The 133,879-nt window shown below is 42.3% G+C and overlaps 1 protein-coding gene across 1 annotated transcript; it reads right to left on the bottom strand.

The window, feature by feature from the left end:
• Positions 1 to 25,838: 25,838 nt before the first annotated feature.
• VAT1L (vesicle amine transport 1 like) lies at positions 25,839 to 116,064 on the bottom strand. Its single transcript, XM_005300569.5, has 9 exons — positions 115,514 to 116,064; positions 105,589 to 105,718; positions 99,854 to 100,069; positions 83,725 to 83,867; positions 76,247 to 76,350; positions 74,600 to 74,655; positions 71,435 to 71,629; positions 32,290 to 32,373; positions 25,839 to 28,961 (listed from the first exon to the last, which is right to left on the bottom strand). Exons 1-9 carry the CDS (start codon positions 115,744 to 115,746, stop codon positions 28,863 to 28,865), a joined length of 1,260 nt encoding a protein of 419 aa, XP_005300626.1. The 5' UTR covers positions 115,747 to 116,064; the 3' UTR covers positions 25,839 to 28,862.
• Positions 116,065 to 133,879: the final 17,815 nt, after the last annotated feature.

The raw sequence follows: 133,879 nt of genomic DNA, 5'->3' as shown, positions 1-133,879 counted from the left end.
ATTAATTAACCCTTTAAAAACTATTTATAAATGTACCCTTAATATAAAGTATGAGTAGGTCTCTTTAGCCCTCTCGCCAGAGGATCTAGGCACTTTGCAGTTATGTTAGAGCAACATAATGAAGTCTTTGTCACAGTAATGTTAACTCCTTCGTGTTGTTCTTAAATATCACAGCACAACAGGGTCCTATAGTAGTGGGCATTCTGACATACTGCTGACCAAGTACAAGATATGTATGTAAACGTATAGTCTGCCTTGAAAACATAGTAGGTAAGTGTGATGGCTGCCATTTAAGCTGTCACACCAAAGCCTGAACTGTCAACTACTACAGCTGAACGCGTGAGTCTCTACAGCATGAGCTAAAAAAGCCAAGCAACCAGGCTGAGAACTGTAACAGACTCATATCCTCTGTGGATCAGGTACAAAGGGAATCGTACATTTCAATAATTTCATCAGTGACTTGGATAATGAAGTGGAGTGTGCACACAAAATTTGCCACGCTGGGAAGGGTGCAGGCACTTTGAGGATAGGAACAGAATTCAAAATTATCTTGATAAATTGGAAAATTGGTCTGAAATCAACAAGATGAAATTCAATAGAGACAATTGCAAAGTACCATACTTGGGAAAGAAAAAAAAAATCAAATGCACAACTACAAAATGAGGAATAACTAGCTAGGCAGTAGTATTGCAGAAAAGGCTTCGGGAGATATACTGGAACACAAATTGAATGTGAGTCAACAATCTCATGCAGATGCAGATAAGGCTAATATTCTAGGGTGTATTAACAGGAGTGTCCCATGTAAGATACTGAGATAAAGGTTCTACTCTATTTGGCACTGGTGAGGCCTCAGCTGGAATATTGTGTCCAATTTTGGGCACCCTACTTTAAGAAAGTTGTGGACAAAATTGGAGAAAATATACTCGTAGTCTGGATGCAGTGTAAAGGTGCCTTATGCCATTATAGTTTATTTTCCTTCCCCTAGAGGACTACACTAGACTGGTACAAGCACCTTTATGTTGGTGTAACTGCATCCATGGTGTGTATGTGTGTATGTATTGCTTTAACTATACTGGTATAAAGCAACAGAGAGTACTGTAAAAAGCAATAGAGGGTCCTGTGGCACCTTTGAGACTAACAGAAGTACTGGGAGCATAAGCTTTCGTGGGTAAGAACCTCACTTCTTCAGATGCAAGGCTCTTAGCCTCCACTGTGTATATAACAGGTTTGTGGAAACAACATGCAGTTACACATCGAATACTAAGAGATCTATGTAGTGCTAGACTTGGATGCTGGGCTGAGCTCCTGAAATAGGTGTGGATGCACAAATAATTTCCTGTTGCATGGAATAAGAAGTTACTGTAAAGGATGGTCATGTCATTCACTTATCCAGGGCCGGCTCCAGGCACCAGCTTGGCAAGCAGGTGCTTGGGGCGGCCACTCCGGAGAGGGGCGGCAGGTCCAGCGATTCGGCGGCAATTTGGCAGACGGTCCCTCACTCCTGCTCGGAGCGAAGGACCTTCCGCCGAATTGCCGCCGCAGATCGCGATTGCGGCTTTTTTTTTTTTTTTTGGCTGCTTGGGGTGGCCAAAATCCTGGAGCCGGCCCCTGCACTTATCTCCTGAGTTGGTAGAGCTGCAAATAAAACACAGCTGGTGAATAGACCTTTTAAGATGGTGAATGCATTGATCTGTTCAAAGGAAAGCTGTTCAAATATTGCTTTTTGGCCAACTATGTTTTACTGTTAGTCTTTAAGGTGCCACCGGACTTCTTGTTGTTTTTGTGGATACAGACTAACACGGCTACCCCCTGATACCTGAGGTTTACCACCTCCTCCAGGTTTTGGAGCTATTAGATTACTATGTGTGTCATGTCATTTTTGGACAAAATGTGAAACTGACATGTTGTTGCAATAGCTATTTCGGGAGTTACAGTAAGTTGTTTTCCAGAGTTTCATACTCTGACAAACAGGACCAATATAGGCTTAGATAGAAAAGCCCTTGAGTTTGTGGCTAATTGTCTGTTGTAGAGAGAATCTGAAAGCTGTCAAGAATTACTCTGAGCCACTGCCAACCTCTGGAATTTCAAGTGGCACAACCTGAGGAACTAACATGGTAGATAAAAGTAGATAATATAAAGCTGAGAGTGAAGTCTCTTTCCCTATCATAGTTCTCTCTCCAAATGTCATTTCATGACTATCCATGGTAGAAAGCATGGAGTACACTGGATAACATATACAGTACTTGTTTCAGTTAAATGTAACAGGTTTGCAAACTCTTCAAGTCACTGAAGTCATGCTTGGAAAACTACTGTATGTTTCAATTTCCTCAGTCCCCAAAAGCCTTGTAAGTGCCTCTTTAAAAGATCTGAGCTCAGACCAAGCAAGCATAAGGAGGGATTATGGCTGAAATCCCAGAACTAGGAAGCAGCACATGGATACTGACTAAATGAAGCTGTACATTTGGAAAAGGGATGGATCAACCTCCTAGTGTGTGAGGTTTTGTAAATGTGATCAGCTATATTCTGGGTTTGTGCAGGGAGGGTGAGATGTCTAATCTTCTTTCCTGTCATGTTAACCCATTCTTTCCAAGGGAAATTTTCTAGTTAAAAAGAAGACTGTGCTATGTACTAGAGATAGAGGGGGAGCAGGATTTTTACTAGACAAGGTAGGATGCATAACAGGAATTTGTCTGCTCATACACTGAAGACTAGAAAGACCCTGAACACAGACACTGGCTAGATGAAGAGTTATGGGCACTAATTTAAAATACTCTTAGATTCTTTCATTTTAAGTTTCTTGCATGAATATTTTGTGTCACACATAAGGTTCCATATTTGGGCCTTTTCTAAGGCAACTATCACTGTCCTATCTAAGTGGCCTAGAGTATTGTATCCTTATTCCTCCAATTCTCTTGAATAGTCAGAATATAGCAGGGGTTCTCAAACTTCATTGCACTGAAAATTACTACATGATCCCAGTGTCCTGTATTACTCTAGATTCTAGAGTCTAGACCAGGGGTCGGCAACGTTTGGCACGCGGCTCGCCAGGGTAAGCACCCTAGCGGGCCGGGCCAGTTTATTTACCTGCTGACGCGGCAGGTTCGGCCGATCGCGGCCCCCACTGGCGGGAAGCGGCGCGGGCGAGGGATGTGCTGGAGGTGCCTGATGGGTCTTGTTTGGCACTCATATTTTCTCTGACTCACTGTATTTTAAATTTTCCCCATATCTCAAATTTATTATGGTATCCTTCAGACAAATGTAGGGCCTAAATCTTCAGAGTGCTGATGCCTTTCAATGCCCCTTGAAGTTTGCAGTCAGGGTTGAGAATACTCAGCATATCGAAGGATTTGTCCCATCATACCATAGGTTCTGCTTAGATATTTTACTGGATTTTGCTAAATAAACCTATTTTTAAAAGCCAAATGTGAATATTAATCGCAATGCAGTACCGCCGTCACATTCTACAGGAAAAATATTAAATTAAAGAATTAAGGTTAATTTAAGTTTGGTTAAGAAAATGGGTTGTAAAGAAAGGCCCTGTATAGTAAGTAGATGGAAGGCCTTGAAAATAATTAGATATAAGGCCGGAAGGAGTGAAGTAGAGAGGACATCTGGTTCAAAGAATAACTAATGGAATAAGGGGAAGTTTGTGAAAAGAAGGCATGTGACCAATAGGGGTGGCTGCAAATGGTTTTAAATAAGACAAAGAGAATCTGTCTTCAAATAAACCAGTATGGTCCGTGCAACTCATACACCACTGTTGCAGCCTATGTGAACCTAGGTGCAATGGAAAAACTATTGGTCAATAAGAAGGAGGGGACGAAAGGCCTTGAGAAGAAAGGAGGTTGTAAATTTTATCTGGATTAAGACTGGTAATAAGGGTGAACTGTCTCCAATTGGTTTTAAGTTGAAATCAGTATTTGGGGATGACATCACTTGTTTGTTGCAGAGTATAAAAAAGTTAACTCTTAAAGGGTTCATTGCTAATATCTGCCTGGCCACTCTGGAGTGCACCAACATGGGTCTAAGCACCCCTCGGTTTAGCCCACTTGTATCTTGATCAAATGCTTGTAAATGTTGTGTCACTGTTTAGATGTAGTAAATTGCTTAATATTTAGGGTTTTTAAAGGCATGTTTAGAGCAATTGTATAAAATACCATTTGGCCTTTGGACTTCAAGGAATTTTTATGGTTAAATTAGTATTGTGGTAATATCCTGCATAAATAATAATTCCAACACTGTTTTTGTTAGGCTAAACCCTATAGTGTAATGTCAAAAAGGACATATTTTAGTACATCGTGTTCCAGAAGAGAATTCACTCACAAATAAAATGAGTATTTTTACCATATAAAATGCATTGTTATTTCCATAGAACTTGCTGAAATCTTCAATCAATGGCTTCCATTTTCTACTTCAGCCAGTTTTAATGCACTAAATATTTTTTTTCTTGGTTGCAGCAAACATTTTAGTGGTTAAATCACACAACTCATTTCTCATTGGGGCCCTGACTGCACAATTAAGTGACCATTCTGCAGACTGTCCCTGAACTCGTGTGCTATGTAGTTGGAGAGGAAAAACACCAGAAGTAATTTTCCATCAAAACATTTCTCCGCTGATTAATATGTGAAGTATTTAAATGGAGCTGAATACCCAAACAAACTCCTGCAGACTGGAGACCTCATGCACAGGATGTGGTTTGGGTTTTCTGTCCCAAACCCCCAATTTTTACATTTTTTAAATCCGGCATTTTTGGGGAAGGCTGAATTATACCCTCTTTGTTTGTTAAAGATAAAATGGAACTTTGTTTTGTCTTCTTTAAGGAGAAGGAGAGTTAGGATTAAAAGTAAAACCTCTGTTTCTTTGCATTCCAGGTACAGTGAAGAAGCTGAAGGGAGTCTTTTAAAATGCTACAAAAACAACAAGGAGTCTGGTGGCACCTTAAAGACTAACAGATTTATTAGGGCATAAGCTTTCGTGAGTAAAAACCTCACTTCTTCGGATGAGGTTTTTACTCAAGAAAGCTTATGCCCTAATAAATCTGTTAGTCTTTAAGGTGCCACCAGACTCCTTGTTGTTTTTGTAGATACAGACTAACACGGCTACCCCCTGATACTTTTAAAATGCTGCCCATTCTGACTTGGCAAAGATTCCAGGCTTGCTTGGGAATTATTGGCGGCATCTCATTTTTTTAGACCTAGTTGTTTTTTTATTTTTTATTTTAAATAAGCAAGGATGAACCATTGTGTTAATTTCTCCCCTGTAATGTGTGGTGCTTTCTTTCCCTTCCAGGAAATGATCTGAGAATTTCAGACTCATGAACTTTTGTTTTTTCTGTCTCAAAATTGTCCCGGCCTGGCATTGCTGCTATTCTTCCACAGATAGGCAAGTTCCAGGCAAAGAGGCAGGAATGAACGTTTAGCTTCAGTAAGTGAGACAGAGGACAGCTAGTCACATATGCACATGTTCATGAAATCTGGTGGGATATTATCCTTGTGAACTCCCCTTCATGAGCAGCTTACTTAACAGTGCAGCTTGCCTCAGGTCCAGCCGGAGTGAGATACATGTGCTGGTTTGTTTGGACTGCTTTCCCACATGGGATTTGGTCACTATGGACTTTTATTTAAGATTTAAGAGCAAGTCTTCTCAAGTATGTGGTCATTTCTCCCTTTAGCAGCTACATCCTACAGAGAATACATCATCCATACCTCTTAGCACCACAGACTTCTTCAGGCCTCTGTTACACCCGTAAGGCTCATGTGACCATAGGGATATGTAGGGAATAGATGAGGTCTGAGATTTCTCCGCAGCTGTGAGTTTGTTAGAGTTCCATTCAGGGTCCCAGCAACCCTACTGTTCTTACCTGGCCAGCAAGAGTTATTGTTAGTGAGAACAAACAAACACCCCTCCTCCCCCGCATTCCTCTGGCTCATTGGGAACTGAATGCCCTGCCTGTGGCAGCCAAGACAGACCACAAACTTTCAGCTCAGGGCTATCACTGGATGGATAGATGACATCAGCTTTCAGTGTTCCTATAACCCAGGGATCAGCAACCTTTGGCATGTGGCCCGACAGGGCAAGCCCCCTGGCAGGCTGGGCCGGTTTGTTTACCTGCCGCGTCTGCAGCTTCGGCCAATCGCAGCTCCCACTGGCCACGGTTTGCCGCTCTAGGCTAATGGGGGCTGTGGGAAACGGTGCATGTTGTATGCCAAAAGTTGCCGAGTCGTGCTATAACCAGCACCGGTTTGACGCATAGCCACTATACGTTGGTGTACAGGTCCCAAGTTTTGGAGTCATGTGATGAGGTCAGAATCTCAGCTTTCATTTCACATAGTCTGGCATCATGACCTGAATGAAACCTCTGCAGTGACATCTGCCCAAGTGTGCAGACAGCACAAGAGTTCTGAGAGGTGTGAGTTGCCTCCTGCATCTCAATGGGGTGTTAACTCCAAGACAAAAAATAAAAAGAAACCACCAAAACAAAACCTTCCGTTGTAATTCTGGGGAGAGGATGAGGGAAGAACCCACATGTCACTTCATGCACTACTGGAAGGCAGACCCCCTGGTGCTGCATCTCCAGGGGCAAGTGGGGATTCCTGCTGCTGCCCCTGTTGGTTCTGACCAGAAGAGGAGCCTTGATGCTGAAGCTATAGGGGTCCTATGCTACTACCCCTTCCTCTCTGAGAGGGAATGCCCCCACCCAATCCCACTATAGGGCTGGACAAAGGTGTGGGGGGAGGGCCTCAGGGGTGGAGACCCAATGGGCCTAAGTGTGGTATACCTAGGCCCTGGACTGCCTTAATCCAGCCCTATTCATAACATGGATGACATCTAGCTGTACTGAGTTTGGCATCTAGCATCTCTAAGGCCCAGATCTACAAAGGTATTTAGGTTCCCCATTTCCCTTGAGGTCAATGGAAGTTAGAGCCTAGAGGCCTGATCCAACACCCATTGATGACTGTAGGGAGATGCCATTCCAGGGCACTCTAGTATGGGTTGGGATGGCCCTGTAGGCACTCTGCCACAGTTTCCCTCAGAGGTTCTCAGAAATAAGCCACTCACAGAAATGAGGTATTCCCTCCTCTCTTGGGATCTAATTTATTCAATATAGTCCAGCCTTCTTTCCCCCTTTGCTAGGTGCAGAGTTTCCATAGAGCTCTTTTTGGAATATGCAGTTTTAGTCCTGGCTGCCCCACTCTTCAAACTCACCCCTTTAGATCAGGGTTTTATAGTCTTCCTCCCAGGGCCGGGGGCTAGCTGCACTCTTGCTCTTTCTAGGCTCCCAGCCACAGCTTCCTCCAGCAACTCCTTGACTGAGCTTGGAGTCTTCTTTTAAATTACCTGCCCAGTCCCCTACCCAATCCTTAATCCTTCCCAGGTGGGTCTAATAATCCCAAACACCTGTTTGTGTTGCCTTGGCGATAGGTGAGTCTTGTTCCACCCACTGTATAAGGATTATGGTCCTGGGGCTCTTAAAGGAACAGTGGTCTGGGTTTTTCTCTAGCTTTCCCCTCCTCACAGTTGTTACCCAGATCCAACTTCCTCTCTCCCAGAGACTGCTTCATTCACTTTCCTGGACACATGGAATGGGGTAGCTGCCATCTCAAGCGATCTCCTCTGGCCTCCTTAAAAGGCCAGTCCCCCATTATAATGTCAATGGGGGGGGGACATCATTGGGCATTGAGTCAGACCCTTAGCAATACATTCAGTATTCTAGAACTCTGGCAATTTTGTCTAGAATGCTGACAAATACATCAGTGAACCATCAGGAATCACATTCCCATTTACCCTAAGGCCCCTGTCAGGGGGAACAGGGACTTAGAATGGATGTAAATGTAATCTACTCCCATTTCAAGGTCCCTTCACATGGCCAGAATAGTGTAAAGGGGATCAGTATAAAGGAGAATCTAGCCTTTGATTTGTTCCAATTTTTTTTATAGCTGTTGTTTGGATTTACATAGTGGCAAATGAGGGGGTGTGCTGTGGTGGTGGAGTCTGTGTGTTTGGGATTGTATATGTTGATTGTGCTGTAGGGTGGGTGGTTGTGTTGATTTAAGTCTCGGGGCATTGCTGGGATGATTTGTTGTGTTGATTTATGTGGGTGGCAGTTGGAAATAGTAACCCTGCATCGGTGCAGTCTCCCTCATATGACCAATGTAATTGTTGCAAGAAAATCAGGTGTAGGGGAAGAATGGTGATGTGTTGAGTTATCTTTGATAACACAATGGTCTAGGACTCTTAGCAAGACTCAATGGAGATTCTAGGCTAGGCTTCAGCGGGACCCAGTGACATTCCTGGAATCTTATTATATAGATTACTATAGCTCTCACTAACAGCCCGATTTGTCTATTTATAAATTACATTCCTTTTTGGAAATGCTGCCATCTCATGGAAGCTCAGGTGTATAATATTCTCTCCAATTTTAAGAACATAAGAAAGGCTGTACCAGGTCAGACCAAAGGTCCATCTAGCCCAGTATCCTGTCTACCGACAGTGGCCAATGTCAGGTGTCCCAGAGGGAGTGAACCTAACAGGCAATGATCAAGTGATCTCTCTCCTGCCATCCATCTCCCCTCTGACAGACAGAGGCTAGGGACACCATTCCTTACCCGTCCTGGCTAATAGCCATTAATGGACTTAACCACCATGAATTTATCCAGTTCTCTTTAAAACTCTGTTATAGTCCTAGCCTTCACAACCTCCTCAGGTAAGGAGTTCCACAAGTTGACTGTGCGCTGCATGAAGAAGAACTTCCTTTTATTTGTTAAACCTGCTGCCTATTAATTTTCACATGGTGGCAATCCTAACAAGTTTATTTTAAATGCACTGGTCTATGGAAGGTTCCCAGAACATTTATACAGTATAAATATATACATACCACATCAAAAGCACACCCTCAATTTTCCTGATTATCCTTATGATACAAAAATCTTTGAGGGCCTTTTCAAAATCTTGGTGCCTGCCCTTTGCTTAATCTAACTTGGGCATTTAGTTATCATACTGGATAGCTGGGACAGCACTGCCTGGTGGCTGACAACTCTTGTGTGGCTGGATTTCCAGGCAGCTAGCATCTGTGGTGGTAGGAAACCAGAGAGAGCTGTGGCTACTAATTGATGAATAGGATTAAGCTGTTTCAGAAATTCCATTGCTTTACAGACTTCAGCATTTATGACAACTCCAGAATTACTTAAACAAATGGGGGCTGAAGAAGTCTTTGTGACAGCCAATTCAATTGTACATGATAGGAAAGATTCATCTGAAGTTTTAGGAAAACTAGATTAGACTCATAGACTCATAGACTTTAAGGTCAGAAGGGACCATTATGATCATCTGGTCTGACCCCCTGCATGCTGCAGGCCATAAAACCGTCCCTACCCCTTCCCTGGACTCTGCTGTTGAAGTCCCCAATCCTGTTTTTAGTGACTTCAATCGGCAGAGACCCTCCTGCTAGAGATCCCTGCCCCATGCTGCGGAGGAAGGCGAAAAACCTCCAGAGGCTCAGCCAATCTGCCCTGGAGGAAAATTCCTTCCCGACCCCAAATGTGGCGATCAGTAAGACCCCGAGCATATAGGCAAGAGTCTCCAGCCCGACCCCGTTAGCCATTATACTATTTACCCACCATTGCTTGGCTTTCCTTGACTACTATGTTTTACCATTAAACCATTCCCTCCATAAACTTATCTAACTTTATCTTAAAACCAGACAGGTCCGTCGCCCCCACCGTTTCCCTCGGTAGGCCGTTCCAATATTTCACCCCTCTGACGGTCAGAAACCTTCGTCTAATTTCAAGTCTGAACTTCCCCATGGCCAGTTTGTATCCATTCGTTCTGGTATCCACGTTAGTACTAAGCTGGAATAATTCTTCTCCCTCCCTTGTATTAATCCCTCTAATATATTTAAAGATAGCAATCATATCCCCTCTCAGCCTTCGCTTTGTCAGACTAAACAACCCAAGCTCCTCTAGTCTCCTTTCGTACGACAGCTTTTCCATTCCTCTGATCATCCTAGTGGCCCTTCTCTGCACCCGTTCCAGTTTGAGTTCATCTTTTTTAAACATGGGAGACCAGAACTGCACACAGTACTCCAAATGAGGTCTCACCAGCGCCTTGTACAACGGAAGCAGGACCTCCTTATCCCTACTAGATATACCTCGCCTAATGCATCCCAAGACAGCATTGGCTTTTTTCACCGCCACGTCACATTGTCGACTCATAGTCATCCTGCGGTCTACAAGAACCCCTAGGTCCTTCTCCTCTTCCGTTACTTCTAACCAATGCGTCCCCATCTTGTAACTAAAATTGTTATTAGTCATCCCCAAATGCATCACCTTACACTTTTCACTATTAAATTTCATCTTATTTCTGATACTCCAATTCACAAGCTCATTCAAGTCTCCCTGCAGGATATCCCTGTCCTCCTCCAAATTTACAACGCCTCCCACCTTCGTATCATCCGCAAATTTTATCAGCCCACTCCTGCAATCGGTTCCGAGGTCAGTTATAAATAGATTAAATAAAATGGGTCCCAAAACCAAACCTTGAGGCACTCCACTAGTAACCTCCCTCCAACCCGACAGTTCACCCTTTAATACAACCCGCTGCATTCTCCCCAGTAACCAATTCCTTATCCACTTCTGGATTTTCATATCGATCCCCATGTTTTTCAGTTTAACCAATAATTCCTCATGGGGTACAGTATCAAACGCTTTACTGAAATCCAGGTATATTAGGTCCACCGCATTTCCCTTATCTAATAAATCCGTTACTTTCTCAAAGAAGGAGATCAGATTCGTTTGGCACGATCTGCCCTTCGTAAAACCATGTTGTAATTTATCGCAATTGCCACTACCCTCCAGGTCCTCAACTAGTTTCTCTTTCAGAAATGTGCTGTCAGACAAAAGCGTGATGACTGACAGACAAATAATCCCCTCAGGATGCGGGCTAAAAGGTGCCCAGGCAAGCACCAGGCAAAAATAGCTGCTAGCCAGGGAAAGGAGGACATGAAAACTGCCTTATCCCTAGCTCCTTTGCCCCTGAAATGTCTATACGTTTGGTCTCTGTGGTAGAGCTGGAGGAATCCTGTAACAGCCCATTATCTCCATTTGCACACAAGAGTGACTGCTCAGTGGGCTCAGGGCTGTTAAGGAGACAGGTTCAGTCTGTAGGGATTTCACCATGCAAGGGAAGAATGCAACTTCTCAACATTTTGTTGGCTGACATGGCATACTTCAAGCAGTAGCTATGTGGTCCACTTTTCTCATTTATTCCTGGACGCCTTGCACTTGAGATATAATGCAACCAAAACCATATTATATGTTGCTATCATGCTCTTTTGCACTGCAGTTTATGATCATTTCCAGTAGATGGCTTAAGAGACCTAGGAATAACTGAGTACTCAGTCCATGATTTTGTGCTGCTAAACCCACCAGACTGAACAGAAAAGGCCTGATTCTTTTCTCATTGGTTTGCACCAGGGTAATTCCACTGAGGTTTATGGAACCATTCCAGATTTACACCAGTGTCAGTAAGTGGAGCATTGGGCTTATGCTGTATTGTATATTCTCCAGACAGTTCTTCAGTGCATGATCTCTGGTTGCAGAGATAGCCAGAAGGATGAACACCTTCATTTAGCATGGTTTCAGAGTAACAGCCGTGTTAGTCTGTATCCGCAAAAAGAAGAACAGGAGTACTTGTGGCACCTTAGAGACTAACAAATGTATTAGAGCATAAGCTTTCATGGGCTACAGCCCACTTCTTCGGATGCATATAGAATGGAACATATATTGAGGAGATATATATACACACATACAGAGAGCATAAACAGGTGGGAGTTGTCTTACCAACTCTGAGAGGCCAATTAATTAAGAGAAAAAAAACTTTTGAAGTGATAATCAAGCTAGCCGAGTACAGACAGTTTGATAATAAGTGTGAGAGTACTTACAAGGGGAGATAGAGTCAATGTTTGTAATGGCTCAGCCATTCCCAGTCCTTATTCAAACCGGAGTTGATTGTGTCTAGTTTGCATATCAATTCTAGCTCACCAGTCTCTCTTTGGAGTCTGTTTTTGAAGTTTAGCATGGGATCCAGGGAAATTTCACACATGGGAATAAAAAATAGGCAGGCGATGCTTTCTGTTGTTGTTAATATTGTTCCCCAAACGAATGCCTTGATTTCAGTGCTCGTTAATCAACTTAATCCAGTGCTGTGACATGATTTCAAGAGTGTTCACGTGTGCCATAAGTATATGGCAATATGACTGGCTGGTTATGTTGCCTAACCTTTAATGAGCCCTGTGGTTGCTGGATCAAAGTTACTTGTCTGCCGAGTCTCTTGCTATACTGCTATGGGAGGGTGCACACATGCCAAGACTTGACGCTTAAGTTGTTACCTACATTTACAGAAGACATCTTACATCATGAGGCAGGCCTCCCCCTAAGACTCAGGCCAAGCTGTTGGGCTGGATGCTGGGGTCTATCTTGGAGGAAGTAGGAATCCTTAAGCAAAATCATGGGGTGGCTGGAGCAGCCTCCCTGGCCCGGGAGTGTGGAAGGAGCTGGAGGAGGCATGCAGTGAGACCCCTTGGTGCAGCCACTCTCCTGGCCCAGCCCCTCTCCTGGCCCAGCCCCAAATGCCTTGTGTGCATGGCCAAGCTCCATACCAAAAAAGGGCACACTACTACTGCATGACTTTCCCCTCCCTGCTATCAGCCTTATGTGGTGGTACCATCCCAGCTGTGCTGCAAGAAGGCCTCCCTCAGGGGGAGGACGTATGGGGGAAGGGTTTGCTCTGATGAGCCAAATCTTCGCTGAAGTCAACAGGGGTTTTGTCTGAGTGACGCCAGCAGGATTTAACCATCTAGTCTTACTTTTTTACTCATTGGAAAGATCTGTGTGAATATAGGAATGGTCTTTATCAAGACAGTCCCTTTGCAAAACATAATTCTAAGAAACAAACCCATCATTCTAAGGAAGGACTAATGAATTCATACTCTCAGCACTGAGCCTATAAGATAAGTATTTGCTCCTTAGCTTTATATATCTAATGTCTTTTACATCTGGGAGCTTAATGCAGCTGGCTTGGCTGGCATTTTTGCAGTCTTTGATAGAGCAGAGTTTTGTGAGTCTCTTTAGCACATAGGAACCAGTGCAGCAATGATTGCAAAGTAACATCTGTATTCTCCGTACAGGGATTTTCCGTTTCATACATCACTTACTTCACAATTTGCCCCAGTGGCTCCTCAGAAACCAATACCTACTAGTCCAGGAGCCTCAAGGAAAATAACCAGCTTTTGCCAACATCAGGATTTGACCTTAACACATATTTTACTGAAAAACAGAGAATTACCAGTAAATAAAATCAAGTCAACGCAATGTTGAATATTTTTCACGGAAAATGATCACGTGGAATTAATTATTAATCAGTTGTTCCCTGAATTATAAATACTATAGCTACAACAACTGGGTGGCAATTGTAAGATCTTTGGGGCAGAAATTATCTTTATTTTCTATGTTTATACAGTGCCTAACACAATGGGGTTCTGGTCCATGACTGGTGCTCCCAGGCACAACAATAATACAAATGAATTATAATAAAACATAATAATGATCCTCTCTCCAGCAAAGCCAGTAGCAAAACTCCCATTTATTTCAGTAGGAACGAGACTGGGCCTAATTTACCATCTTATTGGGGATAAAGCAGGAAGCTTAATAATTATAATAATAATAATTACTCTTTTTATTAGGTCTGTGTTTGCTCTGTTAGCCCAATGATTAAGAAACAGAGCCCTGTGAAACAACATTATTCAGTGATGGAATGTTGAGTTAGAAGGAAGCTCAACCATCTCCACAGGAGTCATATTAAATATTATGTGTTGTTATTAAATTAAAGCCACAATGCCAGCACAAACGCTGCTGCCTAGATAGTGCTGAAATAACACCCGTGTCCTGCAAGTGAACTGTGTGAATATGTAAAGCCAATATCATGCAGCACAGTCTGGAAGGACCTTGAGAGGTCCTCTAGTCCAGCCCTCTGCGCTGAGGCAGGACCATGTATTCTTAGGCCATCCCTGACAGGTGTTTGTCTAACCTGTTCTTTAAAATACTCCAGTGATGGGGATTCCACAACCTCCCATGGAAGACTGTTCCAGAACTTAACTCCCCTTATAGACAGAACATTTTTCCTCAGATCAAACCTAAATCTCTCTTGCTACACATTAAGCCCATTACTTCTTGTCCTACCTTCAGTGCACATGGAGAACAATTGACGACCATCCTCTTTATAACGGCCCTTAACATATTTGAAGACTATTATCAGTCCCTGAATATTGTTTTCTCAAGACTAAACATGCCCAGTTTTTTAAAATCTTTTCTCATAAGTCTGGTTTTCTAAACCTTTTAACATTTTTTTGTTGTTTCCTCCCTGTGGACTCTCTGTAATTTGTCCACATCTTTCCTGAAGTGTGATACACTACTCCAGCGCTACTCACTACTATTCTACTTACCAGAGCTGAGTAGAACAGGACAATTACCTCCAGTGTCTTACACTCCTGTTAATATACACCAGAATGATATTAGCCTTTTTTATAACTTCATCACATTGTTGACTGATTTTCAATTTGTGATCCACTATAACCCCCAGGCCCTTTTCAGCAGCACTACTACCTAGCCAGTTATTCCCCATTTTGTAATTGTGCATTTGATGTTTTTCTTCCCAAGTGTAGTACTTTTCACTTGTCTTTACTGAATGGGTATCTATTGTCATTGGTATCTAATGCCAAACAGGTGACTGTGTGCAGATCAAAGTTCCCTGGGCACTTTTGTAGGACAAAAATTTAGTCTGACACCTTTGGGCAATATGTACCCTTCCCATGACTGCCATGCTCTGCACCATTTCATATACACATGGAATCATTTCAATAGTGCTATATGTAATTCTTTGGGATTAAAGACATTATAGGGTTAATATTTTACATTTCAATATATAATGCTATTTTCCATCTGAGGAGCTACAAACACTTTGCAACAGTTCAGTAAACCTCACACTATAGGGACAAGCCAGGAAGCTTGGAGCTGAGGTCTGATTTGAATCCAAACTTTGCCAAAGTCTGGCCATGTTGGAACTGGGGTTCCAGCTTTGGCCCCTCTTTACCCAGTACACCTAGGGAGGTAGTGTGCTCAAGCCCACCCTGTTGTGACTGTCAGAAAGGACAGCAAAAATGGGGGTAGTTAGGTAATAAATGCCAAATTCAGCACCAAGCCATCCCATTCAATGTGTGTAAGTAAAGTATTTAGCCTATTGTTTCTAAACTAAGTCTAGGGTAAGTTATTTCATTCTTTGCTCTCCAGATGCAACTTACAGACTTTGAGTGCAACTTTCAACTCAGAGCATAGTTTCCAGCAATACCTTCCAGTTAGCAAAAGGGCTAAATTCAAAGGGCAGCTATGACCTTCTCAAGAATGGCCTGGGGGAATCAGGGAGCTCTTGAATCTATTCCCATCTGTACTACTGACTCATTGTGTGGCCCCGGGCAAGTCCCTTAGCCTCATTGACCCCTTCTAGAATGGAACATAACAGTGGAACCAAAATGCACTGTTGAAGGAAATGCAGCCTTTTACATGGAAAATAATAAGGTTACTGGTGAGTCATGAGCAATTCAATTCCAAACCCACATGTGAAATGAAGGCCCTGGAGGGAAAAAATAGCAACGAGAGTGAAATAACAGAGAACTAATCTGCCAAAGCAAACTGACATTGATGGGGAATGAGAAGGAAAAACACTTCAGTCACCATCCATTCTCCTTCGTGTTAGTATTAAAAGAAATGTCCTCTCCTGCTGGAATCTCTGTAAAATCCTGTGCATCTGACATCGTTCCTTTTCATAGTACGATGCCTATATTGTGGCAGGTACGTAAGGCCTGTCTTCTACTTGATCCCCCCGGGGTTTCAAAAAGCATTGCCTGTGTTTCATGTGGAGGACCTCAGTTGTCCAGTCACCTGCTGCCAGGGCAGCCTCACAGCTATTCAGTGGACTCCAGGCTATATATGCACAACCACTGTACAGGCATTCACTGTAAATAACGTGGTTTTGTTAGTGGGTGTAGCTTTGCAGGTAGCTGAACAGTTTGCTCTGACATGGAGATGCTGCACCAGATAAAGCTGCACTTTATTCCTTGAGGGTATGTCTACATTGCAGCTGGAGATGTGCTTCCCAGAGCAGATAGACAGATGCGTGCAATACAGCTGGGGGCAGCTTGGGTAAAATCCTGTCCAGACCCCTGGGTACGTGCTTGGCTAGCTAGCCCGCGTCATTGCCTGTGCTACCCCTGGCTACACTGGTATTTTGAGTGTGCTAGCTCAAGCACGTCTGTCTACCCATTCTGGGAAGCATGCTCCCTTCTGCAGGGTAGACACACCCTAAGTAATGTGATGTATGTTTGGGGGTGGGGGTTGTCACGTAGGGGAATATGCAGTTATCTGTATTGCAAACTGCAGCTCATCAAGACAAGGATACTTGGTGGGGAAGTGGCTCTGGTCTGACAGAAAAGCAATGCATTTCCTTCGTAGAGGCAGAGCAGTTTCTGAAAGGGTTGTAGGTTGCCAGGGGCTGATTGATTGCTGCACAGCACAAGCACTGGGAATGGAAGAGCACGCCTGAGGTTAGAATGGGGAGTGGTGATGAGCAGGAGGTGAGGTCATGAGCACTATGAATGCTTGCACAGCTCTCAGAGCAGATTTGTCACCTGATAGGACTGAGCCCTCTCTGCCCAACTATGTGCTACAACTGCCTCCCTCACTTCTTGTCTCACTACTTTTTTCCAGCCCAGTTGTTTTTTCAGACTCACTGTACTGTGTTGAAGCTCCAGCTTCCCCACTCAGCACCAGAGGCTCCTAGAGCAAAGGTTAATTGTATCCAGGTCAAAGCCTTCCCATTTCCAGGCTGCAAGCAGGCGAGACAAAGCTCCCTCCCTTTTCCAGGATGCAGTAGAACACCCTCTTTCCCTCTCAGCTGTGGACCATAATTCCCCCCAGGCTCCTCCCTTTCCTCTTCCCCTTTTTTATGCATGGCAGCTGGATTCTGCGGCCTCTGTTCTCCAACCATTAATCCCTGGCAGGCTGGCTTGCCACACTGCAGCCCTGCTAGATGGTGGCAGCATTGCTAACCTCAGATGCTCAAAAATAAGGAGTCAATCCTTCTGTGCCCCTCCCCTCCCAATAATCTTGAGGCTGGGTCAAAAACAATGAGATTTTAACTGGGTTCATTTCCTTTGCCTTCTATTTTGGAGCTCTTTGGTTTTACTTGGGTCACATTTTTCTGCTTTTCGCTGCAACCATGAGGGCTAAAATCTTACTTTTCTCTCTTTAAAGGGCAGCTAAGAGACTCACAATCACATGACTCCAGGAGCAGGGGTTTTAAGAGAAACACCAAATATTGTGGGATTTGTTAACCCTTCGGTTCTGGCCTTTTGTCCCCCTTGTCCAAAGTACCTAGGGGGCCTTCTGCTATGTGGAGGGTTAATCTACCTCACCCCACTTATAAGCCACCACTCTGTGGGGGGGGGGAGAGCCTGCCCCCCACAAGGAACTGCCATGGAGTGACTATGCAGAGGGATTCCCAGCTCCTGTGTGGCACAGACCAGTGCTCTGGTGTGACTCTGCCCATAGCCAAGCAGAGGAAAGATGTGGCTACATCTCCACCTGTCAAACCTTCAATGTCTAGGGTGGAGTGGCAGCCATAGCTGCTCTAAAAGTCATGGCTGCAGCAGCACCATGAGTGTTCTGCACCATTTTGTGGCGGGGGAAGGATGTTTCCCATTGTCCCTTCGGAGATCTCCTGAGGCCCGTTTACTCAGGCTTTGAACGGATTTGGCCTCTGGAACACTACTGCAGTGTTACATACATCTCGTTTTGCCTCATTGCCATGCCGATGGAACGTTCTGCAGCCTCTTGGAAATGCTGCTCCTTTTGGAAAAAAACTAGAGAGAGAGAGAGAGAGAGAGAGAGAGAGAGAAAGTCAGTTAAGCTGCATTGCAAGAGCTGAACGCTCTCCCCGGAGATGAGGTGAGTCAGATCTCTAGCGCTGCTGTGAAGGAGGTGAGGACAGAACGACTCTGAGCCTGCACTGGAGCAGAACAGCCTGGCAGAGCTTAAAGGAGACAAAGCCAAACCTCCTCAGCGAATTGCCCTGCAGCCTCCATTCCCCTATTGGCTTTGGTTTGCAGGAATAAGCACTGGCTGGTTTAGTTCGCACAGATTCACATCCCCTTTAAACATCACATAACTTGCCATTTTCAAACAGTGAGGCTAGTCATCCTCCTTTGAAAGCCATGGGACCTCCCCCACAGACACACATACAGGATCCAGATGTTTTATCAGAATCTCCATTACTTCATGGTGCAGTCTGGGGGCCTCTCAGGCCCCCAATTAGGGTCACTCTAGCTGTGGATGAAGAATCCTTTCTGGTAGCCATGCTGCAGAAAGGTTGGGGGAGGATGGGTAGGAATCCTGCACTTCAGCACACACCTGCCAACAGAAATCGTGGGAGGGACAGCCTAGGGAGAATCTAGCATGGAGACATGAAATGGCCAATAGGCCACCCACTGAAATTCCAGGCGTGGGGAAGGAAGTCAGCCAAAGAGGAGTGAGTGGACAAAGCTGGTTAGCAGGCTACTGGATTCCCTGCAAATAACTACAGAAAGGGGCGTGGGTGTGTGTTCACGCGTGGGTGCGTGTTATGGCCATTGGGGAAGGAGATGGTGTAAGGAATCGGTTCTGTTTTTAATGGTTTTACTGTTTGGTTGACAGCCAAAACCAGTGGAGAAAGAGATTGATGGCTTTAACTCTAAGCATCCAAAGGAATTCTTCTCCATCCTTGGGGTTTACTTTCTCCAAATACCCATGCAGGATTACATCCCTCCTTAGCAGAGGTGGGTGAATGTTGCAAACACTTATTCATCAAATAATTCATCCAACGAACAATGGCAAGGTTTATGAAATAATTCAACAAATGACAGGCAACCAGCTCACTCCTCAGGTGTTGCTCTGCCTTGATGCACATAGTTAACGTAATCTTTTCTCCTACATCATACCTTCTCGCCTCTTCATCATCTGTGTTTTTCTCTTAAGACCTTCCAGGTTCTGAACAACTTCTGGCAGTGAGGCACTGAGCACAGCATTGTTCCAGTTGGCAGGGATCCAGCCAGCATGCAGATAACCACACGATTTGTAATAGAACTAATTGATAGAGATACCACAGGTATGGCTTAGTTAAGATCAATCAGATGGGATCAATCAACATGACAGCTCAGACTAAGAAGATAAAGTCGAATTCACACAAACTCTAACCTGTTCCCTCAAAGGAAAACATTTGCTGAGGAATGTCAGCTTGGATATTAAAATGACTTGAAACAAAGATGTCTTGTTTGAATAATGGGGATGCAGATGTCAATTATAGCTGGATGATTGTTTCAGCTCTTGTCTTTGTGAAAAGGGTGTTAACACCAGGGATAAGGCTGGCTCATGCTGTGGGATTTACAGGCTGCCAGTGTAAGAAATATCCCCATTGATTGCCTAGGAGCTGGAAGTATTTTGTACACTGTATGTGTTGGCAGTTATGTCAATAACCAGGAGAATCTATTCTTGGGATGACCACCAGAAATAATCACTAAACTCAAAGAGAACGAGGACTTTAGGGGGAAATATTAAACCCCCATCCCATCCGTTTTATGTACTGTGAGCTGAATTTGTATTCCTTTGGCTTGGTGTGATAGATATACTCCTGCAATTCTGTTGTAGTGTAGCAATTCCTGTGTGTTAGCGAATAAGATAATTGAGTACAGATGGCCCAACAGGAAAGCCTCAAAGAGGCAGAGCGTTGCTGGTAATCACAAAGAGTTTACAAAGGGCTAAGGCTGCTTGCTTTTGGCCTACTCTTGGCCCCACGATCAGCAATGGACTGATCATTATTTGCTTATAAGCCTGGAAATCAGAGAGCAGAAATTTGATGTGCTTGCCTTCAAGTTGGCATGTGTGCTTTTGGATTATGGGACTTATCCAAAGCCTACTGAAGTCAACAGAAATTCTTTCAATGACTTTAATGTGTTTTGGATCAAGCCCTGTGTGACTGAAATTAATCAAAGATAGCCCTACTGCTTTGATTATACATCAAAGTGAACAGTATTGAACGATTTTCTCCCTCCATGCACTAAAGAGGAGAACTTTAAGGCCTATTTCAAAATGACAAGGCATCCCAGTATGAATTTGACAAGACCACTAGACTTATTTTCTGACAAGAATTTTGGTGGGTTCTTCACAGAACAAGACCACTTATTCAAGACCACTTTTGATCCCCATGGACTTTCCTTAGAGAGAGCTAAAGAAAATCCCTCCAAGGTACAGCTGACTGAACCAGTGCACTAAAAGACAGTGAAAATAGAGTCTGTTACTCACCTTTGAATAAACTCCATATTCATGAATAGACATGGGAGGCTTTCATTGATCTATACTGTCTGAGAACTGAAAATTGACAGTGTGGAATGCTGAGGCTACTCTTCAGAATTATTTTTCATGCTCTTTGGAATAAGATGTGTGATATTTCCTCTTGTAGATTACGCCACGTTCCTCATAGAATATTTCCTGGTGATTATTTGGTATGGGCAGTTTCATTTTGTCTTTTGTTGTTGTGTACAAATTCACTACCAAAAAAACAAGCTACATGTGTTAGTTGCTACACTTACAGTTCAATATACGAATGTGTAAGGTCTACATTCTCGTACATAAACTTACCCTATAGAATCTGCACAGTTCAGAACACCAAACAGATTGTTCATTCCTTAAAATATTCGTCTACCCCATCCACACACCATACTATGATAAAACTTATAGAATTCTGACATTATGAGCCTGAGATTATTTTCCTTTCCAAATCTTTATTATACATATTAAACTATATATAAAATCAACAGTATATACTCCTAGCAGGTTATTTCCATTACAGAACAAAAAAGGGGAACAGAATTGAGGTTGAACATAGTCAGAGTTGAGTTATATTGTAAAAAAAAAAAAAAATCTGCAAATATCCATTCAATTTTTTTAATGAATTCACATAGAATGTCTTCATGTTCCTTTGATGTTTAATTTCTAGGAAAAGTCCAGAAAATGAGTTTACTGGCAGGACTATTCATGAAAATAGAGAATTTTAAACCAAGGTGGGAGAAGCATTATGAAAAATAAATTTTGAATTAATAAGCATGAGTATTCACATGCTTTTAAGAGATACACTCTTTCCACTCAGGGAGTGGAAACATATCACGTGACCTACATGTCCAGTCAAAACTAAGCAAGGCAGCTCAAAGTTTGACTATCATATATTCACAGCGAACTGCTGACACCCAATCTACAAACCAAGGCTATTCAGCCAAAATTGTTTGGCAAATAATTTAGACTAATGAATGATTATTTTAAATGCAGAAAGTCAAAACCAAGGAGAAGTGAAATTCACTAAATAAATAATTTACCACGATGGATTAATTCAGCGCTGAGTCTCATAATTGCTGCCCTCATGCCTTTACAGTATGCATAGTTCGCTCCCTTTGAAGTAGATATGAGTTTTGCCTATGGCAGGTCCGAAGGATTGGCTCTTCTATATGTGCAGATATCTGTAATCTCCTCAGAGATGCCTCCAAACTGCAGTAATTAAAGCTTCAGAGAAAGAAGGTGGGGTTGTGCGTAACGGGTGTGGGGATGGAGTCTGATGATCTACTCTGCCTGAGGAAGAGAGGAAACCTAGTTCCTTCTGTTTCCCCAATGCCTTCAAACGTTAGCTGTCTCTGAAATAAGGCACTATGCATCTTAGCCTTTTCATATTCTGCTTAAGTGATCTTTAAATGAGTGTCTTTCATCTCCACATATATTTGCTGCATCGCTCTTATTTTCTTTTCTAAGGCTGCCTTCAGCCCCTGCTCACATTTAATTATTCCAAGTCACTGTCTTATACCAGGTCCTTTGTTCCCCATCCGATTCCATTATGGGTTATTCACAAGTCCCATCAGTAGAACTCTTTTCTCAGAAGAGTTAGCAAAACTTTTCCACTTTGATACTCTGTAGGCTTAAGTCCATTGTTTGATCAGAGAATGTGCATTTTGGATCTTCTGAATATCTTCACACCTAAGTAGTGAGTTGATATTTTATAAACTGTAACTTGCAATGTGAAGACTAGCAGCTCTGCTTACCTTCAGTAGTCACTGCACAAGACACCAAAGCACGTGATATGGGAAACAAGCCTATATTGGCATGGAAATGGACTGGATGGTCTAACAGGTCTTTTTCATCTTGAACTTCAATGAATCATAGAAATGACTGCTGGCTGTGTTGATAGCTGAGCAAACAACCAATGGAGCTCTTAGATCTGGAACCCCTGTCCTCTTTTTTTCAGGCAAAAAAGCCCGCTGAAAAACCCAAGTAAGGAATGTAGAAATCCCGTGCTACTATTGGCAGCCCAATATCAGAGGTGGTATTCATGTGCCAGAGGTATTATGTCACAGTACAGACAGGTTTCAGTATTATCTGAAATCTAAGCAACCAGGTGAAAATGCCAGGCATTCATTAGTTCAAAGAAGCTCATTTATAGGAACTCACTAGATAGAAGGATGCCTCACTTCATACAATCCTTCAGCAAGATATTTATTCTGAAATGTCAAGTCATTTGGACTAGCCATTGAAACTTGCTATTGAAAAAAAGGTGGGAGTAAGAAGTAATGGCCCGGAAAAAGTCAGCTAGTTAAAATGGGTTCCTTAGCAATGAAGTCAATGGAGAACTGGAAATTCACACAAGAGACTTCTAATGGAGCTACTAAATCAAAACATCACTTTGATAGGTGTGCTGAGAGGATATACGTGTATAAAGTTATCATCACTGGTTTATATATAATATTGTGAAAGCCATCAGATCAATAGCACTGGGGTCTGTGTGTATATATACACACACACACCCCAGTGCTAATGATCTGATGGCTTTCACAATAATTAAAAGCACACCCAATCTTCAGTATGTGAATCAAAGACATATCCATAGAGCTCGTAAGAATGCATTCAGAAGATTATATAGTCTGATCAACACACCTGGAGTGGATGAAACTTGGCTGTGAGATGTTTCATGTCCTTAGGGACACCCTGCATAATAATAGTACGTAGCACTTACATAGCCCTTTTTGTCAAAGCACTCTACAGATATTGACCAGTTAATACTTACAACACTCCTGTGAAATGAAGGAGGCATCAACTACAAACATACCCTTGACTTAAACTTGCAAAGGCCAGGAAACTGATAGTTAAAGTTACAACACACTTTTAGCTCATTGTGTCAAATTCATTCACTGGCCTCACAGTGATGAGAGTAGTATGCAGTAAGGGCCTCGATTCTGCTAGGTGCTGAATGCTTTGGAGAGGTGCTCAGCTCCCTCAACTCCCATGGGATTTAACATAAGCTAAGGGACGCTCAGCACCTTTCAGAGTCAGGACTTAATGGCCAGCTTCTTAAAGGTATCAAGGCATGTAAAGATGCAGTTCAGAGCCTGCTTCGATTTTCAAAAGCACCTTGGTGCCTAACTCCCATTGGGAGTATCTTGAGTAAATACCTTTGAAAATCTAAGCCTAACTGCCTAGATAGCTGGTTTAGATGCATCTGAGGGCAGAATATGGCCCAGTGTCAGTATCAGTATATGGGAAGGCTCCCTTGTACTATATTGGCTATTTGTCTAAATCAGAGTCCGATGAGGAAACTGAGGAAGGGACCTGTTCAGTGACTTGGCCAATGTCATATAGCAAGTTAGTTGCAGCTCTGCAACTAGAAGTCAGGTCTTCTTACCAGGGCCGGCTCCAGGGTTTTGGCCACCCCAAGCAGCCAAAAAAAAAAAAAAAAAAAAAAAGCCGCGATCACAATCTGTGGCGGCGATTCGGCGGAAGGTCCTTCGCTCTGAGCGGGAGTGAGGGACCGTCCGCCGAATTGTCGCCGAATAGCTGGACCTGCCGCCCCTCTCCAGAGTGGCCCCCCAAGCACCTGCTTGCCAAGCTGGTGCCTGGAGCCAACCCTGCTTCTTACTCCCAATACTGTGCACAAAGCCACATAACCTCCCTTCCAACCAGTCCCTCCTGATTGTTTCAGATCATAACCATGTATGTGGTTCTTTCACTTAGGCCTGGTCTACACTCGGGGGGGGGGGGGGGAAGGAGGGGGAGAGGGGAAATTGATCTAAGTTACACAACTTCAACTATGTCAATAACGTACCTGAAGTTAACGTACTTAGATCTACTTACCACGGTGTCTTCACTGCGGTAAGTCAATGGCTGACGCTCTCCCATTGACTCCACCTGTGCCTCTTGCCCTGGTGGAGTACTGGAGTTCACAGGAGAGTGCTCGGCGGTCGATTTATCGCGTCTAGACTAGAAGCGATAAATCGACACCTGCCTGCCAATCTGGCGGGTAGTGTAGACAAGCCCTTACACAAGTTGACTCAACTGACTTAAATAGAACTCCAGTGAGTAAATCAGAAAGGAGGGGAAAAAAACCTGATTCCATTAACTAAAAATATCTTATTACTTTCTGAAGGGAAAAAATTGCCTCTGTTGTTAATGTGCATGTGACAGATTTATGTTACCAATCTGCCTAGGGCTTCAGGTGATCAGGCTGAGGCCGCAGGATCTTTAGGGGAGGAGCTGAAGGAGCACACCAAGCGACTAAGTTTAAAGCTTTATTAATCAAATAACAGCGGTGAGTGCTGGGTACGCCCCACATCACTCGGAGGAAGGAAGAAAGCGTTAGTGCCCAAGCCCTAACCCACTTTCATACTCACACACGCACAACCCAAGGCTGGCCAAGCCTGGGTATAACATAAGAAGAATTGGGGGAAGGGTAGACAAGAGTTCTATCCTGTGCATAGGCCATCTAGGGTCCGCTTTTGATCTCTGACTTGCTTCAGCTCTCGGGAGGGTTTTAAGTCCTGGGTTCTTCTGGGAGCAATTTTCGTCTAGGGACCTTCGCGCCCCCCCCCCGCCCCCCCGTGCTCTCAGTACCAGTCTGAACTGGCCTTCCGCGGCTCTCTTAGTTTCCCCAAAACACAGTGTCTTCAGGGTCGTGAGGCTGTTGTTTTCAGCTCACTGGCTTTCGCAACCTGTCTAGTTTTGCAACCTCGTCAGGTCTGTCTGGCTCAGTTCTCCTTTCTCACAAGCTTCTGGCTGCTTGACAGCAGGGAGCTTGTTTGTGTGTGTTGGCCTTGGGCTGCAGTTTCGTTCCTTATCTTTGAGCCTAGCTGGATCGTTGAGTTAATCCGTTCCTTTCTCCCTTCCTCCCCCTCGGCCTCTTGCAACCTGCAAAGGAACCTTTCACTCCACACTCACACCTTCAACCCTTCCCAAGATCCCTTCCCATGCATATATAAGCGTTAGCAATATACAATGCTGGTGCTTACCTGGGGGACCCCATTGGGGGGGGCAATTTTTACTGTGACTGTGACATGCATGCCCAGATTTATCTCAATGCAATCAGAGAGAACATTGTGAAAGTTGGTGTTTACATGCTGTGAAAGTCACTGATTCCTCCCCCTAACACTTCACGAAAATGCTGCTGTGATAGTCTGACCTTTCTCACAGACTGTTAAAAACACCAATTCTTTGTAATATCATAGAACATTTTATGTCTGAGTTGTTACTGTTCCGTAAGGCAGTGTTTTCAGTTGGTTTTAATGACCCTGGTCCAGTGTATTTTGCAATAAAAGTGTTCTTTTTCTTAACCTATCTTAATCTCCTCCCAAACAGGAGCAGTATACTAGAGTGAGTGACTCCACTCCAGGGTAATGCTATACGTAATATTTTATTTATATTTTTATGTAAACATAATTTGCTTTGTAGGCACAATATAACAAAAGCTCTAAAGCAACAAGACAATTAAACAACGTTTCAGTTCACTTCAATCAGACTTAAGTTAAAGAGAAGGTTTCACAGTTCCTTAAGGCAAAATTGAGAAATAATTTATTTCAAACCAATCAATTATCTAGAGAGAAGTTGTTTAACTGACAGAGTTAGCAAGTGGTAAATGCAAATATTTGCTTAGACTGTGAGAGGGTTTTGTTCAGTAATAACAGCCTAACTACTATCATTTTCTTCTGAATGGTCTGTAACATACCAGACAAAAGAGATGCCACCTTTTGTGAAGTTTCAGTAAACTCTTAGGGCTAGTGGGTCAAATTCTGCTCTCACAGCCCAATCCTGATTCCACTGAAGCTAATTGCAAAGCTCCCATTAATTTCAATGGAAGTAGGACAGGATCTTCACTTAGTCCAGATTTACACCAGTGTAATGGAGAGTAGAAGTTAGCCCATGTTCGGGGAGGGTAGATCTGGAGGAAATTGATTGTATCCAGTGGAATTTCTCCAGCCCTTTAAGGTGGTGTTTTGGAGCTCAGAAACTGGCCCTAAATTGGCATGAGTTGCATCAGAAGTATTTTTGCCTCACTAAAATAACCAGAAAGAATGAGAAAAATGGTTTCTTTTGATCATTGTCTTCTACCATTTCTACAGATACTCTAGGAATGTTAATCTTTATTTGACTTGAAAGGAAATTTAAGTGCAGTCCCACCAAGACTGTGGTATTAACAGAAGAACTGGTTTGTTACTCTGCTTGCCCTAGTTATCTAAGGCCTTGGGAATGCCACTTTACTGCCAGCTCAGGGTTACTAGCAATATTGCTCAGTTTGGTGTCAAATGAAAAGTCATGAATTATGTTTTAAGTGTGTTGCAGGACAAAATTGCTTCAGTAACTTTTAAACAAAGATACCCAACCATTCTTCTTACTGTTGTCATCGTATGTGACAAAAATTAAATGGTGATTCCTTTAAAGGCTCAATTTAGCAGTCCCAATGCATGTAAAACTCTCACTGAATTCATTTGGTCTGCATTGTGATGGCAAACCTGGGCCTAATGTGGCACTAATACCTTAGATAAATACCGGCATGACAAGATGATACAATGATGCTGAAGTTCTGCATTAAATTCTATAAAAAAACTGAAATTCTGTTTTGTATTTCAACAGCAGCTTTTTCTGTGGCATTTTTCTCTATAAACTGTCTAGTTGGCTTTTTTCATTATTTGTAATTTTTTTTCAACCCACAGTAAACCCATTTAAAATGAACATTCTGCACAATTAACTAGTATTAGAGCAGCAACTGCATGAGCACAGAGTAAAGAGATGGACTTTGCTACTCAGGGAGCATGGATTAAACAGGAAAAGAGAAAGGGGGGAGGGGAAAAGAAGAGAGAATCTTCTAAAAATCACACACACAAGTCATCCAGACCTATCTTTCCCATCACATTGAGAAAAGCCTGAGAAACCCATTTTTCACTTTGATCACTACATAATACTGCTAGGTTTAGGAGATCAGCTAACTTGGCATCTGAGAGAAGTGTTTTCTTTTGTGAAAAAGATATTAAATCCAAAAGGGAATTGTCAGAATATGAAGTCTTGGACATGCCTTTACTACTTCTATTGTGAGTGGCTGCAGTCATTAAAAAAAAAAAAAAGGACCATGGAAGAACTGTGTCGCTGCAACTTGGGTAAATGGAAGATAGGGACAAGCATATTTATTTCAGTGTCATATTTTGTTTTTGTTTCGATTAGTGAGAGGTAGATACACTACATGTTCTTAAGGGCTCGAGCCTGCAAACATTTCTACACGTGACTAACTTTACAGATCAGAACAGATCAGCAGCAGGATTACTCACCTGTGTAAAGTTATTCATGTGCATAAGTGCTGATGGAATTGAGGCCTAAGAGTTGTGATCAAATTGATTAATCTTTGTAGGAGTTCGGCACCATTACTCAGCTTATTAGTCCACTAGTGATTTCAGAAGTGTAAACTCAGCCAACAAAATAACATCTATTCCATGTGCTGAACAATGATCCCAACTGTTAGCCAGCTTTTAAATATCACTAAGAATACGCTTGCTTCGGCTTTTGGACAACGCCAGCTCAAATTAAACCTTGGGAAGAGGTGCTGTTGAATCAACAGTAAATTTGGTAAGTTTCATATGGTTAAGAAGCACTGGGCAGAAAAAGTGGGCCATTGACTTTTCCTTGCAAGTAACACAAGGGAATGGTATTAGGGGGGTCAACAGTAAGCATGACATTTGGCACCATGCATTAATTTCCATTTAATTTGTAGTGCTGATGACTAATGTGGTTATACAACACTAATCAAAGCTGCTTAGTAATGACTTCCGGCATATTTTCTTTCAGACTCTACCATATATTATCTAGGGTTACAAATGAGGTATTTTTTAAAACTTAAGACAGAACTGTTTATGAGATGAAGTAGCACGATTCAGGGAAACAGAATTTGTCTTCTTTGCAGCCTCTTATTTGTGTCTCATAAAGAAATACTATGTTTTGACCTTCTTTACTGAAAGTCCACAAACTGAAAGCCCTCCCTCTGATTACTGGAGAATACCAGACGATGGGCAGGGAATTAAAAAAAAACAAATCTCCGAACTGAAAAAACATTACACAAATTCACATGAAGAAAGATGCCCATCTAAAATTACGCAGTACGTTAATAAGGCTTTTAGATAGGAAAAGAAAATCAATGGGACTCCTACAGACTGGCCATCACACTATGGAATGTCATAATACTGCACTGGATGGGAATGGCACTTGAGTTCAAAACAACAATGATCAACAATTTATAGCTCAGCTGGCTGCAGACAAATACAACACACACTGTACTACAGCATTTGTTCACTGATGCACAGAATAGATTTCCCAGTCTTGTTCCCTTCTACACAATCAATCTTTCTGTTTTCCCCCATCCCCCATTCTTAAGGGTTACTGGATAAATGGCATGCGTTCTTTATTCTCATTGTCCCCTTCATGGTCCTCTTCCTCTTCTCCTGCTTCACTTGTCTCTGTGCTGTCATTGGCCATCTGTGAACAAAATGAAGGAAATCACAATGTTTATGGTGTTTTTTCAGCTATTTTTATTTTAGCTTGACTCACCTGATAAAGTGACATTAAAAAAAAAGAAAACTTTGTTAAAAACTGAAAATGCACATTCTATCTGTGCAAAAAGATTTGTCTGTTGTACATCAATTTCAGTGTAAGATCATAAACCATTCTCCAAAGGATTACACAGTTGAATTATTTATCAGGAGCTGCTATGTACGACATTTGTGCAATTGGGTTTGATGTGTGTATTGGTAGCAAAATAACATCAAGGCTCCCATATATGAAAGACAAATGTGTGGGAGGGTCACAAAGTGCATCCATCATGTGTTTTATGAATCCTTCAGAATCTGTTGCCTCACAAAAGCGAATAGCAAGATACTTTGGTGAGTGTTAATAGATGGCATCCGGTCCTACAAATATTCAAGCAGGCACAGTGTCTTAGGAACCCACAGAATGGTTATTTGTTTTGTATAAAAACAAATATAGGACCAATTTTTTATAGGCCCACTGGGCATGTGAATGTACATATACTTGCTGCCATAGGATAAATAGGTACTGAATCAACATCATTACAGTGAAAATACAATGTAATTTAATGGTGGGACAGATGCTAGATTTCTATTGTGTAGTGCAGGAACTACTTCAGGTTGTAGATAACCACACAAAATATTAATCCATAGTAGTATTTAAAGAGCACAGCATCTTTTTTCCAGCTGAGAATGGTTATTATATGCTGTGTAAATTGCAAAGATGCAACAAATGCTTATATTGCATCTTTCCAATTTGACTGAGGTCAAACAGGCATAAACAGAATTGTAGTCATTTTACATGTTCCATGAGACATCCTTGTTGCATTCATCTGCATAGACCATGGATACTGAATTTTCTTGCTAACTAAGACTATCCTACTTAGTACATGGTGAAATCCTCATTTGACTTTATAGGTCAGGGGTTGGCAACGTTCGGCACGTGGCTCGCCAGGGTAAGCACCCTGGCGGGCCGGGCCAGTTTTATTTACCTGCTGACGTGGCAGGTTCGGCCGATTGCGGCCCCCACTGGCCACGGTTCGCTGTCCTGGGCCAATCGGGGCAGCAGGAAGCTGCGGCCAGCACATCCCTCGCCCGCGCCGCTTCCCGACGCCCCCATTGGCCCGGGACGGCGAACCGCGGCCAGTGGGGGCTGCGATCGGCAGAACCTGCCGAGTCAGCAGGTAAATAAAACTGGCCCGGCCCGCCAGGGTGCTTACCCTGGCGAGCCGCGTGCCAAACGTTGCCGACCCCTGTTATAGGTATTTTCTAAACCTGTATGAAATAAGGAATTAAAAACCAAACATTAATAGCATCAAGCTTTGATTTAGTTTTCTGCCTATAGATCACAATAGTCCACAATGGAGAGTTAATTGGTGGGCTCAGCCTCAGAGGGGTGTATTGCATGAGGGTACCAATAAGTTAATTATGCATGCCCTGGAATGGCTTATTGCAGTAAGAACCTGACTCCTTAATTTCACAATAAACAACTTACTTGGAAACATATTTGGGGAAAGAAGGCAGTTTTATTATGTATTCTTCCATTCTTTGAAAACCAGAAGAATAAGAGGTAACCCTGGGGAAAATGGCTACAATCACTTTTCCCCTACTGCTCTGAATATATTTGTGGATTATTGTTTCTAACTTATTTCTCTCTTTTTGGAGTTCCTTGGCCCATTTGGATCCCTTCATCCCACTCCTGATGCCAAAGTCCAGTACAGCTAAATACTTACCTTCAGAGTAGCAGATGAGTTTGCAATAGTATTGCTCTATTGTTATGAATTAGAACAGAATCATGAAATACTCTAGTGTTCATACTGCAGTTTGGGTTCCCTAACTAAGGACAATGAATAACTATAAACTCTGGAGGGGAAAAAAAAGGAATCCAGCCAAAATTATAGCTGCTCTATTAGATTGTTGCTAGCTCTTGAAACCCCATGGAAATGAAATGAAATAAAATAAATAAACGCAACCTTATTTTAATGGACACACAAGTGACATTATGAAATTCCTCATATTTCTGAATGAATTCCCTTCAGCGTTTGTGAAAATAGATCACATATCCTCTCACTTTCTAAGTCTGTAGCTTCCACAGACACTAATGGCAATTAGGCATGTGCATTATCAAGAGACTAGATGGCTTAATATGTATTAATGCAGTGTTGGAGACTCCTCCTCTTTTCTCACTCTTTATTGCTCTGCTGTGTTTTACAGTTTTAGGGCTCAATTGAGTGTCTGGTGTCAAATAGTGTCTGGTTTCCATGTGTGAGACTCCAATAGCCTTTAAGTCAGGTTTCCTGCTGCCTTGTGAGGGCTATATACAGTATTAAGTAACTTGTGGTCAATTTTAGAGCACATCCAAACCACCTCTCTCCAAATGGGGAGTACTTCAGATCTGAATCCAAACTGTGCATTTTAGACCCATCTCTAGTTAATTTGTTCCTGCTTTTCTTCTATTACTCTTTCCAATGTAAACAGCCAACGTTTGGGCTTGATCCTTCTGACTTCCCCCTACCAAATATTTCTCTGTAACCTTTCACTCTCCGCATCTTGATGTGCTGGGCTCAGTCTGAACACAACATTTAGTTTCAGTAGATCCATCATGTTCCTTCTCTCTCAGGCGCTGCTCAGGAACAAGTACAATTATCATTACATTAAAGCTTACAAAGCATGACTTTACCCAAAATAGCAGCATACCTGGCGTTTTCAACAGAGTTTAAAGAAATCACTAGCTGGTTCCTACCCAAGACACATCCTGTCCTTTATATGGCACTGGGAAGGCAATTCTGCAGATATGCAGGTTTTAAGGGGAGTACTCTCTTGTGTTGATAGGTAAAGATAAGTTGATTTGGTCTGTTTGGCTTCAATCCACTGCATTATCTCCACTCATGTAGCATTCTAGTATTACATGGAACAGCAATTTGTTTTCCATCAGAGACAGAAATAGATGCTGTGTTGTTCCCCCCCCCCCCCAATCAAAGTAATGCAATAAGATTTTCCAGAAGCAATACTGGCTTGTATTTTGAGAGACAGAGATGACCATTTTACCTATGAAATGAACTGCTGTGGCTATTTACTGCAAATCTCTTTCAGAACAAGAACTACAATTTGTACTGTACCTTACGATGCAAATTAAAGATTGTGATTGTTGGTTTTGACTTTGTCTCTTTAGGTGATATATATCTGGTAGAAAACCACAGGCAAAATAATTAATTCAGAGTTGATGACACACTGTAATTTGTATGATAACAGTTGTTATATACTCAGTGCTTTTCACTCACCAGCGGAGTGGGTGCCTTCTCCACATCCAGAATAAGTTTTCCTATATTGCCCCTGTCATGGATTCGCTGCATGGCCTCCTTCACCTGTAAGACAAAAAATGTTAAATTCCAAGGATGTAGGAATTCAGAAACCAGAATTTTATATTCATACTAAAGTGACAGCTATTCTCCATGATGCTCATATTGTCCCTTATAAAGAAAAATGAGGAGAATTAGCCAGGAAATAGTTTTCCCATCCTGTGACTTCGTAAACTGTTCTTGTTCTTCATTGGGACACAACAGAGACCTGTCAAATTTTTCATTCAAAAACCAAAGAGAGACCTCTGCCAGAATAGCCAATAGTCCAGTGTTCAAGGCACTCACTGGGGATGTAGGAGGGTTCAAGTTCCTTCTCCAAATCAGGCAGAACATGGATTTGAAACCAGGTCTTCTACAGCCCAGGCAAGTGTCCTAACCAGTGGGCCATTAGATATTCTGAGGTGACCTTTTCTCTCACTGGCTGTTCCCTCTGGTTTTGACCAGAAATTCCATCATGGACCTGAAAGGCCCTTCTGATTAAAGTTTCATCAAACCCAGTACATTCCCATATAAAGTTTTAATGAATTGACATAACAAACACCACCAACAAAAACCAAACAAAAATGTTTTGTCAAAAAGTTCCCAGCCAGCTCTAAAAAATTATATGTTTGGCACTGTCTATTTAGATTATAAATACTTGGGCCCAGGGATTCTCTTTTGTATTGCACCTAACACAGTAGGATCTCTGTCTTGATCAGGGTCTCTAGGTGCTAGTTTAATACAAATAACAAATTATAGTATGGTCACCTGAACTGCAAACTAATGCAAGTAGTGATCAGCCAGTAATTCTCAACAAAAAGTTCATTCTGCCTCTTTTTCTCTTCGCAGAATATCTGTGAGCAGACTGTTTTCACTGAATGTATTCATTATAGGAATATATTCAACTACTATATTTTCAATTAGTCTGTCATGGTTTTCAATGAATACCTTTTTTGCATGCGGGAGCAATGCTATATACACTACACCAAATGCATGGCTGTGGCTAATGCCATAATTTAACCCCTCAGTGCATGAGCAATGTGCATTTCCAATTTTTTGTGTGTGTCCTTCAGATACCACTGAAAAAAAGACATTTACCAGCTGAATGTAATTAGTACGTGTGAGAAAGGAACAAAAAAAACCTCAGCTCACCAGTGCGTTGGAGAGGAGCTTGTATGAAGTTTCAGAACTCATGGGAGCTATGTGTTGATGAAATGGAATACTCTGTGTGTGTGTGTTTGTTTTACTGGCTATTTGATGCATAAAATGTAGACATGATTTAATAGTCGAGGATTGGAAGGGGGTAGACACTTCCCTCACTTTAATGCTGGGAAACTTCAGTAACTGTGAACATTGCCTATAAAGGGTGTTTCATATCATTGTCACTTCATTTTTTTTTGCCAGAACAATGGGATGTGTTGAGGCAAGAACGTAAAACACAGAATTATATGTTAATAAGACCTAGCACCTGTGACACAGCTTTATTACATTATTAAACTGGTTAGCATGGACGTTTGAAACTAAACATTGCTCCATGAACAAATAAACCCTGCACTACATTTAAGGGCATAAATCAGGACCTGGATACTTAGCATGGTCAGTTAAGGCCCAAATATGGATGTAGATACTTAACTTTAGACATCTTGAGTTGGCTCTTTAAAAGTGCCTAAGACAGTAAGGCTACCAACTTCTACTGAAATCCAATGAGAGCCGGACCCCTAAATCCCTTATTAAATGCCACCCCAATGTTTGAAAATTGGAACCAATGAACCCTCAGTTCTGCAACCCAAGTGTTGCCCAATGGTGCCCTACATTAGAAAATGCTGGACTTTAAAAATCTGAGAGAACATGAATGAATGCGTACATTTATAATGTAAACAAATGTACTACTAATATGAGAGGCTTTCCAATTAAGGACCCTGCTGTAACTTAATTTTGGAAATCTTCCCTCTTTTCAGGAATCACAGATGCATATGCATCCGAAGAAGTGGGCTGTAGTCCACGAAAGCTTATGCTCTAATAAATTTGTTAGTCTCTAAGGTGCCACAAGTCCTCCTGTTCTTCTTTTTGAGGATACATTCTGTGAGCCTAGGAATGCTTTTCAGAAAATATTCTTTTAAGAACAACCAACAGAGTCCCTAAAGAAGAAGCAGTTTCTTTAAAAAAAAAAAACTTTTCAGCTAAATCTAGTCTTTAAAAGATTACAGAAAATATAAATAATCCAAATGAATAGGACAGAACTGAAGGAACCAGCAAACACATTTGCCCACCAGTTGAAACTTACACCAGAAATGTCATGCTGAAAGCAAGGCACACAACATTTATTATCATCTGCACCATCTCACATTAAGTGAGGCAAATTTGAGAAAATGTGCTTTTCCTGCATTTTTTTTTCATGCACAGTATCAGGTTTAAGACTCTGGAGAAAGGTTCAGGTGTGTTTCTAGGAGACCCTTAAGTAGCTTGCAAATGCAAACAGCAGGCGAGAGGAGAAGGGAACATTACAATTTCTAAAAACAATATTGGATATGGGATCCAGGTGGAGCAATTAAGAATAATATTTAAAAAAAAACCCACTTGACCGAAAGTTTGAAAGAGCTGCTACGATTTCACTCTCCAAAATCTGTACATGAGAATGTTATTTGTAACTCGCTTGCCTAGCCAATGGGCCTGGTTCTGCCCTTCGCTGTATCAATGCAATTCCATTTGCTACACGGTATCTGAATCAAGCTTCTGTAAAATGCATGCAAGTAGAAGACTTTGCAGTGTATTGGTGCCAAAAGTTCATATTTGTGAAATAAGTCTGCGGCAGCTTGTTTCCTCAAGGTGCTAGGAAAAGAAAAACCAAACCATTCTTTTCCACTAGATCTCACTGCTGTTGATAATTATTATAACAGTTATTCAAATGAGAGCAATCTGTACTGATGTCTCTCTATTGCACGTCAGTGCGTCCTGGTGACATTCACTCCAAATCAGAGGTCCCATGCCTTATTTATCACGTCACCCCATTTGAGTTGCATTCTCTGGGCTTGAGTTTAAGTGGGACTTAAGTGATAAAGAGGGTCTAATACAGATTCTCTAAACTCTGGTTGAATTTCATCCACAGGGCCTGTATCATTAGCTCCAGCAAGGAACTGCTGGAGTTGTGCAGCATTCAGAGGCCAAGCAGACTTTCTTGTCCTTAAATTACTGGTCACTGATCATGCTGTGTGTTTGCTGTTTGTATTTGTCAACTCAGAAAGTCAAAATAGGCAAATAAGATTCACTTTTAGTTTTTGTGGTTTAGTCAATTTCATTTTCTGTTTCTTGTGCATTAGCACAGTGATAGAGTGTTTGGGTTGCAGACACTGCAAGGGAATGTTTACTTACTTAAAAATGGTTTCCATTGAAATAAGGAAGCCATAGAAACATTCCGATAGGCTTGCTTTCATACAACCTACACTTTGGGCCCCATTTGACCTGAGCATGTTTGGTGCTTAAACTACCACTGTGGTATTGATTTTAGCCCCAAGAGGCTCAACAGAGACACAATGACCACCACAGAGGCATTACACAGTTCAGAACTGGCACCAAATAAACATTTCCACACATTCGAGGAGAATAAGAAAAGGCTGGCATGGCCAATGCTACTGTAAAGAAGCACGGTGCCTTGTGAATATGAAGCATGTCCTCCTGTGTAGCAGGAAGAGATACTGATGAGTAGGAAACTGCAATAAAATGAATCCCTGGAGTTCTTTCATATCAGTCCAGCCTGATGGAGACCTATTTCCCTCTTGCTCCCCATTCCAAGAACTATAGGGGGAGAGCAGAGGGAGGATGAATGTGCATAGTGGGATGGTAGATGTAGGTGAGGGAGAGTATTGAAGGCTAAATCATGATTGTAGCTGGGAAGGGCTGTGTTGGTGGTAATATGCATGTGAGCAGCCATAACTGTTTTTAACAAAGTTTTTGTTTATTTAATTTACACACACACACACACACACACACACACTCATCTCGTATCATCCTTTTAAAAGCAGAACTCCTTAATGAGGCCTAGATAGGAACAATTTAAAATAAATTCACAAAACTGCCTAGGAGATGGCCTGCGGTGAAAGAGCCTATCCCAGTATATTTTCCTGTGGGGGATGTTATGGTTGGGAGCTTAGAGCTGCTGCTGTTGGATCAAAGCCATTTCTGTCCATCTGTATCGTGTAGCATGCTGAGAAGAGCAACACTTACTGCCAATGGACCTTGGTAGAAGAGGAAGGGCAGAAATGCATTTGCATTAAAGGTCAGAGGATGTTCTGAAATAGGTTTCATGACAGCTGTGTTCTTTGGAGCTTTAGGGTTTGACAGCTGCATCAAATCTTCTCCAAGACCACCATGTTGTCTCGGTTAAGACACTCCATAAAAACACAGAGCTGTTTGATTTGGTGTCCTCTTCACTATTTGTTATTATCCTTTTCTTTTTAATAACTTCACATCCCCTGAAATCTTTTCACTATGAATTATACCCACCATAGCTGAACAATCAATCCGGAATTTGGGACCTCTTTACTCATCCAAGTCAAGGCAATTATCTTAATCAACAACTGCAGCTTGTGGAAAACTGCCTGATTTAATACTTTCATCTCCTGCCAAATTAGATTTCCTCTTTCTTCTTGTGAAGAAGTTGAGCAACACGTTATGTCACTGAGTCCTCAGATGTTATTTATACAAAGAAGCACTCCAAAAAAATTAGATGAGACACCATCCAAACTGAAAGCAGAAAAGTGAATGGGAAATCCATACTGGCCAGATGTCTTAGGTCCTGGAGTTTTAGGATTGACCAGTAGACATTGTTTGTGATTTTGAATAGCTAAGCTCTACATTTCTTCAAAGAGAAGAATGGATGATGCTACATTTTAAAAACAGGATTCCTAATTTAGGAAATCCATTTGGTGGATAGGTTTGCTCTCTGAGGCATTTAAAAAACTAGACTTCACCAAGTGCTGGAAAAATGTCCTCTAGTGAAGAATCCAGCATGACAGGAGGTTAGATTAGATCAGCAACTTGCTCTTTTTCCGTCTCTAATTCCTAAGATTATATACAAAACCATGGACTTTTAAAAACAGTTAATATTATTTTCTATATATACACAATGCTCTCAGAATACTGGTTCACAGCTGTCTGGCTTTCCTACTGGATTGCTGATCGCTGTGGGTCATTAATGCTTCATTTTGCTTCCAGTCACCCCAGGCAAGGATGTTAGTGCTAATGAGAATTCTGACCATTATTGATTGTGTCAACAGCTGTACGCAAACACAGAAGCTATGCTGCACCACATGGCAACTGTGAGCAGGGTGCTGCTCAGCTTCCCTGTGCCAAAAAACAAAACCCTTTAATTAATAAAACCCTTATATTGCACATGGTGACCATCTCTGAACCTTTACATGAGCAATAAAAAGAATAATCACACACAGATCCACTATGTCCCAGGCCAAATCCCATGTGTAGGCCTTTATGTGGTTGATTTTTTGGATGAACATTGGCCAGTCAATTCACCTGTTTTAGTATGCTCTGAAGATGTAGGGAAAAGATTAGCATGATCCAAAGAATTACTCTAACATTTGACTACATTATGAAAACTGAAAGTCCAGCATGTGCTGATGCCTTAAGATATGAGGAACTTGAGATCGTTTTGGAGTAATTAATCATGTATCTTGTCGACATTAATAGGATTAACATATCCATGGTAGCTAATGCCAGAATACACCACAGTGGAAGGCACAGTAATTAAACAGTAATTGAACAGCTCTTACTTCAAAACCTCCACAGGAGGTTTTAAAAGTATATATATATATTTTAAAACAGTTATAATTACAATAACAGCAAATTTTTTACTGTGCCAAAATTGACAGAGATCCAAGCATGTTGTCTAATGAAAATAAATACACATTTTACATACAGCTCTTTAAAGATCTAGTAGAAATGCAAAGTATTGTTGGTTACTGTACATTTCCTTCTAACAATGATACTTTGAATTTGTTGGATTACCTGTTAGAGCAAAGGGAAAATGATTACTGTATCCCATTAGCTGTGCTAAAGCCCAGTGGCAAAGCAGACTCTTACTTTTGAACTGCAATAGTTCTTTTTCATTAAAAATGCACACTACCACATAATAACCACACATTATTTTTCTCCAGTGACTTGGATAGTGATGTATATTATGGGAATCTGGGATAGTTTTATTGTAATCACTCTTTAATTAGTGCCTTGAAAGCAATTATACATGAAAACAAATTAAGAACTAAGCAAAAAAAGTTACAATTAAAAGTAAAAAGTCAGAATTTAGGAGGTGATGGACAACTATGTAACTGGTTATTTAAAGGCACTCCCATGAATAAACAACTTGAGTATGACCATTTATGGTTCCTATATCTAACTGATTCTTTATCTATCTGAACATGAATAAAGATATGGAATCCATTTCTGCTGAGAAATAAATGAATTTTTAAAAGGCTGCTGAAGTAATAATCTTGTTCTACTTTATTGCTATCAGTTCTAAAATGAGACTGTAATGCAACTAAGGAACCAAATCCCTTGTATTCATTCCACCTCTTTTAGGAATCGCGCTATATCAGTGTTGCTGCCTGAGTATGATTATATTAATAATGTCCATCTGCAATTAGCGAGGCCTGCAGAACTGCAGCATCTGATTCATATGGAATGCCTCTCTTCATGAGAAGAAGTTCAAGGTTAAATATGATGATTGGTTAGCTGCAGTCACCCAAATTAGACAATTAGTAGTTTCATTTTCTGATTTTTAAGTAGTTGCAACAAAATAATATACATATATAAATCATTTCAGCAACTCTGCAATCATGGAAAACAAGGCATGTCACCATTAGAGGAAGTAACTTTTTTATCTACTATCAAATTATGAGAATTATACATACGGTGATCAGTTTGTAACTTAATTTAGTTTCAACCTTGCATTCTCAGGGTCCTTGGCAGGGCTGGTTGAAAATGTTCCATTGAAATTCAGTGAAAACCCATTTGTCTGTGTAACAAAATATTTTGCAGAAATTGTCTGCTTTCCCTGAAAATTTTGGATTTTTGTTGGAAAACTATTACGTTTTTTTGGGGGCATTTTTCAGCTGCAAAATTTCAGTTTTTGGTTTCCTCAGTGTAGTTTTTTGATGAAAACCTGAAATTTTCCACTGACAAATTTGACAAAAAACAAGGACTTTTTTTTCATTAACATGAGGTTGGTTTTTTTGTACAACCAGCCCCATGCCCCAATCCCACATTTTCCATCCAGCTCTAGACTTTGGTTCTGTCCTTGTACTACTTATGGATCAATCCTTCAGTGTGCTGAGCTCCTTCAACTGCTACTAATTCAGTGGGAATTCAGGGCGCTGCGTATCTTGCAGATGATACTTCATTAATGCACTTTGGTGAGATCCCAATTCAGGAAAATGCTTAAGCGCTTGCTTAAATCTCAACTTCAAGCACATGCTTAAGCAGCCTTCCTGAATAGGGACACCTTCCTGAATCTGGTTCTAATAGTTTAAGGCAGTGGTTCCCAAACTTGTTCCGCCACTCGTTCAGGGAAAGACCCGGTGGGCCGGGCCAGTTTGTTTACCTGCTGTGTCCGCAGGTTCGGCCGATCGCAGCTCCCAGTGGCCGCGGTTCGCTGCTCCAGGCCAATGGGAGCTGTCGGAAGTGGTGTGGGCTGAGGGACGTACTGGCCGCTGCTTCCAGCAGCTCCCATTGGCCTGGAGCAGCAAACTGCAGCCACTGGGAGCTGCGATCGGCCGAACCTGAGGATGCAGCAGGTAAACAAACCGGCCCGGCCCGCCAGGGCTTTCCCTGCACAAGCGGTGGAACAAGTTTGGGAATCACTGGTTTAAGGACATCTTATGCCTGGAGCAAATAATCCAAAATCATGCTTCAACTGTCTGTTGTTTTACTCCATCTCTGCCTCTTTATTTTCTATCCCCTCAAATCTGTCAGCTATTCTCCATTTTGAAAACAAGACTCAGCAGTAATCTCTGTTGAGGTGCTCATTGATGTTTGCTAATATTCAGTTTCCTCTGGAATTTCATTAAGTGCGCACAGTCATTACAGTATAACTAAAGCAATTTACTTGCTACATATATAGTAAATGTTTAATAATTTGTTATCCAAATGGAAAAAATACGTTTCTAATTATCTCCTGTATCATTTTGCAGTGTGGAAATTAAGTGCAGCTTTCCTATGAAACGATGAGTAATGCAACATAATTATCAAGTGTGTCTTGCAAAATCCTCTTTTGAATATTATTTGAATCAATAGGCTCCATTTATGCTACACAGCTCAAATTAAGAAACAAGCCGTTGGGAAGTTAAAGAAATCTCAGTGTAGCTGAATGCAGAAACATATTCAAGTCAAAGTAGTACCAGACACCATTTGAACATTAAACTGCTCCCTGTGACAACATAACACCCGCGGGGGCTTTATATCCATGTTAGTAATGTGGATGCTCAGTACAGAGACAACAAATGCAACATATCATGGGAAAAAACTTATTCTGTGGGAACATTAAAATAAAATGGTTTCAACATCCTAAAAAACTGATCAGCTCAACAGTACCATATATGTTATAAAACTTATTTTTGGGGATGTCTACACTGCATCTGGGAACTCAGGCTCTGAAACTTGGGGCGTGAGTTTGAGAGCCCAAGCTCCCACCCAAGCTGCAATGTCGAAGCACTGTCTAGACAGCTATTTTCAGAGGGCTAGTGCAAGCTCTGCTAGCACAAGTCTGTGGACCGGGGCTGGGACGCTTTCTCCCAGATGCAGTGTAGACATGCCCAGTAAGACCGTGTATATCCTTTATGAAAACAGAATCTGGGATAGGAGGCTATTGGTACATAGGAATGATTCAATATGCTTTTCCCTCCATCTGGGCAAACCCCAGCCAACGGCTCAAAATGACATCTATAGGTTATAAGTTTCCATCTTTAAACTTTTCATGTGCTTCTCCCTCCATACACACCTCTTCCTACAAGAAGGCATGTTTACTTTGGGTTGGGGAGGACTTTTGTGCTGGTCGTCTATATTGGTGATTTCATTCCCTGGGTCCCCCTGGTGTAGGTTATTCTTTGGGAGGTGGCTGGAGAGAAACCCAAATAGAGGATAGGAATCCCTCTTTTCCCTTGTAAGAGGCAACAGCTGCAGTGTGACACCCTGAGTAACACAGTAACCCCTTCCCTAATTCTTGTAAGCAGCACCCTGTGTCTTTCCCCAGTACTTGTGCTCCACTGTGAACTACAAGTTTCAATTGAGAAGCTGCTCGATACCACCACCTAACTGCTGCTGCCTCCTGCAATCCCTTAAAGTGATTCCGCCAAAACGAGGAACAGACTACACGTTCACACACAAATGATAAGCTTCCATCAAGAGAGAGTCCAAGCTTCCCAAAGACAGACTTGTGCCAAAGGGTGGTGAATGGGCCAGCCTCCTAACCCCCTCTCAGAAATCTAAGATGCACAGAAATAGGGTGACCAGATGTCCCGATTTTATAGGGACAGTCCCGATATTTGGGGCTTTTTCCTATATAGGCTCCAATTACCCTCCACTCCCTGTCCCGATTTTTCACACTTGCTATCTGGTCACCATACACAGAAAGTAGGTACGTATTAGGAAATGAGGGAGCAGGGAGGATTGTGGTGAGACTCTGAGCTTTTCCTAAATCTCATCCAAAATTACCTTGGGGCATGTGGGTGAAGGTTGGGCCAGTTTTGAACGGTGCTGAACAGGTTTGTCCATTCCTAGTTTGAATGTGGCCCAGTCTACAAGTGGAATTAGTTCAGAACATAGGACTAGAAGGAACCATTTGGGTCACCAAGTCCAGTCTCCTGCTATTGCTGGTGCCTCCATCACATAATCCCTTCCATAAACCAATAAAGCCCTATCTTAAAACCAGCTAGATTTCTTGCCCCCACTATTATTGGGAGACTGTTCCAGAACCAAACTCCTCTGATTGTTAGAAACCACCTACTTTCCAGCCTAAATGCACTCCTGGCCAGTTCATACCCATCTGTTCAGTAGTTTCAAGATAGCCTGGGACATTGGACAACAGTTCTGCCAGTGTAACCACTGATCTCACATTTCAGGGAGATGGCAGTCACCACCTCCAACAGGACATGAAAAAATGCAAATTTCAAAACTCTTCTCCATCCCCTCCAGGGGGGCACTGTGGAACACACCACTATTTATTAGTGGCCCTCTCTTTAGACCCACACCTCTAGGCTGCATGTAAATCTTGCTGCTTCTCTACGATCCAGCCTTTCCCCTCTGTTTCCACAGCTAAAATTCTCATCCAAACCCTCATCTTGTCATGTCTTGACTACTACAACATGTGCCTGTCTGGCCTTGACAAACGCCATCTTGATCCCTTCCTTCTTTTATCCTTCTAAACTTTCCTGCAAAGAACATCTGCAAGGCTCACCATCCCAGCCACTTCACTTTGCTTCCCTCTTTGCAACCTTCCACCAACTCCCCCCGCTCCTTGCATCAAACACAAACAACTTGTCCTCACCTTTAAGGACTGTTACAGCTCAGCCCCACACTACCAATAACCTCTTATATAGTACTGAGCCATCAACCACCACCTCTGCTCTAACAAGGCCAGCCTATCGCCTAGCCATCCAATCTTCCCTTAAATACTTTCATGCTTTCTCCCATGCTGCCACTTGGGCATAAGTGGAGCTCCCCATAAAAATATGCAAAGCCACTAATTTAGTGACCATTAATACTGGCTGTCATAGTGGTCTTCAAATTTCTCCTTCAGTCACTTCTGTTGTCATGCTTACGGGATGTTTGACAATGGGTAGGCAGCCATGAGTCAGAACTGTTGCTTGGTGCAACAATCATAATCATCTCACCATTACACAATGCTCTCCCATCTGCTTCTTCTTGTCTCCTTTCATATACTAAGCTTGTAAACTCTTTGAGGCCGGGACTGTCTTTTTGTTTTCTCTCTGTATGGTGTAATGGGACCATTACACATCCAGTTCTAAAATGTGTCTGTTAGACACTATTGCATTACAAATAAATAACAGTAATACCGCCATTTTATATCCCACACCAATACAGCCTCTTCCATAAAAACAGAAAAGAATAATAAGACAAGGCACTAAGCTTTGTGCAAATGCTAATGTCTGTTTTGAGACTCCCCTTGTGCCAGTCATAGACCCTTGAAAAACATGGCAGGAAATCAGCTAGAATAAACACAACCTTTGGAAGTATTTTACAACAATATAAAGCTAAACCATTTAACCATTTAATCTGAGGCAGGACAACATTTTTGCTCAAAAGCTAAATAGTTCTCTTTGATTAGTACCAGCAGATGCTTGGCTGCTTCAGGATCCCAGGAGAGAGAGCGAGGAAGGGGATATTTTAAAATATTATACATAATCCATAGTCTGGCCAAGAGACAAATGAACTTTGCTAAAAGTAACAGATTTAATGCAGACTTTAATAGATGTGTACATTTTCAATTATGGTCATTATTATAAAACAAACCAACAAAACCCAAATCCAAACCGCAGTCCAGAATCATAGGAAAAGGATAGTCTTGTGGCTAAAATACCAAAGGACTCCAGAGATCTGGTTTCATTTCCTGGCTCTGTCACAGACTTCTCGGGTGATCCTGGACAAGTCATTTAACCTCTCTGTGCCTCAGTTCCTCATCGGCAAATGAGGAATAGTGGTTCTCTACCTCAGTGACTCTTAACTTTTCCAGACTACTGTACTCCTTTCAGGAGTCTGATTTGTCTTGCATACTCCCAAGTTTCACCTCACTTAAAAACTACTTGCTTATAAACTCAGACATAAAAATAAAAAAGTGTCACAGCACACTAGTACTGAAAAATTGCTTACTTTCTCATTCTTACCATATAAATTATAAAATACATCAATTCGAATATAAATATTGTACTTACTATTCAATGTATAGTATATAGAGCAGTATAAACAAGTCATTGTCTGTATGCAATTTTAGTTTGTACTGACTTCACTAGTTTTTATGTAGCCTGTTGTAAAATTAGGCAAATATCTAGATGAGTTGATGTAACCCCTGGAAGACCTTGGCACACCTCCAGGGCTCCAAGTATCCCTGGGTGAGAACCACTTCTCTACCTCGCCCAGGTGTTGTGAGAACAAATTGTGTGAGTCACTCTGATACCATGATGATGGGAGCCATCTAAATATCTAGCCAACAAGTATGTTCTATTGAACAAAAAAGTATGTTACAAGGAAATAAGAAGTCACAGGTCACAGACGGTATAAAGAGCGACAAAGAGTCCTGTGGCACCTTATAGACTAACAGACATATTGGAAGCTTATGCTCCAATACGTCTGTTGGTCTATAAAGTGCCACAGGACTCTTTGTTGCTTTTTACAGATCCAGACTAACATGGCTACCCCTCTGATACAGGCTGTGTAGTGATAGAAACTACCAGGAAAGGAGAAAAAAAATAGAAGAATATATCATTATCTCACTCTAAGGTGTGCAGTTTGGCTTAGTGGATAAAGCACTAGAGTGGGACTCAAGAGCTGCTCCATTTCTAGCACTGCCACTGGATTGCTAGGCAAATAATTTCACCGCCCTCTGCCTTAGTTTACCCATCCGTAAAACAGGAATAACGATACTGACCTCTTTTTTAAAGTATGTGGAGATCCACAGATGAAAAGTGCTTTGTGGGAATTATTGCTCTGTGGAAAGGGAGTTCTGCTATGTGGTTAGAGAAGGCGCCTTGGACTGTTTCCAGGTCTGTCACTGATTCACTAGGTGACTGTGGGGTAGTCATTTAACCACTCCGAAACTCATTCTGAAGAATGGATACAGTATTTACCTACTTCAGAATGGCATTGTGAGGCTTTACTAAGGTTTGTAAGGCTCTCCAGGACAGTGGTATGGATGTGTTATATGCAGAGGGGGAAATGCCAGCTGCTTGACTAGGGGAGGGCCATATATTTAACATACAGGGAGAAATTCTGCTTCCACTTACACCCATCCGATTTCACTGATGTTAGTCAGGCCGCATGGGTGTGACAGAAGGAAAGGAAGTAGGAGGGGGTAATAAGTCAATGAGTCTCTGGACTGATGCAAAGTTTGCCATCTGGTATGTAGAGATTATACTTGCGCGGCTATTGGGCTAATAAATATTATGCCTCAAAGGTACCTCTTAGACGACATATACTGAGATGAGCTTGCTTGCCACTCCTGATATCTCAATAAGGCAGATGCTATTCATTGGAAGGATTTTAAAAATCTCCTTCTCTTTATTAATCTCTTCCTCATCCTCTGTCTGCAGCAAAACAGTAAGGCAGCGCAAGTTTATGCTTCTGTCATAGGAGTCAACGCAGGCTCTTTCTATCACAGAAAAAAAGAGCGGGAAGAGCATTCCTTACCCGTAATTAATTCCTCTCCCTACCCTGGTGTGGTGTGTCTGAGGAGCCAGCAGCTTAATCGTGTCTGCAAATCACATGGATAGATCTCCATGGTGACAGGATCATGTGGTATATAAATATGAGCTGGATGGCCGAGGTTACTTTGGCAACCCGAGTGGCACAGGTAATGATCCGGATTTGTTCAGATTTATGAAGGGATAATCTGAATAAAATTTGTCCATTTTATATTCTAGGGCTGGTCCTATTTTGCTGCTGTTAATATCAGTCACTATTTGAGCCAGACCAGAGCTATCGCTGTTAGAATTACGCCAATATCAATAATATTTAGTTAAGCATCATTTATATGCAGCAGTGAAGAAAAAACCTGCTGCACCATTTATTTTAGTGGAGATACCCCTTAAGCAAAGCTATAGTACTATAGCTTTCAGTAGCATCATAAAGCAGCCCCTGATTTTTAGGATCAGAGAAGCTGCCCTGGTCTATTACAGACTTATGTTGCCCTTAATAAGAGTTGCAGGTTGCATTATAACTGCAGATGCTCCGCTCAGGCCAGAAAGGGAGTTTTATCTTCACTTCATTACCTTGGAAAGAGTCTAAGGTTTTTAATATAAAGGTTAGCGTTTCAGTGTTTTGATAGACATTGGGGATCATGGACCATGTTTTAACAAGCAGCTACTGTGAGCATGAGAAAGGAGCCACCACTTGTGGTTCCTGTCTTACATCTGGCCTCTGTCTCCAGAACTGAAGCTTTAGGAGTTTAGCTCTGTAACTGAAAGATCAACAGAAGGCTCGCAAAAAGCCAAAGGACCATGCTGCCTTCTTTTCTTTATGGCCACTGGCTTCAGTAAGGGACAGTGCGGAGCTACCTGGTCCAGGGGCGCTTGTGGGAAGGCTGGGGCCATGGGTGTGGTGTGCCCTGAGTGAACCACCCCTAAGGAATGTGTAGTCTGCTCTCCTGCTTAGTAGGGTGGGGCAGGACACTGGTCCTTTTGAGAGAATGATGTCCTCAGTAGGATGCTCAGAATGCACTACATTCCTTGGGGTACAAGGACTATTTTCTTGTGCCCTTCCCCTCCCAGACATTTTCCATAGTCCTCCTGCCCTTCGTTTTTGTGTATTCCCTGCCCCATGGATTTTGATGGGCACCTTCCACATTTGTGCAACAAGATGCATCAGATTAATATTCTCTTGGGAAGCTTGTTGGCTTAGTTTAAAAATAGAGCTTTTACATTATTTTGGGAGATCACAGGAATGCTTAACTTTCTTAGGCCAGGTCTTCACTACAGACTCTTACTGACCTAGTTCTGTTGAGCAGGGATGTGATCTCTGAGCAAAATAGCTATGGCAGCAAAAGCCCCAGTGCAGATGCAGTTCTGCTGGCAGAACTGTGTTTTTACTTATTTTGCTCATGGAATGGAATAAGCTCTACTGGCAAAAGCACAGGTTTGTTGGTATAAGCTGCATTCACGCTAGGCGCTTTGCTGGTGTAGCATTGTGGAACAGCTCTATTGGCAAAGTAGACCAGGCCATAATCTAACTCACTGAAATACTGTGTGTGGGCGGGGGGTTGGGATGGGGATGGTTAGCATCCCATAAGCGTGATTGCTTTGGCCTATCCCCTTCCTTTCTAGAAAGATACTCTCAACCAGTGCACTGGTTCTAATGAGCACTCTCCTATCCCCATAGCGCCACTGGGAGATGAACGCACTCAGCACCTCATAAGATTGATGGGGGGATGGGGGATGGTTAAAAAAAAAAAGCAGGAAAAGAAATTCAGGCCAACTGGGGCATACACAATCTGTGGCTTCGACACACAAATCAAAGATTGTGCACCATCACTGGTGCTTTCACTTGTGCAAAAATTCTTGGGGGCTATAGAAACTTTTGCCCTGAGTTTACATAAACATTAATTTTTAAAAAGTTCTGGAACATGAATCCAATCAAAAAATATTTGACAAAAATATCAGAAAATGGTTGCAGTTAATTTTGTTTCCTATGTGATGCTAGTAGGTATCTTTTATATTAAAAATGATCCTGCAAGTGAATGTATGAGATCCAAGATCATTTTATCTGCTATATAATAACTTTCCCTGATCCCCTTGTTTTAATTAGTGTTAGAATTACACAGATCTGTTACTCTGAACTTTCACTCTGATGGTTTGGCCCTTATGTGTGAGAATATAAAGTCATTTTAAAATCACCTATACTCATGTATCGCCATTCATGGCTGTGATGAACAGATCTAGCCTCTTCTCCCTGTTCCTTGTGTCTATCAGGTAGGAGAGCGCTTTTCTCTCAGGATTGAGAAACAGCTTTCAACCTTGGTCTTGTATTGCCATAACAGCAAGACTAAAAACAGGCCCAAGATGAGAAAAATGTCAAAGACTAGACACTGATGCTACTGTCAATTTCTGATGCTCCAACTCTTCCCTCAGTTACTAAAGCCATCTATTATCTACTAAAGCCATCTATTATAAAGTCTTCTAGCTACTGGGTTAAAACCTGAGAGCTTTACTCTGCTTTTACTCTCTCCTTACTCCTCTAAGTAAGTGGGTGTTTGCGTGAGAAAATCCAGAGGAAACACAGAGAAATGGGTTTTAATGATACAATAATAGAGCTGTCACAAAGCCCAAACCTGCAAATTTTTACTAAGGCAACTTGAAGTCAATGGTACAACCTGTGTGAACAAGACAGGATTTGGCACCTAGTTATCCATTTGGTTCATTAATTCAAAGGGAATTTGCCTGAATAGTACCAAGGAAAAATGGTACTATCTCAAGATTTAACTCATTGACTTCAGCGAGAGAGTAGCATCCCTCAGAAGGCATTCAATACTTTGGAGAGTTAAGTCCTAGCAATTTGGTAGACGTAGGATATATCTACACTGGAACTTGAGGTGCAATTACCAGTGTATACAGACACACCCACGCTAGCTCTGTTTGAGCTGGCACACTAAAAATAGCAGTGTAGCCGTAGTGACACGAGTGTCAGGAGGGAGAGGCTAGTTGCCCTGACTACATACCTAGGATCTTGGATGGGGTCATATTTGGCGTGGCTAGACTATCCTGCCAGCCATGTCGCTACAGCTATTCCGTTATTTTTAGTGTGCTAGCTTGATCAGAGCTAATGTTAGCATGTCTACCCATGCTGTAACTTATACTTCTAGCTCCAATATAGACCTACCATGACAGCTATTTAGAGAGCACTCGTAGATGAGACTGTGTGCGTTATCTCAGCTTCCCAGCATGGAAAATCCTGACACAAAACAAGAAGGGCAACTGATTTGATTTTTATTCTGGGTTAAAGATAGTATAATTTCCTTGGGAATTCAGTGAAGAAAAAAAAAAGATTAAAAGCAGTGCTAGGAAAGTTGAGTATCATGCATACCATTATCCCAAGTTATTAACGTACATTTAGAGAAAACTAAGAGTCTATTTTTTTAAGAAGAAAAACGGGTGCATTGCTAATTAATACAACACATGTATTTAGTGCCCTCCTTAGTGTAAAGGCGGTTCTGAAGGTGAGGCTGGGTGGGGGGAACCCCCAAAACACCTGAGAGATGTGTGGCCATGAAAACTATCATCTCATGGACCAGGATGAAGTTTTGAAGGACTCTAAGATGCAAGCTCCTGCAGAGCAGCCACGCAGGCTCCTTGTTAAGATTAGCGAGCTCTTAGAATCCAGAACCCATAGAGTATGGCTGCCTGGTGCCACATCATTAGTACCGAACACTCCTTGCAGTCTAACACAGTAAGTAAATTCAGGATTTCACCACAGCACCTGCCTCCTTGTCTGCGTGATCATAGATCTTGGACCAGGCTCAACAGGTTACTCACCAGCTTGACCAGAATTGCTCAACCGTACGCTGGCTTGACCAGGTTTCCTCCCCATGCTATGACTGTAGGGCTGCATCGCAGACAATAGCTCATGTGGTAGAAGAGCGCCCAACCCAAAATCTGGAGGGTGGCCTACAAGGCCTAGCTTTGATACAGAGGCAATCCTGTGGTTACAGACCTGGGTGTCAAGCAATAACATCTGCATATGAGAGAACTAGTGAGTGCACAAAGCAGCCCTAGATATAGCCTGCCTGAGGAGGATCAACTGTGTTAGAGGCAGATAACCAGTGGCGCTGGGGGAGCTGTTACAGTGGTTCCTACAGCACCATTCCTCCTGCACTAGGAGGTGTGGCTGGGACATCCCTGCATGCTGATGACTTCCTGCTGTACTGACTCTTTGGGGTTGCTGGCAGCTGGCATGTTAGACCAGCCCTAATTTACACCAGGAGTCCACCTTCAAGCATAACATCCCCAAGATGTCGGGAGCTCAGAGTTGGCTTAAGTTCACTTTTGGACCTCCCTTACCCATTCTGAGCTGTGGTGGACACTTCTTGGTGGTAGCCAAGTATATGGGCCATGAAGTCCAAACACTCCAGGACTTTGGAATGTTCAACAAATTGGTCCATATGTTGTGGTTCAGGCCCATCTCCACTGATAATCTATTTGGGGTTGAACCATAGATGAAACTCCTGGTGACCTCAGTAAGCGTTATGGCGACACAAACCCTGAAGAAACAGGCCCTTTGTATTTAGTAAACATGAACTAATCCTTGCAGCTATATTAAATGCATATTTGAAGCACCATTTAGACTATTCCTATGGAATCTATATCACAACTGTTGGGAGGATTTATAGCAGGAAATAAAGTTTATGGTGTTCTTCTGGAGAAATAACACATGCATGATATAAGAAGATGGTACAGTATAATTAAAATAAGACATTTTATGCTGTTATTGACTAGCAAAACCCGTGACATCATTTTTTAAAAATCTTGTCTAAACCATGTATCCTTGTGATCTTGCAAGAAAAATATGCATCATGCCACAAATACATATTACCAAAATACTGTTTCATATAAGCATGTTCTAATAGTTAAAGTCCTTACATCAAAAAAATCCTACTCAAACTAAACCAAACAAAAACTACCATTTAATAGTAAGCATCCCTTGCTTTTCTTATTGGTTTGATTCTGTTGTACCATCCTACAAATTACTACTGCTTTCTAATTATGATACTTGGGTGATAGAAGATGAATGCTGTTGATTTCCCCTTTTCCTCTCCATCTTCTCTCCCCACCCCCAAACCTTCTGTCTGGTAACTTCTCTGTGGGAATCTGGCAAGTAGTGATCCCTCTTTACACAGAAGAAGTGAAAGATCAGAAACAGTCTTTCTTGAATCGCATTGTTTGGCAGCCACGTGAGCACTCAAAGTCTGAAACACTTCCAGAACCACAGCTTTCCACACACAACGTCTAGACGCTTGCAGGACACTTTTTAAAGACAACAAAACCTTTTCTCTGACAATCTATTCTGAATTCCCTCTCAAATCTGACCCATTGAAGGCATTCTGAGTTCATGAATAGTCTGTTTCTAAGCAAACATTCTAAACGGGAAGAAATGAACTTGGTAAATATGACCCTCACTCTTTAGCCAGTGAATTTTCATCAATGTCTTGTCAAATAGTAATATTAATCCCACACAGTTTCTTGGTGTGCACTCAGATGTAGCAGAATATAATCTCGGGATTTAGATTGTAAATTCCTCAGGTCAGGGACTTTTCGTTCTTTGTTTAGATAGCATCTAGTACAACGGGGTCCTGGTCCATGACTGGGATTCTTGTGTTTTACCACAATACAAATAATATTGTAGGGTAGTCTGGTGGTAGATCATGCAACTGTTATTCAGGACTCATGAATTCTACTCATGGTTCCACCGTTGACTCAGTGCATGACCTTAGACAAGCTATTTAATCTCTCTGCCTCAGCTTCTTTATTTTTTGTAGGATCATGTTTACCTACCTCACAGAAGTGTTGAGCATAATTAACTTAATATATTGCATTGTGCTGCCATGCTTTAGTTGTGCTTGGCTGTTTGTGCTGTTGGCTTTTTAAACTATGTGAAGTTTGACTAAAGCAGGGGTTGGCAACGTTTGGCACGCTGCTCACCTGGGTAAGCACCCTAGCGGGCCGGGCCAGTTTATTTACCTGCTGACGCGGCAGGTTCGACCGATCGCAGCTCCCACTGGCCGCGGTTCACCGTCCTGGGCCAATGGGGGTGGCGAGAAGCGGCGCGGGCCGAGGGATGTGCTGGCCGCGGCTTCCCGCTGCCCCCATTGGCCCGGGATGGCAAACCGCGGCGAGTGAGGGCCGCAATCGGCCAAACCTGCCACGTCAGCAGGTAAATAAACTGGCCCGGCCCACTAGGGTGCTTACCCTGGCGAGCCGCGTGCCAAACGTTGCTGACCCCAGGACTAAAGCACATGGATAGGCACCTGTTTTATCCAATCCAAATAAATAAATATAATCTAATGAGTGTAAAGCAACCTCTGATCCCCCTATGAAAGATCATATCAAAGTGTGAAGTACTGTTAAAAAGTCAGAGCATAAAGAAATGCCTGATGAGGGATGTTTCAATTATTTTATTAGTTATGCTGGTTAGTCAGTTTTGCCCAAGGATACAAACCCACACATTTCCCTATGGCTTATGTGTGTGTGTGTGTGTTCATGCGGGGGAGGGATTTGTAGAGTTATTTTATGCTGCTATGATGACAATGAATAGTTTATTTTTACAATTGTTCAACTGCGAGCTTCCCCAAGAGGTTGGTTGAAAACCCCAAAGTTATTTTCTTGCTCTTACTTAAATTTTTCATCACTAGCCATTTGTTCAGAGTTTTGTTTATTTGACAGCAAAGTGATTTCTTTTGTATCGAGGAGGAAGTGAGGGGATTAGTTTTGGTTTAAGAACTACATAAAGCTCTTCAGAAAGAACACTCCTCTCTTCCCATCTGATTGCCATCAAACTGTAGTTGAATGCTGTAGTTGAAGTCCATACTTAAGCACTTTGCTGACTCAGAACTATTGTCTTTAAGTGAAAAGGATTTAATTGCTCTGACTCTACGGACATACAGTTGATTATTCAAATGTGAAAATTAAAGAAAACGAAAGCACGGGCAACATTTCTCATGGCAAGAATTGGGCATGGAACTTACTGTATCGTACAATTTTGGACAGGGCCACCCGGGGGGAGCGGGGAAGGGCAAGTGGGGCAATTTACCCCAGGCCCCTGGCCCCACAGGGGCCCCCACGAGAATATAGTATTCTATAGTATTGCAACTTTTTTTAATGGAAGGGGCCCCTGAAATTGTTTGCCCCAGGCCCCCTGAATCCTCTGGGCGGCCCTGATTTTGGAATGGACATTGAGGAAAATATATTATGGGGAAAAAAAAAAGAGCCCAGTTCTGCCTCCTTTGTCACTATCTCTGAAGCATTGGTCGTATATGTTTCTGCGCCTTAGCTCAGCGAGATGGGAACTAACAGCCATTCTGGTAAGTGGTCTCTTTCATATTTGCTTTGCTTCAAAAACATTTCCGCTGTAAGTATGCAAGGCATTTAATAAGCCAAAGAAAGAAACTAGAGGAAAGGTCAGTTAATTATCATATACTGGGCGGCTGAGTAAATCCAAATGCAAGTTCTCCACCCACATCCAGATTAAAGCTAAGGCATACCCTATAAAGTAGAAAGCTGACCTCCTTCTTGGGATCTGGCTTTGTTACCAAAGTAACTCAGGATAAACACAAGATAAATCACAACTTAAGTCTTTTCCTTGGCTTGACTGCCCTTAGAGCTCCTACCATAGGCCCTGCTCTAGCAGAGTATTGGAGCACATGCTTCACTTTAAGCATATGAATGGTAGTTGAATTCAATGGGAGTATTCACATGCCTGAAGTGAACACTGGATTGGCACCTTAATTCACTGCGCCCAGATGCTTACTATTCTGCCAGACTGCTACTCTCACTTTCCTTATATGTAGGGTAGGGATTATTGAGCCATACCAGCCCAAGGAGATAAAAGTTAACCAGAAGCTTCTTGCAGGGTTCCAACACCTACTAGCATGGTGGGGAAATATCAGAATCCTTTCATCCTACTTCACCAAATGCAGATATGAATTCATATCCAAACCAAGCAGGAATGGATGAGCAGCTCTATGGTACATTTGGATTCCCATGGATTTTGCAACATAGATTAAAACCAGACTGGAGTTGAGCACCACTGTTTAGAATTCTCAGCAGGTCCACTGGCCAAAATACAATGGAAACATTCAAACAGTCTCTTTCCTGTGATATTTCCAGTACCAGCTGTCTGGCAGGAAGAGTAGTGAAAAGGAGAGAAGAGAAAAACAATGAGGGATGTCTTGGGCACAGAACTGTGAAAAGCCAATGCTGATGATAGGTCTGTAGGTAAAGGGTTGTCCAGGTGGAGAAATGCGGACAGACAGTTATGTTGCTAAGGCCAAAGAAGTGATGCATAGTTTACTGAAGTCTGCCATAATGTTGTCTTACTTCTGCCCTAGAACTCCAGGGGTTACGCCTGCTAAGAGATGCGATAGCAATGATTTGTCTAAGCTATCATCACCCTTTTCTAAATTTCATTGTTCCACCCAAGCTTTAATGTGAGTTCTTATTTATTCTTCTAGGGAAGAATCTTGAGGCCCTTTCCGCTCATTCAAGCAAAGCTCCCACTAAAGTTGATGGAAATGGTAAGGCCCCCTAGGATTCAACCCAGAGTCAAGTACAGGTGAGTGGTCAGCATCTATTGAAGGAGTTTCTCACTAGTTTAATGTGATCTTCATTTCAAAAAACAAAATACATACGAGCAGGGACTTGGAATGGTCTATGTTGAATTAGGCCTGACTGCTTAATACTGTCACCCACATTTCCAAATTGCTAGTGCTTTAATAGCACGTCCAAATCTGAGCATTGGATGCTCAAACTGAGTCAGCAGACGCACAACATTGATTTGCCCTACAAAACATCTTCCTTTGTGCTCAGTCAAAGCAGAATATACATACAGAAACCTTTTAGTATTGATACATCAGCTGTTAATTCCAATAATGTCATTCCAACACTATAGTACCATATAAAAATCTCAATCATCATCTTAGTCTAAGAGATTATATTATATTAGTCTGATTATATTAGTCTAAGAGATGCCCAAGAGTAATCTTGCTTTCAAAACTATTCTTGGCACAAAATTATTTGGGGGAATGATACGAGCCATTTCATTGGGTGAGGACACTGACTTTGACTAACAGTTGTTATACAATACTAGAATACTGTGTTCTATCGAGTTAAGTAGAATCAACAAGAGATTCTAGTGAGTCTGGTATGTGGCAAAAATATATGACTAAAAAAGTAACAATCATTGGACCCAACTGGTGGTCTACAATATTTTTAGAAAAGAAGAATTTAATCAGAGTGTGTTTTAATATTATCAAAATGAAATAGTTTTAAAAGCTTTTAATGGTAGGACTTTCAAACCTTATGTCAGAGGGAACTTTGGTGAATTAAAAATAAAACTAAAACAACCCAGCAACACCTATGCCAGCCTAAGACTTCAGATGGCATTAGGATGGAATGGCACACAGCCAAACTTGTTGCTGAGTGCCATACACTGGACTCTCATGGACCGCTACGACAGCCTTCAGGGACAACACCCACACTTAAATGACCTGGGGTGTTTTGGTGGATGCCAGAGGATGGGCCAAGAGGGATCCAGGCTCTGTCATACCCCTGACTGCAGGGTGGGTGAGCTTCTTACTGATGGAGGGGTTTGTAACCTGCCAGCCAGGGGATACTGAATTTGTTTTACACTGACCTTTTTCATGCTGGCATTTTGAATTCTGTCGAATTCATCCCAATATTAACAATACCATCCCTCTGGTTTGGGCAGTACATCACGAGACAGGCTTTCTTTGGGGGAAATCGTGGCCACAAGTAGCATATTCTGGGCCCACAAGTGACCACTGAAAGGAGGAGCAGATTACAGCTGAGCTTCAGGATAGAGGAAGCCTGACAGCACAGGCACTGTATAGTGGGAATACCCTGAGATCGGTTGCTGCTGGTGCTCTGGTCCATGGAGTGCAAGCGGGGTTCCCCACATCTATTAGCACGATCTCTTTTCCAGAACTACTGCAGGTCTCTTTGTTACAGTCAGAGTCATTTTGGGGCTCCTCAGCCAGAGGAGGCATTTCCCCTGCTCCCTGTTGGGATGGTCTGGTTTACTCCTGAGAAGGGTGTAGCGTGGCACCACAAGACAGGCTGGGATTGATTTGAAGCTGCAAGGTTTAATCTGCAGCTGTGCTTCCCAATTACAACATCACTAGAGCTGATCACAGAGTTAATGTAACACTTCTGGGTTAAGTACTGTTGATCAAGTATTCAAGTGTGCATTGCTATTGAGGAGTGCAATTTTTGCAAGCGCCAGGATGATAATATGGAACAGAAGTCTGTCCCTTTCTACAACAAAAATATCTATCTACATCACTGAGCCAGTGTGGAAGTGCAAAAAGCAGAGGCAGAATTCTGCTCTACTGCTCTAGAGACTTCCCTTTAGTTCCACCAGCCTGCCAAAACCAGTCATCAGTGGGATTGCCGTTGAGAGACAGCAACTCATTCTTGCTGATGTAGCTAGCAACCTACTTCTGCTTTGGCTGCTGTTGCCCAGCGACACTGACAACTGATCCTAGGCAAACTGCTAATTCTACTCGAGTTATTATTTGAGAAAGGCACTTCTTAAAGGGTCTGATCCATTTTCTTTATCAGACACCTATATTTCTGCTGACAAAAAAAAAAGTGTCTCTACAATATAGTGTGCGTGATCCTCATCCCCATATTATCTGAGCAAATGGAGCTCAGAGGGCATAAAGTTGTGACCGCAGACAAAAACCCTTAACACATACTATCTAATATTGTTTCCCGCCACAGCTATTTTACATCCTCTTGGAAGTCTTCCTCGCATTTTGTTCCGCTCTATTAATTTTCTGTCACACAACACTCGGTTAGGACCGCTCTCTTTTTTTAGCCATGCCTGATGCCTTACCAGATACTGACCTGGCTTAGCTGCCTGTTTTCAGTCATTTAGATGGCCACAGAGGACATTAATACTAGTTTGGCATATTCTAGGCAAACTATGATGAGGGACAGGTTATCTTTTTCTCTCATTCAGATCTCCCAACCCCTTCTGAGTCTCTCAGAATGCCTCAGATAGCATGATGAATAGAACCAAGCCACAGCCTCACCATGAGTATGAAATTAACAGATTCATATTTTAATGGCCATAGAGACCATTATGATCAGCTAGTCTGATGTTCTGCATAACACACGCCAAAGAACTTCACCCAGTCATCTCAAAGTCATGACCCGAGTGACCTCAATGGAGTATAGCTCAATTATATCAGTGAATTTTGCCCGTAGTCTGAAAAAGGAAAGATTGGATCCTGACAAAACTGGATTATTTCTGTGCCTACAGGGTATCTTAATACTCGGAGGGTGCTTTTGCGGTCAGTTCTTTCCATACCACCAGTTAGACCCCAGCCCCAATTTATTAAGAATTAAATGCCCAATCTTCTGAGGAGCTGGCATCTCTCCTTCATGACACACTGAAAATTCAACAAATCCAGTTCTTCTAAGAGTCCCTGTCAGTCAAGCCTGAACAATAGAGGGCTTTCTCGCTGAGCCATTCATCTAATTAACAAAGAAGCGTGAGTGGAATTTTTGGACACAGAAGAAAATCCTGCATTTCATCTACAGGCTGTGTGGCTTAAAGAGAGCACATGGATGTGGCACAAGAGTCCAACTATGTCCTTGAAACTTTTAAAAGACAGTTTGAAACACATCTTAAAGATTTTTCCTTGGTAGCTGCCTGGCGCTGTTCAGTTACAGGCCTATTCCAATAACTGTTGTGCTGGGTTGCACAAGAAACTTGGACATGGTAATTCTTAAAAGTTCCTCTGATGGCAAATTAGTGCCACTGCAGTTCTATAGAGTGGAGAAAAAGAAATCAATAGAAGTTGATCTCTTTATCTTGGGTCTATTTGACAATTCTTTTTACAAGATGGATCCAACTGATTGTACCATTTTAAATCAAGAACGATGGAAAATCGGGATAAGAAACACAGACAGACAGTTAGCTGCATTACCAGGTTGAAAGAACGGGATGAATGGATCTCAGCATGCTTGCATCGGGAGCACAAAATATGTAGTTTGTTAGTTTCCTGGCTACAGAGCATTAAAGGGGTAGCAGCCATGGGCAAGACTAGCTATTCAAAGTCCTTTCCTTTAACTTCCCCAAACGCAGGGATCTGCAGTGATCTTCAGACCTCTTAATTGTATGATACGTTTACAATGATTTCCTGTAAGAGTCTTGTCCCTTTCCCCTTCTCTTCCTACTCATTCTTCCTCATTGGCACCAGCAGCAAAATTAGTGACATGATGAGCTGCCTCTCAGGCAGAGATGGGCTAACTATGGCCCGTGGGCCACATCCGGCCCGCGGGACCCTCCTGCCCAGCCTATGAGTTCCTGGCCCGGGAGGCTTGTCCCTGGCCCCTCCCCTGCTGTGGCCCCTACCCCGCAGCCTCAGTGCGCTGTGCCACCGCCGCAATGCTCTGGGCAGCTGGGCTGCGCAGCTGCAGAGCCTGGCCTGACCCAGTGCTCTGTGCTGTACAGTGGCGTGCCTGGCTCCAGCCGGGCGGTGCGGCTGTAGCGCTGCCAGCCACCGGTGCTCCAGGCAGTGCGGTAAGGAGGCAGGGAGCAGGGAGGGTTGGATAGAGAGCTGGGGAGTTCAGGGTAGTGGTCAGGGGGTGGGGGTGTGGATGGGGGCGGAGCAGTCAGAGGGCGGGGAATGAGGGGGGTTGAATGGGTGCAGGGGCCCCAGGAGGGCAGTCAGGAAGTAGAGGGGGGGTTGGATGGGGTGGCGGGGGGCAGGCAGGGGTTCCAGGGGCGGTAAGGGAGAAGGGGTGGTTAGATGGGGCAGGGGTCCCGGGGATGGGGGGGGGCAGTCAGGAATGAGAGCAGGGGTTGGACGGGGCGGCAGGAGGCAGTCAGGGGTGGAGGTTCCAGGGGCAGTCAGGGGACAGGGAGCGGGGGGGGGGGGGGTAGATGTGGCAGGGGTCCCGGGGGGGGGGGGGGGGCGAGAAGCAGGTGGGGGGAAGATAGGTACAGCCTCCCCTAACCGGCACTCCATACAATTTCCGAAACCCAATGCGGCCCTCAGGCCAAAAAGTTTGCCCGCCCCTGCTCTAAGGTGTGCATCACTTATTCCATCTACCACTTAGTGTGGGTCTGAGCACCAAGACACAGAACTAACTGATAGTTGTGGCACCCAGGGGCCTCAGCATGGCTCAGGGAGGAGCCTCTAAAGAAGTTTAAAAGCGGTTTTCGAAGGGGGAATGACTCCATGAAATATTTTGTTTCCTTAATTCTTGTGAATAGGTTAAATTTCATGGCACATATAATAAAAATGAAGAGTAAAATTTAGAGTCACTGGAGCCAGTCTCCCACATACAGCACACTGGATACCCTCTTCTTCCCCCACCCCACCAATATTCCTGCACTCAAGTCTGCATTTTTACCTACGTTTATCAGGTCTCCCTTGGTAATGCTCTCCAAAAATCAGGTCTCTCTCGGATTTTATCCAGGAAGCTGTTCTTGGGTGCTATCATCACTCTCTATTTAACACAGAGGGGAAACATGCCAATTTATTACTTAAAGACATTTCACCTATCTTAGTACCCTGGCTCCTTTTGTTAAATGTTTACTCACAGTAATTAATCAGCAGCTCACGCCATACAACAGGTTTGTTCTGATTTTCTAATGAATTACAAATTGGTCTAATTCATCTATCTCAGTTTGATCTCCTCTAGGTAATTTCATTAATTGGCAGGATAGAACTGGCTTCCCTTTCACACAGCTCATTTTTTTCAATGGAATCTACTAGTGCTAACTACGTTATTTTTATTTTCTTCCCTACGTTTCTTGTTCTCCTTCACATTATCAATCCAGACACCAAATCTGCATGCTGCTTTGATATGGCCTGCCGTCACTGGAAGCTGCTGTTTCCATGGTAAACAAGGGCAACCAGAAGTGACAGTCAGCCCTGACCCAATAACATGCGTCACGACTCGTTTCTTTCTCCAACTTCCAATTCCTCATGGCCTCTAGAAAGGATTGTTTTCCACCGGCTTATCTTCATAATTAATTATCCTTAGCAGTCTGCTTACCAAGTGGCTACAGGCTGTATCTTTATTAATTGGGAGAGTTTTAGTTCAGCTGATCAGCTTTCTAATCTTTCCAACCACAATAATTTAGCACAGGATCAACATTCATCAGTATAATGGACGGAATACTTTACAAAGCTCTGTGCACTCGCTACTTCTTCCCAAGATTTAGCTTCATTATACTCTTTCCTGAAATGCACCCAGCCTAAAACTCTGTATTTCCGAAGAGCATATGACTCCCAGCATGCATCTAGAATGACAGGGCTTGATTTTCAGAATCGCTGAGACATAGCTGAATGGCTCAACACTTAGAAAACAGAACTGAAAATCAGAGGTTTTATTCCTGACTCTTCCATTAACTTGCTGTGTGACATTAGGCAAATAACAACCTACCTGTGGCCTTCTCCATACCCATCTGGGGCAAACAGTGCTTTAAAACCGTCCAAATGACATGCATTATATACGCTTACAGTATTAGTTATACATTTATGTGCACAGTTGGCATGTGAGGCAAAACAAGTTGTATTTCAGAAGCCCGATTGCCAGCAGCTGGAAAGAAATGTATTAATTTGGAATAATTCATTAGTTTAATTACATCCCACTTCTATAAATAATACCTCATATAGTACTTGACTGCAACTTAAAATAGCAGTTCACTTGAGTATATATCCCCATCTGTACATACAGATAAAAATCCTCTCCCTTTGTAAGAGCTCATCCACCACCCCGCTCTTGCAGTAACAATGACTAATGTTAAAGTACATCATAACCACCAGGGATCTGAGGCCTTAGGCAGGTACTTACAGTGCCTTTGCCCTAGTCTGGCTCTGCCTCATTCTTTAATATCACAACCCCATTGCATCTCAGTTCAACAGCAAATGAAGCTAAAAACCAAAGCTTCTACTGGACTGTACCTTCATTTATAGTGAATCGGAGAGGGGGAGCAGATGGATTATAAATGAGGTAACAGCTTTTTAGATTCGGATCTTGGTAAACCACAATAAAGGACAAAGAATATAAAGGAAATGATGTACAATGAAAGTGGGGCAAGGTGGGGTAGTATGCACTAAAGCAGCAAGGGCTCTGTAAGGAGGTGTGCAGAATATTTTAGATGGAAGAGCTCAGAGAAAATTGCATCATCTCATTACCTTAACGTTACTGTCTATTCTTTTAAGGGTTAACACTTGAACTTTTCAGCTAAAGTAATTAATTTTAACATTGCCTAAGCATCTCTAGGAAACACTCTCTTGCCAGGTCCCTTAAAATAAATGAAGAAATAAATCACCTTACTCATGTTCTGTTTCATCCATTTAGAATTGATGCTCGTTCTACTACTGAAGTAAACTTCAAATGGAATGCAAGCTTGTATCTATCCTCCACAAAATCTAAGAGAGAAATTGTTCTTTAGATGCACCTAGGATTAGGAGATTGTTTCTTGGTGGGTTATTCCCATGCTTGTGTTCTTTTTTTTTGTTTCTCAGTCTGTGCCCACCTCTCCCCGCCCCCACACACACATTGCATTACCAAAACATACTCTAGCTTCTTGGAGTTTTGTTAGCTCTGATATCTGCATGAGATGTACCTTGTTACATTAAACAGTATTTGTATATAGATAAACTGCAGTGATTTACAGGATAAACAATGTAACTAGACTTTGAACTGCTGATTTTTATTTTACGTAGTCATCAAAGCAAGCAGAATGTTATACTTCAAGAAAACAGCAAGGCATCTCTCTGGCAGAACAGTGTATACTAACGTCTTATAACTTTGGATTAGGAAACCCTCCTGCATGACCAACTGCCCTTTAAGTACCATCAGGGCCATATTCCCAGTGACAAAACAGCAGAGTCCACACTCTAGTGCTAGAGGGATGGACAGTAGGAAAGGAAGCATTTATATTATAATGAATTGAAATATTTTCCTATTCTTTAAATGTAATACTGCAGTGTGATTATTTTTAAATCAGGACAAGGTAAATGATTCTATTTTACTGTCTACCGTACTGTAAGCAATCTGAAGAGAGATAAGTTGCAGTGAACTTTCATTTCCAATGCTTGGAAGGTTTCTTTAGTCCCCTGGCACACCTTCAAGGACAAATACAGGGCTCAAACTGCTTCTACTGAAGGCAATAGCAAAACTCTCATTGATTTCAAATGTTGGCAGGAAAGTTTTGTAGTGTTTTCAGCTGGGGAGGCTGCTTCCATACAGCAGGAAGACACACCACCCATGCTGAAATATACAAGTTTTCTGTGAATCTTACTGAACTGAAGTACAAATGTTCCTCCTGACCTCACAGCTAAGACTGATGACAGACAGAGAGAGGTGTTGTTGAAATTGTAGCCCCCTCGTTAGAGGTTTCCCTCTTTCATTATTCTACAACATCAATTACAGGATCTTTTCCCTTAGAACAGTTTTGATATCTAACTACCTGCACTGATAAGGTCATTTATGCCAGAGGATGTTTTCAGTGGAAAAGCAGCAAGAGTTACAACAGAGGAGTTCTTTGAAGCCATACAATACTGCCTAAAACACTAATATACTTTGATGCCTTTAACCTCTCTACCATACAGTTCAAATTTCTGCATCAGGGTTGCTGTTCTAGTTGGAAAGTGTTCTCCACACCCCATCCCACCAACAGTTCTAGAACTCTTTCATCACTGGGACATAAAACTTGGATGCAGAGGGCAGAAGGTTGCTACTGTATGCCATTGTAGCTAGCTAGAACGAACAAAAACTGGTGAAGAGATGGGAAAGTGAATAAAAATGGGAATATACAAAACTGTTCCTTTTAAAATAAATTATGATACTAGCATGGATTCTGTAATTCTATTAAAATATCTTAATGCTAGGTTCAGTGCTAGGTTCTCAAAGACAGTTTGATTCAGGATGTTTCAGGAAAAATGAACCCAATGCTGCAATAGATTCATGGAGACAACTAGGTGGCCCCGTATGTTCCATTCACCTCAGAACGATTGTAAGCATCTCCCCTCTTATTCATAACACTCACCAGCCTCTGATGTCAGCCTCCAACATTTCCACCTCATGGGGATAAAAGCTAAACACACACTTACTGCATTATCACCTGGTAACTAATGTTACGAAAGGCATTATCACACTGTTATTTTGTAGCAACAGGTATTACCTGAGGTGAAATACAGTTAATTCAAATCAACAATCTAGGTAGCAAGGTATCAAGAGTTATTGTACAGCACTAAAATTTTCCCATGATGTTCTAGTACTTCTATCACTTTCTTTTCTTCCAGTGCTAAGCCTAATGAAAGCCCTAAATAAAGCAATCCTTTCTGAGAGACAATGCTTTTGTGCCCTACATTAGTATGGGTTTCTAGAGGCCGCTGCTACGCAAGATAAAAGTGAAAATTTCTTTAAATTTTCATAATTTTGGTTATCCTGAGAAGACTTGCACCTGACTGGAGATCTTGCTCTTCTATTTTCCATTAGGATTCTATTAATTATTGCATCATAGCAGAAACAAAACCCACTAATTAAGGAGGAGCAGTACTCGCTGCAGTCTAAAGAGATTCACAAGGACTTACAGGTATGCAGTGTTTGGGGCCTGGCTCCTCTGTACTGCCTATATTAAAAGGCAGGTCTTTTTCTACAACAGTGCAAGTAGGGGAATATGTTTGGCAATTGCCAAAGATGGCAAAGATCAGTAGGGCCGTAGTAATCTGGTACTTAGAAGCCAGAGGTCCCTCCTTATGGATAGAACCAGAGATGGGGAGCCAAGTGGCAAATGCTCTTCAGCCCAAGGTTTTCTTCTTGTGGAATTCCCCACAGAGTTCTACACGGTCACCCTTTTGTTCAATGTGCATAGGAAGCCCTTAAGAGAGGCAGTGATGAGATATGGTCTGAAATGTTTTCAGTGTGCTTATGACACCCAGCTCTATATCACCATCTTGTCCTGGATGAAATGTGCAGTTGAGTGTCTAGGCAAGATTGGGGTGTGGAGAACAGTGAGTTAGACGAGAATCAGTTCAGGTAAAACTAAGATGTTTCAGGTGGCTTAGAGGAAGCAGCCTGAGGATTTGGCTAAAATTATATCCCACTCTGCTCCCGATTAAGGGTGTTCATCCATCTTTTGCCAGCAACGTTCAGAAACTACATTGGTGATTTGCGGGAACTGCTGGTTAGTTTCCAGCTGCCTTCAGCAACTATAACCTAAACTTCTCTCTTTCCTTTTCTGAATCTGGTCAGGAGATTGCAAGTTTTCCCCACAAATGCTGATTTGCTACTGTGGTCCATGTCTCTGTTACTCTAGATTAACAGTTTTCCACCTGTGGTCCACAGACCCCGGGGGTTCACAGACTATATCTAAGGGTCATTGCCATAGAACAGTGGTTTTCACCCTGGGATCCACAGAATACATCTAAGATTTACAAAGTGGTCTGCGCCTCCATTCGAATTTTTTTAGGGGTCCACAAATGAAAAAAGGTTGTAAACCGCTGCTCTCGATGTACTGCAATTCGTACGGATGCTGAAGCCAGTGCAGGCTTTTTCATTAAAAGTAATGTCTGTGCCACCTGAGCTGGAATTGCCTTGGTAGATAAGAAAGGGACCTGCTAGAAGGCATTCTCCGTGTAATTTCCTCACCCACATAGTCCAAAATAGCCCATGTTTGGTGACTTTCTGGGCATACTACAAAGCTAGTTTTTTTGAGCGAACACTTGGAGTGGTCCAGAGCTTTTGTGGGCACCTGGGAGGTGGAGAGATTTTGTTTTGCAATATTTCCCTTCCTGACTGTTTTACGTGGGAGGGGTTTGAAATCATTTTGTTATTGCTATGGTTGGTATTTTTAATTGCTGCAGGGCATCTAGAGCCTGGAATAGGTGTCTAATATTCTTAAGAAAACACAATTTCCAAACAGTATGCCCTAGTAAACAATAATTTCACTTATAATGTCATGCCTCTTACAGATGCTACTTTTGTAACTATGGTAAACTGCAAAATTAGCTTTCACTAGCGGGTGAAGCATATACATGATTTACTAATGTGCTGGATCTTAAGAGAACATGTTTTAGAATTTACCTTGGATGATAGTCTGGAGTCATCTATTTTATGAAGCCAAACTTCATGAAAGGTCAAGCAAATGCAAACTCACTTATTAAATGCTTATTCCCCTAATCAAAATGGGGAAAAGCAACTTAATGAAACCAAATCAGAAGCTTGATCATTAGTTACCAACAAGGACAAACATATAGCTCTGCAAGTAACCGATTAATTGGGATTCTGATCTAAAATTTACAGTTGACACTGGAGTGCCATCTTGCCACACAATCAACCCTTTGCTACAACAATATTTTAAGCATGCACCAGCAGCAAAATTACCTGCTCTCTTATATACTCCACTGCATAGGCAAATAACTGCACAATACTTTAAGGACTAGTTCATCATTCGGTTCTGCTTAGTTAGTGAACAACAAAACCCAGAGTTACAGTAAAATGGAAGTTTAGTTGGAATTATTAGAGTCTCTTTTGGCTAAACCTCTGTGTATAAATCATAAAATGTTGCTAATCTGAACCACTTGAGAACAGGCTTTTAACTCAGATTTATGGATGGGGATTTGCAATAAAGAATTAATCTTCATGAGTCAGCATCAACAGATATTACAGCAGTAAAAAAAATACTCCTACAATCAGTGACCTAGAAACTGATTACACTCACATCTGTATAATCTAGTGTAACTCTACTGAAAAGAATGGAGTCACTCCAGATTTACATCAGTATAGCTGAGATCAGAATCCAGCCCACTCTTCAGCAGTTTGTGTTATTCATTTAAGCAGCCTGTATTAAGGATGCATGCTTAGACCCTGATCCAAAGGCCATTGAAATCAATGGGAAGACTCCCTGGCATTCTGTCTTTCCACTGACTTCAATGGCATTTGGATCAGGCCCTAAAACTGAGAGCTCTAAACACTAGAAAGGATTCCACCCCAGCTAGACGGTGAATGCAGTGGCCCCACTGAAGACAGTGGCAAACCCCCCATTGATGTCAATGGGAGCAGAGTCAAAGCAAGTATGTCAGTCTAATATCCTGCAAGTCATTTAGCAACCAACTAGAAACTGCTGTATTAATTCAACAATACAATGGAGTTGTACGGATAATACCTGCTATAATGCACTATATCGCTAGGCTGAATTTGGAGAGAGGACGGAGGTACACACACACACAATCTATTCATCTGTAGATTCATATCTGCTGAATGAAGGAAGATATGAAGACAAAGGCAGATATCGAGTAGGCAAAATGAAGGCAAAATGTGCCTGAATATAGATTTAAATAGCTGACTTGAAGGACCTAGGTTTGAAACATGTGGCCTCTGCTAAGAAGGAATGCACAGGGCCATGGTAGTTTAGGCTGCACTGAGTGCTTGGAACAAGATTAAAACCCCTTCACACTTCAGATGTCACCAATTGAATTTAGTTTCCAGCTTGGAGACAGTTACTGGTCAGTGAACAAGTGAATTTTCCATGAGACTTGGGAAATTACTAAGTTTTTCCAGAGAAAACTATTCAAAATCATTCACTTAAAATTTTGGACCAAAGAGTCCTCCTTTTTTTTTTTTTTTTGGCCTCCCTCGACTTAACAAGCCAGTCACCACTAGCTAAGGGTTTCACTCACACATACAGGGTCTCACCACAGACACAGGCCAAATGTCTAATGTTAAAATGTAACAGGAGGAGGAGTAATTCTCCTTATTGGTCACAACCTTCTCCATGTATGCTAGGAAAAGCCAAGCTTTATGTCAATATCTACCACAAATAATATCTACCAGTCCCCTGCCCAGCCTGCTTCAAGGTCTCCTCACTTCCGTCTCTGGAGAGGCAAGTCGGGGCAGTGTGCTGTCCTGATGCCCAGCCCACACGCATCCTCTCTCTCTAGGCTTCATTCTTATCACCACCACCCCCAACTCAGCTGCATTTCTTTGGCTTGCTGCCTATTCCGATAAGGTGGCGGGGCTTTCTATTGATATGACAAGCCTAAGTTTATTTCTCCCATCCTGCATGTTTATGCACCCCTGAGGCTCCTGTGGACCAATAAGTTTCACCCACAGGAGTCCTGGGGTGTTAACTTTCACCAGAAAAGGGCTTCTCTCTAGAGAACAACACGAGAGCTGCCAGATAAAGGAAGTACTTCCATAGTGGAGCTACAAGCATTGCTTAACCCAGGGGTCGGCAACGTTTGGCACGCGGCTCGCCAGGGTAAGCACCCTAGTGGGCCGGGCCAGTTTATTTACCTGCTGATGCGGCAGGTTCAGCCGATCGTGACCCCCACTGGCCGCGGTTTGCCGTCCCGGGCCAATGGGGGAGGCGAGAAGCCGCGGCCAGCACATCCCTCGCCCGCGCCGCTTCCCGCCACCCCTATTGGCCCAGGTTGGTGAACCACGGCCAGTGGGGGCCGCGATCGACCGAACCTGCCGCGTCAACAGGTAAATAAACTGGCCCGGCCCACCAGGGTGCTTACCCTGGTGAGCCGCGTGCCAAACGTTGCCGACCCCTGGCTTAACCAGTAACTCTGCCTTCAAGTCAACCCTCTCCTTAGCTCCCATTGCTGTTAGAGGCTTGCCACAAGGCAGGAGGGGACAAGGATAGGTATTTTTTCCGTGCCATATTAAGAACCTACAGTAAAATGAACATGTGTCCATACAAATGGTAACTAGTGCATAAATATAGATTTTAAAATCATGACTGAGTTGAATAGAGCTTCTGAATTCAGCCTGTGAGGTTCTACATCAAGGTTACCAGTACTGATGAGAAATGAGAAGCAATCAAAATAAGTTCATGATGCATTCCGGGAAGGGCCAGATCCATGACGTTCAGAGACAAAATAAAAAAAAAAAACAACTTTCCTGTAGTTCAAGATTGATGAATCTCGGGCACTAGCTCTGGCCCATGTCTAGGTCCATTATATTGATTTTGCTCTGGAAAACTGACGTTGGCATATTTCTTAATGTTTAGAATGAAGAGTAATTCTTTATAATCAATTAAAAAACGAACAACCCCCAAAACTCCAGGATCATTATATTCCTGCAGATGCCAGCCAGTAACACATTTTGTAAATTGCCTCCTAGATCATGCAAACTGAGCAGGATTGATAAATGAGCTATATTTTGCCAGGCTGCAGTCTTGAACAGATGGATTTACATATTCCACAAACTAATGTCAGAGAGATAGTTCATGTACTGCCAAATGTTATGAAATGTTACCAAACAAATGAAAGAATATTGCTTAAAGTCTCCCAGTAAATTCCCATCATGTTGACTAGAAGATTATCCTGCCATGTATAACCTTTTTTTATACTGTTTTCTCTTGGTCCAAAATTGCTTAGGCTCATAATTGTCATTTTTAAGTGCCTCCTTATTTTCATGCCTATATACCACAAATGAATCTACAATGAAACAGTAGCATGCTCAGTCCATCACTTACATCCTCATGCCACTTAGAGATTTTAAAATATTGTGCAATGCCATTTAATAAAAAACAAATCAGATTCTGCATGTATCTATCTTAGAGTTTTATACTGCTGCCCATCACTGTAGCATTTCATCACCTTCCCTAGAAAATCAATAGTAAAGCACAGTCTCGGGCACTTCTCCCTTTATAGGATCAGAACTCTGATTGAGATAGGTCTCTCCTTGGTGAGAAGTTAGGGGAGGTTTAGGAATAAACGAGGTGTTTGAAATACGTCGCTTACGGCAGAGAGGTTTTCTCGAAGAGGGAGGCTTTGCCTTGTTTCCCAAAGATGGTTAGACTCCAGATTTGCCTGAGCTCCTCAGAAAGATTGTTCCATAGCTGGATCCCCTTGGCAGAAAATGCTTTGTCCCCAGCTCTCACATGCTTCATCCTGGGCCTTGTGAGCTGCACTGTCGCAAAGGAGTGCTGCTGTCATGGGAGTTCATAGACTGAGATTTGGTTTTGATGGAGGTGGGGCTTGATCCATTAATTGCTTTGAAAAATCAGGCCATAAACTGGCATAAGAAGTGGACTGGAAGCTGGTGGAGAAACTTGAGGCCTGATGTGCGCATGGCAGCCTGAGCCAGGCAGAAGGCAGGCAACTGCATTCTTTACCATCTGGAGCCTGAGAGTCACCTTCGCATTCAGCTTCAGATACAGTGAATTACAGTAACCCAGCCCAGACGTGACAAATGCCTGGAGCACTGTGGCCAGGTCCTCATCCAGGAGGAAAGGACAAAGCTTCCTAGTGAGCTGCAGGTGGAAAAAGACATTTTTAAGGAACTGATGCTACCTGGTCATCCCAGCATAATGAAGGAAGACTTTGATGAATGGGGATGTGCACTGTCGCTGAAAGGTGGACACCATGTCTTGGCCAGTTCTTTGAAGTGTTTCCCCTTTCAAACAGTATCACTTTGGTCTGATCTGGGTTCAGCTTGAGCCAGCCGCTCTTCATCCAAGAACAATTTCCTGTAGGCATTCTGATGTTTTAGTAGTGGCGGTGGTTGCACCAGTTGAGAATGAGCTATATAGCTGAGTGTTATCAGCATACTGGTGGCAGCTCAGCCTATGCGTAGGAGTAAAGGCCCACATTCGGCGTGAGTGAACTATGGTTTTAAATTGAGTTTGGACAGCAGTAAGAGCAACAGGCCCAAGACACATAATCAAAAAGAATAAAATCATGAGAAGGGGGGTTGTTTGTGTTAAACTTGTAGTGACCATTGAAATATCAGTGGTATTTAAGATTTGGGTTGGGGTTATCAAAAATTTAAAAAATTGAGTATCGGATGCAGTAAATTACTGGTTTGTTTAGTTTATGATAAAGAAATGCTTGGCCCAGTAGTTAGGGAGAAATATGGCAAAATGAGATAAGAAAACCTTGAAGAAAGAGGCCCGGTCATTAATCTTGTCTGCACTAGAACAGGGGACAAGGCTCAGCCCTAAGCACTCATCTGGCCCTAGCTAAAGTCTCATAACCAGCTAGGACGCAAATTGGTTGTAATAGTGTATAAAAACCAAGGGTTTTCTAGGGGGTTCTTTGTGAGAGCTTTCCCTTGTCCACATCATGGTGGGAAGGTGTCTCCTGAGCCTGATCTGGTTGTAAGTATTTTGGCTGATGCTTGTAACTGTTGTTGCTAAGGTACAGAATAGAGGTGTGTGCATATGCTAATATTTGTGTTTTGGATGTAACAAACATCAAGTGGCCTTTGAACTAATAAAGGAATACTTGTGTGGAAACTTAGTTGTGGTAAACCCAAATGAAATTCTGATGAAAATTATTTCCAACACCATGGCATCTCACTGTCTCTGCTAGTGGTCTGAAATAGACACTGAAGAGAAGCTGGGATAGTATGGATCTTTGTAGGTGAGGCTCTCCAGGAGGAGGAGCATTTACCCATCACCACTCTCTGGGTTCTGGAGAGGAACAATTGGAGCCATTGTAGTGCTGGGCCAAGTACTTCTGCTAAGTCACACAGGTGTGTTAGCCCACTGAGTCAAAGGCTGCAGAGAGATCCAGCAGTGTGAGCATGGAGATCTTACCAGTGATCATAGCCTGAGGAGGGAGCTGTGCCCTGGCTGAACTCTGATTATGAGGCATCTAGGATTTTGGCTGATATCACCCATTGATGGAGCTTGGTGGTTACTACTTTCATGTGGATGCCAGGTAATACCAGCACAATCACAGCCAACCTAATCTGCCAGTATCTTTTGAATAGCAACTGTACAACTAGAATTCACATTCTAACACAGCTGGGAGAAGCAATCATCTTAGCCACGTGTCAAACTTGGTAAATTTCACAAAAATTCAGGGCAAAATTAAACCTCCAGGTGTTATTGTAATACAAATAAATAATAAAAAAAATGTCTGTTCAGACCGTTAAGATGACCAGAGTTATTTTTCTAACAACATTTTAGGGACAGCAGAGTTTTCAGAAAGCAGTGGCTTGGTTAAGAAGGGGTGTGTAACTATCCTATTATCAGCAGACTAAATTGATTGCAATCCTTTAAACAGAGTTGAATAAGCAATAGAAAAAATTGTCCCGGAATATTCATTCAAATCAGAAGAGAATTCTGATCTGCCCAGATCAGCAACACTTGTGTATTCATTTTCTGCAAACATTTGAGTGGTTAGGCTGATCTAGCACAAATATAGGCAAGAAATGAGTCTCATTCTAATGTATTAAGACTATTCACTGAAGGCAGATTTTGAGTTGTATTCAACTATAACATCTGCAATTCATGCTGCATTGGCTAGTTAGACAATTCACCCAATCATGAAACAGAAAGAATACCATGTGACTATCCATCACTTCATACAATATGAGTATTTGCAACAAACTAGGAACAGATCCTCTGCAAACCAAAAATTATTCATTGTAGAAATGTGTGCATAACTCTTGATAACAAAGAAATGTGAGACTGTCAGGGTTTTTGCAAGCAATTCACACACAGAAGTAAAAGCAAAATGTGTTGGATAAATTAGTTACTGTAAATAGTTTACTCACTCTGATTTCATATTTCAAAATAACCATTTAATTTATGAATTTAAGAAATAAGGGGGGCGGGGGAGCCATTTTCCTACCTCTTCCAGGGCCCATAACGAATCAACCAGAGGCTTGATCTTCTTCTCATTGTACAGTGTTATGAGTTTGTCCATTATACCCTTAATTAGGCCACTTCGGCCCTGTTTGAAAAGTAGATTTAGCAGAGAAAATCCAGCAATGACTTTATTCTCTTCATACAGCTTGATAGGGTTCACTTTCTCAACCTGCCACCACTGGAGAGGAACAAATGGCATGAAGGTTACAAGAACAAACTAACACATAGGCCAAAGGGTTCACAATATTACAGTGTATGCAAAGAGCTCATCAGGGATCTAGAGGTGTTTATTCTCCCATGGGAGATGTAACCCGACATAGAATAAAGGTTCTCTACAAACAGGACTCAGCACTTGATCAAAAGCCCTTTAACTTCATGGATTTTAAGAAAAAACAAGGCAAAAATACAGAGGCACTTTTGTTTTGCTGACAGCTCAAGGGCTAGGGTGAAGGAGAGAAGATTCACGAAAGAAAAGTGTGAACAATAGCAGCAGAAAGGCCCAGTATGAGGAAATAGCTGCATGGAAAACTGAACTATCTGATGTAGAGTAATGGGCATAAAATACACTTGTTTGTTTTTTGTGCCCAAATTCCAAAAATTTCCAGAGCGGTCTTCTTTTAGCCACAAGATTTGCACAAAGAAATGGGTGTAGACAGACATGTAGCTACTGGATTTGCATGTGAAGGTCAAATGCAAGGTTTTGAGGCAAACATAGACAATTGGGAGGATGGATAATCCTGTGACTAAGGGGCAGGATTTAGGAGTCTTGAATTCTATTTGTGGCTCTGCCACAGTCTTCCTTTGTTACCTTAGGGAAGCCATGTAACCCCTCTGTAAAACCTCTTAACCCTACTGCCCCCTATAACCCATCCCACCAAAAATCCCATGTAAACCTTACTGCTGCTCTTGCCTCTCTGTCTAGCTCCTGCTGAAGTCTTGTACATGGATATGTTTGGGAGTCTTGCATTATCTCTAATGATGTTATTTTGTCTACTGTAGCTCCAGGGCACCCTTGTGAGCGAGATCCCACATCTTAGCGAGTTTTATTCTAGTGGGCAAAATTTTAATTAAAAAAATTCTTATGGTTTTTGGTAACTTAATTTTCACAGGGTTAATTAGATTAGCATAAAAAAGCAGTTTACATTTTTATGAACAATTCAATGCACTACTTAATATTTTGATTAAATATTCCCTTTGATTGCCTTTTCAGTTTTCAGAGGTGGTATTATTCCCGCCAGGATCCATTACAAAGCAGCTATTGACTCATTCTGGTTTAAGGCTTTGTAACATAGGCCTAGACATGTTGATCAAGGCTTTTGTTTTAGCCTATAACTTCCATACAGTTAGTTATCACAGTAGCTCCAGAGAACCTGGTTTCAAGACAATTGCAATGTGCAGCACACTTATTTAGATACCAAGGTTTTAAGCTGTTTATGGAACAGTATAGCCCCCCCTAGTGGATTGCATTAGTATCCTTCAACAAGTCTCATTCTCGAGGCCTCCCTTGGTTTCAGATGGAGAGCCAGTAGCTCAAGGTACCAATGTAACTGTTGCTTTCTTCCAAAACCTACAGTAGCTGCTCTAGATGGTACCAGTGGGAGCCAATTTCAATTTCTACCAGGGTTGTCTACACTACCAATTGAAAAACATGTGGTGACCTGTCTCCTTGACTTATTTACACGTGCAGTGTGACGCTTGCCTAGTCTTAGGCTCAAAAACAAACCAAGGCAGCGACAGAGACAACAGAATAACTTAATGGATACGTTGGTCTTGTATTTCCCAATTGTCCCCATTATGTCAAACTAACCAGACCAGGTTGTTTCAGCACCCACAATATCTTTTGCTGTAGGTTTGCATGTAGATAATTTCTTTGGAGATAATATAGTTTTTAACAGTGACAGGAATTTCTTCAGACTATTTCAGCTCTATGTTTGCATCTAATTACAAGGATCTTTGCACATTTTAGCCCTTGCCATTATGTGAGATAGAACAAGTAGGAGGTAAAGTCTCTGAGTGTCTCTTATTGGGGACTTTGATATATCCTGATTTTAGCTGCATAGAGATATTTGAAGTTAATTTCTTCTGGGAAAAAGGGTTGCTGGTATGAGGTGTTGATGAATTTTTAGCAGATAAATTGTGTGTGGTGGATCTCTGATTAGTAGCTTGTGTCCTTTTTCTTCATATCTGAAGGAATCACTTTCTGAGGTGGTTGAACTTTTCCTTGCAAACAATTTATGACAGATTTGGCCTTTTTTCTGTTTGTGAATTGTCTGAACAGATTTGTTCATTACTTGTAACAGGCCAGGGAATAATTTATTAATACTTCAGCTTTTAGTTTGTTCACAACATCAGTGAAAAGGGTAAGACAGCACTATAAGAACTGAAGCACACATTTCAGTGGGTGTCTATTCTGCAATCATGGGTTGTGATTACAGCTCATGTAGACAACCCAAGCTAGCATAATCTAGCTAGTTGGGGTGCCAAAGTAGCGAAGCCATGGTACCACACACTTCAGTGTGGACTGTACAAGCCCACCCAGAAGCCACGTAGTTACTCGTGAACTGCTGAGGCTTCACTGCTCTGGTGTCTGAGTAAACTAGATTAAAGCTAGCTTGGGTGTGTTTACATGAGGTGTAATCACACTCTAGTGTAGACGTACCCTGTACGGCTCAATTAATTCCTAAGACTCTTAGAGATGACGGAACATCAGCTGAGCCCTGTGACTCAAGTATATCCTTGAATTCACATCATTGTGCATCCACATTAGAGAAGGAAAGAACCCCCTGGGAGTACAGTTGTATAGTGGATATGACATGCTACTACCAGGTCAGAAAATAAACGGATGGTTTAGTTTGGTCTAAGATATAAAATGACTTTACACAGATTATTGGCAACTCAAATATTTATTGCATACTGAGCAGACTCCTGTCTAGCTGTCGTACCAAAAGGAAAACATATCAGGCCACGCTACATTTACCACTCTTCATTTGCACTAGTGTGATGTTATATGTTGGAGTTAGTAAACAATGGAATGGAGACAAATTAGGTTGGTGTTGGTAATGATGAACTAAGCTGCTAAAAATAACAGGTTTAGGAGATAAATGCTAATAAGTGCAGTATAACAGAACCACAGGAGTACTATACTTACTGATTTTGCAAAGCTAAAGAAGCTTTTTGTTTCCCCAGTAACCATATTAGATGAACCTGAAAAAAAGACATCACATACATGTAAATACCCTTTATAACATGCCAACGAATGAGGCCATTTAATTGTCTGCATTAAAAAATAAATCAATAAAAAATAAAAACATTTCTATTTGTGCTTTGGAAAAATTCTTCTTAGTTTTTTTTCCAAATTGCATAAGCTTTAATGATGCCCTTCCTTTTATCATTGGTACAGCAATCAAAGAAGTCAAGTTGATAGCATCCTACACATTTCAGGAACAAAAGAAAGATTTGTTCATATCAAATGACAGATAAGCTTTCATTATTTCTGAGATCAGAAAAACCACCAATTCAGCCTCTCAGACAGCTGTTCATAGACAAGCAGACTAGATAATATTAGGTATTTTGATAGCAAATCTCTTCCTCCCCATTACAGTTTCCTCTCTACCACTATAGTTTAGCAGCTAGGTGGTAGCTATAACCATATAGACTTCCCCTCTCTCTTAGTCTTCAGAGATGTGTAGTCTCTAAGGGCTTGTCTATACTTACCGCGCTGGTTCGGCGGCAGGCAATCGAACTTCTGGGTTCGATTTATCGCGTCTAGTCTGGACGCGATAAATCGAACTCAGAAGTGCTCCCCATCGACTCCGGTAATCCTGCTCGCCGCGAGGAGTACGCGGAGTCGACGGGGGAGCCTGCCTGCCGGGTCTGGACGGCGGTAAGTTCGAACTAAGGTACGTCGACTTCAGCTACGTTATTCACGTAGCTGAAGTTGCGTACCTTAGTTCGATTTGGGGGTTTAGTGTAGACCAAGCCTAACTCTCCTCTCACAGAGGTTGGGGCTGTTGCTGTTTCATTAGCAGTAAGTTATGTGGCAGGTAGGCAGAGTTATAGGGAAGCAATTTCTATTATTAAATATGCTGAGTGGCCAGTGGTACATGTTGAGGCGCTAAAGTGTGAGATTTAGAAGTCTGGATTCAGCTTACACAGCTTGGTGTCAGACCAAATGAACGAATGACATTCCTGAATGACTCTCTTTCTACAGTTCCATGCAGGGCCGACGAGAGTGGGGGGAAGGCGGTACAAATTACCAGAGCCCGGTGGTCCGGAAGGGGGCCCGGGGCCCGGCTCCTCCCCCCCCGTCGGCCCTGTTTAGCCGGTCCGCCCTTGCTGGGGGGGCCCGAAAAATTTTTTTCACCGGGGCCCGAACCCGCTCTCGGCGGCCCTGGTTCCATGCATTATACTATGGTTACTTCTGCCAAACTGCTAGCTTCCTGTGTCCTGAGGAATAAGAGATCCAAAGTTGCTCTCCAAACTTATTCCTTCCATGTGGCTAAGTGAGCCAACTATCTGAACCATATAGCCAGTTCCGCCTTTAGATATTTTGAAAAAACAACTTGCTTTGTAGCAACTAGCGTCTCCTAATTTTTTAGCCTATGAATCAGATCCATAGAAACTCTTGAATAGAAATGATTGAACTGACGAAGTGTAACATGACAGATACATTCTTCATACTCCCCAGGGAGAACTTAGTAGCTTGGATGTTTTAAAGGGTGTCCCCATGCTGCTGGAAGAGGTTGGCAAATTGGTATTTTTGAAATAAACTTCTAATTGTTTTGTTTTTACTCACCATATAAAATGTAAGTCCCAAGTGGTTTGAGAAGACTGAGGCCTTTTCCAGTATTTTCTCCACACAGACAATCCAGAACGATATCTACTCCTTCTGCTGAGATTCTAAGACACAAGGAGGGAAAATTTCACATTACAACAGGACTCAAGACTTCATTTCTTTTAACTGGTCTACTATAGGATTATTGTTTACATAGCACCCACAGTTTGAAAGGCACTTCAGAAAGGAGTCGGAAGAGTTTATTATCGAATGTTAAGCTTTTCAAAAGCAACTGGTGATTTTGAGCATCTCAGTTATAAAGTACACAACTGGAGCCATTTTAAGAACACCCAATTCTTCGAAAGTGCTTAGCATTCACTCTCTGAAAACCAGGCGTCTCCACTTGGGTATGCAGCAATGGAGACACCCATGATCGATAGTCGCCTTTGAAAAACTTGGCCTAGAGTCTCAGCACTGCCACACACAGTCATATTAAGTAGTATCTTACTCCACAATCAATCTCAATGAAGTTAATGGCACTATTTGTGGAGTAACATACTACTCAATATGAGTAAAGATGTGAGAATCTGGCCTGAACTAAACATACATATGAGAGATGGGAAAGCAGTTGCAGCAAAAAAAGCCAAGTGTTAGTAAATGATTGGTTAGCTACACTATTTTTGTTTATTTCTTTCTTCTGGAAAAATGAGGAAGAAGAGTTTAGTGGAGTGGTTAGAATGCTCTAGGTGGTACAGATAATTATGGAGGAAAGAGAAGTTTGGCTTTGTTGAGATTCGACTGGGATAGTATATTACAGGATGATAAAAATATGTTTGTCTGTCTGAGCAACAGTGTTGTAACCAGAACTTAGGGAAAGAAGCAGAACATGAGAAGGTAGAAATTATATACTGTTAATCTATGGCACAGTGGATAGTTGGGAGAGAGAAAATCATTATTTATCACAACAACTATTTTACAGGACAAGATGAGAATCTAAAATAGGGAGGTTATGAAAATAAATCAAGTGTTTATGTAAGTCAGAGAGGCCTGTGAAAGACTACAGCATGGATCATGGGAATGGACGACTGTAATAACAGCATTGGTCTACTTCATAGAAGATATCGACCATGCAGCAGAAGTGCGGTGGGAGTGTTTGCTCACAATACAGTCCAAACCTCTTTGTGTGTCATTCAAGTAAACAGTCTGAATTCTTTTCTCACACCAGTGTAGATCAAGAGTAACTTCACTGAGGTCAATAGTTACACTAGTGGGAAGCCAGTGAGAGATGACAATCCAGTGCAAAAACGCTACTGAGGTGACTAGGGGCTGAGTCTACCCTCAGACACATGGGGATGTATTGGTGCTTATAAAAACAGCTCTTCAGGGAAACAAATAATTCTACATGATACACTCTCATTCATCCCCCATGCAGATTCAGAGAGAAACTTGAAATCTATTGTTTCCACACTAGAAACAAATACTAAAATTTGTAACCCCGGTAACGACGGCAGGCACTCACAGTTGTCGTAAGAACATAAATAGGTTAGGGTACAAAAAGATTTATAGGGCTGGAGCCAGATATATACAGTTTGGCTCCAAGTGAAGTTACTAATTCACCTGTGTGCATGGAAGGAATCATCCATGGGTGAGTCTCCTCTTTTCTGTGGAGGGGGGCACAGGGGACCATCACTCCTGCCCTAGTCTCCAAGGGTTTGGGTATCCATGCATAGGCTGGTGGAATATGTATTGTAGTAAAGAATACAGCCTTGAGCTGTATTGTCCCCTCTTCATGGTGAAAACTACTTTAAGTGTTACAGGGGCATCATGGAGGCATTGAGAGGTTCATATGTGTGTGTGTGGGGGGGGTCAGGGAGTGCACAATGGGGTTGGAGGCACCCTAGATCAGATGCACAGGGGCAGCACTGGAGCATCCTGGGCTTCATTGTATCTTGGGGATTCCATGCTAATTTGGAGGATTCAAAGGTGCGTGGGGGTGGGATGGGGGGTCAAGCCCCTTGCTTTATCAACAAGAGGGCAAACCCAACCACCCAGATAGAAGAATTCAAAAGAAACTCAGTGGAGAATCTTACGGAGTTTCTTACCACCTGCACAGTGTCTCTCGTATAGAGGCACAATCTAGCCTTCAGTCATTACAACTACAATGAAGATCACTGTGCTAACTCACTTTTACACAGCAACCCCCACAGGGGTCGCGATTCAACAGTTTTGACCCTGTCTCCATAGATCTTAAGGGTTTTCAACTGATGGTTAAACATGGGCCTATCAGGATCCTAAGATAATTTGGCCAGCCAGTATAGATGGTTATAACAACCATGTTCTAGCCTGGATAAAAATTGAGGTTATAGCTGAGGTTTTTAAACAGTGATCTAATGTCATACTCTAGTTTACATAATGTCCTTATCTAGCTAAATAATGCTTGTTCAAACATGGCTCAAATCTATGCCCACTGGCCCAGTCATGTTAGAATTCCATTTAGCTACAACCAAGTTTAAGAGAGAATTGTCCATTTGGTAGAAGAACAATCGACCTCTTCATCAAAGGCAATTCATACTGAATCTGAGCCCCAGAGTTTGTGCTCATTCGGGCTTTGCTGCTCAGACTTGAACAGTGTACGCCTTTCAGCCTGGCAAGGGTTGAATAGCCAAATTGATCCTTCTATGGAAAGGCCTACACAAAAATTGCAGCATGCCAAATGGATTTGTGGGTATAGATTTGAGTGTGAATGGGTGTCACACGGCAGGGGAGGGCTGCTTCTGCATTCATCAAGCAAAGTAAAAAAGGGGAAATGGGTCATTTTCTATCTCACTTCTCCTCAGATAGTATGGTTTTAAGTGTCAGATCATGGACATAATTCCGTTTTGGATCTCTGTTCTACTAGGTCCCTGCACTGAGTCAAACCAAGCTTAGAGAGAAGTCAACAGGAGCCATCCACATGAATCCAAGGGCAGAATATGGCTACAATTTGTGCAGCAGAGGAGTTGAAATGTTATATGGTTCCAATAGATAACCTTGTTTGCAAGCATTTCTGAACTATAGCTCAGTATTTACCAGCAGGGCCGGCTCTAGGCACCAGCTTAACAAGCAGGTGCTTGGGGCGGCCAAGGGAGAGGGGCGGCACGTGCGGCAATTCGGGGGCGGTAGGTCCCTCACTCCCTCTAGGAGCGAAGGACCTTCCGCTGAACTGCCGCTGCCGATAGCGGGTTTTTTTTTTTTTTTTGCTTGGGAAGGCAGAAATGCTGGAGCCAGCCCTGATACCAGCCAAAAAACCAATATCTTTTTTCAGGTGCAAAAATATAACCAGACAACGTTTGGAGCTATTTTTTAAAAAAGAGAGAGAAATATTAGTTACTCTAACGTTGCCAGTAACAAGATCTAATTTCACATTTCTCTGCACTAACTAAACCTGTGAGCGCCCGCCTCCAGTTTGACTAAAACCTGCTATTCTACTTTATAACCAAGTAAATAACTCTAATAGTTGTCAATTATTTACCTGTTCTCTTTAATTAAACAATTACACAAACCACTGGCACATTATTCTAGGATAATTATACCCTGGGGACTATCAAAGGCATAAGGTGCAGTCAACAGTTTCTAATCCCCCAAAGCAACTATTAGCTTGTGATGACCATACCTCTTGCAATTGCCTAACTGCTATTAGATAAAGTCAGAAAACAGGGAAAGCTTTATGACCTATAAAGAATTTTTCATTTTCCTCAGAAAACAGAGATAAAGCTCTCAAATGTCTGCTGGAAACACATTACAAAGAGCCACAAAACATGAGACTTCTTCCCTTAGTAGTGTAACAGTTAGACACTGCTGATTTTTGTGGGCCAATAATTTCTCCAGGTGGGTAAAGTAATATCTTTTATTGGACCAACCTCTGTTGGTAAAAAAGAGAAGTTACTGAGATACACAGAGTTCTTCTTCAGGTCTGCTCAGCTCTGTGTGCTCAAAAACTTCTCTCTTTCACCAAACAGGCCTTGGTCCAATAAAAGCCACCTTCTCTCTCTAATATCCAGTGATCGGCACTGCTCAACAACAGTGAACACACTTTTTTCTACAGTTACGCAGTTTGATGAGCATTCATTTGTAAACACATGATACTTAACGTACCCTTTCGGAATGTAATCAGGGCAGTGAATGTAACTTTATTGTAAACATCATCCCAGTCATTGTTACTTCAGGATTTTGATATAAAACAGACTTTGAAGTAGAGCCACTGCTCTCTGGCAACCAAGCCATCTATCTACTAGAGCTGGTCAGGAATTTTCCATCAAAATGTTTTGGCCAATGGAAAATCCAGTTCCTGCACAATCAACATTTTCCATTTCCTGATTTGAGACAAAACCAAAAATTCAAAATATTGGCATTTCCCATGGGACGGACATTTTGATTTTCCACAGCTCTACCACCTACATTTCAGTGACACACTCATCACCCTGCCAGTATAGTCACAGCAAACAAAGAGGAAATGTAACATTTCACATGTATGTTTTACCTTCTATTCCAAATGGCCTCAAATCACACACCCTGGGGACTGATCACAGGGGAACATCCACTAGTAGTAAACCACAGGGAAAGCTACAAATAGCTGCCAGGCATTTTAATGGACCCCAGGTAGCAAAATTTCTCTGCACTATAACTGGGTTCCACTGTAATAATCCCTTGGAACAGAACAATGACCACCTACCACCAGAGGGAGTGGGGCATTCCAAGGAGATTGTATCTTCCTCTGGTGGAGCACAGGAGAAGTCAGTGTCCCCTGGATAAGGAGCAGGGGCTGGTTTTGAATTCTGATGAAAATTTTCTTCAAAATGTCAAATGTTGAAGAGGGACAAATTTCTGTGAACGTTTCCCGCCCCATTTGTTCAAATGGCCCTAGTACAGTGGGAAGTAGGTGACTCCTGGTCTGCTGCAGCTGCTTCCAGAGGGAAGTGAAGAGGAGCCAGACCATCATGCTACAGCAGCTCCCCACTGGCAGTGAAAATTCACCCCCAGCAGCTTCCAGTGGGGGTGAAGTGAGGTCCTGTGAACAGTCCAGGGCTGAAGAGGTGGTGCTGGGCGGATATCCTTTGCCAGACAACTCTTCTCATCATCTATTGAAACTTCATGTCGAATTAAATTTTCTTCTGATGTAAAAAGGCCTTTGTTATGGTCCTGATTCAATTCCCCCTGAAGTCAGGGACAGCCTTGCCACTGAACTTAATGGGAGTTGAAAAGGTGTTAAGGGGGTGATACAGAGCGTTCACATGCATACCCCAGCGTACCAAGTGCAGCTGCCATAGGTGAGTTTAACAGTAGACAGTCCGACTACTCAACCCATGTAGGATGAAAGAGTGACAAATATTGTATCCAGCTGACAATGCAGAGAATACTTGTGAGTAATTACACTGTGCTTCCCACACTAGAATTAGGTCAGGATATGGGGACTAAACACCCTGATCTTACAGAAGAGTGCCACAGGATCTTCAACAGCCATGAATGAAGAAGACTCCTCCAAAAGTTCTCATGGTTTCCCCCCAACAACAAGCTGGTGCAGCAATGACTGAGAAGGAAGCATGCCACCTACCGAATACCCAACACCACTTCCTGTGGCCTATGTTTTTTTTGGGGGAAATCCCATCTACATGCTGAGCCTGCTTAGCTTATGAGATCCACTCTGATCCCAACCCAAGGTGGTATAAGCTACAAACTTTGCATATATTTTGATGCAGCATCCCTTATGGAGAACCCACACAACATATTTAAATTTTATTAGAGAATATTAAAAAAAAATAAACTATACAGAAAATTTGAAGCGTTAGTTATTGGTCATTGGGGGTAACATACAGAGTATGGGGGTATGTTGGTGTTTTGGGGCTGGGCAGCACACATAGTATATACACACTACAGGGGTACATGCACGTGCAATGGACGTAGAAATTTCTTTTGCTCCCTCCAGCTGATTGAGGTAGTGCATCAGTGCACTCAAGACATATGTAACAACAAATCATCTTTATTTCTAAAGTAGAATTAGAAAACAGCAACGACATCAAATATTTGTTTCTAGAATTGGAGAAAATTTTCTTTACTTTCCCTGTCAAATATATCCTTTAGCAGCCAAGATTAATCAGACTAACCCCAAAAAACTGCAAGCATTTGTGAAGAAACTGAAGCCTAGGTGAGAACTTCAAGAGGCTACCAGATGACTCTAACATTAAAGCAAACAAAATCTAAGTATTCACAATTCAACCAGACACCATAGAACTCAAGATACTAGCGGTTTGCACAGTATAAGAACCTAGACAGACAGAATCACACAAGAGAATTCCCAAACATTTTGAATCAATTGCATCAAATCAACGAAAAACAACTTAAGTGAACAGCAATAATGAAAGACTATCAGCCTACAGGAAAATAATATGAGATTAGATTCCCCCAATCAATTTTTTTGTTCTCTTTCATTTAATTCCTTTGGCTTGTGGCAGGTATCTAAGTGAACATGATCAATAAAGCCGGATGTCGGATCGTAAAGGAAGAGGGAGATACTGATTTGCTATAATTATCTTTTCATTGGAAAGACAGAGAATATCTAGATTAGATCTGTGATTGTTCCAAAACCAACCTGTTTAATCGGTTCTCATATATATGCTTAACTCACTTTTCATAGTAATTTGCTAGTTCTGAGTTGGGCAAACTACGGCCTGTGGGCCACATCCAACCTGCAGGACCCTCCTGCCCAGCCCCTGAGCCCCCGGCCCCTCCCCTGCTGTTTCCCCTCCCGCGCAGCCTCAGTTCACTGCGCCGTCAGCACAATGCTCTGGGTAGCAGGGCTGCGAGCTCCTGGGGCAGCGCAGCTGCAGAGTCGCGACCTGACCCGGTGCTTTGTGCTGTGCGGTCGTGTGGCTGGCTCCAGCTGGGCGGTGTGGCTGCCTGTCCTGGTGCTCTGGGTGGCGTGGCTGTAGCGCCTCCAGGCACTGGTGCTCCAGGCAGCGCGGTAAGGGGGCAGGAAACAGGGAGAGTTGGACAGAGGGCAGGGGAGTTCGGGGGGTGGTGGTGTAGATAGGGGCGGGGGTGTAGATAGGGGTCGGGGAGGTCAGAGGGTGGGGAACAGGGGGGTTGAATGGGGCCAGGGGTCCCGGGAGGGCAGTCAGGAAGGAGAGATGGAGTCGGATGGGGCAGCAGGGGGCAGTCAGGGGTGGGGGTTCCAGGGGCGGTCAGGGGACAGGGAGCGGGGGTTGGGGGGTGGATGGGGCAGGGGTCCGTCAGGGAACAGGGGAGTTTGGATGGGGCAGCTGTCCTGGGGGGGCCCATCAGGGGGCGAGAGGCAGGGGGATTGGAGAGAGGGAGGGGCCAGGTCACACCTGGCTGTATGGGGAGGCACAGCCTCTCCTAACTGGCCCGCCATATAATTTCAGAAACTCAATGTGGCCCTCAGGCCAAAAAATTTGCCCACCCCTGTGCTAGCTACTACTTGATAATCAAAATAAGACCCTTACCTCTTTACTTCTTGGACATAGTCTGCATTTCTGTCAAACAGGTGAGTTACTGAATCTTTGATTGCTTCATGCTTGAAAGAGGAAGCTGTTCCAAAAACAGTAACACCAGGGATCGTTGAGCAGAGCTGAGCTACGGCTTGACCCTGCAAATATATTGTTAGATCAGTTCCACTGACAAAGTCAATTACTTGATTTCTGCCTGCCAATCACTCATAATACAATAAAATCCCGGGCTGGCCATATGCAGTTTTTGAAAAACTTTCTTTATATCCTGGTCAGACATTTTACAGTCACACAGTAAAACAGATGTAAACCCATGCATATCCAGAAAAATATTCTTTGGGGATAAAATTAGTTTAACAAGTGATAAATTATACTGGAAAAACTACCACACATATATATATCCCCTTCACAATGGTATTTTGAAGTAAATTCAGCTATTGTAAAATGTTCCAATTAAAGGGACAGCATCCACTTAAAATGATACTTTCGCATGAAAGACATTTACATACTACTGCTGCTGTAGCACCTAAATGATTATTACTGAAGGATTATCAGAAAACTATTTCTATTTTTTTCCAGTTTGTTTACTGTGGGCATTTGCCAGCATCGTAGGCCAGATTTTTTAGCATACATTGGGGAAATCCACAATGATCGGTGGATCTTATGCTCACCTGTATGATGTGCAGCTTTAGGCTTTGAAAGCTTTCAAACACGTTTGTAACTTGTGTCACTAGAAGCATGTGAGCAGTGGAGAACTCATTTTACTTAAAATTATGTTGGGTGCACTGAGTAAGAGCTAAAGTCTCACTGAGAGTCAATGAGACTTAGGATTCTAAGGCCCGGGTTCTCACAAGGTATTTAGGTTCCTACCTTCCACTGATTTAATTAAAACCAGTGGGAGTTAGGCACCTAAATACCTTATGGATCTGGGCCCTTATGAACAAGCAGGATATCACTGTTTTCCTGGTACAGTCATTTTCCTCCATTTGGGTGGGTTTTTACATAGCAACAAAACAAAGAACAATGGTTATTATTAGAATAGGATATGAAATTGTAAGTGTTGGTGTAGTACCTGAAATTACTTAACTCATGTGTGAAGAAATGAACATGGTTTTAAGTTAACGGTATCACTTAATAAAGAAAGGAAGGTTGGAGAGGATGCAATAGAGCAGGGGTCGGCAACGTTTGGCACGCGGCTCGCCAGGGTAAGCACCCTAGCGGGCCGGGCCAGTTTATTTACCTGCTGACGCGGCAGGTTCGGCCGATCATGGCCCCCACTTGCCGCGGTTCGCCGTCCCGGGCCAATGGGAGCAGTGGGAAGCAGCGCGGGCGAGGGATGTGCTGTCCGCGGCTTCCCGCCACCCACATTGGCCCGGGACAGCGAACCGTGGCCAGTGGGGGCCGTGATCAGCTGAACCTGCCACGACAGCAGGTAAATAAACTGGCCCAGCCCGCCAGGGTGCTTACCCTGGCGAGCCGCGTGCCGAACGTTGCCGACCTCTGGTATACACACACCTTGAATACTGGATGCAGTTCTAGTCACCTCATCTCAAAAAAGATACATTAGAAATGGAAAAGGTACAGAGAAGGGCAACAAAAATGGTTAAGGGTATGGAATAGCTTCCAAATAAAGAGAGATTAAAAAGACTGACTTTTCAGCTTGGAAAGGAGAGGACTAAGTGGGGATAGGACAGAGGTCTACAAAATCCATGAATGGTGGAGAAAGTAACATATATATGTTAATTAGCCCTGCATATACCACAAGAACTAGTGGTCACCCAATGAAATTAATAGGCAGCAGGTTTAAAACAAACAAAAGGAAGTACTTAACACAATGCAGTCGACCTATGGAACTCATTGCCAGGGGATGTTGTGAAGACCAAAACTGTAACTAATTAAAAAAAGAACGAGATAAGTTCATGGAGGATAGGTCCATCAATGGCTATTAGCCAAGACTTGCCTCTGTACTCAGACCTCTTCAATCACCCCTCAGTTCACCTGTCTTCTAGATGCTCTTTACGGTCACTTATGCCACCACAGGACATGATGTTGGAATCTCCTTGGCATAATGAATGGTCAGGCACGACAGTCATTAATCACGGTCTCGTCACCGACCCAGCCATCTGCTCACTAAGTTTTGACCTGTGATCATCCTGAACCAGTTTCGAACAGGACAGGGCAATTGTGCAGCCACTCTCTTCAAATGGTGTGCAGTCAACTTCAAACTATGTTGCATATCCTTGACGAGTGGCTGCTGACTTACATTGATGGGGGGCTACTGGCTCTTCACTTGGCTGATGACGGTGCTATCAAATTACTGGGCACATTGCACACGTGCTGAAGAGCCAAGATGGTCAGGGATGTAACTCCATGCTCTAGGTGTCCATACGCCACTGACTGCCAGATGCTGGGATTGAATGACAAGGGATGGATCACTTGATGATTGCCCTATTCTGTTTGTTCCCTTTGAAGCATCTGGCATTGGCCACTGTCGGAAGACAGGACTAGATTGACCATTGATCAGACCCAGTATTGCCATTCTTATGTTCACCATTTACATGTAGATATTCATCTTACTAAAGCTGCAGTCAACCTATAGAAGAGTAACTATCTCCCTTTCAGTTTCACCATTTCCAATTTAAAGTAGAACTGACAACAATGGGATCAACCTAATTTGACAAACTGTGTTATGAGACCCTAAGGTACAATGAAAAATATATGCTTCCAGCCATGTGCTTGAGCTTGGAGATTTTACATAATTGTTTCCCTAAGTTTTTGTCTCTAATAAGCAAACTTTCACCCTCTATATGATTATCTTCACTAGTCCTTCCATAGAAACACTATAAGTAATGTTGACAATCCTCTTTGCCCTTGATCCTTTGGAACATAATTTTGGCACATGCAACACAAAAATAAATAAATACTGTACTGAAAAGGAAGTTGATTAGCACACTTTTTGCTACTTGTTTTTGACATCTTTTCCCCAGGAGGGGCATAGCATGTGGGTTCTGGAGAGCATTAATTTTATTAAGTATGGTCTGGGAGCATGGCATTAAAATCTGTATATCTTCTTTAAAGATTCTGAAAATGTTTGGAGGTGGCTTGGGCTAATCATGTACCACATTTCTTCTTCTACAGGGAAAGTTCTGCAGCATGTTATGCTTACCTTAAAAAAAAAAATTATGGTAGGTTTCAAATGTTCAATCTTGATAAACAACTAGGGCAGTTTGGTGCTGCTATATCAAGGTTATGTAGCTCTAATGAGGAAGTCATAGTTTATTAGCTCTAGTGTCTTTAGAAATGTGATCACACAAAGTTAGGTGTTCTCTCAGCAACTTTCGGTAGTCAAATGCAAAGGCAATTTTAGGCATCTGCAATGAACAGCAACCGTCAAAACTCCACCCCTGGTATCATATGAACACTACAAGCTAGAACAGTGTTTCTCAAACTGGGGTCACCGCTTGTGTAGGGAAAGCCCCTGGCGGGCCGGGCTATTTACCTGCCCCGTCCGCAGGTCCAGCCGATCGCGGCTCACACTGGCCGCGGTTCGCTGCTCCGGGCCAATGGGAATGGCTGGAAGTGGCGCAGGCCGAGGGATGTACTGGCCACCGCTTCCAGCAGCTCCCATTGGAACTGCAGCGGCGAACCGCAGCCAGTGGGAACTGCGATCGGCCGGACCTGCGGACGCGGCAGGTAAACAAACCGGCCCGGCCCGCCAGGGGCTTTCCCTACACAAGTGGCGACCCCAGTTTGAGAAACACTGAGCTAGAAAAATAAAGTCATATTTTTATGGTATTTTTAAACTTTAATTGAGTGGGAGGCATTCAAAATACACTATCTGGCCTAGTGTACCAGCAATAACCACAGCATCTTGCTATGCTTACAATAGGAGACAAGTGTGTGAGAGACAAACACTGCATTTTTAAACATGCCTACTCTACCTGTTTTATCAGTAACCCTTTACTTGAGGATTGGATGCCTGTTAAATGAGGGATGAGGAAGGACTTTCAAAGATATTTCACGGTTGAGGTTAGTTTGTACCATTTACTCAAATGCCTTTTAAAGGTAATTTTGTCATTTTATAGCAGAGGAGTTGAGCCCCTGTAATCTTGCAAGCTTTTTTTTTTAAAATGTATTCCTTTTAGGATGATCTAGCAGAAAGTATGAAATGTCTTGCAGTATTTTGAACTGGTCATGTTGCTTAAGCTCTCCTGCGCTATGAAATACAATTGCAGCCGCTGCTTCCTGCTGACTTTCACAATATGATGATCTGAATTTAATAAAGAAAAGTCACGTTGCTCTTTGGTAGAGCCTGGAACAAGGAGCAAGTGAGACACAAAATGAATCCGGATTCTCCTCCCACTTAAAATGAGACTAATTCAATAGTTACTCCTGATCTAACTGAAAACTAGAGCAGGTTGGAAAAAATAATTTTTTTCTTCAGTTTGCGGATTCATCACAATCGAAACATTCTGTGGAGACAGCTCATTTTTCAGTAAGTTCCTCCGAAACCCAGGCAGATTTCAAAACATGCCCAGGCTTTCAGAGTCACAGACCCCAAGGCTTCCAGGTTCTCCTGCTCTAGGATAATCTACCTGGTAGGCTGAAGGGGAGCTGGGAGCCTGAAAGTGCTGGCTATCCCAAGCTCTGGGGCTCTCTGCTCAGTTATGGCTGCCAAGTCATCCAGACTCGTGGTTCCCTTTCTTCCCACCAGGAAGAATTTATTCTGAAGTTATCTACATGAAACATTTCCATTTTTCTGTGTCACAGAATTTTGAAAAAAAAATTGTTTTGTTTTCAATCGGAGCAAAACCAAACTTTTGAATTCTGAAATCCCCTGTGAAATGGAATTCCATGCTGCACCCAGGAGCACTGAAAGCAGAATAATCAGGCCAGAAGCAGAGCTCTGCAAAACTTTCATATCAAGATCAGCTTTTGCCTGATTTCATTACAATCTCTCTCCAGGCGAGGTGAGAAGTGTTTCTAATCAGCTGGGTCAAGTTATGAGTGAATGCACTCTGTAAGCAGAGGAGGAAGAGTCTGATGGATATTCACTTCCATCAGATGGTTGTGACAAGAAAGCAAGTACAACTATGTGTAGTATTCACTAAGCTTTTTATTATTAATTATTATTATTATTCACAAGCAAGATGTGGAGAGTGAGTCAAAACAAATTAACCACCCACTCTTACAAGGCCTCTGTACGTAGGGCTCCCATTGAAACCAAAGGGCTCATAGGCTTAGGCCCAAAATACACAGGACCCTTTGCAAACTAAGGTCCAGATCCTGCAAGCAGCTCCTTGTGGATGGAAGCTCCTGGGCTTGGGCAGAATTCCATAGAAGTTAATGGAGCTCTACATTGCTGCAGGAGTCTGCTTGTGGGGAGCTATTTGCAGGATCTGTGCCTTAAATGGTCTGAGTTTTACATCTCTAGTCATAGTGGGCTTTAAATGCTCTGAATTAACATGGAAAAATTGTATTTTCTTGAGGCGGGGGAAGGAGATATTGCATAAACACTGAATTGCTTACATTTGGAACAGAATATAGAGTTATCCCTACAGTTATTTTGTTAAAACAGATGCACAGAAGACATATTTATAAGCCACATTCAGCCTCTGATCGCGCCTGTGTAATCTCACTGAGACCTGGAGGCAAGAACTGGCACTGTGATTCTAATAATTATGTCTGACTGAATTTAGCAAACCCTTGCTATATTTCTAGCCAAAGGTTGGCATTTGTAAACTGCCTGCATGATTAGTAAGATCATTCATGTATAAACACACTTATTGTTCATTCCAACCAGAACTCCTGGTGATATACAAGTAAATATCAGTAATCAGTGCTTTTATTTACACTAGGATAAGTAGATAGCCCTGTGATGTTATCCTCCCACATAATGATGAATGTTTTCACTGGAAGTCCTTTCAGTGGTGTTTTTCAGGAAAGGACTTTGTTACTACTAATACTATGGTAATCCCTAGAACAGGGGTCGGCAACGTTTGGCATGCCTGGCGGGCCGGGCCAGTTTATTTACCTGCTGATGTGGCAGGTTCGGCCGATCGCGGCCCCCACTCGCCGCGGTTCGCCGTCCCGGGCCAACGGTGGCGGCGAGAAGCGGCACGGGATGTGCTGGCTGCGGCTTCCCGCCGCCCCCATTGACCCAGGACGGCAAACCGCAGCCAGTGGGGGCCGCGATCGGCCGAACCTGCCGTGTCAGCAGGTAAATGAACTGGCCCGGCCTGCTAGGGTGCTTACCCTGGCGCGCCACATGCCAAACGTTGCCGACCCCTGCCCTAGAAGCTTCAACACTGGGCCCCTCTTGTGCTAGGTATTGTATAAATATACAGCAAGAGATAGCACCGGTCCCAAAGAGCTTACAAACTAAGCAGACAGTGAAGCAAAGGACGGGAGAAATGGAGAATGAAACCGAAACAGAGTGATTAAATGACGTGCTTGAATGTAACACACAAAAACTGTGGCACAGCCAGGAACTGAACCCAAGTCTGCTGAATCCCAGTCCCGTGTTTCAAAGCACAGGCCATCTTTTCTCGCTGTCATCTGCCATTTTTGCTTGAGAGGGAATTCCTCATCGCTCAGAAACCATAAGTCTCACACTCACTTCTACCTTCAATTGTCTATATTGTTTTGAATCCAATTTTAACCTCTCTCCTGAAAGAAAATTACACCATGAGCTTAAAATGGAAACAAGATCTGGCTTTTGTATCTTTCTCTTTGTAGCCACACTTCTGCTATGGGACTGGTTTCATTTGGTGCCAATTTCCATTTTGATGCCTCCTAACCAGACCGGACTGGTATGAACCATGATGATAAATGGATATTTTGGGAAGGACGCTAGTGAAGTAAAACTCCGACCTTCTCATTGTTCTATAATATAATTAGTTTTCTGCATACAGTCCCTCTAACTTGGGAGGAAAAGGGAGAATAAATGTTCCCTGAATCAAAAACACTGAATACTGAAAAGGTCAAACTATTATAGTAGAAAGTCACTTTATACAGGGTATATACAGGATGTAAAAATTCCCAAAGTTTCACATTTCCAAGAGTGCCACGCCATTAGGAAAATACACAAGAAGAAATGATGCGTGCCAAACCTGCTGAAGATTGGGTGGTGCACCCATTGTAGATACAAGCCTGACCAAAACCCCAGACTACAACATCCCTCTGACATTTGTGGGTGTTCCAAGTCCAAAGAGAAAGATAACCCTTACCTTTATAGCGGGCTGAAACAAGAACCCTGAAGAGTCTGGAGGCAATTCTAAGAAGGACTCAGACTTTCCCTTATCCCCCTACTCCTCCATTCTCAGGACAATTGACCTTAACTTAATATCCCTTTTCTCTTTTGGAGATGTAATTCACACATACATCTGCGACCCTCACATACCAAGATATAGGGCCAGATCCCAATACGAGACCCTACATGCTTTTTCCAATGAAGTCAAGTACCTGTGGACTCAAATACTTAACTAAAGATATGTAGAATTTGATTGCATGCCAAAACAGTGCTGTGGCTATGCAAATCTCTCTTAAATCTCCTTTCTAATCCCTTAACTGATTTAGTTACCTTCCAGCATAGTTCAGATTAAGAGTTCATGTTTATGAGGTTACACATTTTAATTACAAATACCTGAGGGTCCAGTCCTGGGCCCCTTGCAGAACTTGAGTAAATACGATGTGCATGGAGGACTTCTGCAGAGACTGGAGAGAACAGAATCTTCCCCTCTCCTGCACGGGAGCAGCAGTGGAGCTACTTGGCAACTAACCCTGGTGACTAACTGCTGCAAATTCTCTACAAGGAGCACAATTTGGCCAGAGGAGTCACACAGTTGAGGATATGCCAACCACAGCCCATATCTCCAGCTTGGTAGGATAGTTCCACTGGAGAGAACATCTTTGTAATCGATGCAGACCTGAGAGGGCTTCCAGTGTGGTTCTACTGTGAAAGGAACAGGTAGGACATCAGCAGCTCCACTGCTGGTTAGCCTTCTGCCTGCATCCTGGATGTTGTGGGGGTGGGGAAGCAAGCAGGATTTTACCAGAAGTAGTGACTTATGCTCTGCTAAACCAACCTAGCACTTATGTGATTAAACATGCATGACTACAATACCCCCCACAAAAGAACAAAACAAAACAAAAACCAACCCAGCAACAAAAGACCAAACCCACCAACCACTCTTTCCCCTCATAGAATTGTTAATATTTGGAAATAAATCTCCACGCATAACCACAGAACAGGTTCTTGCTTTCTGAAACTGAGAAAATAAAACATGAAAATCCAAATCTCATTTGACAACTAATTTTACCTTTAATAGGACTTAGCAGCCTTTGGATAAAGTGATCAGCTGTTTCATTGAAATAATCAATGTTATGATGAAGTATTTTTTTGAAACAGAATTAATCTTATTTCCAAAACCTGTAATTTTTATACTGCTTATCATGCAGAACATCACAGTAAGAGTCTTCAGAGAAATAAATGACTCAGATTAAAGTGCTTCTATGGAAATATAAGGAATCTCTCATAATATTGTACTTGGCATACAAGCAAGTTTCAATGGATGTTTGATGGATTTTATTTACATAAACGTCAATTTATAGAACCAATATGTTGGGTCGCTACAAAATCTAATATAAATAGAAATATTGTGTGTGAATGTTTTAAGGTCCTGTTAAAAGGCCTGGCTTTTTTAAAGTTCAGCTACTCACCTGCGGAGTTGGAAACCTGTAGTGTTTTGCTAATCATACAGGAGAACCAAAAAAGTGAAATTTAAGAAACATTAAATTGAAATTGACAGTCTAGTTCCATTGTTTATGAATTTCATTCAATTTAGAGAAAAAGCATACATGATGAAAAGTAAATTATATTTTTAAGTAAGTTTATTTTAACAATCAAAGGTGTTACCAGGACCACAGAAAAGTTTTTGTTTAAAAAAATAAAATAAAATAAAATTAAATTTAAAAAAATAGATTTTTATCTTGACAACCTCCCTTTTGATCAAAATGGGCCAGATCTGCAGCTTGTATAAACTGGCATAGCTACATTGACTTGCTAACTTGCCCTAGCTGTGACTCTGACCCGAAATACCTTTAGCAAGGTTTCTGTATATGAAATTTGTTTATTTGATAAGATATAAATTGAGTCCAGCTTTAAAACCCGAGTCAATAAACCATCTAAAAAAGTTAATGCACAGTACAGCTAATATCTCAGAATTAGCATAAAAAAAACAAAATATCCTTCCATTAGTCTCATTTTTGTCAAATCTAGAGACACTGCTCAAGTCTTTTTTTAAATCATTCAGATTCAACCTTGCATTAGATTCCTGTTTGGGACTGAATGTGGATAGAACCTATTATTCATTATTAGATTTTCCCCCCTGGTATATTCATATTTAAAGGTGGACATATTCAGGATATGTTAGGGGATGAATGTGTTAAACATACTGAATAGGAGGACTGTGGGCAAGGATTGTGTAATAGCCTCTCAGCATCTAGAATGAGATATCTGAGGTGCGAGGAGACATCAACCTACACAATAAGCCACTTCCTGAAGGTGTCATTTTCCAATTAAAATTTCCAGGGGAAATTGGAAACCAGTAGAAAAGGCAAACATTGCTGAGTAGTGAAACGGAATAGGAGAAATTCAAACACTTGAACAGATTTGGGATAGAAGTCTGATTTTAGTTACACGCGTAGAAAGCTTTTTTGATCAAAACAGGGATCCAAGAGGGATAATGGCCTCTTTTTACCCAAAGGCAGGCCTATTTTTTAAGCAGAAATTTGCAAATTTTCTTCCCCCCTGCAAAATTGGACAGTTGTGTTCACTTTGAAACAAAGCATGTAAATCAGCACTGTTCTATTAACATCAAGGGAACTATACCATTTTACTCCAGCTGAGGATCAGAACAAAAATGCAAGTCCCTATGTGATAAGATACAGATAAATAATAATAAGGGCTGCCTGCCTTTCAAATGACTCGGCAGGGGATTTAAGGAAGGGACTTGTCCTCTGGGGAGGCATGGCTGAAAGGGGCTTTTTCTGTGGCCTCTGGGGACTACAGCATGCTACGGTCAGGGGAATTGCTTTCTTTTGTGTAACTTCTTGAGTTCATGTGTTTGAATAAACTGTGCACTGAGGCAAGGGCCTCAGACAGTCTTTTGCATGGCACTAGTTCTTTCCTGGGCTGGTGACACGTTTCCTCACACTTTAATTGAGGCTTGCCATTTCTTCATGAATATTTTGCACAATTTCTGTTGCTAAGAATATGCCACTGCTTACACTTGCCATATACTCCTCATTCTGTTTCTCTCTTCTCACTTATTTAAAAATAGGATTCCCCACCCCCAAATAAAACCTTGCAGATTTGTACTAAGGTTATGGAGGAGCAGTTTTCAATAGCTAAACCAAAAAATTCCATCATTGCTCATGTAGATTGGTTCGCTTGGAAAACGTGTGCTGCAGTGTCTGCAAATTAAAATAAAGAGTACCTGACAAACAGTAAGCAGTGCTGTCGTTATGTCCTAAAAGAGCTGTCCTACCAGTTTTATCCTTCAAGTTCAAACGTATGAGGTTGCATCCAGAACCTACTCATGCTGCTTGCACTTCCTCTGATGTTGAACCCGAAAGCGAAGGTCACATCACAGCTATAGGGTTGCAATCAATGCCTCTGCATGAGCGTAAGTTTAATTTTAGCTCATGTGAAACTGAAATACTAGTGCAAGAGAGCTACTAAATATTAACTCCTAACAGTATCTGGAGGTTAAGTGATCAAGTGGTGCAATTTACACCCTTATGGCTTTCAGCGGGTGTGCAAAACATGGGCAACGCATGTATAGAAGATGGAAGGGAAGGGTAAAAACCCAGAAAAATAAGACTATAGGATAAAGCAGGGCCCTGTCCTTCTGCTTCCTTCTCTTTCTCCCCTCCCCTGCCACAGCCTCTTTGCGTGCCAGTTACACTAGTTTTGTATGTTTACTGATGCTAAATAATGGCCAACTACACTCTTTCACCACTAACACTGTCCTAGTCCCTGGGTTTAGCAGGGGGCCTTGATGAAATATATGATTTTTTTTAAAAAGCTGTGTCTTGTATCATGCAGGTTGCTACCAGACTCCTCTTCCAGGCTTGCTCTGTTCCATGAGTCTCTTCCCCCTGTATCCTCTGCAAGTAAGTTTCAGGGTGGCAGGGGAGGGTCCTGTGCCCAGGGGAAAGCAAAGAGAAGGGCTGGGACCAAGGCATGAATGCCCAGCAGCTGGGTCAGGTCTATTTTCTCAATAGGCCAGGAGAAGAGATGGGGAAAAACACAACCCTCCTGCCAATAGGCTTGACCCTGCTCCATTGTAGTCAATGAAAGTTTTGTTATTGATTTCAGTGGGAGCAGGATCAAGCCCAATAGGAGGAGGATCCCGTCCACCTGTTGGCATTCACAGCAGAAGATGCCTGCTGCTCCCTCTTCCCTGACCTCTGAGGAAGGGCGGAGAAGTTCCCTTAGCCTCCATAGAGAACAGAATCAACTGAGAGTGTGGGAAGAGCAGGGGGGAAAAAACAGAGAGAGGAGAGAGAATGGGCTGTAAACTGGAATAGGTGGGGCTCTTTTACATTTTGTCTCAGGCCCTATAAATCTTGGCTTGAAGTCCGGTCACATCCACCAGAGGAATGTATGAATTACACCAGCATTTGTAAGTAACTCAGAGAGAGATTTTCATGGGAGTAGCTCTTGCTTTAACCAAGGAACAGGAACAATCCTCTGCCTTACTGAAAGCACTTCCTATGGTAATACCTAAGAGCTCACCATGGTCACATTGTGCAGCTCTTTTTATGGGTGTAGAGGATGAAATGCTGTACTTTGAGGTCTAACCATATTAATCTATGTAATGCAGCAAGGAAATGATTTAATAAACAAACAGTGATAGGACGAGTTTACCCTGAAAAATGACCAAATGTTCTGAAAGGCCCGGTGGGACCATAATGTATCAATTTTAAAGGATTTCCCAACTGTCTATAACTGAGTCAACTAAGATTTGTTAACATGGAAGCATTTTTCTATTTAACTGGGCAAATTGAGTTTCTAGGTACTTATACCATACTCATCACAGCTGAATGCAAGAACCTATTATGTCAACAAGTATCTGAGGGTAATAAATTCATCACACAGATGAAATTTAAGTTTAGAAAAAAAGGGGCATGGTTTCTTCCAAGATGGACAAATAGATCATGGATGGAAAAATCAGATCAACACTGTTTATGTCTGAACATACAACTTCCTGCATTAAAAGCAGAAATTAATTTAATGTGGGATTTTTCAAAGGCGATCAAAGTTGAGATAGTTCCACTCCCATTTAAATTATGACCAATAAGCAAAGCTAGGCTAATGCTGAGTGCTTTTGAGAAATACTACCCTTAATAAAATAAAGCTAAACAAACCATAGCTAGAGAGATTTTTTTTTTAAATCTTTTTTCTTAATGTATCCCTTATGGCACTATTCTCATAGCACTTCATTTTCAGCCGAGCCTTCATTTTGAAGTCCACAATTTTGAGGGTGCAACTTTGCACTTAATTCAGCAAGGCTTTTAAGTATTTGCCCACCTTTAAACTCATGAATAGTCCTATTGAATTCACTTGGATTTCTCATGTGCTAAAAGCTAGGCACATACCTAAGTACTTTGGTGAATGGAGGCCTAAAACAGGGAGCATGACAAGCCTTCTCCTTGGAGTCTCTTCATTGTTTTGAAAGTTATTGATCATGACTGACCAGGCATACAGCAACATGCCCAACACACACAGTATTTTTCCCAGGGAGTTTTCACTCCTCATTTAGGCAACAACCCTGAGCCAGCTTCTTCCAGCTGGCCCATTACAGTTGGTCCTGCTTTGAGCAGGGGATTGGACTAGATGACCTCCTGAGGTCTCTTCCAACACTAATATTCTATGATTACCTTCCTCACACCCAACTCTGCCCAGACTAGCAGCAAACTGAATTCTCCCAACAAACGAAAACCTGGAACAAAAATCTCTACAGCATTTGTCCAGTCTCTCCCACTCAGGAGTTCCTACTTGGGTGGGGTTTTCAATGGTCCCCCACGTTTTAGAGGCAGAGTCAAACAAGCTCCATCTTCTTCCAAACCTAGGAGAAGCTAGAAGGCAAGTAGCTCTCTTCCAACCATGTCCTGCCCATGATGAAGGAATAGGTAGATTATATATTGGCCTCCTTCCCAGAATGTGTCCTGATTGGCTGAGAGAGGAGACCGTGCTGCCCTGTTCTATGCTACAAAACTCCTGGTTCCAGGCCCTAGAAAGATTAGTAACCTTAAATTTTTCAAGAAACCAATTTTTACCCTGTGACCACTTGCTGTCTCCCAGTATCTGCTTGTCTGGCCCAGAACTCCTGGAATGGGGATTACCTGGTCCCAACACTCCCCCCTCTGACTTTAAAGAGACAGTATACCCAATCACAGTGAGCATATCCCCAAACAGATACTAGCAGAGGGACAGCTACTATACTAAATATCACAAGGATTTCTTTAAAAACAACAACAAAACACAAACAGGCAATATATGCACAGAGATCAGTGGGAGTTTTCTCTGGCTCCTGCCTATGAAAGGGCTGCAGGATTTGTCCCAGAGGGAAATCCAAAAATGAACAGGCAAGAACTTAACAATCAACAAGTCTTCTAGTTACTTCAGGCATTTTATATAAGAATAATGAACTAGTATTGCTGAGAAAGGAACAATTGCAAAGTTCTTGTACCACAGGGGGTCTATTGTCTTGTTAAATTATTCAGGAATTTTTATGACATTTAGAAACCAACTGGACAATCTTTTCACTTGCTGTCAACATTAATGGGCTTTGCATCCGTTAATACAAGAGCACAGAAAATATCTTTTCTCAAAGTGATTTGAATGCTGGTTTTCCTGTATTATTAAATGAGGAACTTCCTGGGAATCATTTGCTCAATGGATACTGTTAAATTTTCAGTGGTTTAAATACACGGAGTATTAGAATTGGGCCCACTAGAATCTGGGTCTGTCAGCACATTCACTGTAAGACTCGGCTTCAGTTAGTGAGGTGTAACCTTCCCCCCCTACCCCCGCAGCCTCCACAGTGAAGTTTTACCTGTAAGGTCTGGAGAGACAACATGGTCTGGATATGAGACTAGGAATCAGGCATATCAATTATTTTCCGACCATAATCCTCCATGCCCTGCCACCAACAGAGCTGGCTGGCTACAGGGGGAAATGCACAACACAGCACCTGTGTAGATATAGTAACCAAAGCCCTTCCCTGCAGGCCAGCTAGCTGCGGAAATCACTGTGTGCCTTGGAGGTGCAGTATCTCCTGGAGCTCCCAGTGCAGTGCAGATCTGCAAAGTCCTGCTTAACCTCTGGCCTCCCGGCCTGTGTATTTGGGTAATTTAACCAGAGTGGGCAGAGCTGGTGATAGACTCCTTCCCTCCCCTCATAACAGCGAGTCAGCATTTCCCCTGCCCTTAGCTCCTCTAGTGATAGACCCAGAGAGCACTGAGCAACTGTCAGGAGAAAGGCAGGCAGCTGCTTCCCTGTCCAACAGCAGCAGACACTCACAGGAGGAACCCAGCATGTAGACCACATACAAGGGAGAAGAAGCCTCTGTGTGGGGAACAAGGGAGAGTTAATGGAGTAAAGGAGAGAAAGAGAAAACTGATGAAGGGCAGGGATGGAGAAGGCAAGGAGGAAATGGAGAATTGATGGAATGTAGCAGGAAGGATTTATACATCTGCATTGGGTAACTGATGGGTGTAGGAGGAGACAATGGATTTGTTGTTTCCGAGGGACCACACTTTGGGATTCTATGCAAATTTGCATATTAATTTATACAGAAATGTCTACATGGAAATTTCTTTCAAGCTTTTTGCTGAGCCCCCGTCGGCAGCTTTTCTCCCCCGTCCAATCTAGTGCCTTATATGAAAACCTCAGTCATAAGTTATTACGCTGAGAGCAAAGTGCACAGTTTCCCTTAATATGCAGCCCCATGTTATTTAACAGTTCCAAATTCCACACTAAAGATTAATATTAAACAAAGTAGGCCATAATTCCCTAGCCCGTACGGCACTGAACTGTAATAAGATTATAAATTCCAGTCATTTACTGGAGTATTCCAAGAGGGTTGTTCATTGCAAGCAGGATTATCTTTGGCTACAAATATTGTGTGTAAAGAGCTGATGAATTTATTCCTTTAATTACAGCCTATCTCTTAGAAGACTCTGGAAGAAAGGTAAGGGCATAAAATCAAGGATAAGGTGTTTGAGGGCTGCCAGATGGTAGAAGACTATGGAATATTAATTTAAAATAAATAAATAAAGACAATTTTGAAGAATAAAGGACAGAACTCCAGTTGAGAAGGCAGAGATCTACTGCAGTTTCTGAGTGGATAAACTATCTAGTGAAAGGCCCCTTAGTTTAAAGATACAAAAATTCTACTGTCTATCTTAATTTTAAGCACATGGTTAGGTGCTTTCCTGAATCAGAGCCTACATGATTGGTAATACAGACCTGCTGACTCCTTGTTTGCTGGTTGGCTAGTGTCGTGTTCCCCTGAATCCATCCAGCTGGTGCTTTGCTCAGGCAATGTGTACTTTGTTGCAGGTATCAGACTGTAACACCCAGTAGCCACTGCTCACTCCAACTCTGCTTGTCTTTTATATATTATTGACTTCAGGCCTGGCCTTAGAAAGTCCTGCAATGTTTTTCTTTGCTGTGGAAGATGTAGCTCCCCCTTTCCAGGTTGGGTGCAGAAGCAGAGAGAACATTCTGTGCATATCACCTACTCCCTAAACACAGATTCGCAGGCAAAATTTCTATCCCTTAATCAATATCTGCTCTTTGAACTCTGCCTTCCTACTTCATTTTTTGTTTGTTTATTGGGATAGCCTCTTGTTTGGCTTAAAGCTCCTATCTAATCAATCCTTGGATACGTTTAATATTAGGTAGAGATGGGAAACAGATAAAAACCCTTACAACACATGGGGAAGTTTAGATCTGAATCCAAACTTCAAGACTCAGACCCCTCGAGTATTAACATATTTCAGACCATTTCAGTTAGTCACATGACAAGAAGAATTAAATGCACTAACTTACCACCCCACCTCCTGCAGAGTGAACCAGCACAGACATGCCTTCTCTTAGGTTGGCCACTTCAAAGAGCATCATGTAGGCAGTTACAAAGTTCATAGGAAAGGCAGCAGCTTCAGAAAAACTCATGTCATCAGGAATCTTGTAGACAAATTCTACTGGGGTACATACTACTTCAGCCCATGCGTTGTAGTTTACGAAAGCCATTACTCTGTCTCCAATCTGCAGTAACAGAAAGAATGACATTGGGATTATTAGGATAGTAAGCATGCACATCTGAATGCTTACAAAATGCTATAAACATTGAATCCATGAATAACTGTATAAGAATATAAGTGACATGACCAAAGGTTCTCCCACCAACCTTCATGGATGACAGGTTGTCCACAGAACTGCTTCTGCCACAGTGATTATGAAGCACCAATGCTTGTTGCAGCCCAGCCTTGGGCTCTTTAGGATTTCCAGGGGCTTTTTGGATCAATTAAAATTTTTATTTAAAAACAAAAACACAACTCTGCCTCAGGTCTTTCTTTGCTGGTTTGTTTCTTTGGTGAAAATTTAATCAGGATTAAATTTGCAGGCAATACTAACACTGGAAAGGTAGCTAACACAGGAGGACCAAACTACAAAGTGACATCAAAAGATTTTAGCAGTGGGGTGTCCAAGCTGCGAGGGGAGCTTTGCTACTAATGAAAGCAAGTCCTGTATGTGGGAGCAGGGCTAGGAGAGCACCAACACAAAGTGAACGGACATGACTAAGCAACCCCATCTAAAAGGGGGTTTATTTTCACCTGGCCTTCCTAATCTTAAGAATTTTTCACAAGCTACTTTTCCAGGCAATACATTTGCTGAAGGGGAGGTGTGGACATCAGAATGGGAGGCCTTCTATTTTACGAAATAAACCACAATATGAAAGTTTGAGAATCAATGATTTAGCCTTTTACTTTAATGCTAGCATTATCCGTTTACTTTGTAGTTATATTATTCTAAGTAGATATTTAAACTGCCTTTGCCTGCTGGAGATAATCAATATGTGACAAGGATCTTAACTACTGAGGCTACATTCTGCTCTGAACTATATCAATGTATTTCCAGAGTGACTCCCCTGAATTCAGTATAGCTACCATGGGTTTAGACCTCTGTGACAGAACAGAATTTGAGTCTATAACTTTAAAATAGGACTTCAAACATCAATCTTGTGTCCTTCGGTTCTTATGCCAGCTTCTAAATCAATCAGCTCCCGTCTGCAGGAATTAAAGGAGCAATGCAATCTTCTTTTTTCCTGCAACTGAAGACCCAATTATGATAGAAAAATATATATACACACACTAGTGAAAAACGCCTTCTCTCAAATACAAAATGGAGATAAAATAAATTTGAAGATGGAGTGAGATTATATTAGCCACATTAAGTGCCTCTTGGGGATTGGGCTGAAGTGCAGGCACATCAATTTCATACATTTATCTAGAGGCCTTCATTGCAGTTTCAGATTCTGAGAATTCAGACAGCAATTCCGCATAGATAGCAAAGAATAATAATATTAATGTCTGAAAATGTAAGGCAAATTCTCCTCACTTGCACGGGTATAGGAAAACTTCAAGAAGACTACACCCGGGTAAGTGAGAGCAGAAATTGGACCAACGGGATGACTCATGTGACTAAGGTGAGCAAAGTTTTGCCTCTATGCATTTAATTCTCCTTTGCTGTCATGCTTACAAAAGAAAACTTGACAATGATTAGGCAGCTGGTATGCTGAGACAGCTGCCTTAGAATACCTGTTTACAGTGCAAAAGCATTTTGGCCTCTCAAGATGCTTTCATCTCTTTGGCCTTGGGATACTGTAGGTTAGTTAAAATTTAAAGTGCTGGTGACAGTTCTGAAAGGCTTATATCTTGTTGGATGAAGTCGGTGAACACAACTGTCATTCCAATTTCACTGAAATTCCTCCTCCTTTTGAAAGGGTCCTTCATATTAACAACAGTTCTGCTGTTTCCCTCCCACGGTTAAAAAGGTGCCTATGTTTTAAACATACAGTTTCTGCATAAGATTAATTGGCACAAGATTTTAGCACTTTACAGTATATACTCTATTACAAAAAAAAAATAGTTACAGAATTGAAGGGGTAGAGCACAGAAGTCCCTCCTGCCAGTTACTGAGGATGCTTTTACTATATTTTATAGTGTTTAACCAGCATGTCACTTTAGATCTTTGCAACTGAGCACCGCCACTGGAATTAAGAGCTTCTTAAATGGGAAGGGCCCGATCCTGTTTCCTGTGAAGTCAATAGGAATTTAGCTATTGATTTCAGTGGGAAGTAGGAACAGGCCTTTCAACTGCTGTGCTAAATGATGGTTTTTATTCAATGCGGAGAATATTTTTAGAAACCTCTATCAATGAGGGTTGCCATTAGAAGCCTGGATTTGTCATATTCTCAGGCAATGAAGAGATCTATTAAATTCCAGTTTGGCTCTGCCAGAGATGAAAGGCTCAGTTCAGTTGCAGACGCATGACCATGGGCCGAATCCTGCTCATATTAATCCTCCACAGCATGGAGTCCCAGTGACTTCACTGGCATTGCATGGAAATGGAGTCCACTTATGGGGAGAGATGTACAAGATTTGGGCGTTAACCTTTGGCCTTTTTGACCCTGCACACAAAGATGCCAGGTTGTGACAAGTGTGGTGCAAACATCAGCTCTCTCTAATTTTCATATACTGATTTTGACCTGAATGGTACATTTCCTGATCAGTGTATTCATATTTGTGTGTTTCAGCTTTCTTTATGGTCTCAGGTCTCTTTACTAGATAACTCAGCCATTGCTGTCGTTATGTAAAATATGTTTTAAAATTACAAAGCCTTGTTTTAATTAGAGGATGGTTCTATCAGAATGAGCATGATCCACCCTGTTCATATCCATGCTCTTGATCACGACTTATAAAGGAGACCCAATATAATCAGTCAGGCATAATGATATTCAAGCAAACATTCATATCCTATAGTTGTATGATTTCCATTTCAAAAGGATTAGAGAAGTTTAGACCAAAAAATGCAGACAAAAATCTAATCCAAAGCAGAATCTCATTATACTAGTTCTATACACTGGATTATTTCTCTTTAGCTTTATACAGAGTCTAACTCTTAAAAAAACAAACAAAGAATGCTAGATCTGCACATCTGAGAGCACAGGTTTCAGACAATGGAATTATTGTTTATAGGAAAAAGGTAGTTGAAAAGCTGTGATTCCTTGAAGGAAAAAATAGTTCTAAGCAATACTAGCCTCGTTCCTAATGAGACCCCATTAGAAACCAAATGGACCATGGTCTGTCATGTAACTGAGCACTGTTCACAAAGCTCTTGTGGAAGAACAATAATGCTGCCTAATATTGCATAAGGAGAGCTTTATCTACTTAAATGAGAAAAAAATACAATAAGTATAAAAAAAAAGGAGGCCGGATTATTTCATTACATTGACAAAACATGTTGCAGAGATAAGAATGATAAAATAATTGGCACATGCCCAGCAGTCCTGCTTCAGGAGAGTCATACCTCCATGTTGCATTCGTTCAGCAGGATTTGCATGTAAATCAAGAAAATACTGTGGGAAGTTAAAACAGAAGGTTTCAGCTAAGAGAGATGTTTAACATAAATGATGGAAAACAGAGTGGGATGCTGTACATTTTACACATAATACAGGTGCTTTAAAATACCTGGTGCCAGCTATGGGATGAGATCGTATGAGATCCCTGTTATTTTAATTAGTTGTCATTTAACACTGTACAACTAGGGTGAAATTCACCCTTCCCTGCATGAAGAGTGAGTAAATTATTATTAGTCTTATCCGAGTGCTTAGAGTCTCAAAGCAGAATGAGGGCTGTTATTTTAGGCATTGTACAAACACAGCATAAGAGAGAGAGTCCCTGAGTTTACAATCTAATTTAAGTCAAGACCCAACAACTGGGACTAAGCAACAGTGGGAGTGTATAGGGGAGGGGGGAGGAGGGTAACAGTGATAGGAAATATGGTTACACAGACGGACTATGTGTAAAATTAGCAGATATCTAGTCCAATTATTTTGACTCTTTTAACATATAAATAAAAAGGGAATATAAATGATCTCAGCCGTGTCTGCTGGCTTCCTGCCTAGTCATTACCAGTTGGCAGCGTATCATAAGCATCATGGCAGAAGTGAGTCTTTAAGAGGAATTTGGAGGAGGTGGCAGTACTGGCTGTATGGATTAGTTCCAGCAGGGCATTTTCATGCATAAGGGGCAGTAAGGAAGGAAGCACAAACTTATCTGTGGGAGGAACAGACCTGTGAGTAATGGAGGCTGCCATCATTGGCAGAGTAGGAGGCAGCAGGGCAGGATGGTTAAATGGGTAGGTAACGAAGGAATGGCCAAATTGTGAAGACTGCTCTGCCCACTGCCTCCACAACACCATTATATCCCAGAAGGTCCGACATGGGGCCGCCGGGCACATCAATGAATTTCACCTCTGAGATAATAAGACACGCTGCATATCAAATTGTTTTTCATAACAGGAATTACAACTCAGTTATCATTTGAAAATGCAGTCTCATTTATAGTGTTTGTCACACTCTGTGCCAATATCAGAATCAGAAGAATCTTGAAGGCCTGTGATCATATTAACTTTGATCATATCAACTAACTTTGGCTAGCTGGACCAAGGGGAAATCTAAAACGCAACAATGATAATTAACAACAGTTAGCACTCATATAAGGTTTTTCATCTTCAAGGTGCTGGGCCAGCATTGAAGTCAGTTTGCTTTGCAATAGAGCTTTCAGTACCGGAAACCGGAGGATACATTAAAACTTATTTCAACTTCTGCGTGTTAAAAGAATACTTGCCCCAAAGTGCCAATCTGGGCAGGTCTTTAAACACAATATAGCAGTCTAAAATCTTTTAAAAAGGAATTTCTAGAAATGGGATAAACCGATGAAAAGTAAAAAGACTCTTGATGCACTAAAAAGAAAGAAGTAATAGAAATTTTCCCCATTAAGGAAGATTACAGTAAGACAGTGTTGAACAGAATATATACATAAGGTTTTGGATAAGCTGGGGAACTTTTTCCATGAATTTAAATTCCCCTCTGGAGAAACCGATCTCATTCTGATTAAATACAGTTCTTCACTAATCAAGGTTCAGATCAGTGTGGTTTTATCTTAGCTTACTAGACTAGAAAATTATTCCTGTAGGAACTGTCTGCTGATAGTTAATGGCCCAGTTCTGTCCCTTCACTCCCTAGTTAGTTGGATAGTTTCTTACCCTGCGTTTTCAATAGGGCTACTTGCAGAATAAGGGCTTGTCTATGCGGTGAGTTAGTGTGTGGGAAGCCAGGGTATAAATCTACAGCACCCTGGCTTGCTGCACGCTAACTGGCCATGTGGCCCCTGCTCCAGTGCACTAAAAGTTCCCTGGTGGGCTTTGACATAGTCCCATTTCAAGCTACTTTTAATGTTTCAAACAGGAATATGGCAAAGCCCACTGCAGAAATTTCAGTGCATTGTAGGAGGGTCCACAGGGCCAATCAATGTGCAGCAAACTAGTGTGCTGTAGAATCCCACCCTGGCTTGCTGACCACTGACTCACTGGGTCAGAGAAGCTTTCAGATGCTACTCAAAGTGAGCAAGGGTGGCAGAATCTGGCCTTAAATCCTTTCTTCTCCACTCCTAGTGGAATGCTGTTTCCTTGATCACACTGCAAGATAAAGGAAATATTACCTCAAACCCTGCCACACTGTCCCCCAGAGCTTCTATGATCCCAGAACACTCAAATCCAGGAACAAGTGGTGTCTTGGGAGGATTGTCGATATTCCCCTGCCGCACCATCAGATCAATGAAGTTTAAACCACTGTAAACACAAGAAAAAACAAAATCAAAACACTAACATGGGAGTAGGAGGGAGAGAAACTCAGCTGGGACAATGAAAGATGCTGAAGGCTTCCATTATTCATAATGCTGCATTGTTCTGCACATGGGTAGGCAGGTGTGCAGAGGGAATTCACATCTTCTCTCATGGAAAAACTTGGCTGTAAGTAAGCTCTGCATGGGCTGTCTTGGAGGTAGGGCTACTAGATCTGTGATTACACTGAGCTCCTATGCTTAGAGGTTGCACTGGAGTCATAACTACTGTTTCAGATCAGAGATCATTACCACCTGGATCAGAGTCAGATCAATGATCTAAAGATGAAAGGCTCCTTCTCATTACTAATCCCCTGAGATATCTCATGACGCTTTACAAGACATTTTGAATTATTGTGAAATACACACACATCTTTCACTATTAAAAATATGTAGCTCTGTAAAAAGCAGACTACTTCTGTAAATAAGGATGGTTAGGCTAAGCAGACTACTTCTGTAAATAAGGATGGTTAGGCTATTCCAGGTACATAGAGCACATGCAGGGTTGGTATGGTGAGGTCTCAGCATTACTGTTGTAAATCTATGTGTGAGCCGAGGGACATGTCTACCTGAACACTGACTGTGGGGACATGCTGGACTGTAAATCTATAGCACTCCAACATGCTGCACCCTAACTGTCCATATGGATCCTGCTGATGGGCACTAAAAGTTCCCTAGTATGCACTGATAAACGGTGGTTTATTTCAGAGAAAGGACAATGCAGTGATTGGAGATATTCTTTAAGGACTTCAAAAAATTGCAAACAGTGAAGTGATATTTGTTAGGAGTTTGTATATACATGCTAGAGATATTTTGGGCCAGATGCAACCTTGGTGTAACTGCACTTAAATTGCTGGTGTAACACCAGGGAGGAATCTGCTGTTATCTCGGCAAGGAACAGCATAGTTAGTGAGAATTTATTAAACATCAAATGGGATGTTATCATCAATAAACTACTATAGACGCTCTTGCACCTGATCATTTTAAAACAGTCTTTGCAAAAGATTGATTTAGGTCTTTGAAATCTCATGTGGGCGGCTGCTCAGAAGAATCACTGATGACTTTTCCTTGTATGCTCAATTTTGTGAAAATCATGAGGCCTCCTTACTTTGTCTTTATACCCCATATTTTATTAAAATAAAAAATAATAATAAAAAAAAAGCACATGTATATTTTTTTAAAGATACCAGGGGGAAAAGTATTTTGTTTATCCAGTGCCTCATTGTATAGATTCCAGACACATCAAACACCATGCACACATTCTGAAGACTCCTTACATTTATAACTAGCTAGAATATACTACAGCCCCAATCTATTGTTTCAGAGCATAGCCCCATAATTACTGCCAGCCAGAAAAGATGTATACCGGGGCCCTGTATTCTGCAAAGTTATGCACGAGTCATCTCTCACACGCAGATAGACCCATTGACTGGTCACACACAAAGTCACTCATGCGTGTTTGCAAGATCAGGGCTTTCATCTGGTTACTAACAAAGACATGGACAACTCTGATAAACATAAAACAGGATAAAGACAAAGTGACACATGAAACCATGACAATTCATGGTGAGATCTAGGTCATTAGGAACTTCAGTGGAAATTCCATCTAATGTAAACATTGAAGGCAGTTGTGGATAAAATTTTAAAAGTGCCCTCAACCCATCCTTGATTTGTTCATGAGAAAGATTATGGGCCACTTTTGGAAAATACAACTTTGAAAACTGAAGTTGCAGAATTGGCATGTGTGTCTCATGACTGACAAAGTCATAGGGATATCATTTTCATGACATTTCAATGGGAAGTTTTTTTATCCCGACTGTGCCCATCTCCTCTCCTGAACCCCATGGGAAGCATTATTATATCCTTTCTACAGAAGGGGAAATGAAGCTAATCAGCTTGCTCAAGGTTACATATGAAACCCACAGCAGAGCATGGAATTGAACGTTGGTCCTACCATCCCCTAAGCCAGCACCCAAACCACTGGGCCATCTGTCCTCCCTGAGGACCCAGAGGAAAGATAAAAAGACAGTTGTACACAGTGATTGCACTAAGCCTACAGTGAGAATTATTAGCAGGGGCACAGCACATTGCAGGTTCGAGGCTTAAAAATGATTGCAGAAAGGCTGCATCTGATCAGAAAACTATCAAGGCAATTCACCTTCTGTAATGTTATGTATAGGGTAGGAAAATTCTGAATGATAAAGAGCTTTTGGGACTATTTAAGAGAAAGTGAAGGACATACACAATGATCACCATTTAAAAACAATATTTACACACATGGTAGGCAACACTGCTCACAAATGTTAACTTCATTGGAGACCATTGTCTAGATCTTTTCACAATTCGAGTGCTTTACAAAAGTTATTTAATTAACCTTTCCTATATTCTACTCCCACTGGGTAACTGGGGATGGAGTTGTGATGTAAGAACAAGGAGAGGAATTGGGGTTGTGATATTAGAGCAGGCAGGGGGCACCCAGACAGACGTAGCTATGACTGTGGCTATTTGAAAAACATGATTTTATGTATATATCATCACACCGTACTGCACCAGCACCTATGCACCTACTCATTCTGATGGAATTATTTGACAGACATATTTTTTGAATGGGAATGTTTTCAATTATGAATCTGACTACATAACTCTAGCAAACCAATTCCTTGCCTTTTGTCTTTATCCCCAGGAAACAGCAGCAGCATTAATACAAAATTTCATCCCTATTAAAATAAACTTGTTACTAGAACAGGATTGGGAAGGAACACGAAGGTGTAGAATTAAAAAAAATTAGGGAGGTCAATTAATCACAGTTAACTCAAGCCATTAACGCAAAACAAATTAACTAGATTAAAATGTTTGTGATTTATAGTTTAACAATACATGAAAACTGCAATTATAGAATACCAACTGAAATTTACTATCAGTATTTTTGGACGTTTTTCTACATCTTCAAAAATATTTATTTCAGTTACAATACAAAGTGTACAGTGCTCACTTTATGTTATTATTACAAATATTTGCACTGTAAAGAAACAAAATAAATAGTATTTTTCAATTCACCTCATACAAGTACTGTAGTGCAATTTCTTTATCATGAAAGTGCGCCTTACAAATGCAGAATTTGTAGTTTTTTAAATAACTGCACTCAAAAACAAAACAATGTAAAACTTTAGACCCTACGAGTCCACTTAGTCCTACTTCTTGTTCAGCCAATTGCTGAGATAAACAAGTTTGTTTACATTTACAGGAGATAATGCTGCCCTCTTCTTATTTACAATGCCTCCTGAAAGTGAGAACAGGCATTTGCATGGCACTGTTGTAGCTGGCATTGCAAGCTATTTATGTGCCAGGTATGCTAAACATTCATATGCCCCTTCATGCTTCAACTTGTAGGTCTTTTTTAAAAATCTTTTCTACAGTGTAAATATTTGTAATAAAAAAATAATAGAAAGTGAGCACTATACACTTTGTATTCTGTGTTGTAACTGAAATCAATATATTTGAAAATGTAGAACATCCAAAAATATTTAAATTGGTATTCTATTATTGTTTAACCGAGTGATTAATTACATCTATTTTTAATCTCACTATTATTTGCAATTATTTTAATTGTTTGACAGCCCTAAAATAATTGTGATATTGGGGTATATAATGAAAAATTTTGAATTTATTTAATTAATTATAATTTAATTCATAGCTGAGAAATCAAGTTTGATTTTGGCCCTGATATTTAAATACTTTAGTCACACACTATCTAACTTCTTTCCCCTTCATCACATTTTATTCTCCTGTATATGACTTGTTCACATATATTTTTGAATGTTCCTGATACTGTGTCAGGAGAAGTACTTTGGCTATATGCCATTTATCAAAAAGGGCAGTATAATATATGTCCAAATAGTGGCATCTGGGCAAAGTTTCATTTCTCTGACTTATTCCTGGCCTGATTTGAAACTCCATTTTCTATTTCCATTTCCATTTCATAAGGCCATGTGTACAATCCTCATCAACATCAATGAGGTAACTCAGAGCAGAACAGGGCTCGATGATGAGACCAGCAAACTCATTTTTAATCTTTAAATAAGCTTAAAATAAATTTGAATGCAAGAATCCAGAGGTAAATTGCTAGTCTATTAATTATCTGTGCAACATTAGGCCTCATGGAATCCCTTGTCAAAATTCTTTGTGTCTGCTCTAATTTGAAAGGGACAGGTTGGCTTCATTGTCTGGCACAAGAGAATAGCCTCCTCAGTCTTTTCTGTACAAACTTCTGATATTTGAAAGCTGTGGCCTCCATTTTATTAGACGTGGATGCTTTTGCTGAAATTTGGACAGTGGCTAAAGGGCATACTAAGAATAATCACTCAAATATATAATTGCTTTCCCTCTATGAACAATAGGATACTAATACTGTTCTATATTACTACTTGTCTGACAATCCCTGCTTATGATACATGTAGGAAGGAGAGGTTGTCTTGCATAGGGGTTCAGAGGAGGTGTTGCTTTAGAGCTACAAAGTTCAGATCCAAACTTCCTCAAAGGTTGGGGAATGCAGAAAACTGTTTAACATTTAGAAGCTGACCACAGGGTGGAATCTCTTTGGTTAAAAATCTCAGGTAAAAGGAATATTAGCATGACTGTAGAGAATATTACAGGAGACTGAAGACACTTCAAGTCTGCAGGGACAATTCATTATGTTCCCCAGTGAACTACCTGAATGGCACACTGGGGACATGATTTGAAGACGAACTATTGATAAATAAGTCATTGCTTTACAGAATAGCTAGGGTCCTGACGGAAGGACAAGACATCTGACTTTGGCTTAAGAAATATGCAGGAGTTAATAGAGGGTGGACTGTAGGTAACGCAGTAGGAAAGTGGGCAGAGTTCGGTTCTGTTCTAACTGTAGTTTTCATTTTAAGTCAAAGTTTGGATGCAATTGGAGTCTGACGAAGAAGGCATAGAATGACAAGTACCTACTCGCCAGGAACAGAGTATTCAGGCAGGAGTTCTGCCGGGACTAGCCTGTGAAATAGCAGCGATATTAATAAGCATGTCAAATAAGCTGAACTTTATGGGCTAAATCACCCCCTCCCCTTGATTGTCCTGTCATTGGGCAGGGGTTTGCCCAATACAGAGTCAGTGGTGTATCTGAATTCTTAACCAAGTGCCACTGCAACTGCTCTGAGGCTCCACCTTCGTCTACTACTCAGTAGGAGTGTGGCATTTCTCGGCTCCCTAACATGGAGAGTGGCTGTATTACTTTTCCCTGACAATCTCTGCAGGTCGGGGGTGGAGATAAAATATGTTTTCTTTACTCTTCCCCATCCAGTGCAGGGCTGCCCACTCCAGGACTCTGAATCGCTCAGTCCCTGGCCCCTATCTAAACACAATGCCAATGCTGCAGAGTGCCCTCTATGTCCCAAGTTGGGCTGGTACTATGTAATGGATCTGATTTTCTTGCTTACTCTGGTGTAAGTCAGGAATAACCTCATTGAAGTCACTGGGTTTATATCAGAGCAAGTAAGGAGACAGTCAGGTCCTGTGGCCCAAATCCTCAAGGATATGTAGGTTCCTAACTTACACTGAAATCAATTGACATTAGTAGCCTAAATATCTTTGAGGACCTGGACCCATATTCCTAAAAGTATTCCTCCTCCCTTTGCCTGAATTATCTAAAACAGTGGTGGGCAACCTGCGGCCCGTCAGGGTAATCTGATGGCACGCCGCGAGACAGTGTATACATTGACGGTCTGCAGTCACGGCTGCCCGCAGCTCCCAGTGACTGCGGTTCACTGTTCCCAGCTAATGGGAGCTGTGGGAAGCGGCACAGGCTGCACGGACGTGCTGGCTGCCACTTCCCACAGCTCCCATTGGCCGGGAACGGCGAACCGCGGCCACTGGGAGCTGCAGGTGGCCATGCCTGCAGACGATCAATGTAAACACTGTCTCGTGGCGCGCCAGAAGATTACCCTGATGCGCAGGTTGCCCACCACTGATCTAAGATGACTCCTGAAAACATGAAATCTCTCAATTTCTTTTTTTAAGAGGAAAGCTCATACTTTCCTTTTATTTAGAGAAAGGCATGAAATATGAATAAGACTACCTTTAAGAGTACATTTGACACTATGTGCCACTCTGTTACACATGGGATTTGTTTTACTTGCTTCTAATTTAGGAGACACCTCTGTTCTTTCACAAATGCCAAGAAGGCAAAAAGGGTCACCTCTGCCCCCCATCTACGCATATGCATCATGAGGAGCAGCAGCAACAGCTACCATATCAAGATGAAAAAGAAATAAAGGGAGGCAATTATATGAGATCATTACCTGTCTTCCGCTCACTGCTCTATTTGGGGTAGGTTTGTTCTAGCTGTTTATCTGATCTTGAAAACAGCATGAACTCAGGCATTTTGTTAGACACAGACAAAATAAACAAGTAAATATAGCAGTGCCGAGCTGCTCCATCATTACCAATCAAGAAATAATTATAGGGAATATGCAAACGCTGTGATTCAGCTTGGGCACTGACTATTGCTCCATCTCTTAGTCACTGAATGAGGCTAACGTATGACTCATCACAAAGGAAAGAAACTTTCAGGCAAATCATTGATATTTCAGGACTTCAAAGAAAAAAGTTATTCATCTGGCTTAGCATTAATAGCAACACTACTGTGGGTCCCAAGTTTCTCCTATTTATAGTACTCTGAAACAGGAAGGTAGCATTTAACTGTCTTGATTCCTGTAATGAGTATGTACAGACTGTACAGGTACCTGTGCCTCTTATTAGGTTTTCTAACTAATATTTAGCAAAAGCTGTATGGTTGGTTTGATTCTTCCCCCACTCCCCCCAGATCCCATCTTTAAAATCCCATTTGCTTGAGGCAGCTATCTTTACATTGACATAATTAAATGTATTACTCAGAGTAGGCAATGCTAGAAAAGCTCATCCTAGATGCATTCTGCATCTTATATATTATAAAGAGTATGCTCCACTGGCCACAACAGGCATTTTCATCATTTCCTCAACCAATCTCCTAACCAAACCCATGCAACCAGCACCATTTCTACTCCTTGTTCTCTCTTTACCAGCTGCAAACACAAGGGTCAATGACCTAATCCCTTCCCATTAGTTGCTCAAAACAAGTTTTGGCCCCTTGATCTCACCCCTTCTGTCCGCTTCCAGCTGAGAACAGACATTGGCTATGGTAGGCTACATGGCCTTTCACCAATCTGCACGTTCCTCCACCTTCAACTGTGCTACAGCTTCAAAAATATATAGCGTAATAAGTGATCCAAGCATAACTACAAAGTAGTAGTTTACTTGAGTGGCTCCACTGAAACAAAAACAGTGGGTGTACACCCCCAACAGTTTATTAACAGTAACAAAACACTTAGAGTCTATTGAAAAGCTAAGTATTATTTTACAGCTAAGTATTCACTACACAGCTAACTACTGTTATTTGTAACACATAGAGGTCTGCAGTCTTGATGAAGAGGAAATTCATGTGCATACATGGAAGTAAGTCCTGTCAATCATTTAGGCATTTTAAAAGGAACACAGACACACACCACATTCAAAATTACAAATGTTAACTTTTAAAGATTTAATGATTGAAAAAAACCCAGTGAAAAGACATTACAGCTCTGATCAATATTAACCAAACCCTGATTTTACAGACATAAACCACCAAGCAAGTTTCACTATATTCAATATAGTCAGCATGGACTGGTTTTCATTTATTTCCCATAGTGCCCATAATCTGCAAGACACTTTAAAAAAAAAAAAAAAGAGGCAAAATCCTGTCCTGTATCTATATTAATCATTCAGGTTGCTGGATAGCTGACCATAATTCACTGATGCAAGTGAGGAGGAAAATATACTCTCATCAGGAATAGACCAGCTGATTCACAAAAATACAATATGGAAAAACCAGTGTCTGACTGACTGAGATCTACAGTCAATGTGTCTGTTTTGCAAACCTATCAGAACACAGCAGGTTCAGTGATACCCTTTGGATACACTGATAAAACAAAGTCATTGCCATAAACCAGTGTCCCTTTCAGTGTCGATTGTTTCTAAAATAAATAGCTCAGCCTTCACATTTATTTTCCACAAATGCCAAAGCATTTACATAGCAGCAGATTACCACTTTGTGATCACAGTGCTCTACTCCTCAGATTGTGTGCACAGAGGACCTAACTCCCAGTGACATCTGAGAAAAATTCTTTGGCCTTTGTTATGCAGGAAATCAGACTAGATGATCATAATGGTCCTTCTGGCCTAAAAAAATCCATGACTTCAAGGAAGTTCTGTGCACAGACAGAGTCTAGGTTTTGGCCTCTATTAGTTATAAATATGAGACTTAAGAACAAAAAAAATCCAGCTTAGATTGTCTGAAAAACTGTTTTTAACAGGAAGGCTTGGACCAAACATTTCTAGATCCTGACTGGTCACTAACCACCCACCAATTCCTCACAAGAACTTTAGGGCGGGGGGGGGGGCGGTTGTTTTGATCTGCTGCCAGTGCTCAAAGAGAAGCTTGAAGAAAAAAAAAAAGGCAATGGTAGCGTCTAGTGAGGAAAAATAATGGCAAGTATCAAAAGGAAAGGTCATGCTACTCAGCAGTATAGCAACCAATCAGAGGTACACCAACATTTCTCAGATAAAAAACAAACCCCAACGTAGCTGGCCGAATAGTCCCAATTCGTCCAATCAGCTCTGAAAAACTCAGATATTAAAAGCAATATTATTCTCTTTTTTTGGCATTAGAAGTGAAAGAACAACCGCTTGCAGCACAAACACCCATGACTTTGCCTTTATCCGTGGCTTATCTAGAGAAAATATATTTTGGTACGAACTGTTCTCAGTATAGATTTGCTCTCCGGAGCTGTCAAATGAAAATAAAATGTAAGCTACTGAAGTTAGAGAGAGATCTGGGAAAGATGACCTGCAATGGGAGACAGAAACTGCCAAAGCAGCTCAGAAGTGGGGTTGAGAGAAAATGGTGAATGAGGGAAGTTAATAAAATAATTAACTGCCTTTTGACTTCAGATGGGGAGAGAAACCAAATCAAACACCCACAGAGAACTCCAATTTGCAATTTCTGACAAAGGGAAACTTAGGACAGCCTGCAAAATAGTAACACCTGAAGCTAAACTTTACAGATACAGGGTCAGCACAAAAATCTGCTACACTAAACACTGCAAAGTCACAGGCCTGGGGGAGGGGTAACCAGTTTAATAGCAAGCACCGAGGTGGATTCCCATTTGCTGCCTGTCTTCTCTAACAGGAACTCAAAGGGGCAGGGAAACGAGTGCTTCACAGTGCAGAAATCAATCCCCAGAAACATCCCCAAACATGCATGTCAAGTTACACCATGCTCTGCTGCTAGAGGCTCTCTGAGACTGTCAGAGCCAAGGGGAGGGAGAGGGATTTAGAATCAAAGTGGCTGTAAAGAACATATGGAAATGCCCATTGAACCCTGTTCCCGGGCAAGAGGGCGGGGTGGTTATTTCCCTCTCTTTGACCCCATGCCCTTTCCCTGCCCCAGGCAGTACAAGGACAGAGCCTTCTCCCTCTCCTGTCTTCCTGAACCTGACACGGTCCCACGCCCGCCCCAGACACAAATGCAACAATCACGATCACAAGATGCTGCCTATGGAGGGGATGTGGGGGGTGGAGGGTGCCGCTGCTGCTATGGAGGGCGGGGAGGGATGGGGAGAGGCAGAGAGAGGCGATACTGGACCAGGCTTTGACTCGGATTTTGAGCTCCCCTTCCTGAGGCTCCGGCATGACTTTCTTGGACACCCTGAGCTTGTTGAGCCCCCCGAAGCCAGACAGCAGCACGGCTCGCATCTCCTTGGTGTCCCCTGCCCGCAGGCTGCTGCCGCCGCCGCTGCCCTCGGCAGCTTCCTTGCCTCCCTCCTTCTCGATCATCTGCTCCGTCTCGTCCGCTTTCTCCGCGCCTTCCTTGGCCATGGCGCTGGGCTGGCGGGCTGCAAAGCTGCGGCGGAGGAGGGGGCTGCGCTCAGCCTTGTCCGCCTGTTGAATGTGGGTGATGCTGGGATGTGCAATGGCTGCAGCTGGTTGAATGGGGCTCTGGTCCTTCCAGCCCTACCGCAATGCACAGAGTAGCTGCGCAGCACGAATCACCAGCCCCGCAGGTAGCCCCCGTGAGTGCCTATCCCAGTTAATCTATGACGACGAGTTGATCTGGTGCCAGGTACCCGGGTATCTAGACAGCTCCCGGGCTGCATAATTTGACATGGGCAGAAGGGGTTGGTGGGGAAGCCCTGGGCTGGGGGGGGGTTATTGTCTGGAGATTCTCCACCCATTAGTAGGTGACCTCAGCTCAGGTCTATGTGGGCTTACTGCGCATTTCTCAGCCAGCCTGACAGTGGGTTATGTAGGGCTGGGTTTGGGTAGGTATGAGTCAGCTATCCCTACTGACCTGCCCGGAGAGCGCTAAGAGAGGGGCAGGGGGCAGTATTCCCATAGGATTCCTCCCCTCAGATCATACTGCAATGAGAGCTGGCGGGAGAAGGGGGAGAGATTATCCTAACCCAGGGGTAGGCAACCTATGGCACGTGTGCCAAAGGTGCACGCGAGCTGATTTTCAGTGGCACTCACGCTGCCCGGGTCCTGGCCACCAGTCCGGGGGGCTCTGCATTTTAATTTAATTTTAAATGAAGCTTCTTAAACATTTTAAAAACCTTATTTACTTTACATACAACAATAGTTTAATTATATATTATAGACTTATAGAAAGAGACCTTCTAAAAACTTTAAAATCTACTACTGACATGCAAAACCTTAAATTAGAGTGAATAAATGAAGACTCGGCACATCACTTCTGAAAGGTTGCTGACCCCTGTCCTAACCCTTGTTGTCATCCTGATGGGTATAACACACTGTGCTCCCTTTCCTTGGGAAAGAGGTTTGCCTGCCTAAATACCTGAATGAAAATAGAGGTCAAATACAGACCTAGATAAAATGAACCAAGCTACCCAAGGACAGCCCTTTGAAGTGAATACTGCCCACCACTTAGTACCTTATGCTTTTGTGGCGTTTCATTTACAGCTGCTCTTCATTCTGGTGGGGAATCTCCAAGCTGTGTAAACCCCATTTCACCATCTTACACCCACCTGTGCATAAATATATAAATAAAGAAACTCATCTAAGGAAAAAACCTCAGACAAAACAAACCACTGTTAGTGGATCGGTGAATTTTGCGTGGTTTATATTAAAGCCCACCAGGCACTAGTGGAAAATTTTCAAAAATGCTTAAGTGATTTAGCAGCCATTTCCAAAAGCAACTTAGGCACTTATGCCCAGCTCCTCAAAGGGGTTTCCTCAATGGAAGTTAGGAGCCGAAATACTTTTGAGGATCTGGGCCTTAGGAGCCTAACTCCCATTGACATTCAATGAGACTCAGGCTCTTACTGAATGTATCCAACATGAGGAGTACTCACATACTTAAAGTGATGCACATGTTTAAGTGCTTTCAGAGCCTAAAGCAACACCTCATACAGCAACAAAGGGTCCTGTGGCACCTTTAAGACTAACAGAAGTATTGAAGCATAAGCTTTCATGGGTGAATGCCCGCTTCATCAGACACAAGGACCCTCTGTTGCTTTTTACAGATTCAGACTAACACGGCTACCCCTCTGTTATTTGACCTCATACAGGTGAGCATATGACCCACTGATCATTGTAGATTTCCCCAATGTACTGTAAATAGAAAAACATCCATGTTTTAATACCAAAAGCTACCAATTTTGTTCAGTTAACTGCAAAATGTCTCAATTCATACCAGTGATGGGGGTAGGACAGTGGTCATATTGTGCTACAAAGTTTGTCAGGACTCTGGCTTATGCATTCAAGGTACATTCATATTCCTTAACTTCTCAAATGCACATTTATGTGTCTCTGTATATTTAGCACACAGTATTTAAAGGATGCAAAACAGCTTTAAAAGATGCTAATCATCAAATTATAATTAGTAATGTGTTGGTATAAGAAGATATTGGCACTCATGTACTACAGCAATGAGTGACAATATAAGACACTGATAGTCCTACTCCAGAGTTATTCTTTTCAGGAAATGAAAAGAGCATTGGTAGTTAGGCTGTGTTTAGAAAAGCTCTGAAAGCAGGACCAAACTCCCTTTTTTACACACTACAATAGTTGGATTTTAGTCTTCAAATCCACCTCAAGAACGCTTCAGAGGATACGTTTCAAATAAAATATTTACTAATGTTTGCTGAGGACCTATTTGAAAATGCTCCCTTTAGAAATTCTGATCTCAAAGTATGTTAGAAGTGGTGAATTAAGGTAGCTGTAATTGCAATTGATTCCGAATTAATCAATTGTAATTGATGCAAATACAAACATTAATGAATATACATGATAGAAGCACATGACAATGGTCAAGATCTTCAGAGGTATTTGGGCATCTAACTCCCTTTGACTTCAATAGGAATTAGATGCCTAAATACCTTGGAGGATCTGAATCAATATAATTATCAGGTCACAATGAGGCTTTGCTTACATGCCTGGAATATCATTGTATTGCATGCACAGCTTGCTCCTTTTTATCCATCATGCATTTCCCTTAAGGGGTATTTTGTACAGACATTTTAAATGTAGCCATATTTTTACAAGTCAATTTAATGATATTCAGGCAGGTGTATCTTTCTCTATGTACCCGAGAGACCAGGAAAGGGAACATTACTAAGGAATGACAAAGTGACATGCCACAGGGGAGGAAATCTGCTCATCCTGAATATCAGCACTGGGAGGCATGTAACCATTTTAGAGGTCAGGAAGCTCCCCTCTCTCCATTCGGCTCCCTTGGTTATAATTTGAATACTTCCTTTTCTATGCTAGTTATACTTGGCTGGCTAGATGTTGCAAAATAGAATACCAAGTTCTGTCACTTTAGATCTTTCCATTTTAATGAATGACCAGGCAACTAACAGCTAAATAAAGAATATCATACATTATAGTCCAACCGATTCACCCAGCTGACATTTTAATATAATTCTAACTCAAATGGTAAAGTGTAGGATGATTGGAGAAAATAGAGCAGATGGTGTATGTCAGCACAGTGAAATCCAGCATAATGGAGAGACTTTGGGGGCAGCGCTAGCTTCTTTGAATCACTCTGGTGGTCTAAAGCAGCCACACAGCAAATAGATCTGGCCCCTCTGGGGCTTGCCCTTACCTGGAGGAATCCTCTGGTTGTGTAGGGCTGCAAAGCAACACTAACTTATGCTGGGGACCACCTTGGTCCCTGGTTTGCCCGAAGAATGGGAGAACATAAAGAGTCGCTTGTCCAGACTGATGGGTCTAGCCCAGGGGTTCTTAAACTGTGGGTCGGGACCCCAAACTGTGGGATCACCAAGTGTGGCGTTGGCCCTGGGCCCCAGCAAGTTTGAAGCCCAAGCCCACCTGCCCAGTGCAAAAGAGCCTTGGGCTTCAGCTTCAGGCCCCCGCCGGGGTGGCGGGGCTTGGGCAGTAGGGCTTGAGCAGGTTCGGTCTTCAGTCCCCCCTCCTGGGTTGTGTAGTAATTTTTGTTGTCAGAAAGGGGTCATGATGCAATGAAGTTTGAGAACCACTGGTCCAGCCCTATATTGTTTGCACCTCAAAACAGATTAAGGGATATCTTACAGTATGGCCATTTTACAGCATCATAATGTTTGGCTTATGGTAGAACAAATGTTTTCGCCAATCAATTACCTAAATCTATGTGTTCTAAGGCTTAACATAATGTAAAGCTAAATAGATATTCTTGAATTATATGAAATGCTCTATTCTCTGTTACACGTTGATTCATAATCACTTTTGTAACAATATTAGATTGCATCAGACATTACTGAGGTTTACTCTAGGAAGTGATAAGAGTATTTATTCTGACCATTTATTATATGTCCTATGTTAACTGGCCTGTACTGCTCAGAGCCAGTTTACACTGGTTTCAGACTGGTCCTGTGGAGTGCCTATGCAAATCATCAAGAGCCTGATCCAAAGACCATTAAAGTCAAAGGATGTATTTCCATTGACTTCAGTGGGCTTTGGATCAAGCCCTAAAGACACAGAGATGTGAAGGTTTGGAACTGTACAAGAACAAGAACTACATAGAAATTAGAAGGCGCTCGGAATTCTGCCCATAAATTAGCATTTATATATATGCTACAGATATCCTCGATGAAAATTCAGATGCCTTCAAGTATCTGATGGACATAGGCACTTCGATAACATATTGGTGGGTATGATATAAGAACCTGAACAGAACAGGCTGAATCTTTGATCACCACCTTAATCTACAAGTCAAGTCAATGATATATTTTCCACCGTCATTCCTTGTAACAGTGGCGCTTAAAAAGGGTACTTTCAGGAAAGTACTAAAAATGTAATATATTATCTGTGGATAAATCCTGACAGTTGGTAGTCAACCATCTCTATGTTGTATTTATTTAGGGCCATTTTCTGCTACTGTTATTCATAGTGTGTATACTCTGCAAGCAATCCCGTTTAAATCCATTTGATCATTCAAGGGGCAAGGTGCTATTCATCATCAATGTTATCCTGGGGCTTGGGTGAGACCTCACTGCAGTTGGTGGGCATTTAATTCAGTATAACTGGAAGAAGCAGTTACGTTTCTTTCGGAGTAAGATAGCTGAAACAATAGATGCCACCACCCAAAACACATGGAAGGCCAAATTAATTTAATTATTTTATATTTCATACACCAGGCCAGTCAGAATCTGAGCTAGGTGGGTGGAGGAGTTTCATTGGGGGCTGAATGAAAATGCAGAGGGTTGGGTATTTTTTTAGTGGAGGGGTTTGTGTGTGATTGGACGCAGCCAGAAATACCATACAAGCAGCCAGAGAAGGTAGCAGAAAGGCAAGGTCAGCCAGAGAAGCTCTTGTAGCATGACACAGAGAGAGCTTTTGGGTAGAGTGCTGTCTGGAAAAAGAGGCTTGAAACTGTGAGCAAAGAAACTGTTTCCTACTGTTTGATTCCCACTGTGTTCACAGAAACAGGACTGTGTGTACATTTTTTGTAAATAAACAGGACTGCACCAAAGAAATACCTACCTCCCATCATCAATTTATTCCCATGATGGAAACAACCTGCAAGACCCTGAATATTGGTCAACTGCTCAGGTCAGGAGGGGTAACATAAGGATGGCACAATCTGGCCTTAATCCCTTGATATAATGGGTGGAATGAGATCTCTTTAGTTCATGCCAATAGCATTGTCTTTGTTGCATCAATTAGTTAAATCTCATTTGCAGTCAAAGCACAGAGGATTTTTTATTTTAAGGAATTGTATGTTGCAAACTTTGGTAAATAATAGCGTGGTCTTCAGCAGACATAAATTCACTGTATGTTTAGGGGGCTGCTTTATTGTCTAAACCTAGGCAATTTTTAACGTGAATGTTCTACCAAAATATAACATTTTCTTTTACAATCTAGTTTTAAATAAACTGTCCATAGCTTGGAGACAAAGAAAAAATAACAAACCACACAATACTCTTAGCTTTTCTATTTTATTTCTAAATGTGCCAACTTTTCATTCTACATCTTTTCTGTCCTATAAAATGTCCATTGTGCCTGTTGAAAAATGCATTTTATTAATGATGCAGTATGTGTCTGTGTAACATTTATTTTTGTCAATTATTATAACCCATTGTCCATAATTGCATCTCTTATCAGTGAAGAGATGGTCTCAGCAATTATTTCCCATCGATATAACACATCAAAACAAAGGGAAGGCAAGAGAATCTTTAACAGTAAAGTATATCAGGTTTTGATATTGAGATCTTACATTTCATAATATTGAATTACACTGATAATTTTTTTATCTTAGCTGGGGGATTTTTATTATCAGCGTAAATGTGTATGAATTCTTGTATGAATCAGAGGTGCAATTAATCAATTCTCTGTTTGTAGTCACTGCAGAGATCTATATTTTCCCCTTTAGTGTAAAAAAGCAATTTAAAGCACCTTGGAGTCATTTAGAATAATGAAAATGGGTTGTATTTTAAATTAAGAAGGAAAAGAAACCAAAGCATTCTTGCTGTGGATTTGGCAAGTCTAAGAGATGTCAGAATGACTCATCTGGTTGACTGTCTGGTTATTGTAATTTTCTCAATAGTCTTGTACATAAGTTTTGCCCAGACAACACAGTGATATGTCCAATTGAAATCAGATAGATCACTTTTAAAAAACACTCATTTTTAAATATTTTGTAAGAATGCTTTTGTTTAAGGAGGTAAATTATTCCCTCTTACATATCTGTCTTTTCTGTTGCTTTTTTATTCTTTACAATAGATCTACAATGGATATGGCTGCTTTTATTTAGCAAAATATGACAGAACCAGATATCAGGGTGATGGAAATCATATAAGTAAATGCATCGATAGCGCTAACCCCTTTTTACCTGTCAGCCTCCACTATCCAAAAGTGGGATATGCCTGTCTTTTATCCTTTGCACTGAAATATACCCATGAATCGAAAGCTCATGCAGTTAAAAATATGCCACATCCTCCATTCTTGGCTAAATGGAATTATGCTGGACAATTTTTAAAAAACAGAGCACCCTATCATAGCAAAACATCTTTACTTACATACTGTTGCCTGGTACCTGTACTTCTCTGATAACTCTGTGTTATGCAGAGGAAGCATACATGCACACTTTACAAATATATGTTCACTAGCTGGATTAACCTCTGAGTGTGTTTATAAGGGTGCATCTACACTGCATGTTTCTTTTGGCAGCGTGCAGCATACATACCCATGTAGATCCCCTAAAATGGGTATAAATAGCGGTGTAGTTTGTAAAGCCGGCCTTAGGGGAGTAAAGACACACCTGGAGGGCTCTCTACTCACCAGAGCCAGGCCTTCCTGTCTACGCTGCTATTTTTAGCAGTGGAGTGTTCTACTGCTGGAGCCTTTCTGTATCGCAGTGAAAGCCTCTAGCATGGGGAAAGGCTCTGTGGACAATGGGGAAATTGGCTAAATGAGCAATACCGTGTCTTTTCAGGCCCAGCATGGTGAAATTTTGTTGAAACCCTTGAGCATCCTGGCTTTGCGATAGAGTCACTGCATTGTCTAGGCCTAATCCCTTCATCTCTTTGTGCCTTTTTTCCCCCTCTGTACAATGGGGATAAATGATGCCACACAGGTATGATATGAAAATTAGTGTTTATACTGTACTATGAACATGTACACGGTGCTATCTGGGTGCTAAGTATTAACAACTACCTCTTTGTATTCCACAGATTTTTGGAGGTCTCTCATATCTTGTTCTTCGAGGTATTCTGTAGCCAAAGCAAAAAAACAGCGGTGAAAATTAAGTCTCCTGCAGAAAAACAGTGTGACCTTTGATGCCTGGAAATTATACCAATTTTTGTGTGTATCTCCTTAGCATGAAAAAAAAAAAAACTAAACAAATAATCCCACTTGACATTTTAGATCGACTCAGTCTCAGAAATTATGAAGCCAGAGCATCTTGTTATAGAAAGGCTTGTGGAAAAATAAGCTTTATTAGTAAAGTACAGACACATTAAGTCCTCACAAGTATAAGAATTCAATAGCTAAAGAGAATAAGTTTGTTCAGGATATCCAGTCATTAGATGAATACATTCTACTGCATAATATCACCAGCATTGGCTTGTATTAGGTTTATAGGCCAGCAATCACATTTAGTGCTGTATATTTATTTACCAGAAGAGTTCTGATCATAACTCACGGGGTTATATTACTTAGGTCTCCGTGCCATCAAGCCCTTGCTTTCCCCTTTTGGTGGCTCAGGCCTATCGCTATTTTAAAATAACTTTAAATATGACTCCCAAACCTGTTCAAAAGCCAAGTGCAGGCTCTTTGGCTTGTTGGGCTGGATTCTGTGCTGCACCTCAGGAAGCTACAGAAGGTACAATCCAAAGATATGGAACAAAAAGGTGGGTTTATGATTCTGTGCTGCTGCAGGGGCCAGGGTAACTCCGTAGCTTAAATTTGGCCAGGCAGTACTCCAATTTACAGCAGCCACCTGAGTGCTTCCCATCGGCTGTATCACAGGACAGACTCTCTAGCTACATGGGGTACAGTCACTCCTCCTCCTCCTCCAGTCCCATCTCCAATATGCCCCCCATATGCTGAGGCTTTTGAGTCGGGGGGTGGGGGGGGGAAAACAGGATTTATGGAAGCCCTACTGTGCCTGTACTGGGGAAATTCTCTTGTGACCCAGTGTGCCTTGGGCAGCCCTCACTGGTAATGCGAAGGTCACGGGAGGCTGCAAAAAGGAAAGAAGATACTCCCAAGACTGGTGGGTGACACCGAATTTAAACTCCCCAACCAGTCACAAGCTGTGCTTCTGATCCCCACCACACTGGTTAAGAAGCAAAAAAAGAAAAAAATTACACACAGCCCCCTTATTGCATTCCAGTTCTCTGGTTCCCAATCAGCATCTAGGTCCCGTACAGTGAGAAGCTATTTTAAAACTCTGCTCACTATACAAAATGTTCTTCTGATTCCAAAGGGCCAGCCCCATTGCCAGTTAATATTAGGTTGGATCTTACCCAAAATGCCATACTGCCAGCCCATCCTTTAGTGCCTAAAACTAAAGTTTTATTATAAAGAAAGAACAAGAAGAGAGTTGCTAAATGGTAAAGCAGTCACATACATACAAAGACTTCAAATATCCATATATCAGGTTCTTAGCAGTACTGGTGAGTTTGCTGGTGTAGCGGGGTGGACGCCCGCTCCTGCCCTGAGGGGTTTGGAACCGCCCTGGGAGAAGGCTGTTCCAGGGAGAAGCAGCTACTGGGCTGATTGGCGAAACAGCCGCAGCTGGGCCACGCCCCAGTCAGGCCCCATAAAGGCTGGGGAGCCAGGAGCTCAGACAGAGTCTCTCTTTGCACTTAGAGAGGGTGAGGGCGAGGGCCTGGGCCTGGGCCTGGGCCTGGCTGCAGGGAGCTAAGACAAAATACCTGAGTGGAGCAGGGCTGGGGAGCTCCAGCCTGGAAAGCCCCAGGCTGTGGCCTACTATTAGGCCAAGGGGTACTGGGGGTTGCAGAGGGCAACCCAGGTGTAGGCCAAGGCAGCAGGTCCAAACCCAACCTTATCTATGATGAGTGGCTGATACTGCAGTCTACCCCTGGGTGTGGGGCTAGATGGTGACTGGCAGTAGCCTTATTCTGAGATGAGGTGGTTAGTGGGTGGGGGTTCCTCTGGGAGGGGAGACCCAGTGAGTGTGGGTACTGCCAGGGGGCAGCACCCAGAGCGAGGGGCACTGGGGTCCTGGGAGGGACCTGGGGGCCAGTGCAAAGGACAAGGCAGATCACTGCTCTGGACTGAGCTAATTCCCGAAGTAACCAGCAGGAGGTGCCGCAGGGGTGAGTCCGACCCCTTACAGCTGGCTTGAAAGTTCTTCTGGAGCTAAGATGGGTCACTCAGTCCTTTGTTCAGAGCTTCAGTTTGTAGAGAAGTTTCTCCAGAGGTAAGAAGCAGGACTGAAGACAAGGAGATGATGCATCTGACCTTTATAGTCCTTTTGCCATGTGTCTGGTACTTCCTTTGTTTCAAACACAAGCTTCCCAGCACACGGCATTGAAAGGCCTTAGAGTTATCTCCATAGGCATGCCTCGCTGAGTCATGAGGTATAGTCCTTGGCTCCTTTCAATGGGTTCACTGTACAGCTGATGTCCCTGGATGGGCCATCAAGCAGGCCTAGTGCTGATGCCAATCTGCCTTGGGGTGTCACCAAGAAACACAGCACAAGTTTGGAAATATAGATATGTGCTGATACAAACATAAACAAGATGATCATACTTTGCAAATCGTAACATTTTCACTGACACCTTACATGGCATATCTGGTCAGATTCCTTGCAATTTTATAATAATGGTATCAATGATAACAAAGTGTCCCATATATTCCATACAGAGTCACATCTCCCATGGGTATTTGTGGGGCCTTTACAGCCCTTACACCCCACTGGTGAATGGGAGTCAGGCTAGCGGGGGGATAATCTTTCCTGCTATCTTTAAATAATGTTTGCCTGAGCTCTATAGTAGGCTGCTGCTTCACAACTCAGCCATGTATCGTTGGTTTTACTACAGTAGCTGTGGATGCCGGTGTACTCTTCTTCACATCCAGATAGGAGATAAAAAGGATTTTTGTTTACGGGATTGGATTGCTCTGAGAACTGGTAACCTGCTATGGAGTCTTTTTTTACCTTTCTGCTGCTGGGTTAGCTCTTGCCAGACTAGTAAAACCAAAAGCTGTCAGAGTTTGATGACAAACAAGTTGGTGGGTTCAGTTTATGACAGAGTGGACAGGCGCCTACATCACTTCTAAAACTGGCCTCCTTTTTAGTGGTTTCAGCAGACGGGTAAGTTAATTGACGTGAACTAGAATTGAATGATTATGAACTACTCCTATACACAAAGGTGACCTCTTCAGGCTATGGTTAATGCATGTTGGCAAGGAATCACGCGGAAGTTGTATTATTGCTATACGCCCTCTACCTGTTTATGATACTTCTGTGGACTGCCAGTATACATTTTGGACTTTTATGTCTTTTATACATTGCATCTCTAGCTATATTTCACCATACAGAAAGGTAATTGAAAACTGACGTCAGAAATAGAGCTAGTTTGCTGACAGCAACGCATGCTGCACGCTGAAAGAAGACTGAGTGTCACCTTTTCTGCCTCGCTGTCTTTAGGGCTTAGGTGTGTTGAAGAGATGATGGGTTTAGTTACAAAGGCATGCTGACAGCTGTACTAGCCAAGTAAATGTCAGACAATCATTGAGATGGCATTAGAGTCTAATGTTCACAGCATACACAGAGAAGTCAGATAAAAACAAAGTACTCTTGTTAGAAGGTTGCAATGTAACAGTACTTTATTTCTTAGAATTCAGAAGAATATCACACAAGAACCCAATCACAGAGAGAGACACAATGCAGGCTGTTCCCTAAGGCAGAGACGGACAATTCACCCCACTATTTTCTAGGCTCCCTACTATTCTCAGAAGAAAATGCATATTTTTTCCTCCACAGAGGGATCTACCATCTGGTGTCCTAGGTCAATCTTGAATCCCACATACAACCTGAGCCAAAGAGCTCATTGGTGTCATAATGGTATTAGTATTAGAGATACTGAAGTAGAAGGTCATCTAATGGCAGAAGAGGAGAGCAAGGATGTGTGTCACTGCAAGATCATTCAGTACGGAGGACATCTTAATTGCTGAAAAAGTCACTGCCAAATGCTTCTGCACCATAGGGGCTGGAGCCATCAGCACTGGAGTTGTCAGCACTGAGTGTGTTTATATCAATACTGAGAGGTCAGTACTAGGGGCAATGTGGACTATGGCTTCAGGCAGTACCTTGGGTACCCAGTTACTGGTCTATGCTGAGGTATAAGAAGGATTCTATTTGGACAATGAACTACCTTTGGCTGAAGATCATGAGGGGAAACAGCAGCCTGATGAGGTGTTTGCCTAATTTGATTAGGCATCTGAGAGGGTGAACTAGCCCAGTCAAGGTGCCTTCTTTTGCCTTGGAGTTGAGCTGCAGGTTAGGTGACATCAGGTTCTGAGGCTTTCTTTGACCCAAAGTTTGATGGGCCTCTCTCACTTTCTGTGTCCTCCTGGAGAAGGAGCAATAGATTGAGCACTGATGAGGGATGTGCCCCTCTCCAAGGCAAAAAAGGCACCTTGACTGCCCATCATTAAGCAGGATAGCCATGTCACAAGAGGAGCAAGTTGTGAACCCGGGGGACTTCGTTTCAGCTAGTATCTAGATCCCAGTACTTGAGGATCTGATCGAAAAAGGTGATTTTTGTTTGTTTGTAAATGCCAATGAATGTATAATAATATAGTATTATTAACTACGCAAAGAAAAAATCATAGTGCACAGCGAAGTGACACTGCAGGAGTGCCATCTCGCTGCCATGGGCAGTAAGGATGAACTGATTGGTGCTTGGGCTTTATGTCCTTGGGTGCGTCCGTGGATCCTAAGGGCATGTAGGGTGCAGCACAGCTCCAACAGACATTGCTGGCCAAAAGAATCCAATCTCACACGTATGGGGCACATATGCACCAAAGTGGAATCTAGTAGACAAGCACTCAAAGAACAATCACTAGTGACTTTTGAAAAGGTAGGTCTTTATAGCCAAATGAGAAGCTCTTGTAAGGCATATAGAGACCTATAAATAGCAGGATGAGAGTTCAGATGGCCGAGGTGATGCAGCTGAGAACAATCAGAGAAACTGAACAATGCTTTCTTGAGTGCTGCCCCAGGTGCAGACTGTATCAAAGAAAGTTTAGTTACCATAGCCAGTCTCTGCAGGAGACTTCAAAAGCTATGTATTAATAACTGAACAGAGCAGCTGTTACCAGGACTCCTGAATGGTCAGGCAATGGATGAATTATGTGATGAAAATAGACATTGAAAAAATGAGACAACTGTCAAAATCTGCAAGGCTACGTCTACGCTATAGCTAGGAGGTGTGATTTGCAGTCCGGGCAGACAAACTTGTGATGGCTCAGCTTGAGCTAGTGTGCTAAAAATAGCCATGTGAATGTTACGGTGCAGGCAGCGGCTCAGGCTAGCCACCCAAGCTCGGATGCAGGAGGTTGGGTGGGCTTGGACCTGGGTGGCTAACCTGAGCTGCTGCCAGTGCCACAACATCAACACTGCTATTTTGAGTGCTCTAGCTCAGGTTGATCTAGTGCAAGTCTATCTACTTGTGCTCGGAATTTCACTCCCGGCTGCAGTCAAGACATACCCTAAGGATCCTCAAAGAATTTAGCAAAGGTTCTGAAGGAAAGTCACATCAATCACAGCCTATATCGCTAGTGGATGACACCAGAAATGGAACAACAAAAGCTAATGAGAAAGAGAGATGATTTCCAATAACAATAAGTAATAATAACTTTGTGCTTGCCACTGCTTCCCAGCCAAGGTTCTCTTGAGGCTTTACACAGAATAATTAAATAATCTTCACAACACAGTATTGCCACATCTATCTTATTTATGAGTGAGCTGAGGCACAGAGAGATCAAGTCCCCAGTTCCCAGCCTGAGTATCTCAGCTGGGGTTCTCTGTCAGAGGAATGGGGAGAAGAGGAATTCTCCCTCCAGGGCAGAACAATCTGTGAAGGGTACTCTACCGAATGACTGCAGCTTCTGCAACCCTAGCATGCCCTCCCCTCCAGGGAGCAGATGGGAAAGAACTGTAGAATACGCAGACCCACTGACCTCTGCATTTGCTCTCAAATATTGCCAGGAAGAAAGCACTTGTGGAGCTGGACTTCATGCCACGCAGAGATGTACACCTCATTTTGCACAGCAGACCTGCACCAGTTCTACTGCTGCTGTGACCCCCACACCCATAGACATAGGGCAACATTTCCAGCTACATGAAACACCTACAGAGCAAGTCAGTGGCAGAGCTTGAAATGGAACCTGTGAATCCTGACTTCCAGTCTTTAGTCAACAGGGAGTGCTGCTTCCCTTCATAGCCTTACCAAAGGAGTGTCCTCATCACCAATTTTTCAAGCTTTCTAGCTATGGACTTGAAATGTAGATATCCAAAATTGGGACTGAGCTTTACAAAGAATGCAAATTACAGGATATGGATACATGTCCACTTGTGCCAAGACAATGATATGTAAGTTGCATTGTATTCAATGGGAAGTGTTATCACGATAATTCCTAGTGCCCTTTAAAAATGAAATATTCACTTAATGTGAACAATTATGAGATTTTATTCTTTGCATCATAAATTTAAAGGCATCTTTATCTTCTTCCGGCTACAGTACATATAACATTGAGCAGTCATTCATATTATATACTCAGATGTCTGTATAAGCACATCAGTCTTTTAAGATTCATTACTAGCTTATCTTCTTGTTAAGAACATCTCTGCTCAAGTGTTTTGTATTTCATGGGCTACGAGATGAAATGCCAACTCTCCTGGATGAAATCATAGAATCATAGAATATCAGAGTTGGAAGGGACCTCAAGAGGTCATCTAGTCCAACCCCCTGCTCAAAGCAGGACCAATTCCCAGCTAAATCATCCCAGCCAGGGCTTTGTCAAGCCGGGCCTTAAAAACCTCCAAGGAAGGAGACTCCACCACCTCCCTAGGTAACGCATTCCAGTGTTTCACCACCCTCCTAGTGAAATAGTTTTTCCTGATATCCAACCTGGACTTCCCCCACCGCAACTTGAGACCATTGCTCCTTGTTCTGTCATCTGCCACCACTGAGAACAGCCGAGCTCCATCCTCTTTGGAACCCCCCTTCAGGTAGTTGAAGGCTGCTATCAAATCCCCCCTCATTCTTCTCTTCTGGAGACTAAACAATCCCAGTTCTCTCAGCCTCTCCTCATAAGTCATATGCTCCAGACCCCTAATCATTTTTGTTGCCCTCCGCTGGACTCTTTCCAATTTTTCCACATCCTTCTTGTAGTGTGGGGCCCAAAACTGGACACAGTATTCCAGATGAGGCCTCACCAATGTCGAATAAAGGGGAACGATCACGTTCCTCGATCTGCTGGCAATGCCCCTACTTATACAGCCCAAAATGCCGTTAGCCTTCTTGGCAACAAGAGCACACTGTTGACTCATATCCAGCTTCTCGTCCACTGTGACCCCTAGGTCCTTTTCAGCAGAACTGCTACCTAGCCATTCGGTCCCTAGTCTGTAGCAGTGCATGGGATTCTTCCGTCCTAAGTGCAGGACTCTGCACTTGTCCTTGTTGAACCTCATCAGGTTTTTTTCTGCCCAATCCTCTAATTTGTCTAGGTCCCTCTGTATCCGATCCCTACCCTCTAGTGTATCTACCACGCCTCCTAGTTTAGTGTCATCTGCAAACTTGCTGAGAGTGCAGTCCACACCATCCTCCAGATCATTAATAAAGATATTAAACAAAACCGGCCCCAGGACCGACCCTTGGGGCACTCCACTTGAAACCGGCTGCCAACTAGACATGGAGCCATTGATCACTACCCGTTGAGCCCGACGATCTAGCCAGCTTTCTATCCACCTTACAGTCCATTCATCCAGCCCATACTTCTTTAACTTGGTGGCAAGAATACTGTGGGAGACAGTATCAAAAGCTTTGCTAAAGTCAAGAAATAACACATCCACTGCTTTCCCCTCATCCACAGAGCCAGTTATCTCATCATAGAAGGCAATTAGGTTAGTCAGGCACGACTTCCCCTTCGTGAATCCATGCTGACTGTTCCTGATCACTTTCCTTTCCTCTAAATGTTTCATAATTGATTCCTTGAGGACCTGTTCCATAATTTTTCCAGGGACTGAGGTGAGGCTGACTGGCCTGTAGTTCCCCGGATCCTCCTTCTTCCCTTTTTTAAAGATGGGCACTACATTAGCCTTTTTCCAGTCATCTGGGACCTCCCCCGATCGCCATGAGTTTTCAAAAATAATGGCTAATGGCTCTGCAATCTCACCCGCCAACTCCTTTAGCACCCTCGGATGCAGCGCATCCGGCCCCATGGACTTGTGCACGTCCAGTTTTTCTAAATAGTCCCGAACCACTTCTTTCTCCACAGAGGGCTGGTCACCTTCTCCCCATGCTGTACTGCCCAGTGCAGCAATCTGGGAGCTGACCTTGTGCGTGAAGACAGAGGCAAAAAAATCATTGAGTACATTAGCTTTTTCCACATCCTCGGTCACTAGGTTGCCTCCCTCATTCAGTAAGGGGCCCACACTTTCCTTGATTTTCTTCTTGTTGCTAACATACCTGAAGAAACCCTTCTTGTTACTCTTAACATCTCTTGCTAACTGCAACTCCAAGTGTGATTTGGCCTTCCTGATTTCACTCCTGCACGCCTGAGCAATATTTTTATACTCCTCCCTGGTCATTTGTCCAATCTTCCACTTCTTGTAAGCTTCTTTTTTGCGTTTAAGATCAGCAAGGATTTTACTGTTTAGCCAAGCTGGTCGCCTGCCATATTTACTATTCTTTCTACACATCGGGATGGTTTGTTCCTGCAACCTCAATAAGGATTCTTTAAAATACAGCCAGCTCTCCTGGACCCCTTTGCCCTTCATGTTATTCTCCCAGGGGATCCTGCCCATCTGTTCCCTGAGGGAGTCAAAGTCTGCTTTTCTGAAGTCCAGGGTCCATATTCTGCTGCTCTCCTTTCTTCCTTGTGTCAGGATCCTGAACTCGACCATCTCATGGTCACTGCCTCCCAGGTTCCCATCCACTTTTGCTTCCCCTACTAGTTCTTCCCTGTTTGTGAGCAGCAGGTCAAGAAAAGCTTTGCCCCTAGTTGGTTCCTCCAGCACTTGCACCAGGAAATTGTCCCCTACGCTTTCCAAAAATTTCCTGGATTGCCTGTGCACTGCTGTATTGCTCTCCCAGCAGATATCAGGGTGATTAAAGTCTCCCATGAGAACCAGGGCCTGCGATCTAGCAACTTCTGCTAGTTGCCAGAAGAAAGCCTCGTCCACCTCATCCCCCTGGTCTGGTGGTCTATAGCAGACTCCAACCACGACATCACCCTTGTTGCTCCCACTTCTCAACTTTATCCAGAGACTCTCAGGTTTTTCTGCAGTATCATACCGGAGCTCTGAGCAGTCATACTCCTCTCTTACATACAATGCAACTCCCCCACCTTTTCTGCCCTGCCTGTCCTTCCTGAACAGTTTATATCCATCCATGACAGTACTCCAGTCATGTGAGTTATCCCACCAAGTCTCTGTTATTCCAATCACATCATAATGGAAGAGCCAATCTAGCCTGGAGCCTGATGTGAAATATAGTAGAAATTGGAACATGCCTAAAGATGAGAAATCAGCTTCTTTAAGAGTCAGAGCGGTAAGCCACTACACTTTTAGTCTTGATATTCATTGAACACAGATAGAGGTGAAATGTCCTATTTAACGTGACAAAGTAAAAAGTTCTGGCCTGTCAAACACTTGCATTGCAAACTTTATACTAACTTTATTTATTTAACAGCTCACATTCTCAAGGCATTTTGCCTTTAGGACTAATCTATTATGCAGGAAGTGTACCGCTGACCTTTATTTTTACAAACTTCTTTCTTAACACTGTAAATATCCTATAATTCCTGCTCCCATGGTGCTGTGTAAACACAAGCTCCATTCATTTAACTGGGAGCAGGATCAGGCCCTTGTTCTGATAATGTTTTAGGTGAATTCAGCCTGATCCTGCAAATTGTTATTTGCATGAGTAGATTTGGGGACAATTTATACCTTCAAGTCAGCCCCACTGCTATGGGTATCCACATGGCCCCACAGTATGCCAACATTTTTATGGATCACTTAGAACAACGCTTCCTCAGCTCTCGTCCCCTAGCGCCCCTACTCTACTTGCACTACATTGATGACCTCTTCATCATCCAGACCCATGGGAAGGAGGCCCTTGAATTCCACCAGGATTTCAACAATTTCTTCCCCACCATCAACCTCAGTCTGGACTAGTCCACACAAGAGATCCACTTCCTGGACACTACAGTGCAAATAAGCGATGGTCACATAAACACCACCCTATACCAGAAACCTAATGACTGCTATACTTACCTATGTGCCTCCAGCTTTCATCCAGACCACATCACACAATCCATTGTCTACAGCCAAGCTCTAAGATACAACCACATTTGCTCCAATCCCTCAGACAAAGACAAACACCTACAGAATCTCTATCAAGCATTCTTAAAACTACAATATCCCCCTGGTGAAGTGAAGAAATAGATTTGACAGAGCCAGAAGGGTACCCAGAAGTCACCTATTATAGGACAGGCCCAACAAATAAATTAACAGAATGCCATTAGCCGTCACCTACAGCCCCCAACTAAAACCTCTCCAGCGCATCATCAAGGATCTACAACCTATCCATAAGGACGAGCCCTCACTCTCACAGACTTTGGGAGACAGGCCAGTCCTCGCTTACAGACAGCTCCCCAACCTGAAGCAAATACACCATCGGGGCTCGTTCACCTGCACATCTACCAATGTGATATATGCCATTATGTGCCAGCAATGCCCCTCTGCCATGTACATTGGCCAAACCGGACAGTCTCTATGCAAAATAATAAATGG

The sequence above is a fragment of the Chrysemys picta genome, chromosome 14 (genome assembly GCF_011386835.1).
Source record: "Chrysemys picta bellii isolate R12L10 chromosome 14, ASM1138683v2, whole genome shotgun sequence".
NCBI classification, from domain to species: Eukaryota; Metazoa; Chordata; order Testudines; family Emydidae; genus Chrysemys; species Chrysemys picta.
Note: the sequence above shows the minus strand (reverse complement) of the source record. Positions and strands in the feature narration are given on the sequence as shown.

Excerpts from the sequence above, each read along its gene's own strand:
- VAT1L (XM_005300569.5), bottom strand. The coding sequence starts at position 115,746 with ATGGCCAAGGAAGGCGCGGAGAAAGCGGACGAGACGGAGCAGATGATC. Across the intron at positions 105,719-115,513 it reads AAAATCCGAGTCAAAGCCTG|TGGTTTAAACTTCATTGATC; the intron begins GTCCAGTATCGC and ends TTGTGTTTACAG. Across the intron at positions 83,868-99,853 it reads ACTCTGCAGGAGGTGGGGTG|GGTCAAGCCGTAGCTCAGCT; the intron begins GTAAGTTAGTGC and ends ATATATTTGCAG.